Genomic DNA, 144,179 nt, shown 5'->3' with positions numbered 1-144,179 from the left:
TTGTTGTACATATTGTATATGACCCGTCTCTCCCTATAGCTTACCCCTACTTTTTTCAGAATCTCGAACAGCTTGCACCATTTTATATTGTCGGACGCTTTTTCCAGCTCGACAAATCCTATGAAAGCGACTTGATTTTTCTTTAGCCTTGCTTCCATTATTAGCCGTAACGTCAGAATTGCCTCTCTCGTCCCTTTACTTTTCCTAAAGCGAAACTGATCGTCACCTAGCGCATTCTCAATTTTCTTTTCTATTCTTCTGTATATTATTCTTGTAAGCAGCTTCGATGCATGAGCTGTTAAGCTGATTGTGCGATAATTCTTGCACTTGTCAGCTCTTGCCGTCTTCGGAATTGTGTGGATGATGCTTTTCCGAAAGTCAGATGGTATATCGCCAGACTCATATATTCTACACACCAACGTGAATAGTCGTTTCGTTGCCACTTCCCCCAATGATTTTAGAAATTCTGATGGAATGTTATCTATCCCTTCTGTCTTATTTGGCCGTAAGTCCTCCAAAGCTCTTTTAAATTCCGATTCTAATACTGGATCCCCTATCTCTTCTAAATCGACTCATGTTTCTTCTTCTATCACATCAGACAAATCTTCACCCTCATAGAGGCTTTCAATGTATTCTTTCCACCTATCTGCTCTCTCCTCTGCATTTAACAGTGGAATTCCCGTTGCACTCTTAATGTTACCACCGTTGCTTTTAATGTCACCAAAGGTTATTTTCACTTTCCTGTATGCTGAGTCTGTCCTTCCGACAATCATATCTTTTTCGATGTCTTCACATTTTTCCTGCAGCCATTTCGTCTTAGCTTCCCTGTACTTCCTATTTATTTCATTCCTCAGTGACTTGTATTTCTGTATTCCTGATTTTCCCGGAACATGTTTGTACTTCCATCTTTCATCAGTCAACTGAAGTATTTCTTCTGTTACCCATGGTTTCTTCGCAGCTACCTTCTTTGTACCTATGTTTTCCGTCCCAACTTCTGTGATGGCCCTTTTTAGAGATGTCCATTCCTCTTCAACTGTACTGCCTACTGCGCTATTCCTTATTGCTGTATCTATAGCGTTAGAGAACTTCAAACGTACCTCGTCATTCCTTAGTACTTCCGTATCCCACTTCTTTGCGGATTGATTCTTCCTGACTAATGTCTTGAACTTCAACCTACTCTTCATCACTACTATATTGTGATCTGAGTCTATATCTTCTCCTGGGTACGCCTTACAGTCCAGTATCTGATTTCGGAATCTCTGTAACAGGGTATTCGCTATTACTAGCTGAAACTTGTTACAGAACTCAATTAGTCTTTCTCCTCTTTCATTCCTTGTCCCAAGCCCATATTCTCCTGTAACCTTTTCTTCTACTCCTTCCCCTACAACTGCATTCCAATCGCCCATGACTATTAGATTTTCGTCCCCCTTTACATACTGCATTACCCTTTCAATATCCTCATATACTTTCTCTATCTGTTCATCTTCAGCTTGCGACGTCGGCATGTATACCTCAACTATCGTTGTCGATTCTGATTAGAACAACCCGGTCACTGAACTGTGCACAGTAACACACCCTCTGCCCTACCTTCCTATTCATAATGAATCCTACACCTGTTATACCATTTTCTGCTGCTGTTGATGTTACCCGATACTCATCTGACCAGAAATCCTTGTCTTCCTTCCACTTCACTTCACTGACCCCTACTATATCTAGATTGAGCCTTTGCATTTCCCTTTACAGATTTTCTAGTTTCCCCCATCACGTTCAAGCTTCTGACATTCCACGCCCAGACTCGTAGAACGTTATCCTTTCGTTGGTTATTCAATCTTTCTCTCATGGTAACCTCCCCCTTGGCAGTCCCCTCCCGGAGATCCGAATGGGGGACTATTCCGGAATCTTTTGCCAATGGAGTGATCATCATGACACTTCTTCAATTACATTCCACATGTCCTGTGGATACACGTTACGTGTCTTTAATGCAGTGGTTTCCATTGCTTTCTGCATCCTCATGTCGTTGATCATTGCTCATTCTTCCGCCTTTAGGGGCAATTTCCCACCCTAGGACAAGAGAGTGGCCTGAACCTCTATCCGCTCCTCCGCCCTCTTTGACAAGGCCGTTGGCAGAATGAGGCTGACTTCTTATGCCGGAAGTCTTCGGCCGCCAATGCTGATTATTTATCAGAATTTAGGCAGTGGCGGGGATCGAACCCGGGACCGAAGACGTTTTTGATTATGAATCAAACACGCTACCTTTTTTTTTTTTTTTTTTTTTTTTGAGATCATTGCAGACGCTCTATCCATCTTTTTTTTTTAATAGCCAGCTATCCTAGCCACTTTATTTTAAACAAAAATGAAGAAAAAGGAAAAAGGGAGTTTGGATGGTTCATTTGTCTGCTTTTTTTATTTTTATTTTATTTTATTTTTATACAAATGGATAAAAGGAAGGCCGTTCCTCTTCGGCTACATAAACAGAATAATAGGAAGTCGTCCCGTTACGGCAAAGGATCCTCCATACTATAGCCCGCTGCGAATTTTTCGATGACTGTCTTCTCGTTGCTGTGTTGTTTCCGTTGTTTGTTCAATCTCATAAAAAAAGGAACTGGGAAGAGGTGCTATGGTTATCTTCTCATGTCATCGATAATCCAGCTGCGAGGCGGATTATGGAATGCGCTCCAAAGAAAATTAGAAAAATATTGCCTATATTTAGGGTTCTTGACGATCGCACAATGTCGTTCGTTGAGGTGATACCAAAAATTGGGTACTGTCTTTTCGCCATTACCGAATAGGTAGTGCACAGCCTGGCCACTGATCCACGTCACAGAGTTCGTTTTTGCTGTTGGGAAATAAATCCTATCGGGGAAAAGAAGTGATCAGGTAGTTATCCTGTCGGGAGTCGTGCGTGTGAGAAAAACCAATATCTGACGCACCAAATACCAAACGTCCTTTGCCAACCCGCATTCGAAACGATGTTCATCCGTGTCAATCACTTGGCATGTGGCACACAAGGGTGAATCAGCGAGGTGGATGTGATGTAGGCGGGACTGGCACAACTGTTTCCCATTAGCTGTTACATACCATGCAGATTGCACGTCAGTATCAAGGGTGGTGGCATTCACTGCCTGCCACACAGCGCGCCACTTTGTAGTGGGGTGTTTGCTTTCAATCACATTCGGCGTCCTGTTCATTTGCATGGCAGCATATATCGCCCTCGTCATCATCAAGCGTGTGGGTAGTAGTGCGGTGCGGATGTAGCTTAATTCAAGGAAGAATTGGCTAATGTAGAAGAAAGGTGCTGGGATGTCCGATATCATCACAGGGGGTGCGAGTGAGGTTGGTCGTAAGGCTTCCAGTAAGAGACTTGTGAGGCACGTCAGACTTCGTCGCCACAGTTGCAGGTGACAGCTGACGAACAGGGCCTTCGCTCTGTTCTGCTCCTCAGGAGGGTTAGGGACTCGTAACGAATCTTAATCAACATGCCCGTATTAACAAAAGATCCCAAAACCGCCAACATGCGGTGAGCCAGGGTAGGTGGTATGGGGAGTATCTGTGCAAAATGGGGGATACGTGACGCCAAATAGACGTTAGCATATCGTGTCCGTTGCAGGAGGTCTAGATGTCTCAGACGGTGATCACTTATTCCTGCTCTCATCTGATTCAATAAACGCCTGTAGTTAAGGGCTGTTGAACGCTTCATGTCAGATGTGAAATCAATGCCAAGACAACGGATTGTGTCACTGATTCGTAGCGGTGCGACGCTCTCGTCTGGTTCAAATGGCTCTGAGCACTACGGGACTCAACATCTGTGGTCATAAGTCCCCTAGAACTTAGAACTACTTAAACCTAACTAACCTAAGGACATCACACACATCCATGCCCAAGGCAGGATTCGAACCTGCGACCTCTCGTCTGGTAGGCCTCTGCCTATAGATAGGGCGTGTGATTTGTGGAGATTGAGATGGCTCCCCGATGCCGCGCCGTAGGTCGCCACCCACGCCAGTGCTGCACGAACATCGTCATTATTGCGAAGAAGGAGTACCAGATCATACGCATAGGCAGTGCAGCAAAAAGTGTGTCCACCAAGGGACATCCCAGTCAGGCGTTGTCGGAGGCCGCAGAGGAGTGGTTCCAAGACGAGGGCGTACAATATCGCCGAAAGAGGGCAGCCTTGTCGCACCGATCGCTGGATCTGTATCGGCGGCGTGAGATGGCCATTATATAACACTTTGGACGTCGCGCCGCGTAGGAGACGCATCAGTACATTAACTGTGACGTCCGGATACCCCATGTGTCACAGTACCTCCATCAAAAATGTGTGGTCGACTCTGTCAAAGGCCTGGCTAAAGTCGAGTGAGGCCAAAACTCCTGGCAGTTGGCGAGCTTTGGCTAGCGCGATCATATCTCTATATCGGCACAATGCAGTGCGAATATTATGGTCACCACCTAACGATGTCTGGTCCCTTGACACAACACATCGTACTGATCGCTTTAGGCGTGCCGCCAGAAGCCGGGTGAAAATCTTCAAGTCACTGTTGAGTAAGGTTAAGGGCCGATAGTCACTGATCCTGGATCCGCCTCGTGGTTTGTGTATGGGCACAATCAGTCCTTCTAGGAAGGCCCCAGGTATCTGTTTCGTGGGAGACATAAGATCGCGGCAACTATCAGTCCATGCTGGTGCCAGCAATTCTTGATACGTCCGGTAAAATTCCAGAGGAAGGCCATCAGGTCCCGGGGACTTATGAGCAGCCCCAGCCTGTATTGCTTCAATGATTTCCTCTTCCGTTACATCTGCAGTCAAATCCGCCGCCGCTGTCGGAGAGATCGTGCCATAAGTGAGTTGAGAGACTTCGGCGATCACCTTTGGGGGATGTCGATGTTCCGAGTATAGCCTAGTGTAGTGAGCATGAAGGGCGTTTCCTGTGTCGCGCTGGGTATCAAGGCGTCGTCCGTCTTCCGTCGTGATAGCTTGGATCAGTGTCCTGCGTCGGCGTCGGCGTTCTGCAATGACGTGGTACATAGACGGTTCCTCCTGTGCCACTGTCATGAGTGCGCGCTCTGACGATCGCACCCTCAAGGTGGCAACGTGTTAATCTGATGATATGTGCCTTGGCACGGTTCACCGTCACCTGCCGTGCCGGTGAGTACGGCAGTGTTGTACATTCCCTTAAGATGCTGTAGTAAAAGTCCATGGTATGTCTCTTCCATAATGCAACATCTCGGGCGTAGCCTATCAAGGTCTTCCGGAGGGCTGGTTTGGCGCAGAGTAACCACCACGACAGTGTAGACCGGTAGGTGCCACGCCGGCGGCTACAAGAGTCCCACGTGTTCTCTATAAGGCGGCGGCATTCCTGAGAAGCGAGGTGGGCGACGTTCAACTTCCAAGGACCACGGCTGTGCCATACCTTCTGGCGGCCGAGGGTGATAGCGCAGATGTAGGCCTCGTGGTCAGAAAAAGCTGTGGGCCAAACTTCGGCAGCTCTTGTCCCCACAGCTATGGAGCGCGAGATGTAAATCCGGTCGATGCGGCTGGAGGAATGGCTGGTGTAGTGAGTAAATCCGGGCCGATCGCCACAAACATGTTCCCACGAGTCCACCAATTGAAGATTATTTATAACTGTCGTAAGTTCTGCGCAGGGAGAATGATGTGGTAACTGATCCTTAGGTGCTTGGCTACAGTTGAAGTCTCCTCCCATTATCAAGGCGTCCTGACGGCCCATAAAGAGCTTGTATGAGCGAAAAAGGTGGATCGTTCGCGACGCCGACCAGATCCTGACGGTGCATAGATGTTAATAAGTTTGACTCCTTGGATAGTAAGAGGCATGCCTCTGGCGTCAGGGAGATACTCGACGTCTTCTGCGGATATACCATCGCGGAGGAGGATCGCCACACCACTGCCATTGGCAGACGCATGTGAGACCCAAGTCTTGTAGCCATAGGGTCCCTTGAAGTCTGCGACACACACCTCTTGAAGGAGCGCAATGTCGATGTCTGCTGCGTTGAGTAGATCCTGTAGCATCGCTAGTTTATGTCGGGCACGTATGTTGTTGATGTTAATAGTCGCTAGACGGTATGTTTGGTCAGCCAGGTCGGCAACTGGGTTGTGTAGGAGGCCAGGTGTGGGCGGCAGGGGCGGCCCCACAAAGGCTGACGATACAGCCGTAGTCACTGTTGTTGGTTGGTGCTGGGTACAGCCGAGGGAGCATCTCTGCTTTCGGCATCCTCCAGGTGCTGTGGCTCATCCTCGACATCATCCGCCCAAGAATCAGATGCAGCAATTGGTAACTGTTGATTAGTGCTCTCAGTAGGGCGCTTGCGCGCATGTTCAGTAGCAGAAGTGATGTTGTCAGACCGAGGCTCAGAAATTGTATCCGCCGTAGCATCGTGATGGGAAGGGTGAGCTGTGGTGGTAGAGTCCTGAGTGTCGTCCGACGCCGGATGTTCGTCCGGGTCACACATCCGAAGCAGGCAATCATCGGATGGCGTATGGCGCCGTTTCTTGCGTTTTCGAGGGGACCGTTGTTTCCGGACATGTTGTTCTGTGTCAGAGTGCGGGCGACAATCATCTGATGCGATCTCCATTGGTAGGAAGGCAGAGGTCGGGACAATTTCAGTTTCTACTTCCATCTTCTCTTTAGGCTCGTCTTGGTGGCACAATTGATCACCGTCTTGAGGCAAGTCTGCCGATGACGTCGTAGAGGGGGATATGCTGTCCGCCACACTGTCATCGACCACTGACTGCAATATGGTGTTACGATCCTGGGCAGGAACAGCTGCTGCGGTTGCAGCCGCTGCATACGTGTTGGGGAGTGAAGTAGGCGTCGCCGGGGATGGAACTTCACCAACCGGTGTCTGGGTCAGTCGGCGTTGAATGCAGGCCGATCGGACGTGTCCTTCCTGGCCACAGCCGGCGCAAGTGCGCGGTTGTCTGTCGTACATGACAATGGCTCTGCAGCCGCCAATTACTAAATAGGACGGCACATGCTTCGTCAGTTCAATCTTAATTTGTCGCACCCCATTTAAGACGGGGTACGTCTCAAACGTTTGCCATTTTTCAGCCAAGTGGCTTAGCACGTTGCCGTACGGTTTGAAAGCTGTCATCACAACATCTGGCGGGACTTCGAATAGCAGCTGGAAGACCCTCAGAGTGCGAAGGCCTAATCCAGCGTGGTCGATCGTGACAGTTCCTATGTGACCATCAGAATGCTTGAATTTAAGTCCATGAGCGTGTCGGCACACAACATCAGTGTATGCCTTTTCATGGATCATTTTTATGTAGACAACACTTTGTGTTATAGAAAAGTGGATCCCAATGATGTCTTGAGGTGCAATATGAAGTTCTTCCCGGATGAAACGTTCAATGTCAAGTGCTCGAGGTCTTGCGTAATCCGCTTGAAATGTGATCTTAATTGTGGACTTGCGATACGAGTGCGCCATGGCACTACCGAGACACGGACGCGTGACACTCGCCGCAGCAGAAGGTAAACAGTAAACACTCGCGCGCGCGGTGCGCTAACAGGGGGACACAGGCACGACGACCTTGCCCCGCCGCTGCTAACAGCGGACTGAGTCCATCTGCCCCTAGACCACGTTGTACGAGCTTGAAACTGCAGTGGTACAGCGGTAATGTGACCTGCAGACTTGGTCCTTTCATCAGTAATATACTGATCTGCGAAATGTTTCAACCTGTTTCAGTAATTCAATGTTAATTGCAGTAGGGTCGACATATGCTCCCTTTACAATGTCTTCCTTCTAATATTTTTGTGGCCTACGCCCAGTCTTAACACTATGGTGTTGTGCAAGATTATAACGCTTTTGGGCACTGGGTAGAATGACTTTGAACCATTTTAGGAAGATCATTCATGTGTCGGTGATAATATCCTGACTTTTTTGATTCAAGAATGAACTCAGCATCTTCCACAAAACCACAGTTACTTCCTAGGTGCGCAATAATTGGCATTTTTCCTGTGAAATCTAATTTCTCGGTGAAGTAAATGTTCAAATAGATTTCGGTCTACGATATTTCATATGGACATCCGCCAGTGGTCTTCAGGTGAGCCATCGAAGACTGACAAAGACGTTCTCCGTTTCGCGTTATACAGGGTGGTCCATTGATCGTGACCGGGCCAAATATCCCACGAAATAAGCGTCAAGCGAAAAAACTATAAAGAACGAAACTCGCCTAGCTTGAAGGGGGAAACCAAACAGCGCTATGGTTGGCCCGCTAGATAGCGCTGTCATAGGTCAAACGGATATCGACTGCGTTTTTTTTATAATATAGAAGCCGAAGTGGCCGTGCGGTTAAAGGCGCTGCAGTCTGGAACCGCAAGACCGCTACGGTCGCAGGTTCGAATCCTGCCTCGGGCATGGATGTTTGTGATGTCCTTAGGTTAGTTAGGTTTAACTAGTTCTAAGTTCTAGGGGACTAATGATCTCAGCAGTTGAGTCCCATAGTGCTCAGAGCCATTTGAACCATATAATATAGAAACCTCCATTTCTTATTACATATCCGTGTAGTACGTAAAGAAATATGAAAGTTTTAGTTAGACCACTTTTTTCGCTTTGTTATAGATGTCGCTGTAATAATCACAAACACATGTCTCACAATTTTGACGGGCAGTTGGTAACAGGTAGGATTTTTAAATTAAAATACAGAACGTAGGTAGGTTTGAACATTTTATTTCGGTTGTTCCAATGTGATACATGTACCTTTGTAAACTTATCATTTCTGAGAACGCATGCTGTTACAGCGTGATTAGCTGTAAATAACACATTAATGCAATAAATGCTCTAAATGATGTCCGTCAACCTCAATGCATCTGGCAATACGTGTAACGACATTCCTCTCAACAGCGAGTAGTTTGCCTTCCATAATGTTCGCACATGCATTGACAATGCTTTGACGCATATTGTCAGGCGTTGTCGGTGGATCACGACAGCAAATATCCTTCAACTTTCCCCACAGAAAGAAATCCGGGGACGTCAGATCTGGTGAACGTGCGGGCCATGGTATGGTGCTTCGACGGCCATTCCACTTGTCATGAAATATGATATTCAATACCGCTTCAACTGCACGCGAGCTATGTGCCGGACATCCATCATGTTGGAAGTACATCGCCATTGTGTCATGCAGTGAAACATCTTGTAGTAACATCGGTAGAACATTACGTAGGAAGTTAGCATACATTGCACCATTTATATTGCCTTCGATAAAATGGGAGCCAATTGTCCTTCCTCCCATAATGCCGCACCATACATTAACCCGCAAAAGTCGCTGATGTTCCACTTGTCGCAGCCATCGTGGATCTTCCGTTGCACAATAGTGCATATTATGCCGGTTTACGTTACCGCTGTTGGTCAATGACGCTTCGTCGCTAAATAGAACGCATGCAAAAACTCTGTCATCGTCCCGTAATTTCTCTTGTGCCCAGTGGCAGAACTGTACACGACGTACGAAGTCGTCTCCATGCAATTCCTGGCGCATATAAATATGGTACGGGTGCAATCGATGTTGATGTAGCATTCTCAACACCGACGTTTTTGAGATTCCCGATTCTCCCCCTATTTGTGTATTACTGATGTGCGGATTAGCCGCGACAGTTGCTAAACACCTACTTGGGCATCATCATTTGTTGCAGGTCGTGGTTGACGTTTCACATGTGGCTGAACACTTCCTGTTTCCTTAAATAATGTGACTATCCGGCGAACGGTCCGGACACTTGGATGATGTCGTCCAGGATATCTAGCAGCATACATAGCACACGCCCATTGGGCTTTTTGATCACAATAGCCATACATCAACACGATATCGACCTTTTCCGCAATTGGTAAACGGTCCATTTTAACACGGGTAATGTACCAAGAAGCAAATACCGTCCGCACTGGCGGAATGTTACGTGATACCACGTTCATATACGTTTGTGACTATTACAGCGCCATCTATCAAAAAGCGAAAAAAGTGGTCCAACTAAAACATTCATATTTCTTTACGTACTACACGAATATGTAATAAAAATGGGGATTCCTATTTTAAAAAACGCAGTTGATACCCGTTTGACCTATGACAGCACCATCTAGCGGGCCAACCATAGCGCCATCTAGTTTCCCCCTTCAAGCTAGACGAGTTCCGTTCTTTGTAGTTTTTTTCATTTGACGCTTATTTCGTGAGATATTTGGCCCGGTCACGATCACCCTGTATAGCGCGCTGATTGTATTGCCGCTCATGATCCGAGTTACGGCGACGGAAGGACCATAGCGCCCGTCGACAGCGCCCTCGGTGCTGGAACTGTGATCAGCTCGCCACAGCCATCGGAGTGTTCTGGTGTCTTCGCCTGGAGCAAATCTCGAAGCATTATCCAGCTGGTAGACGCTGTCACACTTCATTGCATTTTCCGCGATGCGTATTTCAAAGGATTTTTTTTATAATGGAGTCCCAAAAATATGTTGCAATGACCAATCTTAATGTTTTGTCATACTCTACTGAACGTCCGTTGGAGATACAATGTTCCCCAATTGCGAACTTGATGGTTTGCAGAAGGCGAGTGCAACGCTTATGCTCTGTGCAACGTCCTTCACTGTGCGTGTTGTTTGTCCTATGTAGGTCATACCGCACTGGCAAGGTATTTTGTAAATTCCCGCCTTCCGCAATAAGAAGTTACGCTTCACTGATCCCAGCAGGTCCGAAATCTTAGACGATGTGTGGAAAATCACTTCCACCTTAACAGTTAAGGATTCTTGCAATTTTTAAGGAAATATTTCCGACGAACGGAGGAAAAGCTACGGACTTAGCCGACACGTTCTCCTCTTTATCCACTTCCCTGTTCTTGGTTTTAGTAGAGAATGTCCTGTTAATTTTCCGGATCGAGTATCCATTGCCTCTGAACACTGTCCTTCAATGTGCAAGCTCCTTAGGTAAACTATCTGCATAAGACGCTGTATGGGCCCTATGTACAAAGGTTTTAAGCACACTCATGTTTCGGAATGGGTGATGGCAACTTGAAAAGTGCAACTAGATATCAGTGAAAGTGGGCTTACGATAAACAGTATGTCCCAGAGAGCAGTCACTCTTCCGCGTAACCAAAACATACGGAAATGGACGAGAACGATATTTCTCTAATTCCATAGTAAATCGAATGTTCTCATGGATGGACTGAAGATGGTGTAAGAACTCCATTAACTTATCTCCTCCGTTGGGTCTCACTATGAAGCTGTAGAATTTTGGAACACGTATTATGTTCGAGTATAATGACTTTTCTGGAGACTAGAAATCTACTCTGTAGGAATCAGCATGGGTTTCGAAAAAGACGATCGTGTGAAACCCAGCTCGCGCTATTCGTCCACGAGACTCAGAGGGCCATAGACACGGGTTCCCAGGTAGATGCCGTGTTTCTTGACTTTCGCAAGGCGTTTGATAGAGTTCCCCACAGTCGTTTAATGAACAAAGTAAGCGCATATAGGCTATCAAACCAATTGCGTGATTGGATTGAAGAGTTCCTACATAACAGAATGCAGCACGTCATTCTCAATGGAGAGAAGTCTTGTGAAGTTAAGAGTGATTTCAGGTGTGCCGCAGAGGAGTGTCGTAGGACCGTTGCTATTCACAATATATATAAATGACCTTATGGACAACGTCGGAAGTTCACTGAGGCTTTTTGCGGATGATGCTGTGATATATCGAGAGGTTGTAACAATGGAAAATTGTACTGAAATGCAGGAGGATATGCAACGAATTGACGCATGGTGCAGGGAATGGCAATCGAATCTCAGTGTAGACAAGTGTAATGTGCTGCGAATACATAGAAAGAAAGTTCCTTTATCATTTAGCTACAATATAGCAGGTCAGCAACTGGAACCAGTTAATTCCATAAATTATCTGGGAGTAGGCATTAGGAGTGATTTGAAATGGAATGACCATATAAAATAAATCGTCGGTATTGCAGATGCCAGACTGAGATTCATTGGAAGAATCCTAAGGAAATGCAATCTGAAAACAAAGGAAGTAGGTTACAGTACGCTTGTTCGCCCACTGCTTGAATAGTGCTCACCGGTGTGGTATCCGTACCAGATAGGGTTATAAATTGTAAGATGTAAGTAGGCTGTTTAGGTTTTTTATTGGTAACGCCACCTCTGTATCAAAATCACTGGCTGTGCTGTGTGCAGTCTGTGTCTAGCTTGCATTGTTGTCTGCCATTGTAGTGTTGGGCAGCGGCAGCTGGATGTGACCAGTGCGTAGCGTTGTGCAGTTGGAGGTGAGCCGCCAGCAGTGGTGGATGTGGGAAGAGAGATGGCGGAGTTTTGAAATTTGTCATGAACTGCTATATATATTAAGTCTATTAAGGTAAATACAGTGTTTGTTCTCTATTAAAATCTTTCATTTGCTAACTATGCCTATTAGTAGTTAGTGCCTTTAGTAGTTTGAATCTTTTATTTAGCTGGCAGTAGTGGCGCTCACTGTATTGCAGTAGCTTGAGTAGCGAAGATTTTTGTGAGGTAAGTGATTTGTGAAACGTATAGGTTAATGTTAGTCAGGGCCATTCTTTTGTAGGGATTTCTGAAAGTCAGATTGCATTGCGCTAAAAATATTGTATGTCAGTGTAAGGACAGTCATGTATAATTGTTCAAAGGGGACGTTTCATATGGCGACCCTGCCAGGATACCTCACTGGAATCTTCTGATTTTTCCTTGTAGTTTGTGTAATTAGTGTAGCTTTTGTTTATTGCTAGCATGTAATTATAGAGAGAGTTTCCATTGTAGTTGTAGTTTTTCATTGTTGTACAGTAAAACAGTTGTGGCATGCATGTAGATTTGCACCAAGTATTTCGCAGCTGCGCTGGCAATTAAGTAGACATTATTTCCATTGCTATGTTATTTTATTTTGCTCTTCAAATTGTGCTTTTCTGTGTTATCGTGTGAAATATTGTGACAATTATGGCGTGTGAAAAACGTAATACTAGGCTCCAAAGTAAACTGAGAAATAACAGTGAAAACGAAAGCAGTGTGTTAGAGCCACCGTGTAATGAATTAACTAATGTTCAACATAGTAACTTGGTAACTGTGCATAAGGAAATGGAGCGGGCATCAGATAATGGTGTACACAGTGAAACAATTAGTGAACAGGGAAGCATTATCGATCGATCGGTCGGCAACAGCTCGCCTCAGGAATCCGAAATGACAGGAAACAATCTCGGAAATACTGTAGATTCAGGTTTTGAGTCCTCACCGTTTTCTCAAACAAGTCAAGACACATTTTCTGCTTGTCAAAATGTGAATGTTGCCAGTGCAACTTCACTGTCGAAAAGCACTGAGGAACATGTTTCCGACACCAGTGCATTGTTATTACAATTAATGCAACAAATGGGACAAAAGCTTGAAAAGTTAGACACAATGGAACAACACCAGAGACAAACACAGCAACAGTTAGACACAGTGGAAAAAAATCTCAAAAAGTTAGACACAGTGGAACAAAATCTTAAAAAGTTAGTCACTATGGAACAAAATCTTCAAAAGTTAGACTCATTGGAACAAACTCTTGAACAAACACGTGAAGATTTAACTACTGAGTTACAAAACATCGAATCGAAATGTCAAAAAGTCTGTAATGACGTAAAAACACAAATTTGTGAGCATTTTCAACCTATTTTTTCGCGGCATGAAAATGCATTACAGAATCAAGAAGCAGCCATAAAAGAACTGCAAACTATTGTTCATGAAAATCATGAGACCTTGCAAGCTAAATTCGACTCAGTTGCATCTACCGATTCGGTTATGCAACTTGCAAAAACTCAAGAAAACTTAAAGGACACAGTAGATACTCTGAAAATTGGTTCAGAAAGACACATGGAGGAAATTAGTTCATTATCAGAGAAAGTAGTTGAACTTTCGGATCAGCTAAATAATTTATCTACGAAGGTAGATGATAATCTGAATGACACAAAACCGGTAGTCTTTAATGACACAGAAGAGAGCGAACAAATTAGGAAACTGAAACAAAATCTGAATCAAATTAATACGCAACACCAAAGAGAAATCCAGGAAGGACAAGATCAGCTGACACAGGTAATACAAGAATTACGTATTTCAGAGGACACTCGCGCTCCAACACGGGAAGAGGGACTTAGAAATACGGAAAAGCTGCAAAATAATAACACAGGGCATTTCGGAAGTTGTGAAAGAAATTGGCAATGTGCACCGAATTTTGAGATGGAACGGCCGACACGACCTAACAATGACCGATATGCGACTCGCCGACATGATGATTTTGACTATAAGCTGTTCATTACTACACGTAAATTCAAAACATTTAAGAATTCTGGCAACGACATTCATCCACAAGCATGGTTCCATCAATTCTCTCACTGTTTTCCTCCCAACTGGTCGTTAGAACACAGATTAGAATTTATGTGTGGCTACTTGGAGAATGAACCAGCTGTAAGAATGCGATCGGTCATTCACGATTGTCACAGTGAAGGAGAATTTTATCATGCCTTCCTCTCAGCATATTGTTCTCAAGCTACACAAGACCGAGTAAAACATAGCATCATGATGATGAAACACTTTGAACAATCTGAATTTTCCAGTCTTGTCAAATATTTTGAAGACATGTTGCATAAGAATCAATATCTTTCAAACCCATACAGCCCCTCAGAACTCATCCGCATTTGCTTAATCAAATTACCTGAACATTTACGGCATATTATTTTGGCAGGGCGTTGCAAAGACGACATTGAAGCTTTTCAGGGGCTCTTACAAGAACTGGAAATTGACACTGACATTCGCGGAACGTGAAAACAGGAGCACAACAATTACAGGTCACATCCGTCACAATTCCGCGATGACAGATATAATAACTGGACATGACAAGGCTATTCTCACAACACATATCGTGACCAAAACAGACACCACCCGTATGACAACCGTTGGCAGAGTAATAGTTACAGAGAAAGATCGCATTTCCGTAGTAATGAATATGACAGAGATTACCTTAGAAACAGACAATATGGGAACCAAAACAATTATTATCAAGGGAGACAGAATAACTTCAGACGCAACAGTTCAGCGCGCAGGTACAATTCAGGAAGAAATTCCCCACCACGTGACCGGCAAGAAAGAAACTATGGAATCTACCGACATAACAACAGACCTGAATTTCATCAGAACTGGCGGGATTTAAACAAGGTTGGACCCTCTGGGCAAGGCGAATTTGTAGAAGTTAGGTCTCCATATCCCAGTAACGACGCGCGCCAACAAAGAAACAGACAATGACTCGCACCGCAGGCAGCCACCTGCGCCCGCTGGCTCAGGGAAAAATAACATTGATGCTAACCTTGAGCAAAATTCCAGTATTCTTTACTGACGAATACCGCATGATAATTGCATTCAAGTTGAAACTCTGCGTACTAGGAAGAGCAAAGGGTTACACCACATTTCACATGTAAAACCATTTATTGAGAGATAATCTGCTTTTTAACTTAGTCTTTGCCATAAAACTTTTCACTTCACATTTCTAGTATGCTATGTCAGACTTAAGAAACTGTTAACATGCAACAATGTTTGAAGTTAAATATCCAGTCTAGAACCTAGGGAACATTTTTAAACAGAAATTATGAATTCATTGTTATAGTGAACAGACAACACAGTGTTGTATTTGTACATTCTTGCTTGTTAGTTGCATGATTATGTAACAACTATCAGGCTCACATACTTAGAACATATACCGGCACTGCTAATGAGATTTTCATGTAACATTTTGGTTTACTTGAAAATACATTCTGGATTTATAGTACATTTTGTGGAATTAATGATGACTTAGCATTTGGTTTCTTTGACAGCTACACGATTATATCACGACGCTACTAATGAGTGACAATTTACAATGTTGCTTTTGCGGTGTATCTGTTTTATATCTGCACAGTTTTTCTGAATTCTTCTGGAAAGTAAAACATGTTTTGGTAGTAACTTTTCTGGTATAGCTACAATGAGACTGCCTTTTCCGTAGCACAACAATACGTTACAGCACAGTACTTTCTTCATCATGGCAATAAGCGTAATAACTAAGATATCTATACGCAAAGCATTTCACTTTTGTTTATCATGAGGTAAGTACATTGACTTCTGCAGAACTTAGCTTGCGGAGGACGACAACTACGACACTTCCACAGAGATTATCTTACAACAAGACGCACAGTTTAGCGCTACAGTACATGTATTTGAGTGATTAATTTTATACTTAAAACATTTATTTTTAAAGGTTTTTGAATTACAAAGAAAGTCTTCCGTGATGCATGTTATTCCATTGCAATAATCTGTAACACCTGAGGGTATAATTACATTAATCCTCAGGGGGGTACACGCTTACTTTGTGTACCATTTGTTTGGCAAGCACAAGGAGCCCTAGCTAATATGGTATTTGCTTATACAACTTTACACATCGGTACCATATTTCTCTGAATTACACAGCTATCTGATCATTTAACTGAGAGAGACAAACATTTTTTTTACTACGTCAGTGACAGATGTTTACGTAATTACACAGTTGGGTAACTTCACACTTACGAAATTGTATTTTGTCTGTACTTTGTGAACTGTTCATATTTTTTTGGAACCATTGTGATACTATGAGAGCTTTGAATGATATATTTGGTATGAGATCATGATTTTTAAAGTACGTTTGAGTTAGATGACACTATTGAAATGATCAGAAAATTTTTTTTAGTTTTTGAAATTATTGGAGGAAGCTACAACGATTTTGAGACTTGACTGAGGTGTTATAATGTTATTACTACGACGACGATGTGTATTATGCTGTTGAGGTATGTTTATGATCAATGAGCTGATGCTATATGAGTTATTTGAGTATGCTATGTATCTGTTATGATGAAATATTGAAGAAGTGTCGACGAATAAGGTAAGGAATAATGAGTAGTGGCTAGGGACTCTGGTTTGTGAAAAAGGTTGTTGGAAACCAAGAATCGTACTTTAAGAGTTATGAAATGTATGTAAATGCGTGAATGTATCACAGTGCTGGCGAAAATTTTTTGGACGCTGTTATATTTACAGGATTTTGTTTCTACACATTTGTAATGCAAATTTTCGACCTGTGAAATTTTTATATGAGACTGTCACTGTAGCGAAAACTGCTGTCGTAAATATTTCGGTAAGAAAGGTAAGTGACCGTGACGTAATTCGTTGTGAGCGGCCAGGTGTGCCAGCCGCCTTGAGAAAAAGCCATTAGGTGGTAGAAAAAAAAGGGGAGGCCATTATCCTCGCTATCGACATTCCTTTGTAGAAAGCATCGTAAATACGACACCCTCAAACTTGAAAACATGATTACACTGTAGAGTTCTTAATTTATGATATTTACTGAAATGAAATGATGAGAAACATTTTATGTCTATTGTCTTGTTAGTTGAAAGATTGTTTACTGCATTATGAAATGCCATATGGCTAGTGAATGACGTTTGATGCCTTGCTTTGCCTATTTTTTTTAATATCTAGTTTCTAGCTGCACTGCAGCATTGGTTAAAATAGAATTTTATAGATGTACTAATATAAATATTTTCTGTCTACAGATCGAGTAAATAATATTTTTTTTTCAAAAAAATGAAGGAGCACAAAAAGACATGTACCTTCACTGGAACTGCATTCATAATTTTCTTTTCAAGTACTTGGTAATTTCTTTTGTAGAATAAATTGTGATGCATCACTCTAGTGTTAAGATGTGACATAGGTATTAGACATGGCCATTTTTAGTGTAATATTTTTTTCCGGCTTGAGCTATGTCATGTTTAGATATATGTTTTTTTTATTTGCTGCTGCTGTTTGCCAGGCATAATGTTACTGAATTTGACTTTGTGTTACACTGTTAAGCCAGTTTACTACGCATTTATTTTTCTTGTTTGCTGCACAGTGCCTTACATTAGTTGTAATATTGCAATTGCTTTGCCTATTTAAATTTTTGTCATTGATGTGTCTGTTAATTGTTTTGTGCTGCTGCATTGCCTCGTCCCTTAGTTTAGCATCTGAGCTCAGTAGATTTAAGTTAGCTTAAGAGGGGGTAGCCTATAATAGAATGAGTTGCGATGAATTTGAAGAAATGCACTGAGAGGCTATACGAGAAAAGTACAGAAAGCAGGTATAGATAGGACTTTTGGAAATAATGAAGAACGAAGGGAGATCTCCGAGAAGTAAAGAAAGTTTTGTTTGCAAAATACTGCAGTAAAACAAACCCTGTCCTTTCCTTGTATTATTCCGCTATATGTTTGTGTACCCTTGGGTATTTATGTTTTTCCTGTATTTATATGTTTATCTGATAAGACTTATATTGTAGAATTTTTCTAATACTAAGTTACATTCACTATGATGAGGAATACTGTTATCCTCAAATATAATTGGCATTAATAATATGTTATTTACCTTGTAAATATGCTTAGACATTATTTATTCTGTTTTGTTTTAATGCTCATGTGTGAAGTTGATGTTTCAAAAGTTATTCTGGTCCTTCATATGTTTACTTATGTCATAATTCCTGTAACACTGATGTATATGTCTATTTCTATTCTTTTGTAAAGCCAGTTTTACTACAAATGTTATCTGTATCGTTGTGTTCTTTAATGATGTTTTTTTTTGTATCTTTGTAATTGTATTCTCATGTTATAAAATTGTACTTGACACCAGTTCATCAAATTAAGTAACTTGTAAGTTCCATTTCACTGCACACGTTTCTGTTAGTCATAGTATATGGACAATATGTGAGAAGTAGAGACTGATAGTGTTTGCACGTGTGTTGGTAATTCAGCAAGGGACTGGATAACAGCATTGCTGGTTCTAAGGACAATTAGAAAAAAAAACCTTTCTGAGTGCACTAGTGGTGGTTTATGGACTTGCTATATTCTCTGCAAGACTCTTCGATGGTGATTGTGCACCTGCACAGTCGCAACAGATGGCTGCTGGCCGTCTCTACATGGACTACAGTGGGTCTACACCTTTGATGACTCATTTCTACAAGGACTGCAGTGGGTCTGCACCCCCATACTGTAATCTCTACCAGGACTACAATGGGTATGCTCTGTGATGACCTACCTACGAGTATTCTTCAAAACGTCGAATGACTCTGCTGTGGGTTTGCTCTGTTGTGGCCCATTACTTGTCTGCATGTCGAGAGTCAGCACTGTCTTTCCGTTGGAAGGACAACACTACTTCTTCAAGACTGCATGGAAATCCACTACTTCCGTGTGCATTTTCTTTTACTGCTCAGACTTTGAGAAAAACACTGCTATTTTACTGTGATGAACGATTAGGACTGTCTTTATGGACTGTTAGAAAATTTTAGCTTTTGACCAACATTGTATCAATAAGTGTGTGCATTTGATTTCTTTGTTATTGTAATAGTGAAAAAAATTTTAACAAATATGTATTGGCCAGTGCCCAAAAGAATTTGTAAAATTTTTTGTGGGGAGCATGGGGGCTATGTAAGTAGGCTGTTTAGGTTTTTTATTGGTAACGCCACCTCTGTATAAAAATCACTGGCTGTGCTGTGTGCAGTCTGTGTCTAGTTTGCATTGTTGTCTGCCATTGTAGTGTTGGGCAGCGGCAGCTGGATGTGACCAGCGTGTAGCGTTGCGCAGTTGGAGGTGAGCCACCAGCAGTGGTGGATGTGGGGAGAGAGATGGCGGAGTTTTGAAATTTGTCATGAACTGCTATATATATTATGACTGTTAAGGTAAATACAGTGTTTGTTCTCTATTAAAATCTTTCATTTGCTACCTATGCCTATTAGTGGTTAGTGCCTTCAGTAGTTTGAATCTTTTATTTAGCTGGCAGTAGTGGCGCTCGCTGTATTGCAGTAGCTTGAGTAGCGAAGATTTTTGTGAGGTAAGTGATTTGTGAAACGTATAGGTTAATGTTAGTCAGGGCCATTCTTTTGTAGGGATTTCTGAAAGTCAGATTGCGTTGCGCTAAAAATATTGTATGTCAGTGTAAGGACAGTCATGTATAATTGTTCAAAGGGGACGTTTCAAAATGTAAATATCGTGTGACGAAGGCCTCCCGTCGGGTAGACCGCTCGCCTGGTGCAAGTCTTTCTATTTGACGCCACTTCGGCGACTTGCGCGGCGATGGGGATGAAATGATGATGATTAGGGCAACACAACACCCAGTCCCTGAGCGGAGAAAATCTCCGACCCACCCGGTAATCGAACCCGGGCACGTAGGAATGACATTCTGTCGCGCTGACCACTTTTTTTTTTTATATATAATCTCAAATTGTTCGCTTCTGTTCGTTGGATCTGCTCGGGGCGGACGTCGTAAGACATCCGTTTAAGTTCGCTTGTTGATCGATTAACTCAGTTTTTTTGTTACAGAGGGCAGCTAACCCTCCGACCAAACACACTGAGCTACCATGCCAGCTACCACTCAGCTACCGGGGGCGGACACCAGATAGGGTTGATAGAAGAGATAGAGACGATCCAACGGAGACCAGCGCGCTTCGTTACAGGATCATTTAGTAATCGCGAAAGCATTACTGAGATGATAGATAAACTCCAGTTGAAGACTCTGCAGGAGAGACGCTCAGTAGCTCGGTACGGGCTTTTGTTGAAGTTTCGAGAACATACCTTCACCAAAGAGTCAAGCAGTATATTGCTCCCTCCTACGTATATCTCGTGAAGAGACCATGAGGATAAAATCAGAGAGGTCAGAGCCCACACAGAGGCATACCGACAATCTTTCTTTCCGCGAACAATACGAGACTGGAATAGAAGGAAGAACCGATAGAGGTACTCAAGGTACCCTTCGTCACATACCGTCAGGTGGCTTGCGGAGTATGAACGTAGATGTAGATGTAGAAGGTATCAACCACGCAGCTCCAAAACGCGATTGGCTTAACAACCGCTAATTCAAGTGTTCTTTCCTCAAAATTTCCATAAAAAAGTTAGCCACCATGGAAGACAAGAGGCTGCCCATGGCGACGCCGTCAGTCTGTTATTAAACATAGTGCTGGATAATGCGTGGAATCCCCTCATCTCCAAATTTGCCCCAGACGAAGACGCCAGAACACTCCGATGACTGTGGCCAGAGGCAACGCCGAAGCCAGCTGCTCCTTGCAGTTCCACCAGCGAGGGTGCTGCCGACGGGCGGTGTGGTCCTTCTGTCGCCGTGACTCTGACGCATAAGCAGCAATAGTATCAGCGTACTACATAAGGCGGAAGGGAGAACGCCTTCGCATTCTGGCTGCACATCGGGTCTGGACCCCTCCACCATCCTCCACACCTATAAATCCGTCATCTGCCCTATCCTCTGCTACGCTCACCCTGCCTGGATCTCTGCCCCTCCTACCTTTCACAAATCCCTTCAAATCCTAGAACGCTATGCTCTCCACCTCGCCTATCACATCTGTCTCCCCTATCCCACACGGATCCTGTGTGACCTTATTCCATTCCCGCACCTCCTCATTTTCCTCGAACGGATACGGATCCTCTACACCTTCCATAAACTTGATACCCCTCACCCACTTGTCTCTTCCATCCTCTCCCACCCCTGTCCACTGCCGTGCTTGTATTCCCACGTCCCATCTGCTCTCCATCTCTCCACTCTCCATACCGTCTCCCAAGGTGGCTTCCACCAACTCCCCCTCCCTGATGATGCCCTCATCCCCTCCATCTACCCCTCCTATCAACTTTGATCCTCCCTATCCCCTCCCTGTGTTTCCTTAGGGCACCCTCTCTCCCTTCTCTCCCTCCTCCCTTCTTCCCTCCCTCCTCCCCCGGCCTTCCCCTACCCCCATACCTTCTTTCCTCCCCCACCCATCTCTACTGCCACTGGCATCTACACTCTCCCCTCTCCCTCCTCCCCCACCTTTTCCCCTTTTGGCAGGTCCCTGGACTTGCACACGTCAAGTGAACGTGCCGGAGATCATATCGGTTCTGTGTGTGTGCCATCGCGTTAGTGCTTCAGTGTTTTCACCGCACCACGCTCCATCGTTCACATGTATTATCTCCATCATTAGTGTTCGTGTACAGTGCTGACCGTTTTTTATTTTTTACTACACCTGTGAAGGGCTCAATGTTTTTTACTCATGTGTCTACTGCTTTTTGTCCACCATTATGTTATGTTTTTCTGTGTCTTCATTGTTTCTATTTGTACTAACCGTGGCCAAAGAGCGACGCAATATTGCTGCTGCCGGCCCACCTTTTGTATAAGGTGTCAAAATAACAATAAAGAAAAAAAAAACCTTCGTCAGTCCTCCGTGACTCACCTGAAGTTGGCTAACAGGTGTTTAGTTGAAATATCGTGGAGTGAAGTTTACGACGACTGGCTGCAATTCCGAAATCTCTTTCAGGCTTTTTACTTTCCTCGTTGGATTTTTTAACGCCTGTGACAGACCTGCGGCAACAGTTTCTCTCTTGTCAGGCACTGTCTTGTCAGTCCAACCTTTTTGTTCAAATGTTCTGCGTTCGCCCATGTTTCGTCGAGATGATAAATATTCTGTTTCTCGTGCCTGAACTGTTGAATCTTCCAGAGAGAACTACTACTCCATAGAGCAATATCCTCTCTATCTGTAAATGCGCTATTTGGATTTCTACTTTCGAAATGAAAGCCGCTATCTTTTCTCGGTTTATTAAATGTCATTCTCCTGAAACTGTGAATGTCATCTCATTGTTTACCGTTGATGTATCTCATTTATTGTAGGCACTTCCTTTCTGAAGAAAAGTGCGTGCACCTTTGACCACACAGCAATTTAACGAAGTCGTCATATTTTCCTAAAACACGCGATTGAGGCTTTTTGTTTTTCCAGGAGTTGTCAGGTTACTCATCTTGCGTCTTTCATTACGCTTGTCATTGGAACACCGGTAAACTCGGCTTTCATTGCTGTAGGTTCCTTTACCGGTAGCGACGGATATTTATTAAAAAGAAGGTGAAAACTTACGCGTTTCGGCGTTTCATGTACAAAGAAGAAAATGCAGAGTATTTAAAAAGCAAGCCGAAATGTACCGATCAGAATTAGTCATAATGTAGTGCACAGAACTGTACAGGGAATGCTATTATACACCGAGATTTGAAATAAGAAATACACAGTGTAAGCATTTAGGATAGTGATCAGCAAAACCATTGCTGGCTGTTAATGCTTTAGATCGTTCTTAATGTTTCACTAGCGGTAGTATAACACAAAATATCTAATAGATAATTTGGGTCTATTTCCAATGGCGCAACAGTATCTGTGAACGCGTGCTATGACGACTGAGCAATCGCCGCGCATATGTTTGTTTACATCAGGATCATTCTTTACGACGAGTAGAGTATGTATGGTGTTACATGGCATTCATTATCTCCAGCCCGAATTCCAGACACGAATGCAAGTTTAGAATCGCGGAATCAGCTCTTTTCCTGCCAAAACTTTCTCCTGATTCGATAAATAAAACTGAACAGTGTTTTAAAGCCTGTCTCGATGCAATCAGTTTTTGAGGCTGAAATGAGTTTTTTTGTTGTCATGTTGCAGTGAGCGATTTTCGTGCTTGAACAACTGCTTACATTTCAAGTGGTTTGATTTATGAACAGGGTAATAGCTTCATCACACTACACGGAATGCATACGAAGGAAAGAATATCTTCCTTTGAAAGGGCACGGCCGATTTCCTTCCCCATCCTTCCCTAACCCGAGCTTGCGCTCCGTCTCTAATCACCTCGTTGTCGACGGGACGTTAAACACTAACCTAACCTAACCTAACCTAAAGAATATCTGAAAACAATAAGCTCTAGTTTTCGTATATCCCTTCACAATAAAAGCACATCCAGTTGCAATTTGCGTATTTTTTACTATATTGTGGTCTTCGTTCTGCGAACGCCGTTTACTTCTTAAGTGTTTCTCTCACTGCGCCTTAGCAAATTATGTGCAGAGAATATATTGTTAAGTGGCATGCTTTCTGTATGCGCTTAATAGCATCAATGTATGTTACTTTAAATATGACCAGAACCAAAGCGGAGATATTCGTCAATTATTAGTGAGTGTATCAGGAACATTTGGTCCACACACAAAACACATACTTTCAAATGAAACAAAATAAATCCATATGGAAGTGAAATAAAGCTTTCCCGATAGAAAAGAGCTCGGCTAGCCACTAGCATCATCACAGAACACCAACTTTCTGTGACTTGGATTTCATGATATCCCTAAATCTCCCTTTGCCATGAGCTTTTTTTTTAAAAGTCTACGCCTCAGTATTTTATGAGTCGTTGTGGAGTCCAAATGAGCCTTCTGGTTTTGCTGACAGAGGCAAGAAGAAATGATTAAAAGCTCATAAAAATAAATTAGTCTCGCATACTAGAGCAATTGCCTGGTATTAGAAAAGTAACAGGTAACTACCGCACTTACTGGACATCGTGTGCACGTGAAGTGGTCTCACGTGCGGGCAGTTCGTGGGATGTCAACTGCAGCCGTTGGTTCTCACTCTCGTGTGATAAGGAAACCAAGGCCGGGGTTGCAAGCGACCCGAAACCTCCAAGTAACGCCATAGATAGTCGCGTTACTCTGCTAAGCTTACGCAATAAAATTGGTTTCGTAAGTGATACAGTCTTTATTTTTAATCATTTGAGAAACTTGAAGGCTCCATTAACTTCAATGTCATTACAGACGATATGGTTTCGTAACCAGTGGAGAAGTGGTACGTCTAACGTTTTCGGTCTGCGTAGATAACCTTCGAGCCCAGACCGTGCGTGAGCTGAAACTCAGCATCAGCTCATTTACGCATACACAGCTTTTGTTGATAACGAGTAATTCTGGTGATGAATTTACAAACAATCTCTCTTTCGGCAACTCTGTACCCGAGGTCCCTAACCCAACGCTGTAGCCGGGATGCTCGAACCGAAAGAGGCCGATTGGTGTCCTGGTGGTTGAAAAGTACTCGACAAGTATGGAGAGGAGGAGTAGTGGTGCAAAGATCCTGATCCTCAATGTGTGTGTGTGTAGCGTGGAGGGTTAAATAATAAACCTCTCTACGTTCCCTCACGAAACGAGGGCGGGTTGAGATGGACGTTTTTCGTTACTAAAATCGTCTTTTTTGATAGCTCAGCGATCCACAGCGAAGTAAATAAAGCAAACAATAATACGAGGAGCGTTCAATAAGTAATACATTACATGTTTTTCTAACAGCACGTTCCAACGGAGTGCATTCATGGCTCCAATACGCCATATTCTTCCCCACTACAACATCCTGTTTTTCAACATACTCTCTGTTCAATGCGTCGACCTTACGCCAACTACTTCTGAGGGTCTGTATGCCAGCATGGTACCACTGAGCTGGTCGACGTCAGAGCCAACGTCCTGCTGCATCAGGAACCTTACCACCATCCACCTACTGCTTCCAGAGGAGTACATCCTTCATTGGGCCAAACAGGTGGAGATCTGAAGGTGTGGGATCCAGGGTGTAGGGTGGATGACGAAGAACAGCCCACTGAATTTTACTGAGCTCCTCTCGGGTGCGCAGACTTTGTGAGGCCTTGTCGTGGAGACGGACAAGTTTGTTTGTATTTTTGTGTCGTTTCTTCAACTTCCTGAGGGTAGAACGTACACTTCTCAGTTGATCGTTGCACCTGAGGGAGGACATCAGATTAACCCCTTCCGAGCCCCAGAAGACCGTCGTCATGATCTTACGGGCTGAGACTGCGGGTTTGAACTTTTTCTTTGGAGGAGAGCTGGTTGGCACCACAACATGGACTGCCATTTTGTTTCCGGTTCGAAGTGATGAACCGATATTTCATCACCTGTGACGATGTTCGGCAAAAAAAAAAAAAAAAAAAAAAAAATCACACGTTCAGCCTCGTAACGCGCAAGTATCCGCAATTCGTTGCTTTTTATGTATGGCCTTCTCTTAGGTGGCGAGGAACCTAACGGGCAGACACCTTGGAGTACTCCAACTGGTGGACGAGTTAGTCAGCGCACCCAGCAGAGATGTCCAGTTGAGCAGCAAAGTGTTTGTGATCCGTCGGTCACATCGAATGAGACTGTCTGCACGTTCCAACATTGCAGGAGTCACAGCTGTGGGCAGCCAACGGCCCGTTAAACGGTCGTGCTATGGTGTCGACAGACGCCATCCCAGCGACTCACTATGCTTTTGTTCTCTGCCAGGTCTCTGTAGACACTGCGCAAGCGCCAATAAATATCTACGATGCTCTGGTTTTTGCCGAAAGGAACTCAATGACAGCTCTCTGCTTGGAACGCACCTCCATTGCAGACGCCATTTTGAAGGCTACATACGTACAGCGCCGCCTCTTGTCGGAGCTAGATGAAAGCATAGGAGCTGACGAGGGAATAGTCCATGATGTCCTGAACAAATCTGCGTTTTATCCAACCGAAATTGGACGAGAAAAAACATCTATTGCATTAGTTACTGAACGCCCGTCGTATAATCACCACTGGCTTAAACTAAAGCACACGAGGAGATTCATCAAAAACAGGAACATTTACAATGCCTGACAAGAAACGCGAAGCTCCGAGAACACATGGTAGGATGTCAATGTACTTTCGTACGCATACGCACCATCGGCGGGTGTGCAAATGGTTCGAATTGCAGTTCTCCGTGACAAGAAGAACCGCTACCAGAATACATTAATGTTGTTCGTGTTTAGTGTTGTTTCCAGGCCTGGTAGTGTATACAAGCGCCGTGAACTGCGTCAGATGCTGAGCGATCGCTGCGAAGGACACGGAGATGCTGTCTATTCGAGCGAGACAATCAGCACCTGACAGAATTTGAAAGAGACCTGACTGTGGGTCTCCATTTGGCCAGCTGGTCGAATCGTATGGTATCAAGATTCTTTGGCCATTGAAATGGGACTTCGGCCCATCATTGGACTGCACGGGAACTTCAGGACAAGTAAACTCGTCGTCAAGTTTCCGATCAGCTACATTGGACCATCGTGAGAGGGATCGCCGTATTATGCACCAGGCACAACGTAATTCCTTAAACTGTATGTCTGCCATATCAGAACAAGAAATGGCCTCCATGCAACATTCCGTATCATTCTACTCTACTGGTCGAAGTCTAGCAGCAACTGGACTAGGGAATTAACACTTGATGCATAGGAGGCACGAAATTCTCTCCGCAAACATCTCAGTTCGCAGTTCTGCCATCACCGTGTAGCATGGACTGCTGATGAATGGTGTTCAGCGACGACTCGCGGTTCTGCGTGACCCTAGATGACCATTATCAAATGGCTCTGAGCACTATGGGACTTAACATCTGAGGTCATCAGTCCCCTAGAACTTAGAACTACTTAAACCTAACTAACCTAAGGACATCACACACATCCATGCCCGAGGCAGGATTCGAACCTGCGATCGTAGCGGTCGCGCGGTTCCAAACTGAAGCGCCTAGAACTGCTCGGCCACACGGGCCGGCGATGACCATTATCGACAAGTATGACGGTGACCTGGGGATAGGTCTCATTCTGCCAGTGACGTTATTCCTTGCGTCATGGTCTGGGGAGCCATCGAGTGAGACTTCCGGCCACAGCCGATGCTGGTTGAGGATACTGTGATGGCACAATGGCACGACACGGACGTGCTGCATCCTCATGTGTTACCTCTCACGCGACTGTATTACGGTGAGCTTTTTCAATATGGCAACGCTCGTCTACACATGACAGGAACCTCTACGAACCATCTGCGCCCCCGCTGGCAACAAGGTCCCCAGATCTGTCCCCAATACAATTCCATCCCAGTGCCACTACACAGGATTTCAATGACCAGTTACAATAGTTGTGGGGCAGGTTGCCTCAGGAGAGGGTACAATCGCTTTGGACGCCCTTCACAACAGAATCAGTGCGTGCATCCAGGTCAGAGGAGGTGCAACGTCATACTGATAGGTGGGCTTATTCTGTCGAGGTATTTCTAAATCTGACTCGATTTTCAGATGACCAAAATAACGTCACATATCCTCTAACCCGTGAAGTTCCATTTCGTTTTCTCATCCTCTTCTGGATACTCCACTTTTTTTGGTCAGGCAGTGAATTTTTCAGACACCACCGAAGAAAAAAACATGAAAACTAGTCAGAATATTTTAATGAATTATCTATTTCATTCTGTGGCCTGGTTTTGTATCTCGAACCCTTCTGGGTAAAATAATTTAGTTTTCACCACTATACATTAAAATTTATATATTAAAATTTCTACACCACGAAGATGACGTGCTACAGACGCGAAATTTAACCGACAGGAAGAAGATGCTGTGATATGCAAATGATTAGCTTTTCAGAGCATTCACACAAGGTTGGCGCCGGTGGCTACACGTACAACATGCTGACATGAGGAAAGTGTCCAACCGATTTCTCATACACAAACAGCAGTTGACCGGCGTTGCCTGGTGAAACGTTGTTGTGATGCCTCGTGTAAGCAGGAGAAAGGCGTACCATCACGTTTCCGACTTTGATAAAAGTCGGATTATAGCCTCTCGTGATTGCGCTTCATCGTATCGCGACATTGCTGCTCGAGTTGGTCGAGATCCAATGATTGTTAGCAGAATATTGAATCGGTGGGCTCCAGAGGATGATACGGAACGCCGTGCTGGATCTCAACGGCCTCGTATCACGAGATGACAGGCATCTTATCCGCATGGCTGTAACGGATCGCCCGCATCTCGTGGTCGTGCGGTAGCGTTCTCGCTTCCCACGCCCGGGTTCCCGGGTTCGATTCCCGGCGGGGTCAGGGATTTTCTCTGCCTCGTGATGGCTGGGTGTTGTGTGCTGTCCTTAGGTTAGTTAGGTTTAAGTAGTTCTAAGTTCTAGGGGACTTATGACCACAGCAGTTGAGTCCCATAGTGCTCAGAGCCATTTTTTTTTGTAACGGATCGTGCAGCCACATCTCCATCCCTGAGTCAACAGATGGGGACGTTTGCGAGACAACAACCATCTGCACGAAAAGTTCGACGACGTTTGCAGCAGCATCGACTATCAGCTCGGAGACTATGGCTGCGGTTACCCTTGACGCTGCATCACAGACAGGAGCGCCTGCGATGGTGTACTCAACGACGAACCTGGGTGCACGAATGGCAAAACGTCACTTTTTCGGATGAATCCAGGTTCTGTTTACTGCATCATGATGGTCGCATCCGTGTTTGGCAACATCGCGGTGAACTCACATTGGAAGCGTGTATTCGTCATCGCCATACTGGCGTATCACCCGGCGTGGTGGTATGGAGTGCCATTGGTTACACGACTCGGTCACCTCTTGTTCTCACTGACGGCACTTTGAACAGTGGACATTACATTTCGGATGTGTTACGACCCGTGGCTCTATCCTCCATTCGATCCCTGCTAAACCCTACATTTCAGCAGGATAATGCACCGCATGTTGCAGGTCCTGTACGGGCCTTTCTGGATACAGAAAATGTTCGACTGCTGCCCTGGTCAGCACAATCTCCAGATCTCCCACCAATTGAAAACGTCTGGTCAATGGTGGCCGAGCAACTGGCTCGTCACAATACGCCAGTCACTACTCTTGATGAACTGTGGTATCGTGTTGAAGCTGCGTGGGCAGCTGTACCTGTACACGCCATCCAAGCTCTGTTTGACTCAATGCCCAGGCGTATCAGGGCCGTTATTACGGCCAGAGGTGGTCCTTCTGGGTACTAATTTCTCAGGATCCATGCACCCAAATTACGTGAAAATGTGATCTCATGTCAGTTCTAGTACAATATATTTGTCCAATGAATACCCGTTTATCATCTGCATTTCTTCTTGGTGTAGCAATTTTAATGGCCAGTAGTGTACGTTAAACGAATGTACGGTGCACAACGATGATACATTAGTGTGCTCCAAATCAGTCATTGTAGATGAATATGCTGAAAACACAACACGAAAACCTAATTCTAATCTGAAGTGCCCCCCCCCCCCCCACTCCCACGAACCATACACCCTGTCAAGATGGGGGTGCCTTGCTCGGTTCAACGATACAGAGAGCCGTACAGTAGATGTAATCACAATGAAGGGATATCTGTGGAGATGCCAGACCTACCCATGGTTCCTGAAGAGGAGCAGTTGCCTATTCGGTAGTTGTAGGGGCATCAGTCTGAGTGACTTATTGATCCGGCCTTGTTATATTGCTATGTTGGTACTGCAAACAGCTGAAAATGAGACGAAATTACAGTCGCTATTTTTCCCGAGGGCGTGCAACTCTACTGCATGGTTAAACGATCCTCTTGTATAAAATAATCCCCGATTCGGATCTCCAGGCGGGGACCACGCAAGAGGATGTTGTCATCAGGAAAAACAAAAATTGGCGTTCTACGGGTTGGAGCACGGAATGATATATCCCCAAAACGAGTAGGTGTGTTAGAGAAGTTCAAAAAAATAAATGGGTTGAAGTTAGACGTAATGAGATTAGCGAAGTGTGGTGGCGAGAAGAATAGAATTTCTGATCGGGTGAGTACGAGGACGCAAATGCGAAATCATATAGGGGTAATGCGGGAGTTAGTCTAATGATAAGAAAATAGAAATGCGAATAATCCAATACGAACTATTTAGTGAATGCATTATCGTAGCCAGGATAGATACCCTCCACAGCCAAAGCTCACCAAAGTAGTAAAAGCTTATAACTTCACTAGCTCCGCTGATGAGATGATTGATACTATGGTCACATAAAAATTATCCAGAAGGGAGACTAAAATTTAACTGTGGATGGGGCGTAGAATTAGACAGCAGAAAATGAAAGCGAAATAGAGTGAGAACATGGACTGTGGGATAGAAATGAATATGGAAGCAGCCAGGTTGGACTTTCCTGGCCATGGACACCATCACAGCTACAACAAGCCAATATTCAAACCAAAACTATAACAATAAAAACAACAACCAGAATTCGCTTAATGCAGTCCGGCAAACGAGCGGTCGCAGTACATTGTCTGTTCAAAATATGTGGTATGGAACACGATCGCACTAGGCTCCAACATCGCAGAACTGGTACTACGACATCAAGGAATTTATTGGGACACGAAGCAAGTAGCAACCAGTAATTCACGACGCTGGCTACAACCTTAGCAGATCTTGAAGCCCCGCCGCTGGTTTAAGTAGGACCGGCCACCACGCCGAGGGCCCACGAGGGGCTCGAACTACGGACAGAACGCCGAACGTCGCGGCAGTCCACTAGCCATTTCGCGGAGGTTCAAAATGGCTCTAAGCATTATGGGACTTGACATCTGAGGCCATCAGTCCCATAGACTTAGAACTACTTAAACGTAACTAACCTAAGGGCATCACACACATCCATGCCCGAGGCAGGATTCGAACCTGCGACCGTAGCAGCAGCGCGGTTCCGGACTGAAGCGCCTAGAACCGCTCGGCCACAAAGGCCGGCCGCCGAGGAGGGTTGCGGGCTTGTGAAGATATAAGCAGCAACTAAGTTACTATTCCAACACCGCAACAAGTCACAAAAACAAAAGCGACAGCCGACAGGCATAAGACAAACTCTAGGAAATTCCACTGATGTTAGCGGAAGAAGTGAAATACTAGAATTTCATTACGAACACCTGAACTATACCACCCACGTAAGACAGGCAATACACAAATCCAGAAAGAAACACAATTTAATCAGACGAGATTAGCGGCAGTTCCATGAACAGTGAGAGAACAGCAGTCCACACTACAAACCTTTATCTGTCCAATAGTGGGATATGCTCAGCCTTCCAAGCGGGCATGAACAAGCCACGACTGACAGGCTATTCCCAGGCGGAAAGACAACTTATTCGAAGTATGTTATTTACTAGTTTAACGCCCGCTACATCGCTCGCGTTTGCGTAGTAATTACATCAAAAATAATTTTATAGACATTACCAAAAAATTAATATGGTAATGAGGCGTTTCGTTTTCTATATAATTCTGACAAGGTCACTTCGTCGTGTTGACTGTTCAATAGCTTTCTTTGATTTGGTTCACAAATTGCAACACCTTCTAAACTTTTCACTCTAATTAAGATCATGGAAGCATGGTCTTCTCAGAGTGTACTTCTGACCAAAAAGTGATTCTGTTAGCTGGAGTCCAAGATTTTTGTTATTCATGCCAGTTGCGTTCTTGTGATGGAACTTCAGTAGAAACTTTGATCGCCTAACACATGCTTCTTAACATCTAACTGAGAAGTGAAATTCCAATTTCCATGGATTTAGCTTTATTTTAACATAACAGAATATTTTCTTGAAAATTTTCATCCCCTCTTATAGGTCGAATTTCCAAAAACAGTGAAACACGTCATTTTTATTTCTAAAAACAATGAAACACGCATTTCTTTACTTCTAGCAAGAACACCAAGTACAACTTTTCACAGATTTAGCTTTGAAAAGGCTTTCAGAATGAATGATTTCACAAAACTTTTCATCCCCTATATCACTCTTTAATGAGGCTGAATTTATAAAAACGCTGAAAGCCGTATTCTTTTATTTCTAGCTGAGAAATCAAATACTAGTTTTCATAGATGTAGCTTTAAAAAAGCTTTGGTACTTCGGTAATAATGATTTATTTTCAAAAAACTTGTCACACGCTGTTTTACCCCCTTAGTGGTTGAATTTCCGAAAACGCTGAAACATGTATTTTGTTATGTCTGACTGGGAAACCAAATAGAAATTTTCGTATCCATACCTTCAAGATTGTCGTAACAGCGACATATTTTCATTAGACTTTCATCCCCTATTTCATCTCATTAGGAGTGGAATTTCCAACAATCCCTTTTCAAACGATGCCTACAATATAAGATCAACACCCTCTCCAAAAATCAAATTTCTATAATTAGCGGTTTGCGCTAGGCAGTGATCAGTCAGCGAAACAAAAAATGGTTCAAATGGTTCTGAGCACTATGGGACTTAACTTCTGAGGTCATCAATCCCCTAGAACTTAGAACTACTTAAACCTAACTAACCTAAGGACATCACACACATCCATGCCCGAGGAAGGATTCGAACCTGTGACCGTACCATTCGCGTGGTTCCAGACTGTAGCGCCTAGAACCGCTCGGCCACTTCGCCCGGCAGTCAGCGAAACAGTCTGGCCCTATTCCACCTCATTAGAGGTTGAATTTCCAAAAACAATGGAACATGTTTTTTTTTCATGTCTAACCGAGATGCCAAATATCAATTTTCAAAGATTTAACTTCAAAAATGCTCCCCCAGTCAAACAGTTTCATAAAACATTTCACCCCCTATTTAATCCCCTTAGGGATTGGATGTCCAAAAACAGTGAAATTAGTATTTTTCTTTATTTCTAGCTGAGAAGACGATTACAAGTTTTCATTTAGCTCCAAATATCTCATAACGAACTATTTCCATAAAAGCTTTCATCCCTGTTTCACCTCCATAGGGGTTGAATTTACAGAAATTGTGAAATGCATTTTTTTAAATTTCTAATCGAGTAGCCAAATACAGATTTTAATACGTTTAGCATTACAAATGCTTTCATAATGAAATATTTTCATAAAAGATTTCATCCCTTATTTCTCCCCCTTAGGCGTTGAAGTTCCAAAAACATCAAAACGCATGTTTCTTTCCTAACTAGGAAGTCAAATACCAACTTTCGTGGATGTAGCTTGAAAACAGTTCAGTAGTTCTTTCATTACGATTTTTTTTTTAAAAAAAAGAACTTCCACACATTATTTCTCCTCATTTCCAAAAGTGCTGAGATCCTTATTTCTTTATTTCTGACCGAGAAACCAAACACAAGTGCTCGTAGGTCAAGCTTCAAAACTGTCTTAATGGCGATATATTTCAAAAATCTTTCATCCCATGTTTCACCCCCTTAGAGGTGAAATTTCTGATAATCACGTCCTAATCGACGCGTAAAGTATAACATCAACAACTTCTGCAAATTTCAAGTTTCTGTCCTCAGTGGTTTCGGCTGGGTGACGATGATTCAGTGCGTGAATCTGCCTGCCGGGACATGGCCTTTTGTATGCATATAGAAATTTATTGCTCCCATCAGACCTACTTTCTCAATTTATATAGGATGTCGTGTTTTTAACATTTCTTGAAGTTGTTACATGTGTCTCAGCATAACGATTAAGTAATGGTAGAGAATGTTATGTAACAGTAACAGTAAGAAGAATGAATACTAGACTCAATATTTAAGGACAAACGGAGGCCGAAAGCATTCTTGCACTTAAACATATATATCTCCAAAAATATTACAGCTAAAATAGTGAAACTTGAGGTTGTTATGTACAACATAATGCTTAATATTCTGCCCAATTTTTGTTTGAAAATGCGCATCGACACACATTTGATAAGGGTTTGAATTTTTAATTACCATTGTTTCTATAATGTGCCTTTTCTCGTAAACTAATCAAGCAATAAAACTGGAATTTCACAGTTTACCTCTGCATAAGAGGCTAATAAAACGCGTGGAATAGATTTTTGTTTAAGGTCATAGTTGGTTTGAAATTGATTTTTTAGTTTTGTGTTACCCAGGATTGCTCTGTTTTTCTCAAATTTTAAAGGAAAACTTTTCTCAAAGAAAAGGTAACGGAAAAGTGCTGCACAGGATGGTTTGAAATTAATTTTTCAGTTTTGTTTTACTCGAGATCGCTCTGTTTTTCTCAAATTTTAGAGGAGAACTTTCTCAGAGAGAAAATAACGGAAACGTGCTGCTCAGGATTATTCTGTAAGTAATTGTTAAGAACTGTGCCAAATTTCAGGCCGTTGACTTTTATAGTTCCTGAGAAAAAGCACATTACATCTCAAAAAAGTCAGTTTACAGCAATTCGTATTTAAAGTTTGTATTTCAATTTTTGACAGTATTGCTACCGTCTGGTGACTAATGCTGTCCATATCCATAATCTTTATTCGCTTCCTCGTTCTTTCTTCAGCCACCTGAACAGATTTCGTCAGATCACCAAAGTTAACCGCTGTCGGGCTTGGGTAGCACTTGGATGGGTGACCATGTGGGTTTGCCGAGCGTTGGTGGCAAACAGGGTGCACTCAGTCCTTATGAGGCCAACTGATGAGCTACTTGATTGAGAAACAGCGGCTCTCTCTCTCTCTCTCTCGCTCTGTGTGTGTGTGGGGGGGGGAGGGGGGGGGGAGAGGGGTGAATGGGTGGTTGGGTGGGTGCACGCCCGCGCTCTGAAATGACGTCAGGGCTCATTACCGTTTTACCACTGCCGCTACATGCACCTTTTGGTGTTTTAAAAGTCTCAGAAAAGCATCGGGTCTGTTAGAGGCTCTGTACTACACTTCATGTGTTACGCACCTCCCTTCGTCACCGTCCCCGAGATGTAACTGGATGCTGTGCCGACGTGGGGATGATGAGGTCCTAAGGGCTCTGCCTCGTGGGGTGCTTTGATGTTGGTTGCACGCGCAGATCCCGTAACGCGACACTTGCTTTCACATCTTCCTCGACACCAGATACACTCGTTTGAGCTTCGGTATTCATTTTCACGCTTCTACTGCGATACAGTGCCGGACGGGAAAACTTTTTCACTGTCGTACCGTTGGCAAATTTTTCTTTTTCATGGCGAGAAATGCTGTTAGCTACATTGCCGATCATTGTTATCCATTCGTAATTTCTTAAAAATTCGTGTCGTCGTGTAGTATTTAGTCTCCGTTGGTTCCCTAACATTCTGCATGTCGAAGTTAAAAATAATGTGGTCAGGTTATAAACACACTATTATTCAAACTCTGCGCCACTACTATTAAACATAGAGATAAATTCTTCGCTATGCAAACGCCTTTGGCTCACCCAGCGTACGCCTTCCACAGCCTCTCAATAACTGCCTCTGTTTGCGACTCTCGGCGCCACTGGGCATTGTCGCCCTCCAAAGAACAACCACTCACAGATACTACACACCAGTACCCTCACAAGGAGTACAGATCAACTAGATAAGGGCCGTGTCCCAATAGGCAACGTACCACGCCCTGACTGGGGTTTACATGGCCAAGACCTTCGCTTCCGCGAATGTACGGGAAAAGTTGGTGGTGGACTCTTGCCCTATTTCACTGTTGTCACAGCTGTTCTGCTGTCGGTTCAGAAGTTGAGCTGAAGTTAATATACTTTTTTCAAAGTGCATTACGACTTCTGCCTCTCAATGTCTCGTAAACACAGAGCCACCACTTCAGAGACTCTACTGTGAACATTATACACAACAGTTTTAAACACTGTTGTTGTTGTTGTGGTCTTCAGTCCTGAGACTGGTTTGATGCAGCTCTCCATGCTACTCTATCCTGTGCAAGCTTCTTCATCTCCCAGTACCTACTGCAACCTACATCCTTCTGAATCTGCTTAGTGTATTCATCTCTTGGTCTCCCTCTACGATTTTTACCCTCCACGCTGCCCTCCAATACTATATTGGTGATCCCTTGATGCCTCAGAACATGTCCTACCAACCAATCCCGTCTTCTGGTCAAGTTGTGCCACAAACTTCTCTTCTCCCCAATCCTATTCAATACTTCCTCATTAGTTATGTGATCTACCCATCTAATCTTCAACATTCTTCTTTAGCACCACATTTCGAAAGCTTCTATTCTCTTCTTGTCCAAACTATTTATCGTCCATGTTTCACCTCCATACATGGCTACACTCCATACAAATACTTTCAGAAATGACTTCCTGACACTTAAATTTATACTCGATGTTAACAAATTTCTCTTCTTCAGAAACGCTTTCCTTGCCATTGCCAGTCTACATTTTATATCCTCTCTACGTCGACCATCATCAGTTATTTTGCTCCCCAAATAGCAAAACTCCTTTACTACTTTAAGTGTCTCATTTCCTAACCAAATTCCCTCAGCATCACCCGACTTAATTCGACTACATTCCATTATCCTCGTTTTGCTTTTGTTGATGTTCATCTTATATCCTCCTTTCAAGACACCGTCCATTCCGTTCAACTGCTCTTCCAAGTCCTTTGCTGTCTCTGAAAGAATTACAATGTCATCGGCGAACCTCAAAGTTTTTATTTCTTCTCCATGGATTTTAATACCTACTCCGAATTTTTCTTTTGTTTCCTTTACTGCTTGCTCAATATACAGATTGACCAACATCGGGGAGAGGCTACAACCCTGTCTTACTCCCTTCCCAACCACCGCTTCCCTTTCATGTCCCTCGACTCTTATAACTGCCATCTGGTTTCTGTACAAATTGTAAATAGCCTTTCGCTCCCTGTATTTTACCCCTGCCACCTTCAGAATTTGAAAGAGAGTATTCCAGTTAACGTTGTCAAAAGCTTTCTCTAAGTCTACAAATGCTAGAAACGTAGGTTTGCCTTTCCTTAATCTTTCTTCTAAGATAAGTCGTAAGGTCAGTATTGCCTCTCGTGTTCCAGTGTTTCTACGGAATCCAAACTGATCTTCCCCGAGGTTGGCTTCTACTAGTTTTTCCATTCGTCTGTAAAGAATTCGTGTTAGTATTTTGCAGCTGTGACTTATTAAACTGATAGTTCGGTAATTTTCACATCTGTCAACACCTGCTTTCTTTGGGATTGGAATTATTATATTCTTCTTGAAGTCTGAGGGTATTTCGCCTGTTTCATACATCTTGCTCACCAGATGGTAGAGTTTTGTCAGGACTGGCTCTCCCAAGGCCATCAGTAGTTCCAATGGAATGTTGTCTACTCCGGGGGCCTTGTTTCGACTCAGGTCTTTCAGTGTTCTGTCAAACTCTTCACGCAGTATCGTATCTCGCATTTCATCTTCATCTACATCCTCTTCCATTTCCATAATATTGTCCTGAAGTACATCGCCCTTGTATAGACCCTCTATATACTCCTTCCATCTTTCTGCTTTCCCTTCTTTGCTTAGAACTGGGTTTCCATCTGAGCTCTTGATATTCATACAAGTCGTTCTGTTATCTCCAAAGGTCTCTTTAATTTTCCTGTAGGCAGTATCTATCTTACCCCTAGTGAGGTAAGCCTCTACATCCTTACATTTGTCCTCTAGCCATCCCTGCTTAGCCATTTTGCGCTTCCTGTCGATCCCATTTTTTGAGACGTTTGTATTCCTTTTTGCCTGCTTCATTTACTGCATTTTTATATTTTCTCCTTTCATCAATTAAATTCAATATTTCTTCTGTTACCCAAGGATTTCTACTAGCCCTCGTCTTTTTACCTACTTGATCCTCTGCTGCCTTCACTACTTCATCCCTCAAAGCTACCCATTCTTCTTCTACTGTATTTCTTTCCCCCATTCCTGTCAATTCTTCCCTTTTAAACACTAATGGCTATAAAATCTGGCACTGTGTAGTGAAACCGCCGGCCGGAGTGGCCGTGCGGTTGTGGGCGCTACAGTCTGGAGCCGAGCGACAGCTACAGTCGCAGGTTCGAATCCTGCCTCGGTCATGGATGTGTGTGATGTCCTTAGGTTAGTTAGGTTTGATTAGTTCTAAGTTCTAGGCGACTGATGACCTCCGAAGTTAAGTCGCATAGTGCTCAGAGCCATTTTGTAGTGAAACGGAAGACGACACATCACATTTCTTTACTCCAAGACTGAGCCGTGTGTGGCTCATGTTCCCGCCATCATTTATTTTACACCATGTTTTTAATGTCCTTCCACCTCACTCCGTTAATTTAAATTACTACTGTCACTGAGTTGCTGCTTTGCCTGACCGTGAACCGCGCTAGCAGCGCGTATCGATATATCCCGTCTCGTAGTATCTTTGCTCGTCTGCTACTACTTCCCGGTCGTTGTCTTTCGTAAGCGAGTTCGGTCGCGAGTTCGGGCTGCCAGTCAGTTGGAATGCGTCTGGAGCGCAGTCCGGACCTGCCAGTCGGGGAGTTACAACGCAGCACTAGTGCAGTCGGGTTGGAGCAGCAGTGAGGTCTGCGTCGACATGGCTCGCCCGACCATTGCCGCCACGCATCACTTGAGCCGGGCCACGGTCTTGGTGGATCGTCGGTCGGTCGCCCTACCGTTGGGTATCGTTCAGGTCTTCGTGCAAGTGTTCGTCAGGTTGTGTGTGTAAATGGCGCTATTTCCACTGACGACTATTTTAGATGTTGGCATTCTGAGAGGAGTGCAGGGAAGTTATCTCCACGCGGTGCAGTCGGCTGGGGCCACTGGCAGTCCCTGCACAGTGTCGGAGCATGTGTGGAGCTATCCAATCGCTACGAGCTTCGTGCTTCACCGACCCAGGACGTCAAAGTTGAGTAGTGGTTTCAACTACCCAAGCCACGTACATTCATGTTGTGCGGTTCATTTCAGTGGTTCGCTGTTGGGGAGGTTTTCCTGTGAGCAACACCGAGTGTTCCTATTGCTGAAATTTAGCCGCCATGTGGTGCAATTAACTATATTGGTTGTGTGGTGTCACCGCCAGACACCACACTTGCTAGGTGGTAGCTTTTAAATCGGCCGCGGTCCATTAGTATACGACGGACCCGCGTGTCGCCACTGTCAGTAATTGCAGACCGAGAGCCGCCACACGGCAGGCCTAGAGAGACTTACTAGCACTCGCCCCAGTTGTACAGCCGACGTTGCTAGGAAAGGTTCACTGAGAATTACGCTCTCATTTGCCGAGACGATAGTTAGCATAGCCTTCAGCTAAGTCAATTGCTACGACCTAGCAAGGCGCCAATTATCCTTTGCTATGTATCTAATGAAGCATGTACAGTAACAAGACCAATGTTCACCAATTGTGGATTAAAGTTAAGTATTCCAGCAGCTACGTACTTTTCTTTATAGCATTCATTACGTATCCTGTTTCAGACCTCACGCCAGCCTGCGTGAGTTAAACGCGTGCCTTTCGGTTACCCGTCACTGTGGATTGGCTGTCTTGCCAGTCCACAACAGGTTGACTACAATTCAAGTGCACCAGCGGAGTTTTCTGCCTTGTGGCCGTTAGTGCTTTGGTCACCTGCCCTGGCCACTGACATATATTGAGGCAGTATTCCTTTTGGGTGAAGTTAATTATATTACTGTATTTCGAATTCAAGTGTACCAGTGGAATTTTATGCCTTGTGGCCGTTAGTGTTCCGCTTACCTGCTCTGTCCACTAAGGTAATTTCAGGCAGCGTCCTTTCCTCACCTGTTGTCGCTGTCCAACATGGTGTGTAGTTTTGACAGCTAATACATATTTCATTGTGGATAATAAGGTTCGTAACTTTTGGTGTTTGAGTTCTCAGGTACTCAGGTTCAGACAGATTAAGTGTAGTTGGGCTCACCACATAAGTGAAAGAGGGAAGGCCGACCTCCCTGGAGGCTTCTGAGTGCCGATTTCTTTATTGTCCTTCTCACAGGTGTTTAATTGTATACAATCTATCATAGCCAATGAATAAAAAAATTCTTGCTTTTACTGGATTTTATGTATATTTGAATTTTGGAAAAACAATTGTGGCCTTTCAGTCACTTAAATCCTTATTCTAAAAAAAAAAAAAAAAAAAAAAAAAAGCATTGCGGCATTCTGCCTTTGAGAGGTTATGGTAATTTATTTTAAAATCGTGAAAATTTTATTGTGGGCCTTAAGCTGTTTGTATTGCATCTTGTTTGGATTCGTCTATTCACCCTTGCCTTGGGCTCTCAGCCTTGCTGTGTGTGTGTGTGTGTGTGTGTGTGTGTGTGTGTGTGTGTGTGTTTGTGTGTGTGTGTTAATTATTTTATTTATTTTATGTGCATGCTTGTTTTTACCACTTGAGATTTATCTTGTTGCTTTAAGATTTCTCGTTTGGAGGCCTTCAGCCGTGAAATAGTAGCCTTTTTGACACTCGTAGTACTAAAGGGAGTGAGACAGGGTTGTAGCCTATCCCCAATGCTATTGAATCTGTATATTGAGCAAGCAGTAAAGGCAACAAAAGAAAAGTTCGGAGTAGGAATTAAAATCCATGGAGGAGAATTAAAAACTTTGAGGTTCGCCGATGACACTGTAATTCTGTGAGAGTCAGCAAAGGACTTGGAAGAGCAGTTGAATGGAGAGTATAAGATGAACAACAACAAAAGTAAAACGAGAATAATGGAATGTAGTCGAATTAAGTCGGGTGATGCTGAGGGAATTAGATTAGGAAATGAGACACTTAAGGAAGTAAATGAGTTTTGCTATTTGGGGAGCAAAATAACTGATGATTGTCGAAGTAGAGAGGATATAAAATGTAGACTAGAAACGGCAAGGAAAGCGTTTCTGAAGAAGAAAAATTTGTTAACATCGAGTATTGATTTAAGTGTCAGGAAATCGCTTCTGAAAATATTTGTATGGAGTGTGGCCATGTATGGCAGTGAAACATGGACGATAAATAGTTTAGACAAGAAGAGAATAGAAGCTTTCGAAATGTGGTGCTACAGAAGAATGCTGAAGATTAGATGGGTAGATCACATAACTAATGAGGAGGTATTGAATAGAATTAGGGAGAAGAGAAGTTTGTGGCACATCTTGACTAGAAGAAGGGATCAGTTGGTAGGGAATATTCTGAGGCATCAAGGGATCACCAATTTAGTACTGGAGGGCAGCGTGGAGGGTAAAAATCGTAGAGGGAGACCAAGAGATGCGTACCCTAAGCAGATTCAGAAGGATGTAGGTTGCAGTAGGTACTGGGAGATGAAGAAGCTTGCACAGGATAGAGTAGCACGGAGAGCTGCATCAAACCAGTCTCAGGACTGAACACCACAACAACAACAACATATCTGTGACACTTTCTCCCCTGTTTCGCGATAATACAACACGGGCTGCCCTTCTTTGGACTTTTCCGATGTCCTTCGTCAATCCTATCTGGCAAGTATCCCACACAGCATAGCAGTGCTTTTAGCAGAGGACGAAGAATCTTAGTGTATGCAGTCTCTCTGGCATCTTTGTACTTTTCAGATGTCCGACAATCCTATCAGGTAAGGATCCCATACCACACAGCAGTACTCTAGCAGAGGACGAACGAGCTTAATGTAGGCAGTCTCTCTAACAGATCTGTTGCATAAATGTGCTCTCAATGAATCACAGTCTTTAGTTTGCCTTCTCCACAACATTGTCTACGTGTTCGTTCCAATAAAGGTTGTTCGTAATTGCAATTCCTGGATATTTAGTTGAACTGACGGCCTTTAATCTCTATAGCTGTGAAGGTTCGTCCGAAGAAAATTTTATTGAAACTGATATTCACAAACGATGAGGACTCAAATAAGTCAAAAATACAGAGAAAAGTTTTATTTTTCATTTTTACATATATTTTGAGATAGCCCTACAGTCTATGTTAATACAAAGAAATACATATGAGTGTTACAACAAAATTATTCTTAACATATAAAATAATCCTGTTTTTGTGTAAGAAACGTAACATAAGTGCAATTTCACTTCTTGTGAAAAAGAGCAGAAAGAGCAAAACAATTTATTTCAAATGTAAAGCACAGGAACATTTGACATGTGCTACATGGTACAAAAGTTAGACCTCTACAACCCCCTAACCTGCATTTTGATCTCTTTTTCTGTATGTTGTTCATCATCTCAGGTATGTGCTTAGCATTTGATACCCTGAATGGCAAAGATGGTAAAGCTTTTGGTGCTCTTGCCCATTTTGCTGGTGGACCTTCATCATCATCACCCTTATCATCATCACTGATAGAGTCTGATCTTTGCTCATTTTCTGGAACACCACAGAAAATAAGATTTTGTGCCACATCATGCTTGAAAACTTGATATTGCGTGATGACTTTTCTCGTAAATTTATCACTTTGCGTTGCTTGCCTATAGTCTAGCCAAGCTACTGCAACAGCAAAATCTATGAAGTGATGTATCACGCATACTGTGCATTTGTTCTGTTTCTCATTAGTGATTTTCCCACTACCCTATACAGGTGATCCATACCACCCATATATTTGCTGTATTTGGTAACCGCATTTGGCCTATGAATTTGGACATAAATCTTATCATTGTTTGACCAACGTTGAATTTGGACAGTGGGATGAACACCAAAAGCAGAAGATGCAACGTAAATGGGTTTATTGGGAAACCATTTCATTGCAGCCATTTTTTCGTCACTCCTTACAACCTGATCAAAAGAACTTCTCCCCTCCCCTTTCAGATCTAAATCTCTCTTGAAATTTACAGCTTTTGGATGACGATTAACCATGGTAGTCCCAGTTGCTAAGATTGGCCCATGATTTAGGAGACTGTCTAGTAAGGGAACAGATGTGAAGTATCATCGATGTATATTACTGACCCAGGTGGCAAGGAATCTGAAAGCTTTAGAACAACTCGTCCTCCAAATATCAAGGTTGTCAGGTACAAGGATTTTTCCATACGTGATATCTTTACCCTTTCCTTGATATAGCAAAAAGTCAAGTGGTATACCTTTGGATGTAGCTAGCACAAAGTTCTTCAAGCCAACTGGGTGAGGTTTACCCCTGGCATACTGGCTTACTTGACCTGTAAACGGTATCATCAGCTCATGTACATATGCATGAGTTGGTCGCGGATGATTTCTAAATGCATTTCTTAGTCTCTCCAGGAGTGGTCGTATCTTCCAATAACTGTCACTTCATTTGGTTTCCTCTAATACATCATTGTCATTAACCAGTTTCAGATTATCTCTTATCAGGTAAAACCTGTCCCTGCTGAGTGTATCTGCAAACAGTGAATAACGTGTTCGCCTTTCCCAACAGATTCTCAATCTAGGGAACTCCAGTAATACAATCAGCATACTAACCCCCCAAAACTTCCTTAATTCTGCTCCACTACAGTCTATTGACTTTCCTGTTAGTGTAACATGACGTAAATTTATGTAATAAGCCATATCATCAAATAATGTTTGTCAATATGTTGTGTGAAATATTGAAATGGTGACTTCACAGTTGGAATTTCAGGTGTTGCAAATTCTGGTACTTCAGGATTAAACCTAGAAATTAAAGTAAAATAACATAAATCTTTGCAAACTATACGTTAAATATGCCATATAAATTTGTATCTAGCAACTACTTACTCTGTCATGTGTCTCCATTTTGCACCTCTGTGTTGAGTCTCACTTAAAGGTATCCCAACATATTCTGATTCGGATGATGACTCACCAGCTGCTGCAGTTTGCGACCTGACAGCTACATAAAGCTCATCTTCTTCTTCAGACAGCCAAAATTCAGAAATATTTGGATCTTCCACTGCCAAAAGTTCCGCTATTCCTTCATCAGTTAGCCCTACAGAAGGGAAAAATGGGATTACTGGGTTCATTATTTTCTTTAAAGTAATACAATAAATACCCAATATATTTACAAGTAAGGGAAACATAATTTAGTACAGGATAACGACAGCAAACAGAAGAACATTTAGCAAAAAATGAAGAAACAAACACATTCACCATTATAATGAAGTAAATAATGGACCGAAGATTTATAGTGATACAGATCCGAGGCATCAGGGATGATATCTGCAATTATGTAGAACATTTTGTTCATGAAGAGTAGTTTCTCGGCAGAGATATTTATTCACTGGATAAATGAACCATTTGTGACTATAAATATGCTTCTAAATGAGTGAAATTGCAAAAGATAAGAATATTTATCTTTTTTTTTAATTCCCGAGATGGTGCATGTCGTTGTAACACTTACTTTCCAGCTGCTGCTGCCACCTGTTGATGGATGGCGTGAAGAAGTTTAAACAAATGACGAACAGAATGCGCTGAATGTATACTCTGTGATACCAGCAGGCGCTCTCCCTAAAGCGGTCGAAAAACGCGTAAAGAGATTTTAGACCAGAGGTATAACATATGGCACCTACGGACACTAGAGGCTAAATTTGTGTGATTTATCGCGTAATCAAAATTTAACAGATTTCTTGTCGTAATCTTGTGAATGACGTCGCACTTTCCGTTATTTGGAGCCAGCTGCCACGTTTCGCAACATACGAATATTGTGTCTGTCATTCTGCAGTTGGTTCTGAGAACCCATCAAAATCAAATCACGGAACTTCTATGAAGCCTCTCACATCAGGACATCAGTTCACTTGATCGACAAGATTACCCACAATTAAAAACGCCGAGAAGCACCAACAGACGTTAGTTTAGGCACCTGTAGTCATACCGTACTTTGTATCTTATAAAAATCCTTCTGACCAGAAAACGGAGTGTCACTGAGACTGTGGTTCTTCTTTAGCATCAGTCGACAAGTAGGACCGTCATTTCATCGACGCACCTGATGAGAGTAGTATGAAAGATCACCAGAATGCTATGCCCTTGGAAACCGAAAACCGGCAGTAAACCCATGAGTTGTTTTATTATCTCATAACATTTCAGCACGGAGCAGTGTGTTTGTCGCCCCGTAACAGTTAAAACAATCTTGGCACGCGCTACTAAATGGCCTATTTTATCGCTTTTTAATCACGATAGCAATAAGGTTTTCTACTGTAGCGCATACCATTCTGAAAGCAAGCAATAGTGCTTTAAAAACCATTCTCCCTGCGTCGGCAAATTACGTTTTGTATCCATCTCGGCTGATTGCTCTTGACTTTCCTGTTACGTTTCAGGTCTCTCACGAAAGCGGCGATAAAAGTCTTAATCGACGATCTCACTAAATTCATTTCCTCTAGTTGGTAGTTTAATGTCAGCCAGAAAACGAACCCATTAAAGTAAGGGCAGGAGTTTCGTTCGAGAAAATGCAGAAGGGACCCGGCCCTGTCTTTCCCCTATTGGTGGTACCACCAATGGCCGAGCGGTTCTAGGCGCTTCAGTCTGGATCCGCGCGACCGCTATGGTAGCAGGTTCGAATCCTGCCTCGGGCATGGATATGTGTGATGTCCTTAGGTTAGTTCGGTTAAGTAGTTCTAAGTTCTAGGGGACTGATGATCTCGAATGTTAAGTACCATAGTGCTCAGAGCCATTTGAACCATTTAATGTGGCCAACATCCTGTCTTGCAGCGCGTCCTTCCTTTTTCCCTTTCGCACGACCTTATCGCCAAGTACTTAGAATAAGTCTTTAACTCGTCACTGAAGTATATGTTGTATTTTATTTTTACGGATTAAATGTGTTTGCCAGACTGGAATCGAACCTGGAGCCTTGATTATCATCGAAAATGTTTCGGTGAGCTATACAGGCACACACGGAAGCAGTGTATCCCGTAACTCTCTCCCTACCTCTAATGGCATCGGCGCAAAAAACCCGACCAGTCTGGTAATAAGATTCAGTAGATCAGGAAGTTTAATTACAGGTTCAGTTTGACGAAAAGTGATAGAGGTTTGGTTTCCATTTCCAGAGGATCGAAATGTTAACCTTTCAGGCAAACTAGTAGCAGTAGGTGAAGAAATGGGGTGTCCTACAGCTACCAATAAAGAAGGCAGTATAAAAATATTATTTTATAAAGGGGTTTGTTTGTGTTGTTGCCTCAGATGATGATTAAACGAATATTTTGTCAGGATTTGTAAGTGATGGGTCCTTGAGGTACGGCAATACGTGAACACGGGAAGTACTGGGTGATCAAAAACTCAGTATAAATTTGAAAACTTAATAAACCACGGAATAATATAGATAGAGAGGTAAAATTTGACACACATGCATGGAGTGACATGGGGTTTTATTAGAACAAAAAAGTTCACAAAATGTCCGACAGATGGCGCTGGACAGCAAAACGTCAGTTACTGCGCATGACAATCGTGTATAAAAGGAGCTGTAATGAGAGAGAGAATCTCCCCACTCCTCCCCTGGGCTTCCCCTACCCCCATTCCTCCGCTCCTACTCCCGTCTCCTCTGCCATTGGCATCTTTGCTCACCCCTCTCCCTCCCCCCTCTTCCCAGGTCACTGGACTCGCACACGCTACGTGGACATTCGCGCGCCGGAGATCATCGCCATCAGTTTCTCGTGTGTGTGCCGTCGTGTTTGTGTTAGTGTCCAACGTCACACTCCAACGCTCACCTGTGCCATCGAATCATCAGTGTTTGTGCGCCGTGCCAACATGTTTCAGTGCAATTTTCGTCGAGTGTGAACAGCTCTCTGTTTTGTATTTCTGTGTCTACTGTTTTTTGCCCGTCAATCTATTACGTATCTTCTTCATGTTTTTTCTCATTGTCAACTCGAACGCTGAAGAGCAGCGTAAGATGCTGCTGCCAGCCTACGTATGTATATGTATAGGTATAAAAATTACAATAAAAGAAAAAAGAGAGAGAGAATCAGATGCGCCAGCATTTTTACGATCCTATCGCCATAGGAAGGGGTTCGAATCAGTAAAGTCCGTGACAAATGCAGCTGTGGCGAGAATGATTTCGAAGTTCGATGCCATGGGTTGCTTAGACGATATACCCTGTAGTGGTCGACCGAGCAGAAGGCATAATGCTGCTGAGACAGTTCAGGAAGGAATGAAGACTGTAGCGGATTCGTCTATGCACGGGAAAGTCAGCGCTCAAGCAGTCACACGTTGCACCAGCATGCCATACACAACTATTTGGTTGGCACTGAGGCGTACCCTCCGATGCTATCGGTACAAAATCCATCAGCATCATGAACTGTTACCTGGCGATTTAGTGAAGCGGAGAGCATTTGCGGTGTGGGGGTTTGAAAAGGTGCCGGAAGATGACGACTGGTTGAGTAGCGTGTTGTGGACCGACGAAGCTCATTTCACGCTCCGAGCGTCTGTCAACGCCCACAACTGCAGAATTTGGGCTACCGAAAATCCTAGAACTGTCGTGGAAACTCCATTGCACGACGAGAAAGTCACGGTATGGGTTGGATTTACCACATCTACCGTTATCGGGCCTTTTTCTTCGAGGAAATGCGTGATTCTGGTTTTGTAACTGCTACCGTGTTGGGTGAGAGGTACGCCGATATGTTACAGAATCGCATCATCCCCAGCCTGGCTGATAAACACGTGCTGGAACGTACGATGTTTATGCAGGATGGCGCTCCACCCCATATTGCTAGACGCGTGAAAGATCTCTTGTGTGCGTCGTTTGGTGGTGATCGTGTGCTCAGCCGCCACTTTCGTCATGCTTGGCCTCCCAGGTCCCCAGACCTCAGTCCGTGTGATTATTGGCTTTGGGGTTACCTGAAGTCGCAAGTGTATCGCGATCGGCCGACATCTCTAGGGATGCTGAAAGACAACATCCGACGTGAATGCCTCACCGTAACTCCGAACATGCTTTACAGTGCTGTTCACAACATTATTCCTCGACTACAGCTATTGTTGAGGAATGATGGTGGACATATTGAGCATTTCCTGTAAAGAACATCATCTTTGCTTTGTCTTAGTTTGTTATGCTAATTATTGCTATTCTGATCAGATGAAGCGCCATCTGTCAGACATTTTTTGAACTTTTGTATTTTTTTGGTTCTAATAAAGCCCCATGTAATTCCAAGCATGTGTGTCAATTTGTACCTCTCTACCTACTTTATTCCGTGATTTAATCAGTTTTCAAATTTATACTGACTTTTTGATCACCTGGTAAGTTTAAACAGTTTTATTAACAAAGACGGATTATAAAAGAGGCATGCTACGTGCATCCATCATCACTGTGTCTGACATCCTAACACCGGCTAATTACGGTCGTATCTAAAGGCTCCGTGGTGAGCTAAGAAAAGAGACCTATTCGCGCCCGAGGCTGCGCCCGCTGAGGACGACGGCCAGTCGCGTACTCTCCGTCGCAGTGCGACCAGACCCCCGTCTACTGACCAAGCAAACTGTCAGCATTCCATACAGGTCGGCTGGCGATCGCGTGTTACGTACCGTACGGCTGGGCGCAACCCATAGAGCCTTACAGTTTGGAGGTTGTACTGTAGTTAACACCAACACAATGGAGCTGGGACAGGCGATTTCGGCAACGTTGAAATCAAAGCAGACATTGATCTCTGGACTGGACAAATTAAAAATGTGTGCTTTTTCTCACACACCTACTGAAACACTCTATGAGCGATTACCTAAGCATATAGTACGATGGTGAGTCAAATGAAAACCTTAAATTTGTAATAACAAATCGAAATTTCGCACTGTTATCCTGCAAGTTGGTAAGCGTGCTACAAACAGCGTGCAGTATGGCCTGTAATTGGCAGCATAGTGCAGCTGCACACATATGGTAGCAGTATCAGTATAAAGATGGCCGCCCCACTTGCGACTTGCACCAGGCAAGAACAGTGTTCTGCTATTCGGTTTTTGCGTAGTGAAGGTGTGAAACCTATTGAAAGTCATCGACGAATGAAGGTTCAGTATGGTGATGCATGTTTGTCACAGCAGCAAGTCTAAGAATTGAGTAGGAAGTTCGCAAATGATGTGACTTCAGTGGAAAATGCTCTTCGTCCAGGTCAGGCACAAGGAGTTGTGACTCCAGAGAACATTGCAGCAGTTGAAGCCATAGTGAAGGAAAACCGAGGAGTGACACTACATGACATTGCAGCATGTTTACAGATTAGTCATGGGTCAGCACACCACATTGTGCAGGATGTGCTCCAGTTTCACAAAGTGTCTGCAAGATGGGTGCCACGGCAGCTGACTCCTGAAATGAGAGAACGACGTGATGATGCTTGTGAAGAACTTCTTCGGCGCTTTGAACGAGAAAGTGATGGCTACCTCGCAAGAATCGTTCTAGGGACGAAACCCGTGTTCACTTCCACCAACCGGAAACGAAGACAGCGAGCAAGGAACGGCGCCATTCCTCATCACCAAAACCAAAGAAGTTTTGAACTTTGAGACGAAAAGGCGTCATTTTGGAGCCTAGAGGGACTACTGTCACCACTGAATCATATGCAGATCTCCTAAAAATCATTTGCGGCCTGCAATAAAATCAAAGGGACGTGGATTGCTGTCAGCAGGTGTACTTTTGCAACATGACAATGCAAGGCCCCACACTGCCCGTGCAACAGTTGCAACACTCACAGACCTGCATTGTGAGTGTCTTCCTCATCCACCATACTCACCAGACCTTGCCCCAAGTGATTTCCCTATGTTTGGACCACTCATAGACGCAATGTGAGGAAAGAAGTTCCGTTCTCATGAAGAGGTAAGCCACACAGTGCATGAGTGGTTGCGTGGACTACCAAAAGAATTTTTTCTAAAGGAATTTACGCACTTTGTAAGCGCTGGAGGACTTGCATTGAGCGTGGGGAAGATTATGTTGAAAAGTGATATAGCTTTGCACCACTTCTGCACAGTAAATAATATTTTTAAAAATATTTAAGGTTTTCATTTGACTCACCCTCGCACAATAAACTTATTCTCGTCTCAGAAGGATACTATATTATTTTACAGAATCACAAAACACGCGTATTTAGAGAAGTACAAAGTAAATCCTAGGGTGTACGAAAAGTGGAGGTGTTGATGACGAATATTCTTGCACCAAGAGAGTAGGGATGGCGGTTATCGCTGAACCAACCGGTTTTTGGTTGTATCTGTATTTTTCCACGTCACTTTAATCTGGCTGTTAAAACTACTTAAAACAACCCGTTTCCGAAACAACCAGTTTTTTACTTCCTATAATAAACGGAGAAATCAAACAAAAATTGACAATTTTGACTGACTCAGTTTCAAGTTACAAGATTCAAAATATTACATTAAACAGTCAACTGAAAGACAACTAGATCATCCAGTGTTGGCTGCTTTTCTCGAAAAGTAATAAGTGGTTAAATACTACTAGAAATCACCAGTATTTTCTTATTCATTCTGCTTCTTTTTTTTTTTAACTCAGCTTAAAAATCATGTTGTAATCGGGGATCGCAACACTATTTGGACATTACGAAAGCTCAGTTCTAAAGGGTGAAAACCGAGGATGAAGAACTGTTTTTCTTGTTAATTTGTCCGTCTTCAACGGTTACAAACAGGGAAAGGGGTGTCGTGCAGACACAGGCAGCAGACCAGCTACCTTCTCTTTTTATTGTATACTATGAATGAATCTTTTAAGTTTTTAATTTATTACTGTCACCATAATGTCCTTCCTCTTCTATTATTTCACAGAGATGGCAGACAACTCTAATCTTTTAAAGGAAGTGAAGCATTGTACTTCATTACTACCTAACTTCGTAAAGATATTTCAAGACTAGTAGCGGTGCCATTCTGCAATACAACGGATGTCCAGTGATGACAGCCAGTAACTACCAACCAGACAAGGTGGAGGGCAACTCTTGCACACGGCACGTACACGCGAACATTAAGCCACGACACACAGCAACAGTGACGTTATTGTCTCAGTAGTGTTGAACCGATTCTTACGCCATGTATTTGCTGTTCGATTCTGTCGACACTGTTATTAAAATAGCACTGATCGCTCTTCCCATTTTCTATAATAACGCAAGATGTCAAGCCAATGCAAATTTTACGAATGTAAATTACTCCTTTTTCTCACAAAAAAAAGGTTTATTTAAAAACGAAAAATTTTAACATTGCTCTTATAGCTAATAGATATTTCGGGTTTTTACTGGGTTATTAGTAAAAAATAAAAAAAAACTGTGGTAACCGAGACCAAACAAATACAGAAAAATATCGGTTATTCAGAACTAGAATACCGGTGTCGATTTTACCGATCGGTCTTCCCAATCCCTACCAGAGAGACACTGATGCAGACTAAATTTTTCGTCTCTTGGTCTTGAGCCGTGAGACAATATGGAGCACATAACTAGCGCTCGGTACTCTATGAAGCAAATTGCGTAACCATACACCGTGTGACAGCATTCGCCTGCGTTATTTCTTTGTTTGTCGTCCTCGGTGTCGACGTACAGACCAAACATTATCCTCCTCTATTCTTTTTTTATTTCACACAATGCCATCATTATCAACTACAAATTCAAACACCTCATCCTCATCACAACTGGATTCGTCGTTGCCATCATCATTACAACTGCTGTCAGAATCAGACCCACTTTCACTCTCTATATGCTTTAGATTTTGTACCCCTTCCAGCTTTTCCTCCATTTAAGTCAATTTTGAATCTACGTTTTCGTTTACTTTTACCGGTTTTTCTTCTACCACTATTGCACGCTTCTTTTCTACCTCAGTTTCTGGATCATTTTTAATGTGATCGATTTGGTTAAGTTTAACTCTACTTTCAGCACAAAATTTCTTGGAAACCTCCACCTTCCTACTATTGTCATCACAAAGTTTCTGTCTCTCTTCTACACATTTACTACTCAACGTTAATTTCTCATTAGTATTATGTACTTTCTTTATGCTATTTCCCAACCTACTAATATCCTTTTTCATGCTATTTTCCATCCTACTAATATCTTCTTTTGTCGCTATATTACTCAAACAACTCAAACTACTCATAATTTGCCTTAACATCGCTTCCACTTTTCCGTTTGCCATAAACTTTCGTTCTTGCTCATTTTTGCTACTAGATTCCTCTCCTTAAACTCCTTAATCTCACTCCTTTCAGTACCGTTTTCGTCCATTTCGCTCACATCACCACACAATGCAGATGCCGCTTTTGTCATTTCATATACAACAGGACACTCGTCCCCATTATTCAAACTCGTATTCATGTTTGATTTATAACCACTATCCGTCTACAGAACCAGTCCCACTTATGTCCTTCTGTTCATTTAACAACTTATCGTCTGCAGCTTTCTTTTCAATCACATTGTCTTGTTTGTTAAGGCCATTCATTATGTATCACCTAATATAAAACGGCTTCTGCTATGAAATACCTTATTTTTCAGTCACTCGTGTCCTGCTTCTGTTGTTGCTGCTGCTGCAGTCGTCATCTCGGTCCACCGTCTGCACAGCATGGCAAGTTGTAGTTCTCTTGGTGAAGACTTGTTTATCCCAGTCAGCTGTGCCCACCTATGTGCTGATTCGCTGCTCCTGTACTCACTGGCTGCTTCCATAGAAACCACTTGCTGATTGGCTGCTGTCATACTGTGACCATGAAACCCAAGAACTGAGTGGCTGTTGCACTTTGTGCACTATAAATCGATCTTGATTTCACTGTTCAAAGTTTGCAGGTTCTAGTTTATTGTGCCCACATGCAAATATCCTCACACGGGCACCAATATGTGACGGTTCGTCTTCTTTATTTCTTTGTTTGTTGATCTCAGTGTCGACGTTCTGTCTGAAAAATGGGGTGCAACCGTGCAGTACTGTCTACTGTAAATGATGTAGCTGACAGGTGCACATTGGAGTTTCATAGATGTTTTCTTGCCGGCCGGTGTGGCCCAGCGGTTCTAGGCGCTTCAGTCTGGAACCGCGCGGCCGCTACGGTCGCAGGTTCGAATCCTGCCTCGGGCATGGATGTGTGTGATTTCCTTAGGTTAGTTAGGTTTAAGTAGTTCTAAGTTCTAGGGGACTGATGGCCTCAGATGTTAAGTCCCATAGTGCTCAGAGCCATTTGAACCATTTTTGATGTTTACTTTCACTTTTCACCCCCCCCCCCTCCCCCCCCCCCACCCCACCCCCAATATACACATTTAATATGACCAGTGTACTGCTGTTTAACTTTCGATAAGCCTCATTAATAGATTTCAGGCGAACATCCACATACTGCTAAAGTAGTTTACTGTTGAATATCTATGAACAGTAAAAACATAACCACATAATTCACAGTTCTTTCGGAATAATCGGGTATGTATGGAGCAGACACTGTCACACGGCCTAATTGTGTAACACTTATTTCACAGATAAGTTGAAGCATTGTTGTTCTAACCAATACAGGTCTCTCGTCTGAAACCCGGCTGTGGACAGACTGTCTCGGGCCCAAAAATTAGGCCCTTATATATCCTCACAATAATAGGTCGTGAAACTACACATTTTTCCAAGTTTAATTTACAAAAATTACAATTAAAACTTAAGTCATTAAATTAACTGAATACATCGAAAAATTGTTTCTTTTTAAGAGTTTCTTCTACTACAAGGGTTAAGCCGAATTATTTGTTTGAATCATGAAATTAACATATGTAGTTACGCAAACAATTCTATTGATAAAACTGTTAATTACTTTGGTATTAATGAAGGGCTGGCTTTGCTAACATGCTTTCAAATAGAGCTACATAGATACTTCAAGATTACTAGTATTTCGTCTTCCAACTGTTTATAATTAGTACAGAATTTATATTTGTTTATAAGTCAACAATAGAATTTAAGTTACGAAACAATTAATGATTTCGCCCTATAATGAAAGCATTAATTAGAAACAGTGAAAATAAATTATAAAATGAATTACATACATAAACTTAGCACAAAATTAGATCGGGTGTTATATTCTTTAAAACTGAAGGCCAACCTTTCTGCTTTATGAAAATGCAGATTATATTCACGTATCCAGAATGAGATTTTCACTCTGCAGCTAAGTGCGCACACTCCGCTGCAGGGTGAAAAACTCATTCTGGAAACATCCCGCAGGCTGTGGCTAAGCCATGTCTCCGCAATATCCTTTCTTTCAGGAGTGCTAGTTGTGCGGGGTTCGCAGGAGAGCTTCTGTAAAGTTTGGAAGGTAGGAGACGAGATACTGGCAGAAGTAAAGCTGTGAGGACGGGGCGTGAGTCGCGCTTGGGTAGCTCAGTGGTGCCGGCACGGTAGCTCAGCGTGTTCGGTTAGGAGGCTGCGTGCTCTCTGTAATAAAAAAACTGAGTCAAGGACTCAACGATCAGCTGAACGGATATCCTGCAACTTCAGACCTCTCCGCAGTGTCAAATCATGTGAGGGCATGTGACGTTGTTGACGGTGATCTGTCCACCGGATGTTGACTTTCAGCTTGGCGGTCCCTTTGGTGCTATTCGAGAGAAGCGGGCTATGTGCTAGCACTGGGTTTTAAACTCTCTCTTTTTCCTCCTCATCAACAACATATAGGCGACACTAAAACTACATACACATTCATCACAGTCACCTACACTCAACGTGTCCACTTGCGAAGCAATACTCACATATCGTGCCACCGTGCATGAAGAAAGAAAACCTGTCTAATTAGGCAGCTGAATCTTCTCCTCAACATCTTCCAACGAACAAGCCATACTACATTACTTTAGGTGTAATGATGGAATTTTACATGTTTTGTTTCTATTTGTAACGCATCTCTTCGGTTTGACAGAAAAGTTATCATCAACCCGCAGATTGATTTGAACCCACAGTGCTTTATCAGGTTTGGTCCTATTGGATGTGCGATGCTCTGGACTTCCTGCATTTGAACTGCCTTACGTAGCGACTTACAGGGGGACTTGACAATATTGCACCATCGGCCGTTATTTTGATATTGTTTTATTAGGCTACCATTTTCGACATTCCAATCACGTAATCATCAGGCCTGTGCGTGAATGACACCAACTACCACCCGTGCGTGTAGAAGACAAGGCATCATTATTCGTATCTGGTTCCACAGCTTCATGAACATCTGTGCTCTTCACACTTGTGACAGTGACTCAGTTTCAAATGCTTCAAATGGCTCTGAGCACTATGGGACTTAACAAAATGGTTCAAATGGCTCTGAGCAACATCTTAGGTCATCAGTCCCCTAGAACTTAGAACTACTTAAACCTAACTAACCTAAGGACATCACACAACACCCAGCCATCACGAGGCAGAGAAAATCCCTGACCCCGCCGGGAATCGAACCCGGGAACCCGGGCGTGGGAAGCGAGAACGCTACCGCACGACCACGAGATGCGGGCTATGGGACTTAACATCTGAGGTCATCAGTCCCCTAGACTTAGAACTACTTAAACCTAACTAACCTAAGGACATCACACACATCCATGCTCGAGGCAGGATTCGAGCATGCGACCGTAGCAGCAGCGCGGTTTCGGACTGAAGCGCCTAGAGCCGCTCGGCCACCGTGGCCGGCCTAACTCAGTTTGTTATCACATGTGTGAAGACCACAGCATGCTCATGAATTTCGGGTCTCAGCAGCACATGATGCGAATATTGACGCCTTGTCTTACAGATGCACAAGTGGCACTTACGAGAGAAAATCCCCATCGCACCCCACCGAGTTTAGTGGTAACACTGCCCCATTGGACAGCCCGTCAAAAACTGAACACAGATCAAGCAAACAGGATGGCTGTATACTGAACTGTGGAAAAAAAGGAACAAAATAGAAGCAGTGAAAGGTTTCAAGATCAAAATGTGCAACATCGAACTACTGTCACTGAGTGTGGAGTCGTGATCATGTCATGATATTGGGCTGCGATGGGGGAGATCCGGGTTCAGATCTCCGTCGTCCCACCACTTTTTTTTCCCGCAAAATTATGAGCTGTCCGTCCGATCATTGACGTGTCTGTTACCTGTATTCAAATTTGTGTCTGTATGGTGGTTGAACATCCGTTTGCAACAGCGACATGTTACGAAGGGACCTCCAGAAGTACGTACCTCCTATTTGTTCTACACAAGTAGTGCATCTTGCGTTCCGTTTTGGAAGTTTTGACTCCTTAATTCCTTCGGTGTTAACATAGTTCACGCAACTTTATTTGTTGCTTTCATTTCCGCGAGAGGTCTTTGCGGCATCTCGCCTCGTGTCACCATTCATCACATTAACTTGCGACGGTAATATATTCATATCACATGACTCAAAAATCAATGACCAGTGTAGAGTATGAAAATTGCAAAGACTACAGAAGGAGAACAGAAATGTCAATGACAGGACGGACAGTTAATAAATTCGTAAAAAAAAAAGAAGATTAGGTATAAGGGAGGTTCGAACACGGTTCTGCCGCTTTTTACTCTATCAGCGTGGCCACACAACCACGACACTGTAATTTTTGCGAGTCGCCCGATGTTACACATCTTGAGCTTGGACCATTCACTGTTTCTATTTTGCTTCTTTTCTCACAGTTCTGTACACTTTCTTCTTGTTCTCATGCTTGAACTTTCAGTGTTTGACTGACAACCCACTGAGCCATTTTAGCACTAAATCTGAGGGAGGTGTGATGTGATGTTTCCCTTGTTAGTGTCATTCATGCGACAGGCCTGAAGATGACGTGACTGGAACATCGAAACTGGTTGCCTAATAAAACAGTATCAAAGTAATGGCAGTTGGTACAATACCATTACATTTCACCAACTAACTGCTGTTTCACACTCCAGAGCCCACGATGGAGTTAGATTTGCTTAACAATGAGATTCACTGAAAGACTTCGAACCACTATACACCGTAGCAGTATTCACATTAGCGTACGACTGGCAGAGGCGGCAAGTGATATATATATATATATATATATATATATATATATATATATATATATATATATATATATATATATATATGTTGTTGTTGTGGTCTTCAGTCCTGAGACAGGTTTGATGCAGCTCTCCATGCTACTCTATCTTGTGCAAGCTTCTTCATCTCCCAGTACCTACTACAACCTACATCCGTCTGAATCCGTTTAGTGTATTCATCTCTTGGTCTCCCTCTACGATTTTTACACTCCACGCTGCCCTCCAATACTAAATTGGTGATGCCTTGATGCCTCTGAATATACCCTACCAACCGATCCCTTCTTGTAGTCACGTTGTGCCACAAACTTCTCTTCTCTCCAATTCTATTCAATACCTCCTCATTAGTTATGTCATCTATCCATCTAATCTTCAGCATTCTTCTGTAGCACCACATTTCGAAAGCTTCTATTCTCTTCTTGTCTAAACTATTTATCGTACACGTTTCACTTCCATACATAACTACAACCCATACAAATACTTTCAGAAAAGACTTCCTGACACTTAAATCTATACTCGATGTTAACACATTTCTCTTCTTTAGAAACGCTTTCCTTGCCATTGCCAGTCTACATTTTATATCCTCCCTACTTCGACCATCATTAGTTATTTTGCTCTCCAAATAGCAAAACTCCTATACTACTTTAGCGTCTCATTTCCTAATCTAATTCCCGCAGCATCGTCAGATTTAATTCGACTACATTCCGTTATCCTCGTTTTGCTTTTGTTGATGTTCATCTTATATCCTTCTTTCAAGACACTGTCCATTCCGTTCAGCTGCTCTTCCAGGTCTCTTGCTGTCTCTGACAGAATTACAATATCATCGGCGAACCTCGAAGTTTTTATTTTTTCTCCATGGATTTTAATTCCCACTCCGATTTTTTCTTTTGTTTCCTTTACTGCTTGCTCAAAATACAGATTGAATAACATCGGGAATAGGCCACAACCCTGTCTCACTCCCTTCCCAACCACTGCTTCCCTTTCATGTCCAACGACTCTTATAACTGCCATCTGGTTTCTGTACAAATTGTAAATAGCCTTTCGCTCCCTGTATTTTACCCCTGCCATCTTCAGAATTTGAAAGAGAGTATTTCTGTCAACATTGTCAAAAGCTTTCCCTAAGTCTACAAATGCTAGAAACGTAGGTATGCCTTTCCTTAATCTATTTTCTAAGATAAGTTGTAGTGTCGGTATTGTCTCACGTGTTCCAACATTTATATATATATATATATATATATATATATATATATATATATATATATATATATATATATATATATAATACCTAGAGGCCATCGGAAATCGAAGTGCGGTTTTCTAGATACGTAGCGTTGAACTTAACCTACTGAACGACTTTTGAAATTTATTTTCAGCCCTACATTAGACTCTTCATTATCACCTTCTTCGGCAACATAATTTCTATTAATGTCCCGTCCAACGAGCCATACTATAACTCTCTCACTCCATGTTTCGGACACTCTTGTTCACCGATGGTTTTTTTTGTGGATTTATTTTATTTTGTAACTCTTGCGACATGCTAATTAGCAAAGAAGCACTCGTTTATTCATTACAGTTAACGTTTAAACACTAGTGTAGAACCTATTGGCCGAGGACGTCTAGGATCAGCAAAAGTGGTGGGGAATGCAGTGACGAAATCCGACCTCAGAGTGTCTTACGCTAGCCGATAGTAACGGGTTGAGTTCACGACCCATTCACATTTGCTTATCACGGCGGGAATACGAAGAAAAGAAGAATAAAAGAGACCCGGGGCACAAATTACAGCAAGAGTACAACAGTCACCGAGCGCGTATATAACCGTTTACACTGTCGCGCGCCTGCGGGTACTGCAAGAACTTCGGAGGCAGCCGTGGTGCCATTAGACCGCCGTGACGGAGTTACGGATATCTGCCGCTAGTTCCTGCACGTCGCGCCTCTCCCTGGATAAGCGATTCGACAGCACCGACACCCGTCCGACTTGCTAGCGGGCATCTGTTCGGGCGTTCGGTGGGCTGCCGCAGTAGTAGAAAGGTTGCAGTGGAGTAAGCTGCAGTGCAGTCACCAGTGTAGGGAGTGTCGACCGAGATGCCGTCCGCCTTGGCTTCGTTCTTCGTGAACGGCGTGGTGCTCTGCATGTACGGCAGCTATGGGCTTGCGGCCATGCTGGAACGCGTTACCTCTTCCTGGGCACATGTCACTTGCACGCGGCGCAGCTACGCCCCGACAGAGGTGAGTGGATGTTCCTGCCTTACTTATACTGGAAGTCAAAGAATAGAGTGCTGCTTTTGTCAGGTAGCTCGATCGAGTTCGAGTAGCCTAGCTCCACCTGCAAACAGGACCACTGTTGCTTCGTGATACGAGAAGTGCGATCAAGAAGCGTTCATACCTTTTTTCGGTCGCAGTCGGGCTTTTCAGCGAATATAATTTATCAAATGGCTAGCCTTAAACTTATCATTTTTTTATGTGAGCGCTGTATAACATGCCACTTTCAATAAAAGGACAGACTACCATTGACAAAAATCTACCTGCAGATGTATGTCAGTTTGCGGAATTTTAAAAGTGGACATGCTCGAATTACATAGTTTTTGTACCTCGTATTTGGTTAGTTTTTATATAGGGCGTCAGGAAGTTGTCGTTACAAACTTGTAGGGCTTCTAGAGAGGATTGAGTACGTAATATTTTGAATAGGAACCCATGCCCAGAAACGTACTGCTTCGGTTCTACGACGATTTCGATTCAGGTTCACCCAAATTTTTTCATAAGTGGTCAGCCAGTCTCATTTCCCTGTGCTGTTCTTTTAGCTCTTTTGTGGTTTGTTTTCCCTCTTTTACTTTCTCGATTAGCTGTCTTGCCTACTCATTGGTTTTAATGCATGTGAGAGTGCCTGTGCGATAGTCATTGTGTGGTCGTTTCGTGTGCATGCGTGTACGACAGTTTTTCTTCTTATCGACATTTGTTTGTTTTCATCGATGTCAGGGCGCTGATAACCTCACCGTTGGGCGCCCATAAGTTCCCAAAACACACACACACACACACACACACACACACACACACACTCAATCCAGGTGTGTAACGCGTCCACGTCTGGTGAAGGAAAAAGAAAAGTCTAAGGACTTGCTTGTCCTGGTATCTAATAGGGTAGACAGGATGACGTGCACTACTTCCTGTGACGTCATATGCAAAGTTTAATTTACGAGACTCCTGTACAGACAGAAGAAGATCTGCTGACATGAGTTCTGGTCGCTGCACTGGAAACTGGAAACTGAAGAGACACCAAGTGGGACGTAGAGTGTAGCAGAACATGCTTTATAGGTACAACAACGTAATAACGTCGGTGGTGGCTGCACCGAGCCGCTGTACGTACAGCATTCTGGGTCCTTTCTTATTTTGTAATAATGTAAACACGTAATGTTTAAGTTTTAATACAAACGAATGTGCTCAAGTAATACGTGGACGCTTCTCTATGTTTCCTTTCGAAATGTTACCTAACAATTGTCGTGCGTCACGTCTAATTCAGTTCCTCAAGCAGAAGTGGATCAGTTAAACATCTGAACTGGAGCCGTCATAGAACGGAAACTGTATGTATCCGTACATGGAGTTGACGGAAAGTCACCGAGTAAAACAGAAGTGATTTCTGGAGCTCCTCAAGGTAGTGTTACAGGCTCTTTGCTGTTCCTTATCTATATTAACGATTTTCGAGATAAAAATGGCTATGAGCACTATGGGACTTAACAGCTATGGTCATCAGTCCCCTAGAACTTAGAACTACTTAAACCTAACTAACCTAAGGACATCACACAACACCCAGTCATCACGAGGCAGAGAAAATCCCTGACCCCCCGGGAACCCGGGATTTTCGAGACAATCTGAACAGCCGTCTTCGGTTGTTAGCAGATGACGCTGTCGTTTATCGACCAATAAAGTCACCAGAAGACCAGAAAAAACCGCAAAACAATTTAGAAAAGATATCGGAATGGTGCGAAATGTGGCAGTTGACCCTAAATAACGAAAAGTGTGAGGTCATCCAAATGAGTGCTAAAAGAAACTCGTTAAACTTCGGTTACACGATAAATCAGTCTAATCTAAAAGCCGTAAATTCAACTAAATACCTAGGATTTACAATTACGAACAACTTAAACTGGAAAGAACACATAGAAAATGTTGTGGGGAAGGCTAACCAAAGATTGCGTTTTATTGGCAGGACACTTAGAAAATGTAACAGATCTACTAAGGAGGACTGCCTACACTACGCTTGTCCGTCCTCTTTTAGAATACTGCTGCGCGGTGTAGGATCCCTAGCAGACAGGACTGACGGAGTACATCGAAAAAGTTCAAAGAAAGGCAGCACATTTTATGTTATCGCAAAATATGAGAGAGAGTGTCACAGCAATGATACAGGATTTGGGCTGGACATCATTAAAAGAAAGGCGTTTTTCGTTGCGACGGAATCTTCTCACGAAATTCCAATCACCAACTTTCTCCTCAGAATGCGAAAATATTTTGTTGACACCAACCTACATAGGGAGGAACGATCACCAAGATAAAATAACGGAAATCAGAGCTCGTACGGAGCGATATAGGTGCCCATTCTTTCTGCGCGCTATACGAGATTGGAATAATAGGGAATTGTGAAGGTGGTTCGATGAACCCTCTGCAAGGCACTTAAATGTGATTTGCAGAGTATCCATGTAGATGTAGATAGATGGGCTCCTATTCAAAATATTATGTACTCACACCATTCTAAAACTTGTAGCCGGCCGAAGTGGCCGTGCGGTTAAAGGCGCTGCAGTCTGGAACCGCGAGACCGCTACGGTCGCAGGTTCGAATCCTGCCTCGGGCATGGATGTTTGTGATGTTCTTAGGTTAGTTAGGTTTAACTAGTTCTAAGTTCTAGGGGACTAATGACCTCAGCAGTTGAGTCCCATAGTGCTCAGAGCCATTTTTAAAACTTGTAGAAGTTTGTAACGAGAATTTCCGAACACCCTGTACGTTGACTTTGTTGTCTTCGGAATGTGATTCTTATCTTCGGATTTTCCTGTACGAAGAAATCTGAAACTTTTCAAGATTGTAAATGTTCGATATATATTTCTAAGTGCGAAGTAATAAATGCTCACACTTGTGACTTCTGTATTCTTAAGAACTTCAAACAATAGGGTGCCAAAGAAGTTCCATCAGCTCCCATCACTTGCAGACTCCATCTAAATACAAAACATTTTTGTCCCTTACAAACGACTTCTCAGGACTCTCTCGTAGAAGGTAAACTCCCCATCGCACCCCCTCACATTTAGTGATAAGCTAGCCTAGTGGATAGCCCATCAACTACTGAACACTGATCAAGCAGGGAAACAGGAAGAAGGTCTACTGAACTGTGGAAAAAAGAAGAAAAATAGAAACCGTGAACGGTCCAAGCTCAAGATGTGCAGCAGCGACCTGAATTGGAAGAACCCTGACGTCGTGGTTGGCGTTTGGTGACGGCGTTGTACTGCAAAACGGTAGAAACGATTTCAAATATCACTCGCGCCCCATTTTTTTCCTTTTCACAAAATTATGAATTTTTCGTCCGGTGATTGACGTGTCTGTTCTCTTTGTGCAGTCTTGGCAACTGTCCTAGTGTACAGTGGTTGTAGAATATGAGTCATGTAGTAAGAATACATTACCGTCGCAAGTAAATGCGATGAACAGTGAGAGCACGCGTGATGCCGCATACACCTCTCACAGAAATGAAAATAACAAACAAACGGGTGTGAACTATGTTACAACAAAGGAATCCAAAAGTCAAAACTTCCAAAACGGAACGCAAGAGTCATAACATGTTGTACTTGTCCAGAACAAATACGAGATACGTACGTCTTCCTTACACCTCGCTGTTGCAAACGGACGTTACACCACGACACAGACACAGATTTGAATACAGCGAACAGGCACGTCAATGACCGGACAGACAGTTCATAATTTTGTAAGAAAAAGAAATGGGGCACGAGGGAGACTGGAACACGAAACTTCCCCTTCGTCGTCCAGCACTGTGGCCATATAACTACAAATCCAGGATTCTTCAAATTCGTTCGATGTTGCACATCTTGAACTTAGACTGTCCACTGTTTCTATTTTGCTTCTTTTTTCACAGTTCGGCACACCTTCTTCGTGTTTCCATGCTTGATCTGTATTCAGTTTTTAACGGGCTACCCTTGGGCCATCTTACCACTAAATTTAGTGGTAAGATGCGACGAGGAGTTTCCCTTGTTAGACCTACTCATCCCGCCAGTCCAGAAAGAATAACTATTACGATTGTATACAAAGGATCTAAGTTAGTATTTAAATTAACTTATAAATTCTTCACTTCAAGATTAACAACGTTCACTGGAAATTTTGTAAATAACTTTATAAAATTTACGGCTATGTTTGTACTCACGTCAAACGTAAGCAGTAAGGCACAACACATTACGTCGACGTACAAATAGTGCTGGATGAGGCCACAGCCTTACATGTGTAATTATCGATATCCATCAGAGGGTTCATACTACGCATTAGGCTTGATTACATCACGATATACATGTGCCGCGTGTCTTTCCTTAGAGTTGTAAAATGACTTTTCTCTGCTGTTTCTAAAGACCTTTTTAATTTTGTTTTTGTGATGTGCTAGTAGAGCTTGTTCTAATGCTGGTAATGTAGTGATGGTGTGTTCCACGAGGCGTTACGTTTCAGCTGAACAGAATGTGGTCTAAGTTGTAACTGTATGAGGTATTACCATGATGATAATCAGTTTGAGGTAGGGACCCTGATCTGAAAACGGCTGAGTCGGTAGTTATAAGTGAAAATGAGAAAATTACATATTTACGATTGGGTTGCTGCCAGCGGTAAAAATTGAAAGGGACTCATTTTTGTGATAATATCACTGTGGGAACAACATACACAAGGAGCTTCATTCAGAAAGGTTGTTCAGAATGGCACCTCGCAGCCTTGTATGCGAGTTCGAACAATCTCGCTGTTGTCACAGGCAGTGTGAATTCTTGCCAGAAGATACTTTCCAGTTTAGACATGTGATTCCTACACGACACTCTTCCTCTTCTTATGAGCCCACGAAAAGATATCAAACTTGTCTACAGTTTTGTCTCCTTATCCGTACATTAAAATCATGTCTGCTAATTTTGTAAGAAGGTTCGACGCATTTACTCTAGCGCTGATTTACTGTGTACTTCAGTTTGCAGACAGAGACTGCAGTCTTTAGAATCCTCTCCATCTGGCCTGATCGTGTCAGTGAACACAACACCCACTCCACCAGCGCAGTTCACTATCCGCACCCCTAACGACACAGGCCTACATGTTGATCGGGCATGCCTACACTACAATGCTGACATTTACACTGAGGTGACCAAAGTGGTGGTATAGCGATATGCACATATACATATGGCTGTAGTATCCCGTACACAAGGTACAAAAGGGCAGTGCATTAGCGGAGCTATTATTTGTACTCAGGTGATTCAAGTGAAAAGGTTATGACGTGAACCAACAGACTTTGAACGCGGAATGGTGGTCGGGGTTAGACGCATGGAACATTTCATTTCGGAAATCGTTAGGGAGTTAAGTATTCCGAGATACACAGTGTCCAGAGTGTGCTGAGAATACCAAATTTCAGGCATTATCTGTCACCAAGCACAACGCAGTATCCGGCAGCCTTCACTTCACGACCGAGAACAGCGGCGTTTGCGTAGAGTTGTCAGTGCTAACAGATAAGCACCACTGCGTGAAATAACAGCAGAAATCATGTGGGACGTACGATCACATATCCGTTAAGACAGTGCGGCGAAATATGGCGTTCATGGACTATGGCTCCAGACGACCGAGGCCAGTGACTTTGCTAACAGCACGACATCTACTGCAGTGCCTCTCCTGTGCGAGTGACCATATCGGTTGGACCCTAGACGACTGGAAAACATTGGCCTGCTCAGATGAGTCCCGATTTCAGTTGGTAAGGATTGATAATAGGGTTCGAGTGTAACGCAGACTCCATGAAAGCATGGACCCAATATGTCAAGGCACTGTGCGAACTGGTGACGGCTTCTTAATGGTGTCACCTGTGTTTACGTGGAATGGATTTGGTCCTCTGGTCCAAGTGAACCGACCATTGACTGTAAAGGGTTACGTTTGGCTACTTCAAGGCCATTTGCAATCATTCGTGGACTTCATGTTCCCAGAAAACGATGGAATTTTTATGGATGACAATGAGCCATGTCACTGGGCAACAAATGTTCGCCATTGGTTTGAACAACATTCTGGACAGTTCGAGCGAATGATTTGGCCGCCCACATCGCCCACCATGTAATCCCATCGAACATTTCTCGGACATAATACACTCCTGGAAATTGAAATAAGAACACCGTGAATTCATTGTCCCAGGAAGGGGGAACTTTATTGATACATTCCTGGGGTCAGATACATCACATGATCACACTGACAGAACCACAGGCACATAGACACAGGCAACAGAGCATGCACAATGTCGGCACTAGTACAGTGTATATCCACCTTTCGCAGCAATGCAGGCTGCTATTCTCCCATGGAGACGATCGTAGAGATGCTGGATGTAGTCCTGTGGAACGGCTTGCCATGCCATTTCCACCTGGCGCCTCAGTTGGACCAGCGTTCGTGCTGGACGTGCAGACCGCGTGAGACGACGCTTCATCCAGTCCCAAACATGCTCAATGGGGGACAGATCCGGAGATCTTGCTGGCCAGGGTAGTTGACTTACACCTTCTAGAGCACGTTGGGTGGCACGGGATACATGCGGACGTGCATTGTCCTGTCGGAACAGCAAGTTCCCTTGCCGGTCTAGGAATGGTAGAACGATGGGTTCGATGACGGTTTGGATGTACCGTGCACTATTCAGTGTCCCCTCGACGATCACCACTGGTGTACGGCCACTGTAGGAGATCGCTCCCCACACCATGATGCCGGGTGTTGTCCCTGTGTGCCTCGGTCGTATGCAGTCCTGATTGTGGCGCTCACCTGCACGGCGCCAAACACGCATACGACCATCATTGGCACCAAGGCAGAAGCGACTCTCATCGCTGAAGACGACACGTCTCCATTCGTCCCTCCATTCACGCCTGTCGCGACACCACTGGAGGCGGGCTGCACGATGTTGGGGCGTGAGCGGAAGACGGCCTAACGGTGTGCGGGACCGTAGCCCAGCTTCATGGAGACGGTTGCGAATGGTCCTCGCCGATACCCCAGGAGCAACAGTGTCCCTAATTTGCTGGGAAGTGGTGGTGCGGTCCCCTACGGCACTGCGTAGGATCCTACGGTCTTGGCGTGCATCCGTGCGTCGCGGCGGTCCGGTCCCAGGTCGACGGGCACGTGCACCTTCCGCCGACCACTGGCGACAACATCGATGTACTGTGGAGACCTCACGCCCCAAGTGTTGAGCAATTGGGCGGTACGTCCACCCGGCCTCCCGCATGCCCACTATACGCCCTCGCTCAAAGTCCGTCAACTGCACATACGGTTCACGTCCACGCTGTCGCGGCATGCTACCAGTGTTAAAACTGCGGTGGAGCTCCGTATGCCACGGCAAACTGGCTGACACTGACGGCGGCGGTGCACAAATGCTGCGCAGCTAGCGCCATTCGACGGCCAACACCGCGGTTCCTGGTGTGTCCGCTGTGCCGTGCGTGTGATCATTGCTTGTACAGCCCTCTCGCAGCGTCCGGAGCAAGTATGGTGGGTCTGACACACCGGTGTCAATGTGTTCTTTTTTCCATTTCCAGGAGTGTAGAAAGGTCAGTTTGTGCACGAAATCCTGTACCGGCAATACTTTCGCAATTGTGGACGGCTGCTGAGGCAACATGCCTCAATATTTCTGCAGAGGACTTCAAGCGACTTGTTGAGTCCAGGCCACGTCTAGTTGCTGCGCTATGCTGGGCAGAAGGAGGTCCGAAACGACATTCGGAGGTATCCCATGACTTTTGTAAACAGTATGTATACACATAATACATTATCTGACAAAAAGGTTGAAGCACACAGAAGACATGATCGGATGACATTGTAACTTCGTGCACTCACGCACCATCAGCGGGTTTGTAAATGATTAAATTGTGTGACAGGCAGACCAGCAACCAGAATGCATGATAGGCAGACCAGCCACCAGAATGCATTGGTGTTGTTCAAGTTTAGTGTTGTTGCTAGGCCTGGTAGGGTATACAACGGGCGACAACAGCGTCAGGTGTTGAGTGATCACTGTGAAGGACACGGACATACTGCATACTAGTGTGAGGCAGTTGTATCAGCGTCCCTTTGCAGGTCGCTAGTTAACTGGCTAGCTGAATCGTGCAGTATCAGATTCGTTAGACATTCAGATGCGACAGTGACCCGATGTTGGACTGCAATGGAAAGTGAGGGTGGTCATACTCGCCGTCAAAGTTGCAGCCAATTACATTGGACCACCACAAGGGAAGACTGTCGTATTGTGCACCAAGAACATCGCAACTGTAGTATCCTCGTTGCCACTGTAGTGGCTTGAACCATAAGGGAGCAAGGGAGAGGATGTTTTATGGGTAGCCAGTATCTTCACTCAACTTTGATTGAATCCGTGTTTGTGTTCAAAAATGTTAAAATGTGTCAAATGTGTCATCAGTCCCAAAGCTTACACACTACTTAACCTAAATTATCCTAAGGACGGACACACACACACCCATGCTCGAGGGAGGACTCGAACCTCCGTTGGGACCAGCCGTACAGTCCAAGACTGCAGCTCCTTAGATCGCTCGGCTAATCCCGTGCGGCCCGTGTTTGTGGTACATGCACAGCAGTAGTAGTGCTGTTGCAGACAATATCGGCAATCTTACTATTACACAAATCTGGTTGCTATGTACTGTTGTAGTCTGTGAGTGGCTCTGCGAATAACTTACAGATGCCAAACTGGAGTGTGAGTTAGTGCATCAGTGACGCCCTCCGGCCACCGACGGCAGCCTAAATACTTGCTGTCGAGAGGGCGTTGGCGGCCTGTTGCTTGTCGGTGTGTCTCTGGCCTCTCTCGTGATAGGCGTGCTTGATCCAGCGCCTACTATCGATCTCTGCGCTACATCTACATCTACATCTACATGATTACTCTGCAATTCACATTTAAGTGCTTGGCAGAGGGTTCATCGAACCACAATCATACTATCTCCCTACCATTCCACTCCCGAACAGCGCGCGGGAAAAACGAACACCTAAACCTTTCTGTTCGAGCTCTGATTTCTCTTATTTTATTTTGATGATCATTCCTACCTATGTAGGTTGGGCTCAACAAAATATTTTCGCATTCAGAAGAGAAAGTTGGTGACTGAAATTTCGTAAATAGATCTCGCCACGACGAAAAACGTCTTTGCTTTAATGACTTCCATCCCAACTCGCGTATCATATCTGCCACACTCTCTCCCCTATTACGCGATAATACAAAACGAGCTGCCCTTTTTTGCACCCTTTCGATGTCCTCCGTCAATCCCACCTGCTAAGGATCCCACACAGCGCAGCAATATTCTAACAGAGGACGAACGAGTGTAGTGTAAGCCATCTCTTTAGTGAACTTATTGCATCTTCTAAGTGTCCTGCCAATGAAACGCAACCTTTGGCTCGCCTTCCCCACAGTGTTATCTATGTGGTCTTTCCAACTGAAGTTGTTCGTAATTTTTACACCCAGGTACTTACTTGAATTGACAGCCTTGAGAATTGTACTATTTATCGAGTAATCGAATTCCAACGGATTTCTTTTGGAACTCATGTGGATCACCTCACACTTTTCGTTATTTAGCGTCAACTGCCACCTGCCACACCATACAGCAATCTTTTCTAAATCGCTTTGCAACTGATACTGGTCTTCGGATGACCTTACTAGACGGTAAATTACAGCATCATCTGCGAACAACGTAAGAGAACTGCTCAGATTGTCACCCAGGTCATTTATATAGATCAGGAACAGCAGAGGTCCCAGGACGCTTCCCTGGGGAGAACCTGATAGCACTTCAGTTTTACTCGATGATTTGCCGTCTATTACTACGAACTGCGACCTTCCAGACAGGAAATCACGAATCCCGTCGGACAACTGAGACGATACCCCATAGGCCCGCAGCTTGATTAGAGAGCGACCAGTGTGCTGGCGACCGCTTACACCAGCAGAGCACCCCCTGCTATCTAAGAACAAGTGAGGGACACCCTGAAACATTTTGTGTCTTCTTGCACCATTCGTCGAACTCATGCGTAGGCCGCCTTTAGCACCGCGAAACGAATTGCGTATTTTGGAGTGGTGCCGCAGCTGGGAAGCATGGACTGCTGACAAAAGGAGTCGCAGTGTGTCTAGCCATGAGTCGCGGTTCTGCTCTACTCGGACGGCCATTGTCGGTTAGAATGGCGGCGACCTGGGGAGAGGTCGTTCTTCCAATGTTTTGGAGAGACACAGTGGTGTTACTGCTGGCGTCACGGCGTGCAGAGCCATTGGGTATGGCTTCAGGTCATGACTGGTAATGATTGAGGTAACTCTTACAGTGCAATGCTATGTCACTGACATCCTGCGCCTTGCGTGCTGCCTCTGATATCACAATATTGCGATGCCAGTTTTCAACAGGATAATGCTCGTCCACACATGACACTTGTCTCTGTCAACTGTCTGCCTGATGTTGAGACACTCCCGCAGCCAGCTACATTTCCAGATCTATCCTCGATACAACATTTACTGCGCCAGCTCGCGTGTCAGATCAGATCTTTGCAAGTGTCAGAATACAGAATATGAAGTAATGGGTGCAACAGTTTTGCGCCAACTTGCGTCTGGAGACAATACAACAATTTTGTGACACCCTTCCCAACGGAATCGGTACGTGCATGCAGGCCACAAGGGGTGCAACGTCATATTGATAATAAGGCGTGTACTGACAAGTTCTTTGTAAACCTGACTCGATATCGTAATCACTGAAATGACATCACAAACTCTCTCAACCCATGAAGTTTCATTTCGTTTCCTCATCCCTTTATGAGAGATTCACGTTTTTCGTAGGACGGTGTAAGTGAATTCATTGCATCGTAAAAAGAACGTGGCGTAGGTTCTCATACTCTTCTCGCGGAGTTATTCCACAGCTTCGTAATATTCGAGTCAGTCGTTTCTCGACCAGGATGCTTTATGCCAAACTGAAACATTTGCCCTTCTCCAGCGTTCCTGATATTCTCCATCATAAACAGAGCAATTTCGTTATCAGTTCAAAGGTACTGACAGCGATAGCAAGACTGGAAAAATAATTTTTCCAGCAGCTATATTGACTCATTGTTGGTAACACGGGAGAATTAGTAGAGGAGGTAAATAATACCCTAAGAAGAGCACTGTATCTTTTCCGAAATGTCCATGACTATAACACCAGAGAAATTAGAGTTCATTCAGAGTTTTATCGATTGTTGTCTTTCCATCGCACGATTCGGTATAAAACAGAGAAGGGGGACAACTGTATTGGAACACAAAATACCACCCGCCGCACACAAAAAGCTTACTTACGTGTTAGACACCTAGGGCTTGTTTGTATGTTAGAAATTATTGAAATCCCCAGCTGTAATAAGAGAAATAAAGAGATAACAACAAAGATTGCGCCCGATTCGCCTGTGCGTCACGGGGAATGTGAGCAGGAAGTGATAACGTGAGAGGCGACTGGTGACTAATCCGGGTTGGACTTCCGCTTCCATGTATACCATTTGCCCCAACGCCAGGTTAAATTGTTACTGTAGTCAAAGTTCAGCATTCGTGAAGAATCCTGGAAATCTTAGTCATCGAAATGTCAAATAACGTCTGGAACAACGTAAACAAAACATGAAAGAAAGCTGAGAGAGACATCGTAACGGGACATTCCAGTAACAGCCGTCGCTGCTCTCTTGAGGTACTGTCTGCATACCGCACAGCAATCATTACTGTCCTTGTGTCGCTGTGTCATCACTTTATCGCTTAAATTGGGCCTTAGAATGCGTAGATTGCCTCATAGCATCCGTGACAAGAGTTGGTATACGCCACGAAGATATTACTGAGAAATGTGAACATAAGTGTAAGGGAAGAAGTGAGGTTTGTGGTTGGCGTATAACATGGTCACTGAACATTTTGCTTGCGTCGACACACGAACTGTTTCGTTTATTTAAATAACGTCACATTCGTTAAAGTCGTATTCGCCAATATAAAGCCGCTCATTAAACAAAACAGATATTTACTACTAAGTACGATCGTAATAATTATCGTAAGGTATTACAAAATATCATACCAGCATACTTAAAGCATATAATACTATGTCGACAGTAACAAGATGTAGATCGCACATTTCTGTGATAATCATAACTAATAAAAGATCGCACAGTGTAAGAGCTATGGTAGTCATATGAACTCTGTTATAAACTGTAAACAGCGGAGCTCAGATTGTCACACATTGTGACGAAAGCCATATGATTATCATAGCTGTTAACCGATTGATCTTTTGTTTGTTAGAACTACAATGCAAGCGCACTGTGCTGGATTGACAGTTTATGGTACCTCATGACTTTTATGCAATCGAAACTGAAAGCAATTTTTTTCAATGTTCATAAGCTTCGGGTCATTGCCTGCAAGAAATATACTGTTTGGTTTATGTTGCTAAAAAAACACGGTACTTATGAGTGAGATGGTGCTAGTTCATCGTTGACACGATTCGTGATGTGCCTAGAACGAAAATAAGAGTAAGGTACTCAGTTTAGCGCCATTGCAAAACGTGACTAGAAATATTTGAAACATTTTTTGAAGAGCTGCTTTATAGTGGTGAGTGAAAAGAAAGATTTTGGCCAGAAGTTTATTTAAACTTTTCCTCACTTCTTGGTTGACGAAGCTCTTGTTAGTTTTTAATTAGCTTACCTTGTAAGAAAAATATGATCAGAGACAAAGATCATTTATCTTAGATGTCTCGTATCATCTGCAGTTCCATTTGCCTCGAGATACGAAGCAGCATTTGGGGGGGGGGGGGAGGGGGGGGGGATTAGCCGAGCGGTCTCAGGCGCTGCAGTCGTGGACTGTGCGGCTGGTCCCGGCGGAGGTTCGAGTCCTCCCTCGGGCATGGGTGTGTGTGTTTGTCCTTAGGATAATTTACGTTAAGTAGCGTGTAAGCTTAGGGACTGATGACCTTAGCAGTCAAGTCCCATGCGATTTCACACACACTTGAACATTGGGGGCGGGGAGGGGGGGGCTGTTTTTGTGTCTCGTTATGCTCGAAGCTATGTTCTTACGAAGTAGCCCATTTCCTTCATTTTGAATAAGCTGCTATCCTACCGAATTTTTTGAAAGTTAGTTACCAACATGTTGCATAGATCATTTAAACGATTCGTTTGTCGAAATGATGTAGAACAAGTCAGTTTACAGGACATGCACACGTGATTAATATTAACGTTAATGAAGACAACATTTTTTAGTCTTACTCATACCACTATCGCTAAAAAGTAGTATTTTTTCTTTTGCTACCTGTCATATATTTTATGGTATTGAGCAAATGAGAAATCGTCTAGTTATGTATGCGTGAACATCGTTATTGTTCTCAGATTGTGACGGATTATTTAAGATGAAATTCATTAGCGAATATATGTATTATGATGGCGCAGTTAAAATGCCCAGCTCCTTGATGAGGTAACCACATGACGACCGCGGGTGAACATCACATATTAAATAACAGAACACAAGAAAGTTTACCCCCAAATTAGGGTTTCGACATCGAATGATAAATATCGGCGTTCGATATAATCGAATTAGCCGTACTACGTAACAACGACGAATAATCGAAAGAAACATACCGATATTTCCATATAACGGAGCAAAACCATTAGTTTCAAAGCTCAGACTATAAATTACGACTGTACGTTTTATTTCAAACCGTGAGGAGTGGATTTTATGAATTAAAAAAAAGTAAGAAAAACCCGATTTAATTACACGTTATTTTACTAAAACTTTTGTGAGACTGATGAAGTGTAAAATAGCACACTAAAAAACTTAACTCCGCCCGAACAGGCCATGAAGGCACCGTCCGGCCGCCATGTCATCCTCAGGCCACAAGCATCACTGGATGTGGATATGGAGGGGCGGCAGGTGGTCAGCACATCGCCTCCCGGATAAAATGGCCCGCATTCTTTGGAAATATCAAACATAATCGCTTCATTTATTTTTATTCGTCGTTTTGTTCCTGCAAATGAAGCAGCGTCCATACCTTCTTGCACACAAGTAACCAGCCGATGAGATCGAAGTAATTGCGGGACAATGAGTGGAACTGATACATCTGTTTTCGATACCAACGCTATCAGTGCACGGTTTTGACAACGTGTCTCCGACGAGCCCGTAGCTATCCGTTTCCGATCAAAATTTTTGGGCTGCTGCGACTTTAAATGTGCTTTCAAGTTTTTAATGTTGCTACAGATTCGAAGTACATTCGCACAATAATTGCACTTTTATTATCGTTTGATTTAAAATGTTTCTTTACATCACTACTGAGAGGCATTTCCTTTTTTGTCTGCGCACTGTAGAATCACTAAAATAAGCACACAATAATCAACGAACAACACAGACAGAAGCGCTTGCTAGAATTTCTGTCAACGTTACTTTCGAGTGGGGAGAGTTTACGAAAATACACGATTGACAGTAGTCAAAATTTCTCCAAGATCGTCAAACTATAAAAATTAGATCTTATGTCGTAAATATCTCAATGCTACAAATAAAATAGAGTTAAGTTTTCTCTGTTATGAATTAGATGATGATGACAATAATATTATCCGATTATGTCGCGAAAAATATCGATTTTACCGGTATATGTTATGGACAACATCGATAAACAATAAATCGTTTCACATACAGATATATCGATACTTCGATATATCCTCGAAAATGCACGATTGACAGTAGTCAAAATTTCTCCAAGATCGTCAAACTATAAAAATTAGATCTTATGTCGTAAATATCTCAATGCTACAAATAAAATAGAGTTAAGTTTTCTCTGTTATGAATTAGATGATGATGACAATAATATTATCCGATTATGTCGCGAAAAATATCGATTTTACCGGTATATGTTATGGACAACATCGATAAACAATAAATCGTTTCACATACAGATATATCGATACTTCGATATATCCTCGTCCGATATCTCAACCCCTCAAAAATGCCTTAATTACTGACACCACTCCATGGATGCGAGATTGGACATTACTTGCCGCGGTGGTAACACCGGTTCCCGTCAGATCACCGAAGTTAAGCGCTGTCGGACTGGGCTAGCACTTGTATGGGAGACCATCACTTCTGCCGAGCGCTGTTGGCAAGTGGGGTGCACTTAACCCTTGTGAGGCAACCTGAGGAGCTACTTGACGAGAAGTAGCGGCTCCTGTCTCGTAGACTGACATACGGGCGGAAGAGCGGTTTGCTGTCGACATGAACCTCCATATCCGCATCCAGTGACGCCCGTGGGTTGAAGGTGACACGGCGGCCGGTCGGTCGCAGATCCGAATCCTGCCTCGGGCATGGATGTGTGTGATGTCCTTAGGTTAGTTAGGTTTAAGTAGTTTAGGGGACTGATGATGTTAAATCCCACAGTGCTCAGAGCCATTTTGAAAACGGCATAGTAGGTCACATTCTCTGAACGAAGAGGTTTTTAAAGGCTTACAAATTCGACGGTATTGAGTTCATTTCCCAGTCAGTTCTACGGTTTTTGGGGTTTCATACCTCAGTCTGTAAAAACGGAACCCTTACAGGATCGTTTTGTCGTCCGTCTGTCTGTCCGACTGTTAAGAACTATTCAGTATAGCTTTAAAGTCAGTACCGCCATTGGACTGTTTTTTATTTGCAGCGTTACATTTACACGATCATGATTTCGGATTTACAGTGCCATTATCAAGTGTTTTAATGTTATCTAAGATGGCATACTGTCGTATTTAAAATACACTATTAGATACATTGTCTAAGGGTCAATATTTCCGGTAAAAGCCTACTGCTTTGTTTTATCACTGAGTATACCGTCTTGACCAAGACAACGTTCAGTCTTAAAGTTTCGGCCATATTCAACATTTATTTTGACCACTGTATTGTGCCATCCTTGACCTCGTTCTTTCGTGCAATATAGTGACGCAATATAATTGTTTCACTAATACTGAGCGTGGGACGGTCGTTTTCAGGCAGAAACATGGGGCGGTAAACATCGGCTATTTTTCTAGCTAAGCGTGGATTAATGCCTTTCATTTTCGCTTTATGGCCTTCAGACCAAAAGTCACAATAAATAAATAAAAATGTGTCTGTCATTGTTCATTCAGTTCACGCTTTCGTGCTATCAATTTGTGTGTACTCATACTGTTCGGAATCTTTTTTTTTTTTTTTTTTTTTTTTTTTATATAACTCTACATGAAGCTTGGAACTATGTGTGTAAACGTTAAACGAAATATAGTAGCAAGTATGAACTAAGAAAAGAATCATATCTCAAACAATTTCAAGAAGTATTCAATAAACGGAATGCAAAGTCCTTTACGATTTTTTGCAGCGATTGGTAATATAGTTAACTGCCAAGTTACTGCACCACCAACGCTAGAAAAATATGTTAAACAGAGTAAAGTAATTCCAATAAATGGTATGCTGAATATCAAAATATCTGCCATTGAGGCAGTACAGACTATAGGAGACAATCTGAAAACTAGAAATCAAAAAGCTCTTACTACCAAGTGAAAATGTTTAGATGACAGACATATAATAGCCATATCAACCAATGTTCACCGATCCTAGTTTTAAAAACGTACACTTCAAGTTGCTTTAGCGTGTTCAAAGTTAACGAAAACTATCAAGGATTTTCCATCATTTTTCGGGAGTGCAGCTGGAATATTATTAAAAAATATTCAGGTATTTCGGCTGACAATCTTTCAGCCATTCTCAAGGTGAGAAGTTGCAAGAAAAGTAAAAACATTGATGTTTTGGGGTCGATTATTGTAAGCGATGATGAAATCGAAATCAGCATTAATGAATTCCGAACATCGCACGTCGCTAGTTTACAGTGCTCACGTATGCTTCCCGAAGAGGAAGAAGTATACGAGACAGAAATCAGCGTAGATTACGAACTAAGTTACGGGAAGACTATAGAAACAATAAGCTTGTGTACCCCTTCGTACAAGAAGAAATCGTGTACCCCTTCGTACTAGAAGAAAATAGGTAAATAATTCTCAAGGATCGGATGGAATCCCTGTGGAAATACACTACTGGCCATTAAAATTGCTGCACCAAGAAGAAATGCAGATGATAAACGGGTATTCATTGGACAAATATATTATACTAGAACTGAAATGTGATTACATTTTCACGTAATTTGGGTGCATAGATCCTGAGAAATCAGTACCCAGAACAACCACCTCTGGCCGTAATAACGGCCTTGATACGCCTGGGCATTGAGTAATACAGAGGTTGGATGGCGTGTACAGGTACAACTGTCCATGCAGCTTCAACACGATACCACAGCTCATCAAGAGTAATGACTGCCGTATTGTGACGAGACAGTTGTTCGGCCACCATTCACCAGACGTTTTCAGTTGCTGAGAGATCTGGAGAATGTGCTGGCCAGGGCAGCAATCGCACATTTTCTGTATCCAGAAAGACCCGTACAGGACCTGCAACATGCGGTCGTGCAATATCCTGCTGAAATGTAGAGTTTCGCAGGGATCGAATGAAGGGTAGAGCCACTGGTCGTATCTGAAATGTAACGTCCACTGTTCAAAGTGCCGTCAGTGCGAACAAGAGGTGACCGAGACGTGTAACCAATGGCACCCCATACCATCACGCCGCGTGATACACCAGTATGGCGATGAAGAATACACACTTCCAATGTGCGTTCACCGGAATGTCGCCAAACACGTATGCGACCATCATGATACTGTAAACAGAACCTGGATTCATCCAAAAAAATGTTTTGCCATTCGTGCACCCAGGTTCGTCGTTGAGTACACCGTAGCTGGCGCTCCTGTCTGTGATGCAGCGTCAAGGGTAACCGCAGCCGTGGTCTCCGAGCTGATAGTCCATGCTGCTGCAAATGTCGTCGAACTGTTGGTGCAGATGGTTGTTGTCTAGCAAACGTCTCCATCTGTTGACTCAGGGACCGAGACGTGGCTGCACGACCCGTTACAGCCATGCAATAAGATGCCTGTGATCTCGACTGCTAGTGATACGAGGCCGTTGGGATCCAGCACGGCATTCCGTGTTACCCTCCTGAACCCACCGATTCCATATTCTGCTAACAGTCATTGGATCTCGACCAACGCGAGCAGCAATGTCGCGATACGATAAACCGCAATCGCGATAGGCTACAATCCGACCTTTATCAAAGTCGGAATCGTGATGGTACGCATTTCTCCTCCTTACACGAGGCGTCACAAGAACGTTTCACAAGGCAACGCCGGTCAACTGCTGTTTTTGTATGAGAAATCGGTTGGAAACTTCCCTCGTGTCAGCACGTTGTAGGTGTCGTCACCGGCGCCAACCTTGTGTGAATCCTCTGAAAAGCTCATAATTTGCATATCACAGCATCTTCTTCCTGTCGGTTAAATTTCGCGTTTGTAGCACGTCATCTTCGTGGTGTAGCAATTTTAATGGCCAGTAGTGTAATACACGCCTTATGTGAGCAAACAGATACCTACTTGAGTGAAGTGTACAATGAGTCTCTCTTGCAATCAAATGGAAGTGCGAAGGATACCTGGAACTGAGGCCAGTACAAAAAAAGTAGAGCGAGGGAAAAACGACTGTCTACATGCCTCCATATGAGCCCTAATTTTGTCGAATCTTTTCTTCGTGGTCCTTACGCACAGTATATGCTGGCGGCAATAGAGTCGTAGCTACAAATGCCGGTTCTCTAAATTTTCTTAATAGTGTTTCTCCAAAAGAACGTCACCTTCCGTCCAGGGATTTGAGTTCCCGAAACATCTCCGTAACTCTTGAAGTGCTGTTCGGACTTGATGGTAACAAATCTAGAAGCCCGCCTCTTAATTGCTTCGATGTCATTCTTCAGTCCGACCCGGTACGGATCCCAAACACTCGAGCGGTAGTCAAGAACAGGTCGCACCAGCGTCCTACATGCGGGCTCCTTTACAGGGGAACCACTCTTCCCTAAAATTCTCCCAATAAAACGTATTCGACTATTCGCTTCCCTACCATAGTCCTCACATCGCTTTACAACGTCAGCACACAGATATTTAAACGACCTGTGTCAAGTGGTACACTAATAATACTGTAACCGAACATTATAGGATTGGTCTCCCTACTTATTCCCATCAGCTTACATTTTCATTTAGAGCTAGCTGCCATTCATCACACTAATTAGAAATTTTATCTAAGTCGTATCTTCCTACAGTCACTCAACTTCGGCACCTTACCATACACCACACTATCATCAGCAAAGAACTGCACATTGTTGCCCACTCTGTCTGCCAAATCATTTATGTATATAGGGAACAACAGTGGTCCTATCACACTTCCCTGGGCACTCCTGACGATACCCCCCTCTCTGATGAACATTCGCCATCTATGATGATGATGATAATGTTTGGTTTGTGGAGCTCTCAACTGCGTGGTTATCAGCACCCGTATAAAGTCCCAATTTTTTACACAGTCCAATCTACCCACTGTCACTAATGATGATGATGAAATGATGAGGACAACACAAACACATAATTCCCGGGCAGAGAAAAATCCACAACTCGACCGGGAATCGCGCCCAGGACCTTGTGAACCAGAGGCAACAACACTAGCCACTAGACCACGAGCTACGGACGTTTTTGCCGTGGATGACAACATACTGGGTTCCATTATTTACGAACTCTTCGAGCCACTCACATATCTGTGAACTTATTCCATGTTTGACCCTTCGTTAGCAACCTGCAATGGGATACTGTGTCAAATGCTTTCCAGAAACCTATAAATAAGTGATCGCAGTATATCTTGTGAGGAAAGGACAAGCTGAGTTCCGCACGAGGAATGCTTTCTAAAACAATTCTGATTCGTGGACATAAACTTCTCAGTCTCAAGAAAGTTTATTATATTCGAACTAACAATATGTTCAAGGATTGTGCAGCAAAGGATATTTGTCTGTAATTTTCCGGGTGCCCGCCAGTTAGCCATGCGGTCTAACGCACGGCTTTCTGGGAGGGAAGGAGCGCCTGGTCCCCGGTACGAATCCCTCCGGCGGATTTGTGTCGAGGTCCGGTGAACCGGCCAGTCTGTGGATGGTTTTTAGGCGGTCTTCCATCTGCCTCTGCGAATGCGGGCGGGTTCGCCTTATTCCGCCTCAGTTACACTATGTTGGCGATTGCTGCGCAAACAAGTTCTCCACGTACGCGTATAGCACCATTACTCTACCACGCAAACATAGGGGTTACACTCGTCTGGTGTGAGACGTTCCCTAGGGGGGGGGGGGGGGGGGGGCGGCACCGGGGGCCGAACTGCACAATAACCCTGGGTTCAGTGTGGGGCGGTGGAGATGTGAAGTGGACTGCGGTAGCCGTCGTGAGGTTGTGGACCACTGCAGCTGCGGCGGGGACGGAGCCTCTCCGTCGTTTCTCGGTCCCCGGTTAACATACAATACAATACAATTTCCGTCCTTCAGCCACTTATTAGGCAACCGTGGCAACACGAATAGGACGTAAAATGAATAGGACTCTTTAGGTATCAGAAGGAGGACATACGAATTTCTCCCTAACATTAACGACATACTAGAAATTGAGATTCCTTCAGCCCTCGAGTGGACTGATACATTACCTTACTGCTCTTGGCCCGTATGATACGTACGTGTAGAAAATCAAAAGGCAGATTAGTGGTAGCTGCACCTCCGGCAATGTGGACACTGCATTGCGGGACTGTGCGCTCTATGAAGATGTAGCGGGTAATGGCAACACCGACTCAAAGGATGGCCTCGGCGCTTCTTCGTGACGTCACGTCACCTAGGCACGGCAAACGCCAGGTCTGTTGCAGGCATACTCGTAATGGTGGTGTCTCCCTCTCTGACACAGGAAAACGTGAAACTATTGGCGGTAGTTGACCAGCACACATTGTTCTGAGAGATTTCTGCAACCAATTAATTGAGCAATTCATTACAGTTCTTAACAAATAGTGTACTCCTGAACTTAAATTTCCACCCGTTTTAAGGATTGACATACAAAAACAACTTCATGATACAGCAGCAACAGTATTCGTGCTTCTTTACCTTATTTGTAAATCTGAGGAAGTTACGTTTGTACTGGGTTGCTTTTACAAGAAACTGTGAACATATTGGTGCTCTTCTTTAGGTATCTTAGTTGACTATGGGGTGAGGAGCACTGAATGTTAATGAACTATCTTGCGATTGTACACGTTGGGAGAGGGGGTGGGCGACAGAAGAAGAGGCAAAAGAGAGATACTTGTTTTATCAAATAAAATTTTTTTGTCTTATAAAGTTTCTCCTTTCAGTTGCAAGAGGGGAATATTTATGTTTTCTAATGTGCATGTTTAAAAAAGTTTAAGCTCAGCAGTATTTTCGATGAATGAAGCTATTTTGTTTCCTGTTTAGAATTCCTTTCGTTGAAAACGACTGTAATCTAATGACTGGCAACAGTTGGACATTTACACATGTAAATTAGTTCACATTTCCAATGACGATGTCAAACGAAAATAAATAAATAAATAAAAGAAACGAGTTCATTGTAAGGGGGTTGGGGTAAGTTTCGATAGCAAAATGGATCAAGTAAATATAGTTACTTGAATGTAAAATTTACGAAGCTTGCAATGAGGCAAAGCATCTTCTCATATTGATCTACGTTTGTTTCGACAGGATTCAGTAATACAGAAATATGATCTTCATTTGTAGCTTTACGATAGTAAGAAAACCTTTCATCTAAATAAAACTGCAGAATACAAAACAATACCAAACATTTTGTCGAAAAACAAGAGATTTATAGTGATAAGCATGCCCAGGCGTTTCTACCTGCAACAGACCTGGCGTTCGCCGTGCCTAGCTGACGTGGCGTCACGAATAAGCGCCGAGTCCTTCCTTTGAGTCGGTGTTGGTAATGGTCGTCAGGCATTATGGGCCCTGGATCCCAGATCAGCATTGAGGAATGAATCAGCTTGGGACATCTTGGACGATACTGTAGCCGCAGTGTCCAGGCGGGCGAAGGATGACTTCACAAGGCACTCAGTTGCTCGTCAGTGTGCTGCCCTTCCGGCTAGACGAGATACGCTAATGACGGACTAAAGACAGTTGCTGCAATACACTACTGGTCATTAAAATTGATACACCAAGAAGAAATGCAGATGATAAACGGGTATTCATTGGACAAATGTATTATACTAGAACTGACATGTGATTACATTTTCACGCAATTTGGCTGCATAGATCCTGAGAAATCAGTACCCAGAACAACCACCTCTGGCCGGAAAAACGGCCTTGATACGCCTGGGCATTGAGTCAAACAGAGCTTGGATGGCGTGTACAGGTACAGCTGCCCATGCAGCTTCAACACGATACCACAGTTCATCAAGAGTGGTGACTGGCGTATTGTGACGAACCAGTTGCTCGGCCACCAATGACCAGACGTTTTCAATTGGTGAGAGATCTGGAGAATGTGCTGGCCAGGGCAGCAGTCGAATATTTTCTGTATCCAGAAAGGCTCGTACAGGACCTGCAACATGCGGTCGTGCATTATTCTGCTGAAATGCAGGGTTTCGCAGGGATCGGATGAAGGGTAGAGCCACGGGTCGTAACACATCTGAAATGTAACGTCCACTGTTGAAAATGCCGTCAATGCGAACAAGAGGTGACCGACGGGTCGTAACACATCTGAAATGTAACGTCCACTGTTCAAACTGCCGTCAATGCGAACAAGAGGTGACCGAGACGTGTAACCAATAGCACCCCATACCATCACACCGGGTGATACGCCAGTATGGCGATGACGAATACACGCTTCCAATGTGCGTTCACCGCGATGTCGCCAAACACGGATGCGACCATAATGATGCTGTAAACAGAACCTGGATTCATCCGAAAAAAAAATGACGTTTTGCCATTCGTGCACCCAGGTTCGTCGTTGAGTACACCATCGCAGGCGCTACTGTCTGTGATGCAGCGTCAAGGGCAACCGCAGCCATGGTCTCCGAGCTGATAGTCGATGCTGCTGCAAACGTCGTCGAACTGTACGCGCGGATGGTTGTTGTCTTGCAAACGTCCCTATCTATAGACTCTGGGATCGAGACGTGGCTGCACGATCCATTACAGCCATGCGGATTAGATGCCTCTCATCTCGACTGCTAGTCATACGAGGCCGTTGGTTCAAATAATTCAAATGGCTCTGAGCACTATGGGACTTAACTTCTGAGGTCATCAGCCCCTAGAACTTAAAACTACTTAAACCTTACTAACCTAAGGGCATCACACACATCCATGCCCGAGGCAGGATGCGAACCTCCGACCATAGCGGTCGCGTGGTTCCAGACTGTAGCGCCTAAAACCGCTCGGCCACTCCGGCCGGAGGCCGTTGGGATCCAGCACGGCGTTCTGTATTACCCTCCTGAACCCACTGATTCCATATTCTGCTAACAGTCATTGGATCTCGACCAACGCGAGCAGCAATGTCGCGATACGATAAACCACAATCGCGATAGGCTTCAATCCGACCTTTATCAAAGTTGGAAACGTGATGGTACGCATTTCTCCTCCTTACACGAGGCATCACAACAACGTTTCACCAGGCAATGCCGGTCAACTGATGTTTGTGTATGAGAAATCGGTTGGAAACTTTCGTCATGTCAGCACGTTGTAGGTGTCGCCACCGGCGCCAACCTTGTGTGAATGCTCTGAAAAGCTAATCATATGAATATCACAGCATGTTCTTCCTGTCGGTTAAATTTCGCGTCTGTATCACTCATCTTCGTGGTGTAGCAATTTTAATGGCCACTAGTGTAGAATGAAACACCTACAGCTTTCCTTATGAAGCCATTTATTGTATGGCTAGCAGTTTCGGTGCCTCAGTGCACCATTTTCAGAGCTTAGCAGATGGTGAGGGGGTTACCACCATCCGTGACACGATGCATCAGTGGGCAACACCTATAACTGGCCACTGACCACTGATGCATCGTGTTACAGATGGTGTTAACCCGCTCAGCATCTGCTAAGACCGGAAAGTGGTGCACTGAAGCACCGAAACTGGTAGCCATACAACAGACGACATCATAAGGGTGGCTGTAGGCGTTTCATTGTCTTACATAAGTGAATGGCCTAGGTACCCTAGATCTCCAATTACAAGGCTGGTCATAAAAATACTGCTGAGATCGGCGACCACGGAACGAGATGGTTTTTGAAGAATCTACATTGCATCTACATGATCTCGGATGTGTGAATTCTAAGGTGTTACAGTGAAACATGGAATCGCTTGTGAAGCAGAAACGCTACCCATGTGCTGTCCTTAAGTCCAAGGAATCCAGTGGACAAAGACAATGGCTGTTGATTGGGCTAATATGAGGGCAGATCCAGGAGCGGAAACAAATATCAATAGTGTAGATGCACGCTAATACATGAACATAAACAGAAAATAATCTGTAGCACTAATATAAAATTAACAGATGAATAACTGGTTAAGTTAATCGCAGTTTTGTTGTAGTATCATTTTCGTAGAATTATAATTTTCTTTTTTGAAATATTTATAAGTGCCAGTAATAAATGCATATACTTATTACTATCCATAAAAATATGAGCGTATGGCTTGTATTAGCTCTCTAAATAATAGGCTTTAATGAGAAGAAGAAATGAATTAATCAGTTTGCTTTTGAGCAGTCGCCTTGCGGGATTAGCCGAGAGGTCTAAAGCGTTGCAGTCCTGGACTGTGCGGCTGATCCTGGCGGAGTTTCGAGTCCTCCCTCGGGCATGGGTGTGTGTGTTTGTCCTTAGGATAATTTAGGTTAATTAGTGTGTAAGCTTAGGGACTGATGACCTTAGCAGTTAAGTCCCATAAGATTTCACACACATCTGAATTTATTTATTTTATTTTTTGAGCGATCATTCTCCCCGTGCTCCACATACGAAAGCAACCGGAAGATAGCTTTACGTGTGGCGCTATGGAAAGTACACTCTGCCACGCAGCTGACAGTGGTTTGCACAGTAAATTTGTAGACACTCGTCCCATTTGGAAACATTGAAATCCATTTGAAAACACTGTGAATGAAATTGCATTCTGGGTAGCTTCAGTCGATCTTGAACCAAAAATATCCTTTTTCTCAATTCTTTAAAAAGACCACGGCAGTCGAGCCATTCTCCGCCACTGAGGCGGATCTTTCTTTATCTTTCACATATCTTCCAGGTGCATCCACTTGTATGATTAGTAAACGCGGACCAAGCAGAGTGTGTATGGGAAAGGGATGTAAACATCACGTGACTTGCATCCTTGACACGTGCCGAGCGACGATGGACAGCCCAGATGAAGACTTAACTCGCCCCACTTGACTTCTGCTCGCCCCCCTGCATTCTCACCAGAGTCAGACTCTCGCACTGTAAACGGACCGCAATTACGCATGGGCCCTGCCGGATTCATTACAGGGCAACTAATGTGAAGGCGAATTAATGACTGCTTAACACTACAAGCCGTGTGCGGCAATCTGAAGACTGTTTGCATGAGCTAGAAATCATCAGTACTGTGCAGTACGAAGGTTCGCGTCCTGCTATGAAGACCGGCGCGGTTCCGTTCGATTTTCGCACCTTCACAGCAAAGGACATCATTTCTTATCTTCCCGTGAGTGGTACTGTTTGTTATATCGAAGGCCATAATTTTAGATATTACACGCTGTTACCAAGGCCACAATTGAATTTAGTGGACGGAATGGTCTTTTTTCTAAGACAAACGGCGCAACTGGAGGTTCTGTAGCGTGTTCCGACGTTGATATAAACTTACAGCAATCATGCAGAACGACAAAAATATCAAATCGAGATGGTGAACCCTGATCCAGAAAGGAACGTGTCGAAAGTTCTAAGCGAGAACGTGAAATTTTCAGACTTACCATTGGTCGGCTGTCGACTTCGTGATGTTCACTTTGTAACACTTTTTTTTTTATCCGCGCAATTTGTGCACTTTGCTACGTTCACAAAATTTGTTCACAGAGGTGCCATCAGCTTGTACGGTCCGCAGCCCGTGATCTCGCAGTCGCGTTCTCTCTTCCCAAGCACGGGGTCCCGGGTTCGATTCCCGGCGGTGTCAGGGATTTTCTCATTCGAACTGTTATGCTGTCATTCATAAACAGCATACCTGGTGGCATTTTCAAACAGGATAGCACTCGCCCACATGCTGCTTTTGTAACCCAACATGCTCTACAGAGTGTCGACATATTGACTTGGTCTGCTCGATCACCACATCTGTCTCCAATGGAGCACATGTCGGACATCATCCGACGAAAACTCCCGTCATCCACAAACATCAATAACCTGCCCTGTATGACCGACCAAGTGCAACAGGCATGTAATTCCATCCCACAAACTGACATGTGGCACCTGTGCAACACAATGTTTGCACGTTTGCATGTTTGCATTGAACATTCTGTCGGTTGCACCGGTTATTAGTGTACCAAGCATTTCACATCTGCAATGGCTTATCTCGCAGTTACATTAATATGATCTTGTAATATTAATCACTGAAATATATTCCCCGGTACGGGACTGCAAGTCCCACTGCCACACCTTCACCTGCCCATGTTAGGCAAAATCTTTCTGCCTGACTTATGTAGTACTATCACCGTCAGAGGGTGGTACGGGACTACAAGTCCCACCGCCACACCTCCAAAGTGAATTGCAGTGACGTAGTCACTGCCCTGTGGAAATTTACTGCCTCACCGACACAGTTAGACCGCAATAGACCGGTGATGCTGTATTGTAACTTATCACCCCGGACTACAAGTCCATTTAAAAAAAAAAAAAAAAAAAAAATCACCTATATAAATGCATTCTAAGGATTTCATTAGTTTACATTAATTATTTTTTGATATTGTAGCTTTTTCCGTTAGTGTTGAAACCTTTAAATTGTAAGCTCTCGTGAGTAATAACGTGATTCCCAAAGCCAGAGGTGCAAACATAGCAACGAGAACAATGTTTTCGCCACTTCTCTTCCTGTGCAAACAAGTGAGTAAGTAAACAGCGCCGGCTGTGTTTGCATTGGTGTCAGTAACAGCTGTGCAGTGGCCGATTCCTCATCCATCACACGTGTCAGGCGTGGCCAGAAGAGGACGAATGTTTGTAAAGATATCATGCATTACCTTACATGAATCATGTTCCACGCATCTCATGGAGAGAAACGTCTAGGATCACAACCCAAGTGGCACTTTTTGTTTAAGTGTAATAAACATGATGGTTTAAAGTAATGAAATATCGGTACGTTAATGAGCCAATATGAGTTATCTATGCAAATACATAAATGAAATGTGGCTGTTGTTTATGTGACCAACAGCTACTTAATCAAGCATGAATTATTTAACCTACTGTGGAGTAGTTTTGCACGAACGTAGCTGCGGAAGTCTTAGACATATTGCCGTTTCAAAATATTCACCATTTCGAAAACGTGGCCATTTGTGTGACGCCCAACGAGTTAAAATTTCATAGAGTGGCTATAGGTCCGCCATGTTTGAAGCAAATTGAAGTTCTGGCCGCCATGTTTTCTTTAGTCAAGGCAATCATCTGCTGTGTCCCGCCCCCTTGTAACTGCGTTTGACTTACTTGAAATAGCCCATACTAGCTTTATTTTTTCTAAAACAAGCAATAGACAGCAGTGATTTCAGTGTACACTGACAGCAAAAAGGGATGTTTTTGTCGAAATATGGCTAAACTTTTCGATGTAGATAACACTACAAGACAACTCAAATAAGTCTGTCCATCCACTATAACGTTACTTGTTGCCCATAAATTAATGCAATTAGAGCAGGTACCACCAGAATATTACGGTGAAACTTCTAAACATGCTGTGGTTAACTATTAGAAACAGTAACGGGAGCAGAAATGCGATATTTTTGTCGCTATGCATTGGCAGAATAAAAGTGTAGGGTCAGGGCAAATTTCCTTATTTGCTGAGAATAATGGCATACTTTAGCACTGCACTGAAGTTCCAATAGCTCCTTCAACAAACCAACTACATGTTCACTGTTCAACATATCAGAAACTGAACTACATAGCCTTCTTCTCAAACCAGCAACTAAAGTCTGTAACTGCACTATTCTTCTTTTGTGTCGTACACTAAGTTGCTTCATTTGCTTTATCCGCTTCTTTAGTCGCACATTCTCTGCTTGTACTCTGTTATATTGTGTTTTCAACTTCTTAGGGCTTGGTAGACAGTAATTGTGGTCAGCAGAAACAGATGTGGGTCCGACAGGCACTGAAAGAATGCAGTTACATCATAAGTTTATAACAGAGTTACACCATAAGATTATAATAGAAAGTATGTAATTCAAAGTAATAAGAACACGGAGTAAAATTAAATTATTGACTTACTTTGTGCTAATGATGTCACTGTAACAGCACTATCTTGCAAATTGTCGAAAGATCGCTTTCTGGGTTGTGGTCGTAATACTTTATCTTGCTTTTGTAAAGTGGTGGAAAGTTAAAGATAGTAGGTCCTGCTTTTGACAAAAGGCGCCTCTGGACATTTGTGTGGTTCATATATTTCTCTTCAAAATGAGCTGAACAGAGGTAACTGGCTATAGTAGGAAACCAGTTTTCTCGCTTCATATTTATAACCCATCTTTTTGTAATTTCCTTATCTTTTAAAGGAAATCTGTAATCAACGATAAATAAATTACTTTCCTGCATTTGTCTTAAGCATAATTACAGTTCCAATGCAAATGACTCTTTAATAAACATTAAAAAACGTGTGTCGTATTTCGGTACTAATATACTTACTTATAATATGAAATATTTGTTGTTTTATCGCTGCGATTTGTGCAGTTGAACGCTGAACACACTGCAGGCATGGTGACTTTATATTTTGTAACAAAAAAGTCAACTAGAAAAGTTAAATATTGCAGTAATAACAGCTGACACACTTCCAACACAAACAACAGTAACGCTTTCCTAATGTTTTGACTAAGGAGAACATGGCGGCCGAGTTAGCGTTGGTTGCCGCTAGGAGCGCTGTAACTAGTATCTCAGCCACTCTATGATATTTTAACTCGTTGGTGACGCCCCTTCAAGAGCTTTCTGACTTCTTCAAGCTTTACTAGCTGGGCGAAACATCACATCTAATCTAATTTTGGACGAAATATGGCAAATTCTTAAGATAATTTGCTACAGAATATTCATAAGCATTTTTTTCATATCTTCAGTCATTTACTGCAAACTCAAAAACTTGATATGCTTACGAAAAAAATAACAATGAACGAAATCAATTTCTGAAACCACTGTTTTCCAGATTTTAAAAAATAAAATGTTTAACATTTGATCTTTTGTCGCATATTGCGAATTATAAATATCATTTACTACAACGAAGGTGATACTTCCACTTTCTCCAAATTTTTAATAGTTTAAGAGTATTTAGAACAATGAAAAGAAAACATAGGAAATCATGTGTTTCAGGATTTCCATTTGTTGCATTTGTCATCAGGAGCAAACTAAAGTTTTCTTCTGGGTTCTAAAAGAAGCAACTGAAGAAGGACAACAATGACTATTGTAGTTGAACACTGTGATACATTAAATGCTGTACAATTTACATTTCATCCAGTGCCAAGGCCGGGCACAAAGCTACCAGCGTAAGAACGGGAAACGTGAATGTTGAGAATCTCTGATGACGCGTATTTTTTTTTTATTTTATTTATTTATTTTTTCAGTAGGCGATAGTGCAGAACTGTCTCGAATGGCTTCCGGAAGTCAAGGAACACGGCATCTACCTCGGCTTTCTGGGTCTCGTAGACAAACAGAGCGAACTGGACTTCACAGTATCGTTGTTTTCGGAATCCATCTTGGTTCCTAAAGAGGAGATTTTCTGTCTCCAGAAACGTCATTACATGCGATCATAAAACATGTTCCAATATTGCTTCACGTTGAAAGTTATGTATTTAAATTTATGAGGGTTGATCAGAAAGTAATGCACCGCATTTTTTTCTTTAGCAATTCTTTATTGAACATAATGAGAATTACGCACTCGAAAGAATGGTGTTTTATCTACACACCATATTTTTTTACGTAATCTCCATCCCGTTTTATGGCCTTCCTAAAGCGCGAAACAAGATACCGCGGGACCCATGTTGCACACATTTTTGAATATCCAAGAGTGCGAATAATTGCCTCTACACTTCCTTTGCTGATTGACAGATCCTGCGGCAACTGCCGAGTCGTAATGCGTCTGTCCTCGCGAGTGACAACATCCGCTCCCTGCAACATGTCAGGTGTGACATCACCTACATACCCCGACGCCATTTTGAAACTGTCCTGCAGCCACGCTATGTGTCGGAAGTGATGGGAACTTGGCGCGCTCACTCAAGAAACTTCAAAGAATATATACGTAACGTTTCACATTTGTACCATTGTTTTCGGCTGAAAAAAGAAAATGCGTTGCGCTACTTTCTGGGCAACCCTCGTATTTTAGTGAAAGTGGATCTGTAATGTTGATTGTGTTTTTAATGTTAAATTGCCTTTTGGATGCTAATCTTTGGACTCCCTGTTTTTCGCTCCCCTATATTATGCACATGACATTTAATATATCATCGAGAGGCTATCAGTACATGTGTATGTACCTAGGTACTTCCAAAAGTAAGTTACACGTGTCGGCCCACGCTAAAAACATTGCGCGAGAAGAATGGTGCATTGTCAGAGGGGAGTACATGGTCGGGGAAATTTGTGGTAAGGACTATGGGACCAAACTGCTGAGGTCATCGGTCCCTAGGCTTACACACTAATTAATCTCACATAACGTAATCTATACACCCATGCCCGAGGAAGGACTCGAACCTCCGACGGGGGGAGCCGCGCGAACCGTGACAAGACGCCGTTTTTATTCCGTTATGTGGCTCATTGTCAGAAGGGAGTACATGGTCGGGGAAATTTGTGGTACGGACTATGGGACCAAACTGCTGAGGTCATCGATCCCTAGGCTTACACACTAATTAGAGCGACGCAACGAATATACCGGACGGACCCACAATCCCATATTGTTGTTTTTATTTATTTTTTATGGAAGAATTTCAAGATAAACTGATTGGTGTAACCATTGCTCCGAATTGCTGTTTTCAGCTCTCAGTGACTCAGGCCCACGGGTCACCAAAGTTTGCGCGTGCCTAGTCTAGATTTGCAACTACATTCGAACTCTGCAAACCACTGTGAAGTGCATGGTAGAGGGTACTTCCCATTTTACCAGTTATTAGGGCTCCCTCCCATTCCTTTCACGTATGGTGCGTGGGTAGAATGATTGTTTAAACGCCTCTTGTGCGCACTGTAATTATTCTAATCTTGTCTTCGTGATCGCTTAAGACCCTTGCAAACGATCAGAATCGTTTTTCAACTTCGCTCTTAGCCAGCGACGGATGTTCAATCAAGCCAACACATAAACCAAAAAAGTTTGTCAATTTAACCTCACACGTACAGCGTCCGCTTCAAAAATGAGGTTAAATTGACAAGCCTTTCTTGGTTTGTGTATAGGCTTGATAGAAAATCCGTCGCTGGCTAAGAGCGAATTTGAAACACAAGTCTCATCGTTTGCAAGGGTCAAGTTGCATCTAGCAGTATCTAGCCAGAAATGATGTTTCCTTTGATCTGTAACGACAGAGCCACTAATAGCACTTTCTAGTTTGCAACATATTGCTAACAACGATACTGTAGTTCAGAAGTAGCTGTTACGACGTTACGAACATTGTTGCCAAATATGCTTCGAAATCAGTACAAAGGCGGCTTCACGTTGCCCATCACGTTATCTGATCTTTTGATTTTCCATTCTCGTATTCTGATCTAAGCTCCTACTGTTGCGTTCGGGCTATGTACGTAAAACCACACTGGCAAACGGTCTGGTACACTCGCGACATGCAGACGCAGTCGTATTTAAAACTGCCCATGTGTGATTCGTGCACAGTAGGCTTGCATATGAAAGGAAGCGGTACTGTTGTTTCCTGTGTTTTGTCCCCCCTGCAGCCGCTGGTGCAGATCGAAGAGCGACGCAACGAATATACCGGACGGACCCACAATCCCATATTGTTGTTTTTATTTATTTTTTATGGAAGAATTTCAAGATAAACTGATTGGTGTAACCATTGCTCCGAATTGCTGTTTTCAGCTCTTAAGCCCGCCGGGGCGGCCGAGCGGTTCTAGGCGTTACAGTCTGGAACCACGCGACCGCTACGGTCGCAGGTTCGAATCCTGCCTCGGGCATGAATGTGTAATATGTACTTAGTTTCGTTAGGGTTAAGTAGTTCTAAGTTCTAGGGAACTGATGACCTCAGAAGTTAAGTCTCATAGTGCTCAGAGCCATTTGAACCATTTTGAGCATCTGCCAGGGTATGTAATGCTCTGTGCCAATGTGTTGAGAATACCATTTACGTATTCGTTCTTCCCACATTACATCTCCGAATGGAACGGGAATAAGCGAAATGTGGGAATAAGGGAAATGAGTGAAGTATTGCAGAGTGATCCACGAACGATGGCGGTTGGCGCACGTCGAGACATGGACGAGGATTGCTTTGTTGACGATTCAAAGCGACAGTTGCGGTACGCGCATGCGCGTGCCTTCCGCTTGGAGAAAGCGTATATCCTGCAAATTAGGTTGGTTGGTTTGGGGAAGGAGACCAGACAGCGTGGTCATCGGTCTCATCGGATTAGGGAAGGACGGGGAAGGAAGTCGGCCGTGCCCTTTCAGAGGAACCATCCCGGCATTTGCCTGGAGTGATTTAGGGAAATCACGGAAAACCTAAATCAGGATGGCCGGACGCGGGATTGAACCGTCGTCCTCCCGAATGCGAGTCCAGTGTCTAACCACTGCGCCACCTCGCTCGGTTGCAAATTAGGCCTCTCGCTTCCATATGCGGATATCACCAACATCAGCGATGACAGTTCGCAACAAATGGAACAAAAATTCACTAAACGCCTCGCTGCGGCAACTTTTAGTTCTCGCATTAGGTATGGCATTCAGAGCAGAACGCTCGGAACACTACTGGACCCTCATTGGCTGTCGGAGGATGTGTGACGTAGGCGAGCAGAACAAGTCTAAACTTGACCGCCATCGTTCGTGACTCCAACTATGTATTCCATGAATTTGTTTGAAAAACTGCCGAAAAGTGAAGCAAAGTATCCCTGCTTTATTCGTAAAGAACAACGGACACTTGGTAAGGGACCAGATGCTACGGAACAACCGACAATTGCAACGGAACACCCGGCCAATAATAGTGAAGCGAAATCTACAGGGTTGTTGTTGTGGTCTTCAGTCCTGAGACTGGTTTGATGCAGTTCTCCATGCTACTCTATCCTGTGCAAGCTTCTTCATCTCCCAGCACTTACTGCAACCTACATCCTTCTGAATCTGCTTAGTGTATTCATCTCTTGGTCTCCCTCTACGATTTTTACCCTCCACGCTGCCCTCCAATACTAAACTGGCGATCCCTTGATGCCTCAGAATATGCCCTACCAACCGATCCCTTCTTCTACTCAAGTTGTGCCACAAACTTCTCTTCTCCCCAATCCTATTCAACACCTCCTCATTAGTTATGTGATCTACCCATCTAATCTTCAGCATTCTTCTGTAGCACCACATTTCGAAAGCTTCTATTCTCTTCTTGTCCAAACTATTTAATGTCCATGTTTCATTTCCATACATGGCTACACTCCATACAAATACTTTCAGAAACGACTTCCTGAGACTTAAATCTATACTGGATGTTAACAAATTTTTCTTCTTCAGAAACGCTTTCCTTGTCATTGCCAGTCTACATTTTATGTCGTCTCTACTTCGACCACCTTGAGTTATTTTGCTCCCCAAATAACAAAACTCCCTTACTACTTTAAGTGTCTGATTTCCTAATCTAATTCCCTCAGCATCACCAGACTTAATTCTTCTACTGTATTTCTTTCCCCCATTCCTGTCAATTGTTCCCTTATGCTCTCCCTGAAACTCTGTACAACCTCTGGTTTAGTCAGTTTATCCATGTCCCACCTCCTTAAATTATCTACAGGGTGGGAAGCATTAAATGCATCGAAGGCTGTGCACGAGCGCTCTTTACGCTTCCGACAATTCATGCAGTACGGTGTTTGACGATGGTTATTGTGGAATCGAATAGTGCGACAATTTCCTGTGGTTTGACAACATGTCTGCAACACTTCATTTGAGTTATTACGATCGTGGACGAGCAGTCTGATGGCTCGAAGCCGGTCAAAGTGTCACTGCTGTGGACACAGTAATGGGTGTGTCCAAAAGGATCATCTCGCGATTAAAGAAGGCCGCTGAAGGTGGAAGTGCTATGCAACAGTGTGAGCCAGCGGTCGTAGATGGACCACCATACGGGAAGAGGATCGATATGTAGCTCTAGTGGCGCAAAAGAATAGACATCTCTCTGCAACCAGATTTTGCAACCGCAATGGGTACACGTGTCTCTGCCAGCATGATTTTGCGGCGATGAAATCAGGGTGGTTTGTATGCTCGGAAGCCTTTTAAATGGATTCCACTTCAACCACGCCACCGTCAAGAAAGAGTTCTTTGGTGTAGGGAGCATGTTGGTTGGGGTTAGCACAGTGTTCCAGAGCGACATTTTCCGGCGAATCGCGCTACACTGTGGCAAGTGATTCTGGCCATCAGTTAGTGTCAAATGGGTGCGAACGTGTTACACACCATAGAATGTTGATGAACGCCATCTACAGGGTGTTTCAAAAATGACCGGTATGTTTGAAACGGCAATACAAACTAAACGAGCAGCGATAGAAATACACCGTTTGTTGCAATATGCTTGGGACAACAGTACATTTTCAGGCAGACAAACTTCCGAAATTACAGTAGTTACAATTGTCAACAACAGATGACGCTGCGGTCTGGGAAACTCTATAGTACGATATTTCCCACATATCCACCATGCGTAGCAATAATATGGCGTAGTCTCTGAATGAAATTACCCGAAACCTTTGACAACGTGTCTGACGGAATGGCTTCACATGTAGATGAGATGTACTGCTTCAGCTGTTCAATTGTTTCTGGATTCTGGCGGTACACCTGGTCTTTCAAGTGTCCCCACAGAAAGAAGTCACAGGGGTTCATGTCTGGCGAATAGGGAGGCCAATCCACGCCGCCTCCTGTATGTTTCGGATAGCCCAAAGCAATCACACGATCATCGAAATATTCATTCAGGAAATTGAAGACGTCGGCCGTGCGATGTGGCCGGGCACCATCTTGCATAAACCACGAGGTGTTCGCAGTGTCGTCTAAGGCAGTTTGTACCGCCACAAATTCACGAAGAATGTCCAGATAGCGTGATGCAGTAATCGTTTCGGATCTGAAAAATGGGCCAATGATTCCTTTGGAAGAAATGGCGGCCCAGACCAGTACTTTTTGAGGATGCAGGGACGATGGGACTGCAACATGGGGCTTTTCGGTTCCCCATATGCGCCAGTTCTGTTTATTGACGAAGCCGTCCAGATAAAAATAAGCTTTGTCAGTAAACCAAATGCTGCCCACATGCATATCGCCGTCATCAATCCTGTGCACTATATCGTTAGCGAATGTCTCTCGTGCAGCAATGGTAGCGGCGCTGAGGGGTTGCCGCGTTTGAATTTTGTACGGATAGAGGTGTAAACTCTGGCGCATGAGGCGATACGTGGACGTTGGTGTCATTTGGACCGCAGCTGCAACATGGCAAACGGAAACCCGAGGCCGCTGTTGGATCACCTGCTGCACTAGCTGCGCGTTGCCCTCTGTGGTTGCCGTACGCGGTCGCCCTACCTTTCCAGCACGTTCATCCGTCACGTTCCCAGTCCGTTGAAATTTTTCAAACAGATCCTTTATTGTATCGCTTTTCGGTCCTTTGGTTACATTAAACCTCCGATGAAAACTTCGTCTTGTTGCAACAACACTGTGTTCTAGGCGGTGGAATTCCAACACCAGAAAAATCCTCTGTTCTAAGGAATAAACCATGTTGTCTACAGCACACTTGCACGTTGTGAACAGCACATGCTTACAGCAGAAAGACGACGTACAGAATGGCGCACCCACAGACTGCATTGTCTTCTATATCTTTCACATCACTTGCAGCGCCATCTGTTGTTGAAAATTGTAACTACTGTAATTTCGAAAGTTTGTCCGCCTGAAAATGTACTGTTGTCCCAAGCATATTGCAACAAACGGTGTATTTCTATCGCTGCTCGTTTAGTTTTTATTGCCGTTTCAAATATACCGGTCATTTTTGAAACACCCTGTATATGGAATTTTTTGGAAATCTGTGGTAAGTTCCTATGGGACCAAACTGCTGAGGTCATAGGTACCTAGGCTTACACACTACTTCGTCTAACTTAGGCTAAGGAACAACCGACAATTGCAAAGGAACACCCGGCCAATAATAGTGAAGGGAAATCTACAGGGTGGGAAATAGTAAATGCTTCGAAGGCTGTGCACGAGCGCTGTTTACGCTCCCGACAATTCATGCAGTACGGTGTACGCCCATGCTCGATGGAGGACTCGAACCTCCGACAGGGGTAGCCGCGCTAACCATCGATGTGGTCTAGGCATTAAGGTGTGGTCAGGCATTATGCACAGTGGCCGAACACCTCTGCATATCTTTGTGCGAGGAACCGGCACAGCACAGCGCTATTGTAGCGACATTATTCTGGATCGTGTCCGCCTATTTATGGATGACAACGCCTGTCCATACAGGACTGCTAAGGTGTCGGACATGTTGGAAAGTGAGGACACTGAGCGTATGGAATGTCCTACATACTCCCTGGACCTAAACCCTGTAGCTCATGCGTGAGACGTTCTTGACGGTCGTGTTTCTTAACGGACACTCCCTCCTCGAACGTTCAAGAACTGAAAACCACTTTGGGAGATGAGTGGGAGAATATCCCCGAAGGACTCCTCAACTGATTGGTAGCCAACATTAGTAATAGATGCAAAATGTGCATTAGTGCCCTAGGAGGGCATGTTCCTTACTGAGAATCTGATATCGACATTTATGTTGGGAGCCTGACATGTGTCGAACATGGACCTTATTTGTGTCAGTTATCCTGCTTTCCAATGTCGTGAAATCTGTACCATTTATCGTTACAAACATACACTATGTGTTCAAAAGTATTCGGACACCCGACTGAAAAGACTTACAAGTTCGTGGCGCCCTCCATCGGTAATGCTGGAATTCAACATGGTGTTGGCCCACCCTTAGACTTGATGACACCTTCCATTCTCGCAGACCTAGGTTCAATCAGGTGCAGGAAGGTTTCTTGGGGAATGGCAGCCCATTCTTCACGGAGTGCTGCACTGAGGAGAGGTATCGATGTCGGTCGCTGAAGCCTGGCACGAAGTCGGCGTTCCAAAACATCCCAAAGGTGTTCTAGAGGACACACATCAGGACTCTGTGCAGGCCAGCCCATTACAGGGATGTTACTGTCGTGTAACCACTCCGCCACAGGCCGTGCATTATGAACAGGTGTTTGGTCGTGTTGAAAGATGCAATCGTCATCCCTGAATTACTCTTCAACAGTGAGAAGCAAAAAGGTGCTTAAAACACTCATGTAGGCCTGTGCTATGATAGTGCCACGCAAAACAACAAGGGATGCAAGCCCGTTCCATGAAAAACCCGACCACACCACAATACCACTGCCTCCGAATTTTACTATTGGCACTACACACGCTGGCAGATGACGTTCACGGTGCATTCGCCATACCCACACCCTGCCATTGGATGGCTACACAACGTGTAACCTCTCCACAAAAATTTTAAAAGAAAAGGACGATACTAATTAGAAATGCTGATGGACATTGCTCTATGCGTAACCTGCCCACAATGAAATGTACTGACAATGGCAACAAAAACGTGAAATTCGCAATCTGACTCAAATATAAATTCTTCACAAAATTTAAAGTCCGTTCAGTGACAAGAAAATACAATTAAACCGAAATATCGGTCTTTGGCCCTGTGTAAAACAATCAGAATTAAAGTCTTACCTCAGAATAAATGGATGTCACATATCTGCTCTTGTTGTTGCGCACCGCTTGGAGGAACTGCATTGCAAATAATAATATTCTCTTTTTTTTGTGATTCTAGTGAAATTTTTCTTCAAAAGAAGTGGAATGAAGTGGGAAGTGCAACGAGATCTTCAGTTCAATAAAAAATTAAATTTTTGAAAAAAATGCTTTTGAAATAAAAATTATTATTATTGGGAGACTTGTTGGAGAATAATTACAATAAATAAAATTTTTCATTATATAATGATTATATTAATTAACAGTATACCTTATTCCTCATCTTGACCAGTGTTGCCGACCGCCTACATCACACAACCGCACTGGGCTGCTACTACTGACCGACCGCTCTGCATGACGACTACAGACTGAGTTCTGCTCTCAACTAGACAGAGCTACAGACTCGCAACGACTGACCTGACAGACTCCCAACGACAGACTACTAACACACTGAGAACCGCTCGCAACACTCGCGCGGTCAAGCGCATACTCTCTGGTCACAGATGCTACAATGCCTCGCCATCGCTGCTGCGTTACATACGTGTTTCATAACCCTCCACTGGGGGGGCAAAAATTTGGCAGCGATGGTGAGTCATTTGGACTTGCCAAGCGCGGCAAAATTTTTCTTTAACTAACAAAATTCTACAACTTACAGAATATTTAAATGTTGTGCACACGCACTAAGTACAAAATATATCAGACAAAGACAAAATGTGAATACTAAACATAGTAGCAAATCAGAAAAAAAATATGTACAAATTTTTTGACAGATAAAGTGCACAGGCACTGAAAAAATTCTTTAGCATATGCAGAACAAATAAACAGACTGGCAAGAATAATTAGATGTAGTACATAAAGTAAATGTTGTGCACACGCACTAAGTACAAAATATATCAGACAAAGACAAAATGTGAGTACAAAACATAGTAGCAAATCAGAAAAGTATATACAAATTATTTGACAGATAATAAAGTGCACAGGCACTGAAAAAATTCTTTAGCATATTCAGAACAAATAAACAGACTGGCAAGAATAATTAGATGTAGTACATAAAGTATATGTTGTGCACACGCACTAAGTACAAAATATATCAGACAAAGACAAAATGTGAGTACAAAACATAGTAGCAAATCAGAAAAGTATATACAAATTATTTGACAGATAATAAAGTGCACAGGCACTGAAAAAAAATTCTTTAGCATATTCAGAACAAATAAACAGACTGGCAAAAAATATTATGTTGACAAGTGACATAAGTGTACTCGCATTGGAGTTCAGCGAATCGAAAAATGTATAACCTATGAACATAAATGATGTTACCAAAAAATTTTTTTCTTTATGTGACAAGAATCAGGATAGGAAAGGGAAGGATTGCATCATGGTTGTAGCACTTTAGATTGCACACAGCTGCTCTGAAAGTCCATATCTTTCCACAGAAGTACAACACCAAGTGACACAACTTGAAGATCTTTTCCCATCAGAATTTATCAGTGTAGCCAAGACACTGAACTGTCGTAGTAATGTTCCATGTTTTCATTTTGGCAGTACATTACGTACACCAAACAGTGGGACCATAATAATGTCTTCATCGCTCATGGTGGTGGACAGCATGTCGTGTCAACACCACACTCTTACAAGGCACACCAACGTAGAATTAGTGCAAAACCAAATATAGTGCTCCATGATCACTGGGATAAACAGGACAATTGGACATTGCAGTAATTCAGGGTAGTCAGCTTATGAGGTGAAGGACATCAAGTCACATAATATTGACAATTACAGACTTAATTAGTAGTTTGTGGCATTCATAGCCCAGTTATTGAACATTTCTGTACCAAGTATGTAGTATTACAGAAAAATGTTCATTAATTGTTTTACATAGAATCAGTAGCCTTCTTTTCCTGGTTACAAAGCATTATGAAATAATCGCATTCTTTTCAGTTACAGAGTATAATTAAGAATCATTAACCTTCTCCTAATTACAGTTAATTAATCATTTGTCATTCCAATAATCATTAGCCTTTGCATAATTACAGTTAATTAATCATTTGTCGTTAATTAATCATTTGTCTAATTACAGTTAATTAATCATTTGTCTAATTACCGTTAATGAATCATTTGTCGTTAATTAATCATTTGTCTAATTACAGTTAATTAATTGATCATTTGTCATTTCAATATAGTAAGAATTATTAGCCTTAATTAATTACAAAGCATTATTAAACAGTACCATAGTTAATTAATTATGTGTCATTCCAATCTATTAAGAATCATTAGTCTTTTCCTAATTACAAAGCATTATGAAACAGTCACATTCATTTCCAACAACAAAGTATGGCATCGTTAATTAATCATTTGAAATTCCAATATATTAAGAATTATTAGCCTTCTCCTAATTACAAAGCATTATTAAACAGTCACATTCATTTCAAATTACAAAGTATCAACATTGGAAACAAGAGCTAATCAATGGCATAATTAATAACAATTCGTGGAGTGACATTAATTATTGGCACTCAGTGGCCAGCAAGTATTGAATAAAATCATCATTCAGTATTATTCAGATTATTACGAAGTCATTATTAAAAATCAGTTAATTACAGTCAAATCATTAATAATCACAGGCATTATAAGTGGTAACATTACAATAAACAGTGGCAGTTGTTAGCTAGTGACAAAGCATCATTTTGAATATAGTCTCATTAAGAGGTCATTAATCAAGTGACATGCTATTCAGAGTTGATCAGTATTATTCAGAATTATCATAAACTAGTGACATTATGTGGGACTGGTAATACATGTTTTTGGTAGCAATGCATTGCGTTGGGATCGATAATTAATTGCTGAGGCATAATACTTTTTGCTTTTGACCTATTGCTGCAAATGAGGACAGGTAACGTCATTCGTCATGAGTCAGCTGTAGCAAGATTATGTAACAAGGCAGTACATGTGATCACATTTATAAATGATAAACACAAATGGGTAAAAAATATAAAAATGCAAGTACTAGAACAGGTATAATAACTAACAGGTTTAGTAAGTATCATGAAAAGCTTCTCCTGGAAAAAATACAAAATGGATTATTGACCTGAAAGAAGAAACGCACACTATGCTGAAAAGTAGTGAACTTCGAATTAACAGGCAGTGAAGTGTGTATAAAAATGTGTTCCATAGCTGTCCTTTCCAAAACTTTCAGTCATCCTACTATGCAATGTAACACCTGCTGTCAAAGCAAACTGCAACAAATACTTAAATAACTACGTAGCATAAATACATAACTTCAACATTATCCTCATCTGTAAAGAAAAAAAACTTCATTATCCATATCATCATAACTTCACCATTATCATCACCTGTAAAGAAAAACTTCATTATTCATAATACCATATCCTTCATCATTATTCATCAGTATTCATTATCATCTGCAAAAAAATCACTTCATTACTCATTACATAACTATTCCTTATCTCTAGCATATTTCATCACTAAAACTAAGATGTGTAGTTCAGTCTGACAGCCTGCATCAATCACCTTGTATTCTGAAAGAAAAAATTAGTTAAGACTGCTATTCTATGATGAGTATAGTATATTCTTGTTAATGTTTGTTAATCCTGATCCATTTACTCTTCCTCATAAAGTTATTGCATCTCCTTTCGTTTATTCCGTAGGTGAAATTCCCATTTCTGTTGGATTGATTTCTTACATGCGTCATTTCTTTCTGAAATTGATGAACAAAGATTAATGTCTTGCATTTAAATCATATACCCACTAAATAATGACTGGTTTATAGTGACACAATTAACCATACAGCATAGCATGACAGAAAACGTAATATGTTAAAGACGTTGACAGTGTTCAGATGCAAAAATGTACACAGAATAATACAATGCAGTAGCAAAAAAAATGTGAAACAGTCACGATGTTGAGATGTCATAAGGCAAAAAAAATGTCAAAGTCGACTGGTGTGTGTTATATCTTAACTATTTCATAGTCCATACAAACAAAACTGGAGAACAGTCACATACACAAAAAATGGAAAATGTGCACGGTCTGATGTGTAACGACAAGAAAAGCGACCTGCTAACCTTACCTTGCCGGGCACTTGCCAAAAAAAAAAAAATACGATAATCATCAGTAATTAGTCACGTGAAATAATTGCATTAGTAAATGGCATCATAGTGTGTTGAATCATACAGTGGTTTCACTCAATAAACGGTTTAATGTTTGATATATGGTGATTGCCTTTCGATTTTCTGGTTCTCAAAGTTTCGACGTGTACAACATTGGGGTGAGGGATACTGCGAATCCGATATGGACCTGTGTATAGAAGTTCAAATTTACTGCACTTACCTTTTAATTTGCTGGATAAATAGTGTGTACGTACTAGTATCTTCTGTCCAACGTGAAAATCGCGGCGTGTACAAACCTGTTTTTGCTGTCTTCTCCGGCGCTCTGCGGCACGTTTGAGGTTGTTCAGCGCAATGTCAATTATTTCGTGGTGTCGTAGGCGACGACTTTTGGGAAATTCTATTAATTCTTTAATTTTGTTCGGTGGTTCAACGTTTTTCAGTATAACAGTCGGAGATAGCATAGTGGATTCATTTGGAATGGAATTAATTACATCTTGGAATGAGAGTATGTGTGTATCCCAATCAATATGTCTTTTGTGGCAGTATATTCGGCACAGTTTACCAATTTCTTTCATTAATCTTTCACAGGGGTTCGAAGAAGCGTGGTACTTGGATATATAAATCGGAGAAATGTTTCTAGCTCGTAACATGCGTGTCCATACACTACTACGAAATTGTGATCCATTGTCGGAAATTACTTTCATTACATGCCCTACATGAGATAGAAAATGTTTTATAAATGCATTTGAAACAGTTTTAGCAGTAGCTTTGCGTAACGGAGTGAAAGTAACAAATTTTGAAGTGAGCTCAACAGCGACAAAAATGTAGCAAAAACCTCTGTTAGTTCTCGGAATCGGACCAAAAATATCTACTGCGGCCATGTGTCTTAACTTAACAGGTATAATGGGATATAATGGAGGAATATGTGAAGTGGTGTCTGATTTAGCTTTCTGGCAAATTTTACAAGACGCTAAAACTCGTCGTATACGTTTCTCCATGTTGGCAAAATAACAGTTCTGTCTCAGTATAAGAAAACATTTTCGTGCTCCGTAATGTGCGTAACTTAAATGAGTGTACCAAATTAGTTTGTTAACCAGTTCGTCAGGAATGCATAATAACCAATTGTTGCTATCAGGATGAGAGCGGCGAAACAGAATGTCATTGCGCACAGTGTAATGGTTCCTAATCGTAACATTATTCTTATCTAGCCAAAGGTGTTTAATTTCTTTCCAGACATTGTCTTTGTTTTGTTCTTGTGCTATGTCCTGTAATGACGATGAAATAAAGTTTTCAAATGCAACTTGCTGAATGTACATGACACTGAAATTTGCTTTGCAGAAGTGGGTTGCTACGTCTTGCTGATTGTTGCTGAGAGAACGCGATAGTGCGTCTGCTATAACATTTTGTGTGCCGGGAATGTGAACAATCGTAAAATTAAATTCCTGTAAATACAGCTTCCATCTACTTAATCTATCGTGAGTGAATTTGGCTGAAAGCAAAAATTGTATGGCTCTATGGTCAGTGTAAACGGTGGTGTGTCTGCCATAAAGAAAATGCCTAAATCTCGTGAAAGCCCATACAACACATAATGTTTCAAGTTCTGTAACAGAATAATTTCGCTCAGCAGGTGACAAAATGCGGCTTGCAAATGCGATGTTTTTAATAACTGTTGAACCATCTTCTTCTATTTCCTGGAAAATATGTACGCCTAAAGCGGTGTTGGAACTGTCGGTAGCAATGGAAAAATTTCTAGTAAGATCGGGGTGCGATAACAGTGGAGCATTCAACAGAGCATGTTTCAGGTTCATGAATTCAGAGTGTGCTTGCTTATCCCAAGACCAAATACTGTTTTTACCTGTTAATTGACATAATCTGGGTGTGTCTAAAGCAGAGTGATGAATAAATTTACGAAAAAAGTTAATTAAGCCCAAAAAACTGCGTAATTGCTTCTTCGTCGTAGGAACACTAATGTCACGTAGAGCCTGAAGTTTTTCTGGATCAGGCGCAATGCCTTCTGCTGAAATTACGTGTCCAAGAAATTTTATGGAAGTTTTGCCAAAATGCGATTTACTGAGGTTAACTGTAAGTCCTTGTGCATGAAAAGTTTGCAGCAGTTGTTCAAGAATCAGATTGTGTTCATACCAGTTAGCTTCTGCGATAAGAATATCGTCTACGTACGTCGTAATTCTGTCCTTAAGTTCTGTCGGAAGTATTGTGTTCAAAATTAATAACATTTTCGTGAACAAAATTCTGCGTGTCAAAAGTAATGTTTGCGTTACTGTAATATGCAATTTGTGCTGTATCTGGTTAAAATCTATCGTACGTCCTGTTATTTACGGGAGGATGCTGTGGCATATCCACTATACGAACTGTTCTGTTATTTCTTACTGACGTGTTACGCTATGGATGACACCTATTGTCTGTTTCATTCATGATTATTTGTTGTTGCTGATGTTGTTGCTGCTCATAAGATCGACTGTTATTGAATGTACGCTGAAAATTGTGCTCATAATTATTTTTTACGTCTGTCGTGATAGTCATTCCTATACGGTGCATTGCGATACGAGTTGAAATTGTGTGTTGTCTGTACGTAGTTATTTCTTTGCTGCCATGCGTTACTATTTGTTGGAGCTAGGACTATACGTGCACGCGGCGAAACATTAAAGTTTGGTTGACCTTGTAGACTGCATTGTTGGTTACGTATGCTAAGCGGTTGACTTTCATGCTATTGTGGTGAAAAACGTCTATTGTTACCAAAAAATGCGTTTGCTGTTAATTTTACACATACTGATGATTACGATTTTATCCGTTATTAAAATTACGCTGGTTCTGGAGTGCCTACTGAAAATTGTCACATCCGGTAAAAGTTTGTCACATCGGGTTTTCATTACTAGTTTCTTAATACTAGGTAGAGCAATAGTTAAAGAGCAGTTTTGATAGATATAAAGGATAGTAGAAGAGAAGGCAGCAGTGCAGAAAACTAAAGATGAAACAGCACTACTACAGCTCGGGGCCCTATGCTCGCTACGGCACATATTCATTAAAGCGTAATGAATCCCCTGAGGTCATTTACGCACTGCAAATAAATTTTAGCTTTTGCGTTGCAAGCAATAGCGGAAAAATTCCAAAAGTAAATAGTTGTATCCATGTTAATTCAAGTTTCCTTATTACGGGCAATGCTGATGAAAATACAAAAATAAATTGTCGCATCTGGTTCAAAGCTAGCTTTTGCATTACAGGTAATAGCGGTGAATGTACAAAGATAAATTGTCGTATACAGTGCAAATCGTATACCTGTACGCTGTCATTATTAAATTCCTTACATTTTCTTACAAATGCAAATTGCTCGAAATCTACGTTCTCGTCACTCAGTTTGATAACACATTCAGGTTTTTGTGTGAATCTGTTCGTCTGTGTCATTTCGGATTTCAAGTTGCGTAGCTTTTCAGATTTTAAGTCGCGTGGCTTTTCGGATTTTAAGTCGCGTAGTCTCTGTAAATTGCTCACATGATACGCGCTGCGTGAGTCTGACAGATGTTCATAAAGTGGCGTCTGTTGTGGCATGTTATTAACTGAAATGTTTTTCATCTCTGTTACTTCTTGTTGTAAATTTGATAACTTCCTACGTAACGTGTTGTTAGATGAATCGATTTCATTAATTGTCTGCTGTAAATTTTGAAATTCAGGTGTTTGGATAAAAGAAACCGGTGCAGTATCGTCTGATTTATTGTCATTAGTATTTTCGATAACATCAATACGACTGGCCAATTCATCACATTTTTCAGTCAGTATTTTAACCTGATCATCGGTTTTAGAATCAGACGCATTAATCTGTTTTTGCAACTTGCGCGTAGTTTCGCTCAGTTTTTTAACATCACCTTTGATAACATCACAATCCTGTGTTAGATCTAATTGTTCGAATCTATCTGTCACTGTTTGAATATTTACTGTTTGTGTATCTGTTTTTGATTTAAGGTCAGAAATTTCATCCCGTAATTCCGCGTTCAATTGTTCTATGGTATTAATTTTGTCGGACACTGTAGTAATATTATTGTCTACATACGTCTTCGCTTTCGCGAATATTTTACGTTTGTCCTCTTGTCTTTGTGCAGTGATTGTTTCCATGACTTGTCGTTTTACTTTGTTTTGATCCTGAATAAATCTGCGGAAACGCGTATCACTGTTCTGTATGTGCTGATTAAAGCGCTCGTTCATCTGAGTGTTCTGTTGTTCGAATTTCGCGTCTATCTTTGCGTCCATAGTGCGCGAAAGTTCTACCGTCATTGCTTTAAACTCGTCCCGTAATTGTGCAGCTCTTTCAGAGCATTGTTTAGCGACTCCGCTAATTTCGTCTCTGAGTGTTTCTGTTGCGGCTGTTTGCATTTCCCTTAATTCTTGTGCAACAGACTTTATTTCTTCGCTATTTTTTCGTGAACAAGCCTCAATTTCCACGCGCAACTGTTCCTTAGTGTCATGGCACTGCGCGGCAACGTCTCTAATTTGTTCACTAAGCTGTCTGTTCTGTTCCCTAAGTTGTTTGAAATTTTCGTCATTTTTGTTCTTAGACTGTAGCATTATTGTCATAAATTGTTCCAAAGTAACATTACCTACTTTATTCTCACTACTGTTTGATGGTGTATCTACAATTGTCGCGTTTTGTGTGACCATTTGGTCATTCTGTAATTTACAAAAACGTTTATCAGTCGGATGTACATTGTCAGACACTGTTCCGGAATTAAATAAATCCGTCGTACTTTGTGTATCCTGATCACTTTCTTTAGACAAATTTGCCTGTACGTTACTTGAATTTTCCAAATCGGGTGTGTTAAGCTCTGCAGCGCTCATTACCATAGAGCATTCTGCGTCATCAATTGTCGTCAAGTTAACAGACGAGACAATTGAGTTCGTTTGTTCATCATTAAGGTGAAAGTCATCATTAGTGGTTGGAATGCACTGATTGTCAGTGAACGCAGGATTGTCATCATTACGTTGCGTATCACAATTACTATCGGTCACGTTGTTTTAAGTCGGTAATTTCATTCACAATACTTCGCGATACACTATTCACAGTCTTTCGCGGCATTTTTACAATAGTCAAAATTTTTCACAAAACAAATAAGCACAATGCAAAAGCAACACACAAATACAACAAAGCAGCAAATTGCCGTTGACCTGTAGAAAGAAAGTCACAATATTATTAAAAGCGTTGCGCCAAATCCTAATTATCTAAGCAAATAAGAGCAGATATCTGACTGTCGCTCAAAAGACTCTCAACGAAATACGATCCTGGACTGGGTGTCGCCAAGTGTAACCTCCCCACCGCAATTTTAAAAGAAAATAAAGCAATACTTAATAGAAATGGGAGCCAAGTGTAACCTCCGCACAAAGATTTGAAAGAAAAAGGACGATACTAATTAGAAATGCTGATGGACATTGCTCTATGCGTAACCTGCCCACAATGAAATGTACTGACAATGGCAACAAAAATGTGAAATTCGCAATCTGACTCAAATATAAATTCTTCACAAAATTTAAAGTCCGTTCAGTGACAAGAAAATACAATTAAACCGAAATATCGGTCTTTGGCCCTGTGTAAAACAATCAGAATTAAAGTCTTACCTCAGAATAAATGGATGTCACATATCTGCTCTTGTTGTTGCGCACCGCTTGGAGGAACTGCATTGCAAATAATAATATTCTCTTTTTTTTGTGATTCTAGTGAAATTTTTCTTCAAAAGAAGTGGAATGAAATGGGAAGTGCAACGAGATCTTCAGTTCAATAAAAAATTAAATTTTTGAAAAAAATGCTTTTGAAATAAAAATTATTATTATTGGGAGACTTGTTGGAGAATAATTACAATAAATAAAATTTTTCATTATATAATGATTATATTAATTAACAGTATACCTTATTCCTCATCTTGACCAGTGTTGCCGACCGCCTACATCACACAACCGCACTGGGCTGCTACTACTGACCGACCGCTCTGCATGACGACTACAGACTGAGTTCTGCTCTCAACTAGACAGAGCTACAGACTCGCAACGACTGACCTGACAGACTCCCAACGACAGACTACTAACACACTGAGAACCGCTCGCAACACTCGCGCGGTCAAGCGCATACTCTCTGGTCACAGATGCTACAATGCCTCGCCATCGCTGCTGCGTTACATACGTGTTTCAAACGTTTTTGCACTGTTCAATCTCCCAGTGTTTACGCTCCATACACCAGGTGAGGCGTCATTTGGCATTTATCGGTGTGATGTGGGGCTTATGAGCAGCTGCTAGACCATGAAATCCAAGCTTTCTCACCTCCCGCCTAACTGTCACAGCACTTGCAGTGGATCCTGATGCAGTTTGGAATTCCCGTGTGATGGTCTGGATAGATGTCTGCCTATTACACTTTACGACCTTCTTCAACTGTTGGCCGTCTCTGTCAGTCAACAGACGTGGTCGGCCTGTACGCTTTGTGCTGCATGTGTCCCTTCACGTTTCCACTTCACTATCACATCGGAAACAGTGGACTAGGGATGTTTATGAGTGTGGAAATATCGCGTACAGACGTGTGACTCAAGTGACACCCAATCACCTGACCATGTTCGAAGTCCGCGAGTTCTGCTTAGCGCCCCATTCTGCTCTCTAACGATGTCTAATGACATCTGTGCTCACTGCTATGGAGTACTTGTAGTGGGTGGGAGCATCATACGTCTAATATGAAAAACGTATGTTTTTGGGGGTGTCCGGATACTTTTGATCACATAGTGTACCACTCCACTTTTATTGCGCATATATCGTGTTTCAGATCGTCCTTCATTACCTGTGATAAGACTGTCTCTGTTTCTTAGCAATGTAGTATTGAAAATTGACTTTCGAAAATGAGGTAAACTTCTAAAACCACGTGAAATCATGCAAGACATCAAAGGTTTATTTTTGGAATTTTATAACGTTTTAAATGTTGGAGCAAAGTAACCCCTGGAGTGTGATACTTTGCTCCGTTTCATATAAACGTATTTTTAAGATGGAATAGTAGCTTGGACCAATGTTACCTTCTTTAAAATCTGTTACGTATTCTTATAGGTCCATACTAAACACACATTTATGTAATTTTTTGTATTAAAGGGACAAAACTAATAAAAAAAATTTGCTGCACTGAATTTTTATTTGAGAAACTAACAGAGGAACAAAAATGAACACTTTTTAGTTTTGTTTTGCTATCGAAGAAAAGGCCTACGTTTCATTACGTATGTCTGTGTATCAAAATGTCAGTGACTACACCGGCCGGGCGAAGTGGCCGAGCGGCTCTAGGCGCTTCAGTTCGGAACCGCGCGACCGCTACGGTCGCAGGTTCGATTTCTGCCTCGGGCATGGATGTGTGTGATGTCCTTAGGTTAGTTAGTAGTTCTAAGTTCTAAGGGACTAATGACCTCAGATGTTTAGTCCCATAGTGCTCAGAGCCATTTGAAACAACCAGTGACTGCACCAGGGAAATATTTTGCACAAATTCATCGCCATCGACCAGCTATGTCACTAAGAAAATCCTTCTTTCGCTTAATCGTTCTGAGGAGTTTAGATATACAGTATTTATTTACATGCTGTTTTCAGTTATCAATGATGTGTTATTTACGGTTGTACTATCTTCGTTAATACACTCCTGGAAATGGAAAAAAGAACACATTGACACCGGTGTGTCAGACCCACCATACTTGCTCCAGATACTGCGAGAGGGCTGTACAAGCAATGATCACACGCACGGCACAGCGGACACACCAGGAACCGCGGTGTTGGCCGTCGAATGGCGCTAGCTGCGCAGCATTTGTGCACCGCCGCCGGCAGTGTCAGCCAATTTGCCGTGGCATACGGAGCTCCATCGCAGTCTTTAACACTGGTAGCATGCCGCGACAGCGTGGACGTGAACCGTATGTGCAGTTGACGGACTTTGAGCGAGGGCGTATAGTGGGCATGCGGGAGGCCGGGTGGACGTACCGCCGAATTGCTCAACACGTGGGGCGTGAGGTCTCCACAGTACATCGATGTTGTCGCCAGTGGTCGGCGGAAGGTGCAGGTGCCCGTCAACCTGGGACCGGACCGCAGCGACGCACGGATGCACGCCAAGACCGTAGGATCCTACGCAGTGCCGTAGGGGACCGCACCGCCACTTCCCAGCAAATTAGGGACACTGTTGCTCCTGGGGTATCGGCGAGGACCATTCGCAACCGTCTCCATGAAGCTGGGCTACGGTCCCGCACACCGTTAGGCCGTCTTCCGCTCACGCCCCAACATCGTGCAGCCCGCCTCCAGTGGTGTCGCGACAGGCGTGAATGGAGGGACGAATGGAGACGTGTCGTCTTCAGCGATGAGAGTCGCTTCTGCCTTGGTGCCAATGATGGTCGTATGCGTGTTTGGCGCCGTGCAGGTGAGCGCCACAATCAGGACTGCATACGACCGAGGCACACAGGGCCAACACCCGGCATCATGGTGTGGGGAGCGATCTCCTACACTGGCCGTACACCACTGGTAATCGTCGAGGGGACACTGAATAGTGCACGGTACATCCAAACCGTCATCGAACCCATCGTTCTACCATTCCTAGACCGGCAAGGGAACTTGCTGTTCCAACAGGACAATGCACGTCCGCATGTATCCCGTGCCACCCAACGTGCTCTAGAAGGTGTAAGTCAACTACCCTGGCCAGCAAGATCTCCGGATCTGTCCCCCATTGAGCATGTTTGGGACTGGATGAAGCGTCGTCTCACGCGGTCTGCACGTCCAGCACGAACGCTGGTCCAACTGAGGCGCCAGGTGGAAATGGCATGGCAAGCCATTCCACAGGACTACATCCAGCATCTCTACGATCGTCTCCATGGGAGAATAGCAGCCTGCATTGCTGCGAAAGGTGGATATACACTGTACTAGTGCCGACATTGTGCATGCTCTGTTGCCTGTGTCTATGTGCCTGTGGTTCTGTCAGTGTGATCATGTGATGTATCTGACCCCAGGAATGTGTCAATAAAGTTTCCCCTTCCTGGGACAATGAATTCACGGTGTTCTTATTTCAATTTCCAGGAGTGTACTTTCAATTATACCAGAGTAATGTTTATTTTCATATTGTAAAACCACAAACATACCAATCTGCTTGCTGATTGTTTTCAGTTTTTCCTTTGGTTTTGACAGGGCCTCTTCATTCTCTGTAGATGTTGCTGACACTACCAGCTGGTTTGTTCTGTAATCTTCGTCTGAACTTTTGCCAAGAATTTGTTCTTCTAATAGGTCCTCATCGCTAGAATAATCAAGCACTGTCTAGATTTTTCTTCTTACATTGTTTACTAGTATCTGGCATTGATTTAGAAGCGTTTTCAAATGTTCAAATGGGTGTGAAGTCCTAAGCGACCAAACTGCTGAGGTCATCGGTCCCTAGACTTACACACTAACACATACACACACACACACACACACACACACACACACACACACACACACACACACGTGCGCCCGGCGGAGGACTCGAACCTCCGGTGGGAGGGACCGCGCAATCCCTGACATGGCGCCTCAAACCGCGCGGCCACTCTGCGCAGCTAGAAGCGTTTTGTGATATTTCAAGCAAGTGTTCCATTTTTTATGGATTCCGGGCTTTCTTTCAGATTTTTGATGCTGCACCAGTAATCTGCATATCGACGATGTCCTAGCTTCGTTTACCCTCGTGCCGTACTATAACAACATTAATCTCTTAGGAGTAGGCCTACTCATTTACAGCGTAATAATATTCATCCCAAGCCGAGTCAGTTCTAAAGTCAAGTAATGAAAATACTGTGGAGCTATTTTAATCCACTTTGTCAGTGGCGCAAAGTTTCTCCAGTTTTCCCAGAAAGTCACTTTTACAAGTGATTTCGATCGTATAGTGAGAAATAAAGACAATAATTAATTTCTAGATATAAATGAATATTATTTGCCTTTTGTTCAAGTAGTTTTCTGTTAGCAAAATACCACTTTTTTGATAAAAAATGTCAAAAATACGGTAGTAAACATTTGGAACAGAAGATGTCCAGATGGCTAATGGCATAATAGTTCAAACATCACCCCGTTTCTATGGGGTTTCCAAAACCGGATTTCGTAAACCGATTTCCTAATACTGCTTCTGGATGGTCATGTAAACACTTGAAGACCAATTCTGGAAATGGGCTTCTAGTTGCTGGTATTGGAATTCCGCAATCGAGTTTCGCTCCCACGTGAACGCAGCCGGTTTTGAAACGTGCTTGGCCTGTCAGGTTTCGTCTTGTTTTTAAATTTTTTTGCCTAATATGGACAGAGTCGCTTTTTGTACTGCGAAGGATAAGTAAAAATATTAGACTGAAGCTGTGCACACCTCGTCTCAATGAACAGAAATCGTTATTGTGCTGACTGGTTAAGAAACTGTAACAGCTGTTTTTCAGGCGCCATGTTTAACTGTGGTAGTAAATCCGCTTCAGACCTTAACATGTAAACACAACAGCGAAAAACGGTGTTCGAAATTCGGTTTTCGTCTTTCAGAAGAGGTGTCCTAAGTAAACTTATTGTATATAAGCTAATAGAAACTGTGAACCGTTAGAAATGATCAATCGAAACTGTTAGCAAATCTTTATTAGAATCTTCTCTGCATATAAAAGACAATATACTGACTCACTGACTCACTCATCGCCCAGTCGAAACCGCTAAGAACAGAATCTTGGAATCTGGATGTGTGGATCTTATTCTGTAGGCGTTGTATCAGAAGGGAATTTTCGAAATAGAGGATGCAGGATTTATTGAAAAATGTCGCAATTAAGGCAATTTTGAAACTAGATCCACGAAAATTGGTATTTGGTTTCTCCGTCAGAAACTAAGAAATACGTGTCCCAGCGTTTTCGGAAATTTAACCCTATGGGGATGAAATAGTGGGTGAAAGCTTTTTTGAAAATATATCATTATTAAATAACTTCTAAAGTATTTTTAAAGCTACGTGTATGAACATTGGTACTTGACTTCTCGTTTACAAATAAAATAATACGTGTTTCAGTGGTTTTTGAAACTCCCTAAGTGGGTGAAATTGGGGTGAGACTTTTTATGACAATATTTTATTATGAAAGCATTTTCAATCTAAATCTATGAAAATTTAACTTTGACTTCTCAGTCAGAAATTAAAAAAATCGTGTTCACTGGTTTTGGAAATTCAACCGCTACGGAAGTAGAAGACATCAAAGATGTTGTTGTGGTGTTCAGTCCTGAGACTGGTTTGATGCAGCTCTCCATGCTACTCTATCCTGTACAAGCCTCTTCATCTCCCAGTACCTACCGCAACCTACATCCTTCTTAATCTGCTTAGTGTATTCATCTCATGGTCTCCCTCTACGATTTTTAAAATCCACGCTGCCCTCCAATACTAAATTGGTGATCCCTTGATGCCTCAGAACGTGTTCTACCAACCGATCCCTTCTTCTAGTCAAGTTGTGCCACAAACTTCTCTTCTCCCCAATCCTATTCAATACTTCCTCATTAGTTATGTGATCTACCCATCTAATCTTCAGCATTATTCTGTAGCACCACATTTCAAAAGCTTCTATTCTCTTTTTGTCCAAACTATTTATCGTCCATGTTTCACTTCCATACATGGCTACACTCCATACAAATACTTTCAGAAATGACTTCCTGACACTTAAATCTATACTCGATGTTAACAAATTTCTCTTCTTCAGAAACGCTTTCCTTGCCATTGCAAGTCTACATTTAATATCCTCTCTACTTCGACCATCATCAGTTATTTTGCTCCCCAAGTAGCAAAACTCCTTTACTACTTTAAGTGTCTCATTTCCTAATCTAATTCCCTCAGCATCACCGGACTTAATTCGACTACACTCCATTATCCTTGTTTTGCCTTTGTCGATGCTCATCCTACATCCCCCTTCAAAACACTATCCATTCCGTTCAACTGCTCTTCCAAGTCCTTTGCTGTCTCTGACAGAATTACAACGTCATCGGCGAACCTCAAAGTTTTTATTTCTTCTCCATGGATTTTAATTTCTACTCCGAATTTTTCTTTTGTTTCCTTCACTGCTTGCTCAGTATACAGATTGAATAACATTGGGGACAGGCTACAGCCCTGTCTCACTCCCTTCCCAACCACTGCTTCCCTTTCATGCCCCTCGACGCTTATAACTGCCATCTGGTTTCCGTACAAATTGTAAATAGCCTTTCGCTCCCTGTATTTGACCCCTGCCACCTTCAGAATTTGAAAGAGATTGTTCCAGTCAACATTGTCAAAAGCTTTCTCTAAGTCTACAAATGCTAGAAACGTAGGTTTGCCCTTCCTTAATCTATCTTCTAAGATGAGTCGTAGGGTCAGTATTGCCTCACGTGTTCCAACATTTCTACGGAATCCAAACTGATCTTCCCCGAGGTCGGCTTCTACTAGTTTTTCTACTCTTCTGTAAAGAATTCGCCTTAGTATTTTGCAGCTGTGACTTATTAAACTGATAGTTCGATAATTTTCACATCTGTCAACGCCTGCTTTCTTTGGGATTGGAATTATTATATTCTACTTGAAGCCTGAGGGTATTTCGCCTGTTTCATACATCCTGCTCACCAGATGGTAGAGTTGTGCCAGGACTGGCTCTCCCAAGGCCGTCAGTAGTTCCAATGGAATGTTGTCTACTCCGGGGGCCTTGTTTCGACTCAGGTCTTTCAGTGCTCTGTCAAACTCTTCACGCAGCATCATATCTCCCATTTCATCTTCATCTACATCCTCCTCCATTTCCATAATATTGTCCTCAAGTACATCGCCCTTCTACCTTCTATATACTCGTTCCACCTTTCTGCTTTCCCTTCTTTGCTTAGAACTGGGTTTCCATCTGAGCTCTTGATATTCATGCAAGTGGTTCTCTTGTCTCTAAAGGTCTCTTTTATATTCCTGTAGGCAGTATCTATCTTACCCCTAGTGAGATCTGCCTCGACATCCTTACATTTGTACTCTAGCCATCCCTGCTTAGCCATTTTGCACTTCCTGTCGATCTCATTTTTGAGGCGTTTGTATTCCTTTTTGCCTGCTTCATTTATTGCATTTTTATATTTTCTCCTTTCATCAATTAAATTCAAAATATCTTCTGTTACCTAAGGATTTCTACTAGCCCTCGTCTTTTTACCTACTTGATCCTCTGCTGCCTTCACTACTTCATCCCTCAAAGCTACCCATTCTTCTTCTACTGTATTTCTTTCCCCCATTCCTGTCAATTGTTCCCTTATGCTCTCCCTGAAACTCTGTATAACCTCTGGTTCTTTCAGTTTATCCAGGTCCCATCTCCTTAAATTCCCACCTTTTTGCAGTTTCTTCAGTTTTAATCTATAGGTCATAACCAATAGATTGTGGTCAAAGTCCACATCTGCCGCTGGAAATGTCTTACATTTTAAAACCTGGTTCCTAAATCTCTGTCTTACCATTAGATAATCTATCTGAAACCTGTCAGTATCTCCAGGCTTCTTCCATGTATACAGCCTTCTTTTTTGAAATTTTATAATGTTTTAAAAACTGGAGCAAAGCATCATCTGGGATGGGTTACTTATTACGGAAAGATTTCATCGTGCAAGCAATTTTGAAGCTAAATCTATGAATATTTGCATTTGAATTATCCGTTAAAAATAAAAAAACACATGTCACTGTTTTTGCAAATTCACCCTCTAAGAGGATGAAATAGGGGGCGAAACGTTTTATGAAAATATTTCATTGCGAAAGCATTTTTAAAGCCAAATCTTTGAAAACTGCTGTTTGGCTTCTCGGTTAGAGATGAAAAAATACTTGTTTCATTGTTTTTGGAAATACATCCCCTAAGGGAGTGAAATAGGTTCAGACTGTCCAAACTGCTAAGAACAGAAATTTGAAGTTTGGAGATGGTGTGGTTCTTATATTGTAGACCTCGTTTAAGAAGGAACTGTCTGAAATTCCACTCCTAAGGAGGTGAAAGACTTGTTGAAAGTATGTTGCTATTGAGGCAATTTTGTAACGAGAACTACGAAAACTGGTGTTTTGATTCTTAGTCAGAAAAAAAATGTACGTGTTTCAGCAATTTTGAAATTCATCGACTAAAGGGGTGAAATAGTGGGTGAAAGTTTTTTTGAAAATAAATATTTAAAGAACCACTAAAGGATTTTTTAAGGCTATGTCTATGACAATTGGTATTTCACTTCTCAGTTAGATATAAATAGATATTTTTTAGAGGATGAAAGTTGCTATGGAAATATCTCCATAAGAACGCAAAAGGCATGATTAACAATATCTTTGGACTCCAGCTACCAGAAACGCTTTTTGGTCAGAAGTACCGTTCGTGCTTATATGGGCTCAATTTGCTTGAAAAGCTTAACACGTGCTGCAATTGGTGAAAAATATCAGAATTCGATTAAATAAAACAAAAAAACAAAAATCTCAACAAGCCATACAGTGTAGGCGAGCGAAGCAGCGGGCGCTAAGCTAGTAGGTTTCTATGCGGTATTGAATATTTTTTCAAAGGTGGAGCAAATTTACTCCTGCAGGGGTCAAATATCCGCTCTTTACGGTAATCTATTATTAACAGAATTTTCATCACTTTTATTACGACACTTTTCCTGTAAGTAGTTAAATTATACACCATAATATTTACACAAGACGCTAAGAGTCGACGTTCCATTTTCATCGACGTGCTCTGTCATCATATTGAACAGCGGCTCGGAAGACTGATTCCTATTGGTCGAGAGGCACCGACGCAGCACTGTAACAACCAATGGCGGCGAAGCTGGAAATCGACCGCTGCGCCGCCAAGAGCGGTTTATACGCGCGCACCAGCTGCAGCGTGCTCAGTCGTAGACTTTCTCTCGGTGGGGGAGTTGCTGTGGTCTTTCCGTCGTTTGGTGGAGAGACTTGGAAATTTTTATCATGGTTTGCTGAGATTAAAGAAACACCTCTTGTCTGCTGCTGTTTTGTAGTCACGAACATCTGGAAGAGAGTTTCAGCAGTCAGGTTTGAGGTGGATTTCGGCTGCGGCATATAGGGTAAAAACAGCAACCATGCCGAGCACAGCGTTTTACAGCAGCAACATGTCGCTGGATCGCGCGAAGGATCTGGTGAAAGGGTCATTGAAAGCATTGAACATCGGAGGGTCTGTGGACCATAAGGATGTCGAATCCAGACAACCCATTCTGGTTGCAGAAGATAATAGCTCGAAAGGGGTAAGCTTGTGCAAATAAATCTGCTGCAGTTTTCCTCGGCATTCGTTTGTAAAATTTGATTTACATTGTCATTTATAGAAGTCATGCTACATTTTGTATCATAATTTCGTATTACCTGCAGCTGTACTGAATTCTGAAAGTTTACATTCCTCTAAGTCCCTTGAACCTTTGTTATATACCGTACCTAACAAAAATACGGCAATGCCAGAACATATTCGTTGATAAACGTCTTTTAATTGAGGCAGAAGAGCCGTTTCTGGTACAGTGCTAGCGAAATAATTTGTTGCTCTTGTTAACTAACTAGTGTGTGAACGGTAGTGTTAACAAATAATCGTGAAAGCGTGATTTACCTTTTGTTTTACTGTCACGTACTGTGTTCACAGCAGCAGCAGGGATGGACACCATTGCTCGTCTTTGTTGGAATTATTACTGCTGTGGGTTCCTGCATTCCTGTTGGGTACAACATAGGCGTTATGAATACTCCAGCTCACGTAAGTCAAAGGGTTCGCAATGAGAACGAGAAAATGTAATTTAAAGATTTTGTGTTACAATGTTTTCTTTATCTTTTTCAGATTATCAAACAGTTCTGCAACGAGTCAGTAATGGAGACTTACGGAATCCAGATGTCTACATCTGAAATGAACACACTCTGGTCTGTCATTGTTTCGGTCTTTCTGGTGGGTGGCATGACCGGGTCTTTGACGGGCGGTTGGGTGGCTGATCGATGGGGCAGGTAAAGTGGTGGTTTTTTTTCCCCTCCAGTGTTGGCTTTTTTCTTTTTTTTCCAGTGTTGGCTTTCTTGTTACTCTGATCAGTTTCCTGTTCTGTTGCATTTGTATACTATCCTTGTAACCCCATAATTTGTCATTCTCCTTTTATAATTCTTTCCGCTACTGTACATCACTTTTTAGGCTATTATCAGCATAGCCCCTAGTGTTAAAAGCTTAAGTGTCCCCCAACATACAACCCTAATTTTTAAAATATAACCTATGAGTTCTTGCTTATGAATTGGGGTTGGATCGTTTGGAAGAAGACACTTTCTATTTTATGGATTAGTGAAGTTAATGGAGTGTGGCACTTATTCTGTCGTGGATTTTTCCAGGAAAGCTGCAGTGGTGATCAATAATGGCCAAGGACTTGTTGCAGCAGTTTTGTTCGTCTGTTCTCGTTATGCTAAATCTGTTGAAATGCTCATAGCTGCTAGACTGATTGTAGGGCTTTCCTCTGGTGAGTTAAATGTTTACATTAATAGAGGTAATTTAGTGGTAAAATCTATTTCGTGTGTAGTACACATTTATTTTTTTCCCCTCTTTCAGGTCTTACAACGACCACAGTGCCTATGTATCTCACAGAAATAGCACCTGTAGCTATCCGTGGAGCTATGGGAGTGCTTTGTCCTATAGGACTTAATGTTGGGGTCCTCCTGGGCCAGATAATGGGATTGAAAGATGTGCTTGGTGAGTTTTTTTCCTTTGATATTGCATGAAAAACTTATGAATTTTGCCTGACTTCTAATGGTTCATCATTTGTGTTGCTATTCTCTTTTATGTGCACACTGTATTCTGAAAAAAAAATTGATTTCAATAATGCAGTTCATAAAATTACCAGACATAGTTTCTGCCAATAGTTACACTGAGATCGATTTTTAAATTAAATTTATAACTGTATCAAAGTGAACTGGGGATAATGCAGCTTAACAAAGCAATCTTAATATGTACACAGCAATTTTGCTGTGGAAATTCCCATTACTATCCTGTTAACTCCCCCCCCATGAACCATGGACCTTGCCGTTGGTGGGGAGGCTTGCGTGCCTCAGCGATACAGATAGCCGTACCGTAGGTGCAACCACAACGGAGGGGTATCTGTTGAGAGGCCAGACAAACGTGTGGTTCCTGAAGAGGGGCAGCAGCCTTTTCAGTAGTTGCAAGGGCAACAGTCTGGATGATTGACTGATCTGGTCTTGTAACAATAACCAAAACGGCCTTGCTGTGCTGGTACTGCGAACGGCTGAAAGCAAGGGGAAACTACAGCCGTAATTTTTCCCGAGGGCATGCAGCTTTACTGTGCATGGAGAGCTGCATCAAACCAGTCTCAGGACTGAAGACCACAACAACAACAACAACTCTGGATATGTTCATTTCTTTATGTTGAGTGTGGGCTGCATGCTGTGATCCCATTGTTGCAGATGTTACGATGCTTTCAGTTTGTTAGAAGGAATTAATTGATAATTGCACGTAATGAGGTGCGGGTGTGACCTTTTCGAATTTGTAGAAAACAGTGCTATGATCTATCAGTGGATTACTTTCAAGAAATCAGTCTCAAATAGAAATGTGTAACTTTCATGCACACAGACAAAACACAAACAGAAGCAGGATTGTAGCTAAACTGTTGTCTTAATTTTGGGACCTAGAGAACAGTCAGTTACCTTCATCAATTTTCCAACCTTCTTTCTCAATATTGTGATAAATTTTCTCATTATGCCTTTGGAAACAGTTTGTATGGAGATATTTATGTTATTGTAGGTCATGTAGCGCAAAATCCCAAAGTTCAAAATTTACTTACGTGACATGCAGATATTGTAGACATCAACACAGCTTCTTAAACTTGTGTGTGTGCGCTTGCAATTAATCAAAATGTGCAGTTAGTTTCAGCTTTCAGGAAAGGGTTATTGAAACCCCTTCCATATACATCTATACTCTCATGGTGTAGCAAGATTGCGTATTAACAAGAAACTAATGGACACAGAGTTGGGTATGACAATAGTATTCCTTTATTTAGTATCCCTTAAAAGTTACATTCGGTTCGAAATGTCACTGCACATTACAGACAGGACATTTCTTTATCAAAATTGTTAATTTTTCATTAAAAGTACATACAATATAAAAGTCATAAGATATCAATGGAAGTAGCCCGTTTTTAAAGGCAGTGATTTACGGCACATGTTTGTACTAATGTGAAAATGTTTCTGTTGTGCTAGATTTATTTTTTTCCATTCTGATTAACTGTTTGCCATTTGTGCTGAAGTAAATGTATTGTTTTGCCTCTCCTTGACCTTTGTAGAAAGGAGTCTTGTAGTATGGAATATTGAACACATTTACGAGCTAAATTTTAAAACAGAGTATTGATGAAATTATTTTTAATAATTCAGTTTTCAGTATGATGATTTGAAAAATTTCAAAGGCTCCTTTCTCTTCTGCCACCAACAATATTTAATTCCTTGTGCTCTTTCATTAATACTGAGTTTGGTGGTTTGAAGTTTTACAGTCAGGGAGCCACTTTAGAGGTATGTATGGCCTCTTTTTTTTCCTATTTGAGACGAAGTCTGCTGTCATTCATCGTATCGGTGCTCTCAGAGCAGTTTTACGGTATTTGTACTAAAGTCTGAAAGTTGTTCAAATAATACATATTGTATTTTGAAACTTAAGAATGTGGCTTACATGCCCTGAAGTATTAAGTGATGGTAGACTACCCATAAAACGTATAGCATACTGTAAAGGTGGGGGGGGGGGGGGGGGGTTGCAAGGAGTTGTGGGACGTACATTAACTTCCTCCTCATTATCATTGCACATCCTTCTGGTTTCATTTAATTTTTAGTTTTTACAGATAGTACTAACACTCTGTGATGATACTTTTTTCTATAGTAATTTATTTGAACAACTTTTGCATTTTCTTAGTTCATAATGCAGTAGCAAAAGGGGTTCTGTTGACATTGTAAATTGCAGTAGTTCAGTACCCCCTCCACAGATCTCCAACAAAATACTACAGTATAGTTATTTCCTAAAATAACTCCTTTTGCACTTGTGTTAAAACAGCCACAACAGCAGCATAAGCCTTTGTAGAATGAAATATTTTCTTTTTACATGCTCTATGCTGAAGGGTGCAGCGACTAAGGTTGGTAAGTTGTTGGCTTTGCTGAGCCATGATGCCTGATCCACCAGGATGACCTTAACAGCAGCGGTCTGGGTCCTGAGGGCAGCGCGTGTTAAGGTGAGGAGGGAGAGGATACAATAAATTGACCCTGCAGGTGTGGGCTGTTGCGGTCATCTTATTGTAACTTGCCCCTAAAAGATGGGTTGTAAGTAACATTTTCTTTGTTATGCTTTTTTATTTGTTACAGCTGTCATCTAATGCTTCGTGGATCATTCGTGTTATCTGTAAAATAAGAGTGTGGGAATGGCATGAAAAATATTTCAGCCAAGATTTGAGTTTTTTGTAGCTGAAGTCTCATTAACATCAAAAATTTAGTTGACTGGTGATACAATCCTTGGATGAGGAATTTTGGGTAGCACTCAAAAAGAAGGCAAGGTTGGTGGTGCAGGGCCCAGTGCTGGGTTGTGAGCATTGCACCCTAGTCTTCTTAGTGACTGAAGGCTTCACGATTCCTCCAATCCAACAATTCTGAATTTGTTTGATTTGATGGGCGCATGGCCCACAAAACAACTCTTGACTGTAGTGTTGTACAAAGTCATTTGGAGATTATGCTCAGGTTAATTGTTTGGAAGATAAATTAATAGTACACACTGAAACATATATAAGCAGGTGTAAATTTAATTTGAGCAATTTGTGCATGTGTCAGAGATAAAGATCTGTTGTTCATCAGTGCTTGATTGGCCAAAGATGTTTTCATATGCTGATATGCAGATAAGAAATAGTGTGTGTGTGTATATGTTTTCTAGAGTTGTAGTTAGGCATAAAGTGATCATATTTTAAATACAATAATGTTTGTAGTAATTATAAGGCCAGAATTAATTTTCCTGTAAGGCTAACTCTGAGAAAAAGATAAAGCTATCTGATAAAGCTCTTAGCCTTAAGTTAAGGTGACAATCAGAGGTATTGGTCACTCAAAAAGAGACATTTGCTGATGTCATTTACAATTGGTTTTGTTGTCATTGTTACTGTAAAGACAGTCAGAAAAGGCATGGTAAAAAGGGAAGAAGTTGGTGTTACATTCATATAATGGTTCATTTAGACATTGTAATTTGACACAGCAGGCATGGAGTGCTCGTTTTGTATTTAGAAATGTTTTATATTTATTAAGCTATTGACAGTGGACTAAGTCTTTCATCACTATAAAGTGACTGAAAATTTGTGTGTGTACTCTATAATACTTGCAGAGTTGAGCACCATTGCAAATTGAATTGAACTGATATTACTGATTACTGAGAGCACTAAAGTTTATTAGCAGCAGTTTCCACGTAGATCTTGTGTAGAGTGGGTGGTTGTGCTATTTTTCTTTTTTTGAGGCATTCTCATTGTATTGAAAATTGTAGTTTGAGAATTGGAAAAGCTAGAAGAATTTGGCTAGCTTTAATATAGCATTTAATGATCTTCGTGAACATGCATTTATGAGCCTCCACATGGAGTCATTTGAGGAATTAGTGTTCAAAATACAACAATGGGCAGTGCAGGATGGAATAATAGTAATATTATGAAAGGGATATAATGCTGCTCACCACATAGAGGAGGCATTGAGTCCCAGACAGGCACAATGGAAAGACTACTAAATATTATTCTTTCAGAAAAAAAGGCCATCTTCAGAAAACTCGTACATCTTCACACAAGAACAACTCTCACATATGTGGCCACTGTCTCAGGTGATTGTAGCCTGATTGTAGCAGTTGGATCACAATGACAAGAGAGTCTCTCTCTCTGTCTCTCTCTCTGTGTGTGTGTGTGTGTGTGTGTGTGTGTGTGTGTGTGAGGCCTTTTGGTCAGAAGAATAAATGTTTTTAGTAGACTTCCATTGTTTGGGACTCGACCCCTTCTCTGAATGATGTGAATTATCTTTCAACAATATTATATTTAAAATAGCTGTTATAGTTAACAGTAGTGGTGACAACTGTAATCAGACTGGCGACTGAATTGAATAAAGACAAGCGATGAACTATCTGATCAACACTGCAGTGTTGTCGTGTTTGATATTCAGTGACTGAATAACTGCTAACTGTTTTCCAAATCTACTGAACTGTGTTGAGGACGCCTTTTACGAAATTCACTGTCAGTTATATCTTATTTGTCTTCACTTTTACTAATATTGTTTTTAATTCAGGTAATAAGGTTAGACATTGCCTTTTGTAAGCATGTTGTATGTAAAATGGCAGGAAGTCTTATAATTGCTTGCAGTATATTTTGTTCGTAAGTTCAGAATTGAGGGACTTACACTCAATACATTCTATAGAACATAAAGAAAGCTTGAATAATTTGAAACAGCTTTCCAAAGTGCCCTGAGAATCTGCACATTTGAAAATCTATTTGAAATAGAAATAATTGTTTTTTGTATACTGAAATAAGGCAAGGTACATAGTAGAGTGATTTAATGCTTTCCAAGCAGCTGTTCATAAAGGTAGAGATTTGCATAAATAAAGGTTATTTGCTTATGTTGTACATTCTGTACCACAGAGCATTTAGAGAAAGTCAAAGTATGTGTATTGATATGCAAGTGGAAATAGGACACCTTATATTCACCATAATGTAAGAGAATGATTTTAGTTGATAATGGATATACAGATTAACAAAATTGGTTCAGTAAAAATAAAGCACTCCATGCATTAGTTCTGCTGAGGCAACCTTTGTGCTAGAATATTTTGATTACAGAATATTGGAGAAAGTTGGGCGTACATTGATATTTCATTTTGAAAATTAAGTATGCAAATGTAATAATCTGCGAAATTATGTATATGTTCACTGCATAGGTGCTGAAGCAGTGTATTGCAATACAATTTAGGTGGTCTTTCTTTATCTCATGAAGTTAGAAAACTGACTGCTACAACAGTTATGTTGAACATTTACATTATAGTATCCCCAGACTGAAATAATTGTTGGACCATTGATGCAAATACTGAGTTGAAGAAGGCATTAGAAAATTCAAAAATTTGACAATTAAGAAAGACAAAGAAAATGTACGCTGAACTTTGTGTATATTTACAAAGTACCAATCTAGCATGTATGTTTTACAAAGTACCAATCAAGTATAAGTATCAAATCGTGTTTTCTAATAGTAGCAATGATATTAATGTGAAAGCAGATTATTTCAATCCCCCTCTTCACACGTTTATATTTCTTATTTCAGTATGTACATATGTTGTCATTTTAATTTCAGTTTGCTACTATTAGGAAAGACAGACAAATATAAACATTAGTCATTAACATTGTTATGTGCAGCACAACATCTCATTAGTGTGCTACTGTACAACCAATGAAGTAATCTAAGAGAATGCTTAGTCCACACATTGGAAGAAGCTGTTCTGTCATGCTGCAGGCTGAAACAGTGAACCTCATACTGTCAGTATGTTCCTATTACTATTTTTTTTAGCTGCGTGGACTTTTATTATTGATATAGGTAATCTATTGGTCTTTGAGTGACTTTTTAATGTTTTTTTAGTGTTCTTAGAACTGAGTAAAGCGTTTATCATGTGGTTGAATTCGCATCATATAAGAATGTTCCATGTAGTTACCACAATAAGGTTTTTGAGCCTTTCACTTTGGTTTGTTGGTTATTCACATGAGACTGTTCTGCTGCACAAAATTTGTAATCTACCATTAGCACATAAACTTCTAATGTTAAGATGTATAATACGTTTGGATGGTCAAGGCTAAGGCCAAATCATTGTGATTGCTTCTCACAGCTCTCTTGTATCAGGGGTAGAAATAGGATAAACGTAGCAAAGTTTGAGGAATGTTAAAGTACTTTGGCGCTATGTTAAAAGAATAAGAAAGCATTCTAAAACTTCTGCTGAGTGATTCAAAGTTTTTTTTTTTTTTTTTTTTTTTCCAAATTTAAATCAGAAGTTTCTTAAGCCTCAAACCATCTGATATTGCTAGATATTTGATGCTTTATGCACAAAATTTTCATATTCTACCTTTTCATTACGGTAGATGCACAGGCTCTGCTTAGCAGTTACACTGATCATTGCGAAGTTATTTACTGTAGCAGATTAGTTGCATCACACCAATTTGTCAGGCACAGTGAGTTTCTCTGCAATGATCTAGTTTCTCTCTCTTTGGCACTCATTTTATCAAAAGATAAGCTTTTAAAATTGAAGAATATTATCCCCAGAGAAGAAATTTCCATTATTTCAGATCACTGCACTGTTCCTTATTAAAAGTAGTTGTGAAAGTACAGTGCAAAAGACTGATGCCTATACACTTCAAAGTTTCACAAGTTATTTTCACTACTCTTTCCAAGGCATCTCAGGAAACTGCATTTTCTCTACTTGAGTGGAACAGTAATTTGATCAATTGAAGTAAAGTCTCGGCGAAAAGAATGTGAGAGTTGTGAAATGACTGGGAAAGTGGTTAGACAGGTTTGTTTACCTGTAAAGGCAGAACTAAAATTTTGGAAAATGAAATAAAGTCACTTAGTCAAACTTAAGATGAAATTGTGTGTCAAACCTTCAGCTAATTTTCACAAATATAATGTTGTGAAGATTAGTGGAAGATTTTTAAGATGGCAGCTGTGACTGGATCCAATTTTCCAATTGTGATTTGTTGAGCATTTTTGCTTGGACCCTGCCTGAGCACTATCCTTTCGTCATTTTGAATTTCCTCTTGCAGCGATTTCTTTCCACTGTGACAAAATAACTAAGTCTTTGGAAGAAACTGCCTAAGATTCAAGCACTTGCATTGCTGCTTGCATGTCTTTACCTCAGATGCTGCTCAGTGGGAGCCTTACCATCAAATCTTCATTCAGGGCATCTGGTCTGTGCCAGGTGACTGCAAAATAAAAGGAAGTCTGATATTACTGACGTTACTAATTTGTTTTTCTTTTCTTTTCAGGAGTTGAAGAAACCTGGCACTTTCTTCTTGGACTGTATGCCATTCCAGTACTCCTGTCAGTATGTGGTATTTGCTTCTTGCCGGAAAGCCCTAAATATCTTTGTGTGATACGTGGTGAAGAACAGAGGGCAAAAATGGGTGAGTAATTTAGCGTTCTTGTAAATACACTGCTCAAAACAATTAGGGGATCGGTTGAGGGATAAAAAATAGACATATGGATTTTTTTTTTTTTTAATATATATATATATAAACACACACACATTGAGATAATTTGCTGCCTCAATGCTTCACTTGAGGTTTACATGGCGTTTAGGTAGAGTGAGGCACCATGGGGCTACCATAAGAGTGAAACAGTCTCGTTGCTCTCTAATATGATGTGTGATCACCTTGGACAGCCAGTATAGCTGCACACCGGTGTGGCATGGGCAGTATGAGGTTATCAACCAGCTATTGAGGGATATTTGGCTATCTTCTGTGAGTGCAATATCCAGATCTGCAACAGTTGTGGAATGTGCTGGTCTGGCTGCAATGCCTCTGCTAAATCCATCGCAGACACACTTAATCGGGTTTAAGTCCGGTGAACAAGCTGGCCACTCCATTCGTTCAATTCCCTCAGCTTCTAGCATGTTGTCCACCTGTGCAGCTTTAGGGGACTAGAATTAACAGCCACCAGAAGGAACCCGTCTCCTATGGCACCAGTGTAGAGCACAGTAAAAGTCGGAAGATCTCACTCTATACCTCTGAGCAGTTAAAGCTCCATTCTGAATGGCATAAAGGTCCGTATGTCCACCAACACTGACTCCTGCCCACATCATTCGTCCAGCACCACGATACGGCGATATTTCCTGCACATAAGCAGGATTGTTCAGGGTTCCACGTTCTCTCCAGATGAGGGAATGAAGATTCTACGGCTGAATACAAAATCTTGACAAATTTGTGAGCAACACTCGGTGCCATGCATTAAGTCTCCAATCCTGATGTTTCTCTACCCAGTTTCTGCAGGCTAAATGGTGCCGTGGTTTTAATAGAACAAACACCATAGGCCTCTGTGCATAAAGGACACATTCCCAAAGGCAGATTTTGGACTGTGTGTTGATATTGCGCGTCCTGTTGCTGCCTGGAGGGTGTGTTGCAGCTGCGTTGCATTCAGCATCCTGTCTCGACGGGCTGTTAACCGAAGCTGTCATCTCTTGCTGATGGTACCCATGGACAACCTTAGCCTTGCTTCTTGTAACGGTTACTGTTGTCTGAAATCACATGCAGGTCCTGGATATTGTACTTCGAGACACTCAAATAGCTGCAGCCACCTTGCTGTGTGTGTCCGCTTCGAAGTGTCCTATGGTTCTCCATGCCATAGCTTCGGTTAAGTCGCATTGTTGTTGCATTGCAATACCTGCTCACTACGCTATCTGAATCCAACTGCTTGTATAATTCGTTGTAATTTGTTTGGTAGAGTAAACACAAGCCAACACCAATCCCCTCTGGAGCAACTTTCCATTATTACCACTATCTCGGCAACTGTAATGTTGTTGCCTCCACTCCGTAGAAATGTTAGAAAGACGTTGAACCATTTTAGTTCATTCTGACAATGACAATACTTCAGAACCTAGATATCTCAACTGATTGCCTAATTGTTTTGACCAGTGTATGTTCTATGAATTATTGATAATTGCAGTGGTATTTTTTGCTTGATGGCTCTGTAAAATTTGATCTCTTGGGCTAAAATAGTGATAGTGTGTGTGTGTGTGTGTGTGTGTGTGTGTGTGTGTGCGCGCAACGTAGAGCTGCCTCTCAGGTGTTTGCATCTGTATTATCGTGTAACTTTAACTGAACTTAAATGTATGAACTTGAAAATTTTTCATGATATGAAGCATCTTCTTAACAAATTAGTAGCCTGTTTAACATTACCAGTAACTTAACTTCAAACACCTGTGCCTGTAATGGCAGGTATGACTGAACTTACAAAATTACTATTCACTTCCAGTGAAACCCATGAAACAGATTAGGCCAAAGATTCATATCAGCATAAGCAGATGCACATAATTAGCACATGTTAGTGGAAGAAGTCATTTCCGTGCCATTTAGTAAGGCACAGTTCTTGAAATCACTCTTCTCCAAACTTATTCAGTCGCCTGATAAACATGTCGCATATGTTGTCTACATTGTCTCAACCAAGTTGCCTGAAGTAATTACCAGAGTTATAACATTGTACAATGCATGTATATGAAAGGGTAATTTCATATCAGCAGGAACCTTAGGAAGCAGGAGAGATGGTACACAGGGTATACACAAGATTGCACAACAGTTAATGTGTTAGTGCCTTGTGCGATTTGAGAGTAGTTTCCTATCTTACGTTGTTGTTCAGTGTGTTATCTACTAGAGTTCCTTGTCTTTTTGCACTGAATTTCCTTACATGAAAATCTTTACAACTTGTATTCTCAGGCATCAGCACCATGAGTTGGGTAAGCGACTTCACAACTGGAAAATAGTAAGCTCCCGTCCTGATGATCCTCTTGCAGGACACTACAGATGTGATAGTACAGGAACTTGATAAATACTGTAGTAACATTATTATTTTACATTTGTTAAATTTAACAATTATGGATCCTAGTTAAGTGTGCTTTTTGGACTTTCTCGCTTGTGGCATTTGACTTGCATCAGAACATTCTGCACTGGTAGGCAACGAGTTGGTTGTGGTACAGCTGCCTGCTGCATCAGTGAAAATGCTTAAGATTTAGAGAAGGCTCTGTCACATGAAACAAATGGGGAGGCGGTGGGGGGGGGGGGGGGGGGGGTTGAAGAGAAGTTGGAAAAGTAACTCATCATTACCAAAAAGTGGATTCAATCACCAGAATTATCTTCCTGGTAAGGATGTCTCTCAACAGCAGTGAGCAGTCATTTATCTGGATACTAATTGGGAATTGTGGGTGACAACTCCACTACAACATTTAACAGTAAAATAAAGTAAATAAATATATTGCTGCCTTTGCTGTAATAATATCGTGGCCAGACATAGAGTAAGAATAGCGTTCAACTAAAAATTTGTTATATTGGGGAAAAAAGAAGGAAACCTACAGATGGAACATGTCAATGGCAATGGTAACAAAAGTACATTGTGCAGATGTTTTGAAGGAAGTATGGCTTTTCCTACTGACTTGCCTTTGTTGCAGAGCTGTGCAGACTGCGTGGAACTTCACCAGAAGCTGTGGAAGGTGAAATGCAAGAACTGCGACAGGGTCGTGCTGCCGTTCAGGGAACTGCGGAAGTAAAAGAATGGGGTGCAGGCAAGGTGCTCACTTCACCATCTCTCATGCTGCCATTACTTCTAGTTTGTTCCATGCAGTTTGGACAACAGTGCAGTGGAATAAATGCTGTGAGTATCTAGACACACACAATTCTGAATGTAGGACTTACAGTTTTAATGTTTGTATATCATTAGCAGCAGTTTAATTTGTACAAGATTTTGCAAGTACTGTCTTCATTTGTAATTCTTTTCAGATGGTATATTTGACACTTCTTTTCCTCCATAGGTATTCTACTACTCAGTTACCATATTCAAAAGTGCTGGGCTGTCAACAGATGCTAGTCAGTTTGCAACAATTGGTGCAGGAGGTGTGAATCTTTTGGTCACAATTTTGGCTATCCCTTTGCTGAACAGATTCGGCCGTCGTTATTTGGTACTGCTTAGCTGCTGGACTGCAACACTCTGTCTAGTGGTTCTCTGTGTCTCAATTACGTACATTGTAAGTTGTGGACTTTATTACCGTATTTATATTACTGTCATAACTGTTGAAGATTTCATTATGCCTTTTCACTTTACAGACCTCTACTTCTTGGATGCCTTATTTCTGCATATTTGCTGTCCTTTCGTACGTTTTCTGTTATGGACTTGGTTTGGGACCCATTCCCTATTTTATTGGTTCAGGTAAGGGTACTGACAAATTATAAATTAACTAGGATTAAAGCGAGCTGCCTAATACATTTATTTTAAGGACACATTATTTCATTAGCTTTTATGAGAAAAGCAAATTAAAAACTTAAAAATTTGTTGATTGGATATTGAAGCATTGAAAACTGGGGCAGGTAGTCATAACTTATTTTCATCATCCCAAGGCCTGAAAGTACAAGCTGAGCAAAAAAGAGAGAAACTTCCAAAAATCTCTGCATTGTTTGTATTGTCAAAAATCTTTTTTGTAATGCATGAAGAATAGTGTAAGGATCTCTTTACCACGTCCCTGTTTATGTAATTTAGCCAGTATCGTAAGATGTAGCCTGTGTCAAACAAGGGTAAATCCAGCATGGAATAACGACAATATTATGTAAAGGATAGATCGCTACTCACAGTATAGCGGAGATGTTAGACAGGCACAACAAAAGACGGCTAAACACGAAAGCGTTTGGCCAGGAGCTCTTCTGAAACACACACATGCACAAAAACACATCCTCTGGCTGCCCGGGTGAGGAGTCTTCTCAACATCTCTGCTATACAATGAGTAGCAATTTATTCTTTACATAATATTGATGTATCCATTGTCTTTTGAGTTGAAGTCGGTAAAGGCAATGTGTATATTCACTTGATAGAAACATAACTGCTTTTGTTACAGAGCTGTTTGAGACCGGACCACGGCCAATAGCTATGGCATTTGGCAGCATGTCAAACTGGGCAGGGAACTTCATAATTGGAATGACTTTCCCATGGCTACAGAGTGTGATTGGTCAGTTTTCATTCCTGCTATTTGCAGTGACAACTGCTCTCTTATCCGCATTCTTAAAGTAAGTACTTTCAACTGTATTCTTTCTAATAGTTCTATTGTTAGTAATATGTCTGTGTATTTGAAGTAAAAACTGTTACACCGAGGAATCTGCAATATTTCAATGTATCTGTCTGCTTTCTTCTAGGTTCTATTTTCCAGAAACAAAGGGCACGAGGATTTCAGACATTGCAGATATGCTCAAATATGGATTCAGAAGCAAAATATATTCTGCACCTGCTTTCTCTGGCTCGGTGGGAAATCTTGAAACAGCAGTAGCGAAATCTGAGCTGTATTCGAATGTTGGACAGCTACACAATGCAGGAAATGAACCCCTCGTCCTTGTCCTTCCTCAGAATGATGATGTGAAGATACCAATAGCTCCTAGCCATCACAGCCTCCCCCTAACTCCCAGTCACCACACATTGCCCCGCGTCATGCCCAGTATTCCAGAGAAGCTGTCTGATATGGCACATGAGGGGCTGCAGATGCCAGACACAGAAGAACATAATGACCAACTGTAGATTATTTCTCACTTCATCTGAATACAAAAAGATAAAAAGCAATTGTGATAATAGGTTAAGACACTGTAACTTCGTGGTTACAGGGTGCTCTCTGGTTTCTCCTGTTCTCGAAATACTCCAACTTTATACTTCGCTGCATTAATATACCTCAGAACAAAATGAGCACTGTCACTAGAGCACCAAGCTTAGAATAAGATCATCTACTTAATTTAATGTAATTCATCAATCATGAAGTTTATTTGCATTTAAAAATGTGTACTGTTTCAAATATTGATCAGTATTTCTTTCTTATGGTATATTCTGTATAGAGTGATTCTGAGAGAGTATTTTAGTAATTGTAGAAGTGTACATGTATTTATTTGACGATATGGATTTATTGAATAAGTGATAGTTCCATTAAAATTACAATAATTTATCATTTTATATGCCATAATTTTTTTTTGTAACTATTAACTCATTATGCTATGAACTGAATTATATAGTATGCAGTTTGACCATTGTGAGAAACTTCATCTTGAGTTCAAATTTTATTGTAATGACCAGAAAAGAGAGCAGATATATCTTAAGATTACTGATGTTTTAATCAGTGTAGTTTCAGCTTAAGGCACACTGTACAACAACAATTTGGGTCGGTAGTAATTCCTTTTGCATTGAAGTAGCAATGCGTTGTTACTCTACTCATCTATGGTAAACCTAAGATCTTAGATACTGAAACAGCAGTAACTATATCAGTGGCTATCAGTGTCTCAGTGTTAAAAGAAATTTTGAACTTAGTTAGTGATCAAACTGTTCGTATTTTGTCACAGAGAATTACATCCCACAATAAATTGTGTTGGTACAGTGGGAAAAGTGTGTATTTGGTAATAGAAAAGTGACTGAAGTGATTGTGCTGTGGTACTAATTTTACACTGCAAATAAATTTTTTATATTTTTATCAATGTGTTGCTTCTTTTTATGCACAACAGTGTTGTAGGGAAATAAATTTTTGTGAGTGATTTTAAAGATCAGAATGTGTTACTACTGTTGGGGGTTTGTATGGTTATTCGGCTTTACTGTAACTGAAAGAACAAGCCGTGAGACTTGATTTCTGTAAACATATTACCTCCTGTTGTAGTTTCAGTAGAAGCGGGAAGTTCATAAGAAAATATAAATACGACAGCATTGTTATTGTGGAACTCTGTGGTAGATTTCTGTGTTACACTGTTTGACACTGGAATTCTTATGTGGAAGAAAGACTTACTACTTCTGTGAATTGAGGTGAATGTAATCTGATAGATAGAGGGTCACATCACATAAATGAAAGAATCAAAAAATAGTGAATTATTGACCTGCAGGGAAAAAATCAATAGACATACAAAAAAGAGGAAGCAGTTACATCAAATAGAAATTAACACTCGACAGTAGACATGCTGAAGAAGAGCATGTAATAGGCAGATGCCTAATACTTAAAGAAAGTACATTATCTGGTAGAGTAGCCTCTTTTTTCTTCTTTTTATATATAAATAAGGAAAGAAAATTACCTCTTCCACTTCAGGCATTGACCCCTATCACCCATACTACCCCCAAAAACCTATCTAACCTAAAAAAAAAAAGCTAGTGCCACCGCCACTTTCATCCTAAATCTAACTGGGACGGCTGTTCGCCACCACTTCAGGTTCCGCCAACGAAACAAAAATTAAATATGCCTCTGAACTTTTTATAAAAAAAAATAATAAAAGGAGAAAGGAAAGGGTATAATACTATATTATATTTTATTTGTTGTTCATTTTGTTCTTAGTTTGTTCTTGTGTATTTATCTGGATTTGAAAGCAGGTCTCCTGCCCACTTTTTTTATCTTTTTTTTTTTTTTTTTTTTATTTATATAGATATCAATGTGCGAACAGTCATAGTTAATCAAGCCTGGAAAACCAAAACAGAATGAAGACACCATCGAAGATATTAAACATAAATAACATGAAAAGAAAGCTACCATGTTGTAGTTAGGCTTCCCAGCGACTGCGCCCACTGATAAAGATTGTTCAATATATGCTCGTTTGGAGTTCGTTCTGACCTCATCTGACACTGCCTGGAACATTCCAGCTGCACGGCGGGCTGTGAAAGGCACTCCATAGGTAGTTTGCGAAGCATTGTCGATATCTGGTATGCCCGGAAATAGCATGATGTCTTTCTTGCAAATAGAGCCAGAAGTCAAGGAAATTCTTGTGTCCGTCACGACAGAGGTAATGGACCGCATGTCCACGTATCCAGGTGACGGAGTTGGTTCGAGTCTTGGGGTAAAATGTCTCGTCTGAAAACAATAACGTGCATGCAGATATATGCTCTGGCCTAACTCGCAAGAGATAAGCCAGCATCTGCCGCACTAGGTGCCAAACCGGTTCCGCCTCTCCACAGCTGAGGTGATGCTTGTCAGAACCTACTGTACTACAACCCACACAATTGGGAGATTCTGCCATGTGGATATTGTAGAGACGTTCTTGCATCACCAGCTTCCCATTAACAACTACGTACCATTGGGAAACAACATCGGAATCGAGCATGGCATCGTTTAGTCTTCCACACCACGCGCCACCGTACGTAAGGATATTTTTGTTCGACCACATTTAGGGGGCGTCGTAGCATGTCGTGATATAGGTGTTGAGTCGTGGCCATTTGTGGTGTCGTGAGCGCTACACTGCAATAACATTGTTCTAAATAGAAACGTCCTATATAAAAGATGTCCTGTAGTGGCACCGGCGCTCTTAGTGAAGCAGGTCGTAGTGCCGTCAGCAGCAGGCTCGTAGGACAACGGCGCAGGAGACATAAATGTGAGCTAACATAGAGGGCAATGGCCCTATCATGGACGTTAACTAGGCCGAGACTACCTTTTTCCTTGGGGAGGGTAAGAGATACGTAGCTGATCTTCAGTAACATACCGTCCGCCCCAGTAGCTGAGTGGTCAGCGTGACGGATTGCCGTCCTCTGGGCCCGGGTTCGATTCCCGGCTGGGTCGGAGATTTTCTCCGCTCAGGGACTGGGTGTTGTGTTGTGTTCATCATCATTTCATCCCCATCCGGCGTGCAGGTCGCCCAATGTGGCGCCGAATGTAATAAGACCTGCGATATGGCGGCCGGACCTGCCCCGCGAGGGGCCAATGACGCCAATGACGCCAAACGCTCATTTCCATTTCCAGTAACATACCAGCAGTGACGAAGTATCCCAGCACTGCCATAATGCTACAAGCCAAGGGTTTCGGAATGGGAAGCATTTGGGCGACATGTGGTATCCGGGACGCAAGGTATACATTGGCATAATACGCCCACTGAATGATGTTGAGGGATCGCAAGCGCTGATTTGCAATTCCGGCCCTAATTAGGTGAAGAAGGCGTCGATAACTGAGCGTCGTCGCGCGTCGCATGTCGTTCATGAAATCTAAGCCCAAGCAGCGGAGAGTATCATTGAAGCGTCAGGGGGCAAAGTGTTCCTGCGGTAGCCCAATCCCGATGCTCAAGGCAACAGACTTGTCAACATTGATCTACCAGAAGCTGTACCGTAGGTTGCAATCCAGTACAACGCCGTGGCCATATCGTCAGCTCCTCGTATGACGATCATCAAATCATCCGCGTATGCGGTGCAGTGATAGATGGAGCCGCCAAACTGTATCCCAGTGAGCCTGTCTCGGAGACCACACAACAAAGGTTCTAAGGCCAATGCAAATAACAATGTTGATAATGGACATCCCTGTCGTACTGATTGGTGGATCGGCATGGGTGCTGTCAGTCTTCCATTAACAAGAACTCGAGAAGTAGCCCCATGCAGAAGGCGTATCAACACTGTGATAAAGGGGCCGGGATATTCCATGGGCCATAGAATGGCCGTGAGGAAAGTGTGGCCCACACGGTCGAAAGCCTGGCTAAAGTCGATAGACGCCAGGGCTGCCGGCAAACGTCTCACCCGTGCAAGGGAGATGAGATCTCTGTAACGACATAACGCAGTTCTGATGTTGTTGGGGCCCCCCAAGGACATCTGATCGCTGGACAGGATTTGCAATAGTGTGCCGCGAAGACTTTCTGATAGCAGCCTCGAAAAGATCTTGAAGTCGCTGTTCAATAATGTTAAGGGGCGATAATCGCGGACATGATTCCGTCCCTTCGGCTTATAGATGGGGACAATCAGTCCTTCCAAGAATGGTGCAGGCAATGGTATACCCGGGGACATCAATTCCTGACAAATTTCAACCCAACACGGTATCAACAGTTGTTTAAATGCTCGATAGAACTCTAATGGTAATCCATCGATTCCTGGTGATTTATGGGGAGCACATTTACCAATGGTGTCGAGCACTTCCTCTTCTGTCACTTCCCCAGTAAAGTCGGTACCATGTCTGTTGGAACTGTACCGTGGACATGTGCTGAAACGGTGTCTACTGTCGCCATATCAGGGAGCACTGCTGAATAAAGTTGAGCGTAATGCCCATAGAAGGCTTCTGCTATATCTGCTTGTTCTGCCACGTATCGTCCTTCGTCCGTTATCATGTCGGTTACCAGTGCCCTATGGCGCCTCCTGCGTTCTAGGAGCACGTGATGCATAGATGGCCTTTCTGATTGTATCATGTCTGGAGCACGTGACTGTATAACAGCGCCTTGTAAATGATGCCGTGCTAAAGAGACGAGCTGCACTTTCGCGCAATTGACTATGATCTGCCGGTCAGGTGAGCCTCCATAACAAGATATTCCCGTAGGACGGTGTAATAAAAGTTTTCCATGCTCCTCCTCCATGCCGCCGCTTCCCGGCCGTAAGCCATGAAGGTGCGCCTAAGAGCAGGCTTCGCACATTCAATCCACCAACTGAGGGTCGATCGGTAATGACCACGACGCTGTAAGGATGCGTTCCACGACTCTTTGATAGCACCTTTACATGCCGGCTCGTCCAGATGGGTGATGTTCAGTTTCCAGGGGGGCCTACTGCGCCACACACACGCAGGTTGGTGGGCAATGGTGCAAATATAGGCTGTGTGGTCGGTGAATGCAGTGGGCCAGAGCTCTGCTGCTCTCGTCGCCGTCGAAAGGCTGCTTGTGACGTAAATCCTGTCTAACCGACTTGATGAATGACTTGTATAATGGGTGTAACCAGGAGCTGGGCCATGGATGTGGTGCCATGTGTCAATCAGGTGGAGGTCACGCACTAGCATTTCCAATTCCATACACGGGACGTGATGTGGCTGCTGATCAGACGGAGATAATGTACAGTTAAAATCTCCTCCGATCACCATATCGTCTATGCAGCCCATAAATAGACGCGTAATATCTTCCGAGAAAAAGCGGGCCCGATCTCTCCATCTCCCTGATCCTGAAGGGGCAATTACATTGATGAGTCCTACACCGTTGACAGTTACTGCCATGGCTCTTGCACTCAGTAAGTACAGTACGTCCGTAGCTGCCAAACCGTCCCGTAGCAGAACAGCCACACCACAATCGGTAGAAGAAGCGTGGGAGATGTGGGCGGTATATCCATAGAAGTGTGGGGAACTAGCGACACATACTTCCTGTAAGAGGGCCACGCCGACGTCCGGCGCATCAAGCATGTGTTGTAGCGTTGTCAGTTTGTGTGGTGCCCTTATGGCGTTGATATTGATTGTGGCAAGGCGAAAGGTGTGCTGCCTAGCCTCTTCACCTAGGGTAGACGCCATGGCAATAAAAGCTAACCGCAAGAGATGCCGGACCCATCAAACCCGTTACAAATTATGAGTCTTTCACGCTAGGAGTGGCATCCCCAGTGCCGCCCCCTCCCCTGTCACTCGTGCCCTCTTCAGGAAGTTCCTCAACATCGTCCGACCACAGTGGCTGCAACATGATGCTGTGTAGCTGATCAGCACCTAAATCTCTCTCACGTATGTCGTCTTTGGTAGAGGTAGACGGGGCGCCATCCATCGACGTGACCTGCTGCATCTGTGGTGCAAGAAGTAACTGGGCACTCGTAGTATGGGCAAGTGAACCGTCTACACCACTTAGATCCTCAGCAGGCGCCGCATCCATGCCGTCTGATGAGATGTCACCTTCTTGACCGGCCGTGTGTAGGAGGCAATCGTCAGAAGGGGTCCACCGACGTTGCTTCCGTCGTCGAGGCGAACGTTGCTTTCGAACGTGGACGTCCGTATCCAAATGTGGGAGGCAATCCAGCATCTTATCACCTTCCGCTAGGAAAGCCGCGGTCGCGACAATGTTCGCGTCCACGTCCATTGCATTCTGAATGTTATGTTGCGTCTGGAGTCCATGGGACTGTTGCTGCTGTTGTTGCTGTGGAGGGGGCGACATGTGGGTTGGCATCGGGGGTCCTTCCTCTTCCTCCCTTGGTACGTCTGACGACGATGGGTGTGTCTGATTGCCCTTTTCGTCCTAAACTATGGTGCGCATCGTCGTCTGAGCGTACGTGAGGGGCAGGATTGTCGTCCCCATCGGGGAAACGGAGTCTCCCTCTGGTCTCTGCATAATTCGACGTTGTAAGCAGCTCAATCAAACATGGCCTTCCTGCCCACATCCGGAACAGGTACGCGGTTGACTGCCGTACATGATGATTGCACGACAGCCACCGATGTTCAAATAGGACAGCACATGTTTCTTGAGCTCAAGTTTAATTTGGCGCACACCATTGTAGACCTTATACGTCGAGAAAGTTTGCCACTTTTGTGCAATGTGGCTGATAACATTGCCGTATGGTTGGAAGGCGTCCTTGACAACTTCCTCTAGGACCTGGAAGGGGAGCTCAAAAACCCTTACAGTCCTTAGGCCCATGCCTGCATGATCCACTGTCACGGCACCGATATGCCCGTCAGAATGTTTGAATCTGAGAGAGTTCGAGTATTTAGACACCACTGTCGCGCAGACCTCTGCACTAATCATTTTAACATAAACCACGCTCGCTGTAATAGAAAAATGTATTCCGACGACAGTCGCCGGATCTAAACGTAGATCGTCGCGTATGAACTGTTCTATTTCATAGGCTCGAGGACGCGCATGATCTGGTTGGAAAGTAATTTTGATCGGATCGTGGTGCCATGTGTGTGCCATAGTCACACTGAACTTGGAACAAATACAACTCGCGCCGCAAGAAGGTAAACACAAGCAAGCGATCACGGTCGTGCACGGCGGGGCGCAGCGGACGTCCTCGCCCCACCGCAGCCGAAAGCAGACTGATGGATCAGTTTGGTCAAGGAATCACTTACATTCCCCAAACTGTGCACTGATCTAGTTGTAAGTACGAACTGCTTTCTGCTAGGTCATGCACACCTTAGTTTTTTTGTCCATTGACAGATTTATTTTGTATGAGAGTGCTTTGGCATTTTATTTCTTTCACAACATTATCATCCAAAACAGTGATTTAACGTAACCTGTTCTTAAGTATGACATCGAACGCCATGGAGCTTAGAATTAAATGAAATCTCTGCATACACTGTGTGCTTTGCAACTTGACCGTAATTCACCCACTTCGTAGACATGAAGTTGGAAAGCATACTACTTGTTTGCCCATACATACACACATACTTAGCAAATCCGTTAGTAACTTTACTACAAGCGTTTGTCACCATAACGGAATGTAGGGATATGAAAAGGTGAAACAGATTTCCAAAAGAGCAATTAAACTTTGTGTACTGAAGACAATGTACAGTCAAAAAAAAAAAAAATTTGTAAATGAAAGGATTCAGACACACATTTGTGATTTGACAGTGACATGAAGTACAGGGTGGCACAAACAAAAGTAGCCTGTCACTATAAATGAAATTCAGAAACAAAGTGCTGAAATGGACTTACCATTTCTTTACAATGAAAAAGAGTGAAAATTAAGTTTATAGAAAATGTTGAGAGACCCCTCTGTTTGCAAACAGTTCATTTCTCGGTAGAGGCATTATATATTTGTTCCAGGCATATGCTGGACGTGTGGCTTGTTACCCTGTCTTGCTGGCAGAAGCAGTATTGTCTTTCATATTCCGTGAGTTGAGCTCAAAATGTTTCAAAAGTTCCCATATTTGCAACTGTGTTGAGAGTAGCGTCAACAAAAACTGTCCAATGATGCAGATTCCCGTTACATTGCACCAAATGCCAATTTTTTCATCGTGAAGTGGTTGCTGACACAAAGTGTTAGGGGTCTCCTTTGTCCAGTACCTTGTGTCCTGTGAATTCATGTGACTGGAGACATGAAACTGTGCTTCATCACTCACGATGTAATGAAAAGGGTCAAACAAGCCATCGTCGATGATGTTCAAAAGCCACGTGCAATTATCTACATGTTTCATCCTCCCACAATTGCTGCACAACCGTCACACAATATGGCTTCAGATTAAGACTTTTCAATATCCGATGGCAACTCCTACAGGGTGGAGCACGAAATGTGTTACCACTTTGTTTTTGAATATAAACTTTATTGTCAATACAAACTGAAAGGAATATATACTACAATGAAGAGCTGTCCATGGAGATTTGTTCTAACTCAGCACATGCTCAATATGTCCACCATTTCGTTTCCTCACTTCCTTCCAACGAACACTGAAGTTAGTGATTACCCTACGGTACATGTCTTTCACTGCAAGCTTGAAGAATAAGTCTTCTGAGGTCCATTAAATCACGTGGACGTTTTGGGAAAATTCTTTCCTTTAGGTACCCCCAAAGAAAAAAGTCACATGGATTGATGTCTGGACTATTGGGGAGCCAATTTTGTCAGTCATTGAAGCAACCTGGAAACCTGAGTGAAATGATCCGCATGTTGAAATGCTCGTGTACAAACTCTAATACAGTGTTTGCAGTATGTGGCCTTGCTCCATCTTGTGTGTTGAAGGGCAAGGCAGTAGCAAGAAGCTGTGGATTGAAGCTATTGTGAAGCATGCTCAAATAACGCTCGCTGTTCACAGTTTCTTCAAAGAAAAAGTGTTCAATAAGTCCATGACTAGAAATTGTTGCCCACGCTGTAATCCTCGGAGCATAATGTTGTTGTTCATGAAGCGTTTGTGGGTTTTCAGTGGCCCAAACCCGTACATTTTGTTTGTTAAACACACCGTCTAAATGAAAATCCGCCTCGTCTGAAAACCAAATGTTGTTGAGAGTTTCTTCCCTATCCTCTGCCCACTGAGCGAACAGTAGTCTCTGCTGCTTGTGTTCTTCAGTGAGCTTCGGTTCACAGGTCATCTTGTATGGGTACATATGGAGCTCACTTTTAAGAATGCATTGAACGGAGTGTCTGGATATTCCCAGTTGCACTGCTGCCTTTCTGCACGATTTCCCGGGACTTCTCTGTACAGTAACTCGTACTGCTTCAATATTCTCTGGCGAACAAACAGGCTTAGGCCGAGGTCACTTCACTTCCAATACTGTTCCTTCCTGTACAAATTTATCGTACAACCTTCTTGCAAGGGACCCATCGTGTGTTAAACTGTTGTCAAAAATGCCTCCGAGTCACAACAAGGCTTTTCATTTCATGAAAAAGTAACACAATTGTCGATCGTTGCTGTGTCGTCAGTCTTCCATTGTCAGCCATTCCTGCTTACTCGTCTCCTAGCGGCAGTATTGTGAACTACATGTCATTTCATAACTCATTTGTTTTTCCAAGCTCTGCTGGTACTGCTGTAGAGATCCCAGCGGGATATCTAACATGCGTCGTAAATTGTGAAAGAAACAATTGGTAACACATTTCATGCACCACCCTGTACTGTGCGCCTTTCGGGCCAATTTACATGCAGACTTCTTTGGGCTCTGAATAATTCTTTGGCAGGTGTCTGCAATAACTTCCGATGTGTGAATTGAAGGAATTCTTTGTTTTACGTTTTGCATGGATCTGTAGGTGTGCCTGTTTTTATACAGACACACTGTATTGCTCTCTTTGATGGTAGTCCTATATCCAGATACTTGACCTCCAAAGATTTTATGACTTCCCATTATTGAATCTTTTTGACATATGCTTCCACCATTTCCATTCATTTCTCTATCAAGAAAGTCATTTTGCAGACTGCAAAGAGAAACATCTAATGTCACTGATGAAATAAACTGAAATACTGATGTAATAATGTTAACAATAAATCATTACGTAAAACAGTCAATTGTTGCAACTGTTACTCTGTTTCAGAGGTGGAAATACTGCATTCACATTCAAAGGGGAGGTGGCTACTTTTTAACTGCACCACCCTGTAGCAAGTTGGGAGTTGCTGTGCTTTGTTGGCCCAATTTCCAAATGTTGTATCCCACTGTGTTATTTTCTGATGAATGTCCAATATATCGCAGTTCATGCAGGAGGTTTTATGGTTCAAGGAAAATCCCGATTACGTGCAAGAGTTGGAAAGGAACTCGCCACATGTTATGATATGGGTGGAAATGTCATCATGATATCCGTAGGGACCTTATCATTTTGAAAGATGCGTGAATGGAATTTATTATTTGGATATGTTCCAAACATGATTAATTTGTCAGCTCAAAAATAAGAGAATAATAGATCATGTATGGTTACTGCAGTCTAGAGCTCCAGCCATTCCTGTGCACAAGTTCCATGATGATCAATTTCGATGCTTTGGAAGTATCTGTAGTGCCACTAAAATGGGTGTAAGAGTAAGGAAGAATTGCACAAAATGTGGTGAGGAAGCCTTTCGAAGCATGAGTCCTGAGATGTGTAGCAAGACTGCAATGACAATATGTAGACCTATAGATCTCTTAAGGCACAATGGTGCATATACAGGTCTGCTGGATACATATTTTTTCTATGTAAGAAATGAAATGTGTTGTGTTGACCTATGAGTAGGGTGACTTCTCTGACACATTGTACATGTATACAAAGACAGTGGTCACATCGAAGGGCTTAAAATGTATGAATCAATCTATCCTGGCAAATTACAGCAGTTTATTGGATAATGACTTAAAATTGGCACTTGTCTTTCATGGGTAACAGTAATGGCTGACAAGGAGCATACCCAGGTGTAAATAAACAATCTTGATAAAACTTGGCCGGTATATAGAGGGGTCAAAGTAATTCAATGCATGATATTGTTTTTGCCCCAATTTAACTTTTAAGGGGTTGAAACACACCCCTAAAAATAATATGGCACATTAGGTTTGGAGAGAATACACTCAAAACCACGAAACATAATGAACTTTGGTAAGAATTTGAAATTTTACAAAATACCCAACCACCATTAATCAATTTTGCAAAATGAAAATATTTTTACAACAAATTATGGAATCTTTCATGCCACCTCTGTACATGTGTAATAAATGGTTTATGAGATGCTATTCATTGGAAAATAAGTTGTACATAATGTGCTATTGGAGTATTTTCAACATTACTAATTAAAATATCTAAACATTCATAATATAATAATAATAATAATAATAATAAATATACACACTATAATAATAATAATAATAAATATACACACTAGGCAGAGATCAGAACCAACCAACACACAGAAGAAACCCACAAAACCGGCATGGCAACACAGGCTACAGATCAGAATAGAAAAACTGAGAAAAGACATCGGACAGCTAACACAATTTTTAAGAAATGAAATAACAGACAAAAAACGAAAAAGGTTTGGTAAAATCTCACAGCAAGAAGCAATAGAGCAATTAGATGAAAAGAAGCAGAAATTACAAGCATTGGCCAAACGACTTAGAAGATACAATAAAAGTGAAAGTAGAAGGAAACAAAACCAAACATTCAACACAAACCAAAAGAAATTTTACCAGACAATAGATAACACACACATTAAAATAGACAATCCACCAAACATAGCAGACATGGAACACTTTTGCAGCAACATATGGTCAAACCCGGTACAACATAATAGACATGCACGGTGGATACAAGCAGGAACAGACACATACAAGATGATACCACAAATGCCTGAAGTGATAATTTTGCAACATGAAGTCACCCAAGCAATTAATTCTACACACAATTGGAAAGCCCCTGGAAATGATAAAATAGCAAATTTCTGGCTAAAGAAGTTCACCTCAACACATTCACATCTAACTAAATTATTTAACATATTTAAAAACAAAGATGATGTGACTTACCATACGAAAGCGCTGGCAGGTCGATAGAAACACATACATACACACAAAATTCAAGCTTTTGCAACAAACTGTTGCCTCATCAGGAAAGAGGGAAGGAGAGGGAAAGACGAAAGGATGTGGGTTTTAAGGGAGAGGGTAAGGAGTCATTCCAATCCCGGGAGCGGAAAGACTCGCACACACACACATATCCATCCGCACATACACAGACACTGCGGATGGATATGTGTGTGTGTGCGCGAGTGTATACCTGTCCTTTTTTCCCCCTAAGGTAAGTCTTTCTGCTCCCGGGATTGGAATGACTCCTTACCCTCTCCCTTAAAACCCACATACTTTCGTCTTTCCCTCTCCTTCCCTCTTTCCTGATGAGGCAACAGTTTGAATTTTGTGTGTATGTATGTGTTTGTTTGTGTTTCTATCGACCTGCCAGTGCTTTCGTATGGTAAGTCACATCATCTTTGTTTTTAAATATATTTTTCCCACGTGGAATGTTGCCCTATTATATTCATATCATTAATTTGACCCCATAAATTATTTAACAATTACATTGCAGACCCATACACATTCCCTGATACACTTACACATGGAATAACTTATCTGAAACCTAAAGATCAAGCAGACACAGCAAACCCAGCAAAATATCGCCCCATAACATGCCTACCAACAATATACAAGATATTAACTTCAGTCATTACACAGAAATTAATGACACATACAACACAGAACAAAATTATAAATGAAGAACAAAAAGGCTGCTGCAAAGGAGCAGGAGGATATAAAGAGCAACTGATAATAGATACAGAGGTGACATGTCAAGCTAAAACTAAACAAAGGTCGCTGCACTACACATACTTTGATTACCAAAAAGCTTTTGATAGTGTACCCCACTCATGGTTGCTACAGATATTGGAAATATACAAGGTAGATCCTAAGTTGATACAGTTCCTAAACATAGTAATGACAAATTGGAAAACCACAATAATAGCAAAACAAATTCAAATAATATCACGTCACAGCCAATACAGATTAAATGTGGAATATACCAAGGAGACTTATTAAGTCCTTTCTGGTCCTGTCTTGCTCTGAACCCACTATCCAACATTCTAAATAATACAGATTATGGATATAATATTACTGGAACATACCCACACAAAATCACACATTTGCTATACATGGATGATACAGGGTGTTTCAAAAATGACCAGTATATTTGAAACGGCAATAAACACTATACGAGCAGCGATAGAAATACATCGTTTGTTGCAATATGCTTGGGACAACAGTACATTTTCAGGCGGACAAACTTTCGAAATTACAGTAGTTACAATTTTCAACAACAGATGGCGCTGCAAGTGATGTGAAAGATATAGAAGACAATGCAGTCTGTGGGTGCGCCATTCTGTACGACGTCTTTCTGCTGTAAGCGTGTGCTGTTCACAACGTGCAAGTGTGCTGTAGACAACATGGTTTATTCCTTAGAACAGAGGATTTTTCTGGTGTTGGAATTCCACCGCCTAGAACACAGTGTTGTTGCAACAAGACGAAGTTTTCAACGGAGGTTTAATGTAACCAAAGGACCGAAAAGCGATACAATAAAGGATCTGTTTGAAAAATTTCAACGGACTGGGAACGTGACGGATGAACGTGCTGGAAAGGTAGGGCGACCGCGTACGGCAA

At 42.4% G+C, this 144,179-nt stretch overlaps 1 protein-coding gene across 4 annotated transcripts; it reads left to right on the top strand.

Moving 5' to 3' along the window:
* The first annotated feature begins 58,775 nt into the window (after positions 1-58,775).
* On the top strand, positions 58,776-131,413 carry LOC126473525 (solute carrier family 2, facilitated glucose transporter member 1-like). Of its 4 annotated transcripts, none has more exons than XM_050100631.1 (11): positions 58,776-59,172; positions 116,813-116,920; positions 117,002-117,162; positions 117,532-117,656; positions 117,746-117,886; positions 125,205-125,342; positions 128,375-128,577; positions 128,735-128,947; positions 129,027-129,129; positions 129,809-129,977; positions 130,104-131,413. In XM_050100631.1, exons 1-11 carry the CDS (start codon positions 59,029-59,031, stop codon positions 130,477-130,479), a joined length of 1,881 nt encoding a protein of 626 aa, XP_049956588.1. In that variant the 5' UTR covers positions 58,776-59,028; the 3' UTR covers positions 130,480-131,413. The 4 variants fall into 4 exon arrangements, with proteins under 4 accessions (XP_049956588.1, XP_049956587.1, XP_049956586.1 ...); XM_050100630.1 differs by lacking the exon at positions 58,776-59,172 and adding an exon at positions 116,053-116,429 and having other exon boundaries at positions 116,816-116,920; XM_050100629.1 differs by lacking the exon at positions 58,776-59,172 and adding an exon at positions 116,053-116,429.
* Positions 131,414-144,179: the final 12,766 nt, after the last annotated feature.

This window comes from Schistocerca serialis, chromosome 4 (genome assembly GCF_023864345.2).
Source record: "Schistocerca serialis cubense isolate TAMUIC-IGC-003099 chromosome 4, iqSchSeri2.2, whole genome shotgun sequence".
NCBI classification, from domain to species: domain Eukaryota; kingdom Metazoa; phylum Arthropoda; class Insecta; order Orthoptera; family Acrididae; genus Schistocerca; species Schistocerca serialis.
Note: the sequence above shows the minus strand (reverse complement) of the source record. Positions and strands in the feature narration are given on the sequence as shown.

What these genes read in the sequence shown, in the direction of transcription:
- LOC126473525 (XM_050100628.1), top strand. Translation starts at nt 116,268, where the DNA reads ATGCCGAGCACAGCGTTTTACAGCAGCAACATGTCGCTGGATCGCGCG. An exon ending in GGGATTGAAAGATGTGCTTG is followed by an intron (nt 117,887 to 125,204) that starts GTGAGTTTTTTT and finishes TTTTCTTTTCAG; the next exon opens with GAGTTGAAGAAACCTGGCAC. An exon ending in CTCTTATCCGCATTCTTAAA is followed by an intron (nt 129,978 to 130,103) that starts GTAAGTACTTTC and finishes GCTTTCTTCTAG; the next exon opens with GTTCTATTTTCCAGAAACAA.